Genomic DNA, 101,701 nt, shown 5'->3' on the forward strand with positions numbered 1-101,701 from the left:
TGACTGCATAGTATTCCACGTGTACATTTATCACATTTTCTTTATCCAATCCACTGTTGATGGGCACCTGAGTTGATTCCATGTCTTTGCTATTGTAAATAGTGTTGGGTGAACACCACTGTATTAAGTTATAGATCTATCACGCTTTTATGTTTGGGACATTGCATAAGGTATTCACTTGTGGAACTGATAACTTCCTTTTTACTTACTAATCATCAATAATGATAACAGCCAGCATTTAGATGGCACTTCCTCTCAGGTGCAGCTCTCCCTAGCTCATTCCTCCTCATGACCCTATGAAATGAGGCCTATTATTATCAGCATGTTAAAGATGAGGACACACAGAGATGAGGTAATTTGTCCACTGTCACACAGCAAGAAAGTGGCAAAGGCAGGATGTGAACCGGGGCTGACTGGTTTGAGTCAGGGCCCTTACCCTCTGTGGTCTCTCACAATTAATTTCTTCTTCTTCTTTTTTTTTTTTTTTTTTTTTTTTGAGACAGGGTCTTGCTGTCTCCCAGGCTGGAGTGCAGTGGCATGACTACAGGGAACTACAACCTCGACTTCCTGGACTCAAGCGATCCTCCTGCCTCAGCCTCCCAAGTAGCTGGGACTACAGGTACACGCCACCATGCTGGGCTAATTTTTGTAATTTTTGTTTGGACAGGGTCTCGCTTTGTTGCCCAGGCTGGATAAATTCTTCTTCTTCTTCTTCTTCTTCTTCTTATTTTTGAGACAGAGTTTCCCTCTTGTTGCGCAGGCTGGAGTGCAATGGTGTGATCTCGGCTCACTGCAACCTCTGCTTTCCGGGTTCAAGCGATTCTCCTGCCTCAGCCTCCCAAGTAGCTGGGATTAGAGGCATGCACCACCACACCCAGCTAAGTTTTGTATTATTAGTAGAGACGGGGTTTCACCATGTTGGCCAGGCTGGTCTCGAACTCCTGACCTCAGGTGATCCTCCTCGGCCTCCCAAAGTGTTGGGATTACAGGTGTGAGCCACCGCGCCTGGCCGATAAAATTATTTAAAAAAAAATACGTTGAAGTAAATATTATAGGTAGTACCGCCAAGATACTAGAACACATGTTAAGGCTTAAAAAAACAGAGGCCGGGCACTTTTTGGGAGGCCGAGGTGGGCAGATCACGAGGTCAACAGATCGAGACCATCCTGGCCGACATGGTGAAACCCGGTCTCTACTAAAAATACAAACATTAGCCGGGCGTGGTGGCATACGCCTGTAATCCCAGCTACTCGGGAGGCTGAGGCAAGAGAATAGCTTGAACGCAGGGGAGGGAGGTTGCGGTGAGCCTAGAACGTGCCGCTGCACTCCAGCCTGGGCGAAAGAGCGAAACTCCGTCTCAAAACAAAACAATATATAACACAACAACAACAAAATTACAATCTGTCTCAATTACTCATTTATTCAACCCGCATTCACCTACTGTGTGCACGAGCTTTTCTAGGGCACTGGGGAGGCAGAAGGGACTAAGATAACAAAGTGTAAGTCTCCCTGCGCGGCAAGCCTCCGGAGGGCAGGTCGGGGGGCTCTGTGTCCCCGCTGGGCCCCCAGCACTGCGCAGCGCACACAGTGGGCGCTCACCAAGCGCTCGCTAAGGGCAACGCGTGAATCCGTGTCCCGCCAGCAGGGCGTTTACGGCCTGGTAGGGCGGAAACGGACCCGACACCACCGCGGCGTCCTGGGGCTTCTGGGAATCCCATCAGCGCGGCCAGAGCTGCCGGGGACAGGCTCCCAGGCAGGCCCGACCCGCCTCCCCGGCGCCGCCGTGGCTCGACGGAGACCAGCTAGGGTGAGTGATCGAGCCACGCCCGGGGTCCCGGCCTGTCACCCCGAAGTGCCCGCCGCCTTCCATCCTGTCAGGCTCCGACTCCAGGCTCCGGCGCGGTCCCACCTCTGGGGGGAACTCCCCTCCATCCCCTCCATTTCCTTCATCCTCGACTCCAGTTATCTTTTCGAACCTGCGGCGCTCCCCCTGGACGCGTCCTCCCGCCGGACGACCGTCCTCCGCCTTGGGGGACGCGCCCAGGACGCACGGCGCCCCCTCCCCAGCCGGACCGGGGGTCTGGGAGCGCGGATCCCTTCAGCTGCCCCGCGCCCCAGCACCCGGATCGCGGCCGGAGGCAGTCGACAAACTACACCCGAGCCCGAGCAGGCGCGCCCCTGAACCCCCGGGACTGGGGCTGGGGGCGGGGGCGGTGCCGGCGCGGAGGGCCCAGTCCCCGGACGTCCGCAGCCTCCCATTGGCTCCGGGGCCCGCCGCTCGGCCTGGCGGGGTCGGGGCTGGTCCGCCCGGACGCGGGGCGGGGATTCCTGAGGCCCCTCCTCCGGCGAGGGCGGAGGGAAGAGGAGGAGGAGGAGGAGGAGGAAGAGGAGGGGGGGCGGAACACAAAACCTGAGAGGTTTTTTTTTTTTTTCCGTTTGCATTTAATTAAAAAAAAAATTTTTTTTTTTTCATACCCGAGGGGCGCTCCCCGGAACGGGCGCGGGCCCGGGGCGCGCGGGCCTGGGCGCGGGGCGGCGGCGGGGGCCCGGCAGCGGCTGCCGAGCGGCCGCCATGCGATCAGGCAGTGCGCTGACCGGCCCGGCCGGCCGGCCCCTTCTGGGTCCTCCCTTTGCAGCCCGTGCGGGGCCGTCTCGGAGACCCCGCGCCGACGGCTGCTCAAACATCAGGGTGAGTTTCTCACAATGTAGCAATTTCTCTTTAAATCTCTTAACTCTCTCTACCTGCGAGTCGGGGCTGTGACAGGGCGCAAAAGCGAGGGGGGAGTGGGGGTTGGCGGCGAGGGTGTGTGTGGGGGGAGCCGGAGCCGGGGCCGAACCCACCCCCGCGACACTCACACACTCAGCCCCCCAGCCGGGGCGCAGCGCCCGCTGCCTCTTTTTTTTTTTTTTTTTTTCTGCTCGGCGCCCACCGCCACCGGCACCCCCCAGCCCCGCGTCTCTTCCACCACCGCCGCCGCCCCGATCCTACGGGGACCCCCCCAACCGGCTTCCCTGCCCAGACCCGGCGCCCGGTGCCTCCCCGGCCCTCCCGCCGGCTGCCGGGGATACAATGGAGCGGCGGAGAGAGGAGACCTAACGTTCCACGGGGGGAGGGGCGCGGAGACCCCCTCCCCTGCCCGGCCCCTTCCCCTCGCCCCGCTCCCCGCCTTTCGGGGAAGGCAAGGGCCACCGGGTAGCGGGCGGTGATCTCCCGGCCGGAGGCGGAGAGCCTGCATCTCCCCGCCTCGCTCGGCCCCTGCGCCCCCTCCCCAAATCCCTCCCTTGGGTGTCGCGGACACTGGGGGCCCCTGGAAAGCTGGGGAGGGATGGATGGGGAAGGAGGCCACCGGGGCTCCCCCTCCGCACCGCCCCTAAACAATGAAAGGAGTTGACTTGACCCCCAGCCCCCGGCAGTGGAGAGAGGTGACCCCCTCCCCCACCCCCAGCTGAGGCTCATCCCGGAGGGGGCCGTTACGGGGGTGGGGGGGTGAGCGCCTCCTGTCACTTCCCGAGGTTCGGGGCGGCCCCCCATCTCCTCCCCCTCGGCCTGGGAACCGGAGGCACCAGGCCCGGCCGGGGCACCGCGCTCGGGTGGTGACCTTTAGACAAAGGCAGCCCTTTCCCCGGGATGAGCCCGGACGAGCTGGGCCCGCGGCCTCCCCGGGCCCCTGCGGAGGGCAGCCAGGCCGCGGGCACCCGGAGGGAGGGATGGAGGAGGAGGGAGGAGGGATGGAGCCATCTGGTTTTCCCATCCCCGACTGCGCCTCGGCTGCTTCCCGACTCCTGTCACGGGCGGCCGCGGGGAGACGAGGGACCAGGGGCTGCTTGGGCCTTGGTGCGCGGCCAGCCGGGAGGACCGGGCAAGGAGCCGCGGGAGGGCTCGGCTCGGGCTCGGGCGCCGGCGGTGATTGGGAGGCACTGCGGCTTCTTCCTCTCCGCGCCCCTTTGTTTTGCTTTGTGGTTCTGAGCAGCTGAACTTCCCGGGAGGTGGGGTCAGAGGCCGCGGTGTCAGCTCTCCCGGGGAGGCCCAGGTGACAGGTCCTAGCTCTCTGGTGTCCCCAGCCTTGTGGGCTGCAGTCTGTGCCCAGGCCCATGTCCTGACCATCGTCCCCTTTTCTCACCCCCCCCCTCCACACACACACCTACCTACCCACTCCGTAGTATAGTACAGATCTAGGGGTGCCTTTTTCTTACACCTCTTTACGGAGGGCACTTGAAAGGGAAACTAGAAACATCCAAGGCATCAAGGTCTGAGATTTATGATAAGCTCTCTGTGCTTTTAACCTCTCGCAGCACCTGGGGTGGGTGTGGGGGGCTTTGTCAACTCTGACCTGCCCTGGGTCATGAGAAAACGGGAGGACAACTCAGGAAGCACCCCCTTCCCATGCACTGGTAGGACTTTTGGGACATGTTGACCTCCCTTGCCTTCCCCCATAGCTCCCCCCTCAAGATGGAAATATTAATAACAATATCTAACTAGGGAGCCTTATTCCGCTGCTGCTAAGTACATTACACACTGGCCAGAGTCCAAGGAGGAAATAGAGAAGGGACAGACATTATTCCCATTTTCCAGACAGGTGGAGGCTCAGAGAGGTTAAGAAGCTTGCCCAGGGTCACACAGCCCTGGGTCACACAGAGCCCCAATTTGTAACCTCCTGGAGTTTTTCCAGCTTAGCTCAAAACTGTTAAGCTCTTCTTCTGTCCCACCCTTTGGCACTTTGTCCCCCTGACTTCAGTGGACCTGGTTCGGAAATGTAGATAATACTTAGAAAAAGCAGCCAGATTTTTTTTTTCCCTGGGAGCTGGTTTTGGGAAGGGGTAAGATGCACCTCGAAGTTGGGCTGAGGGCAGGATCATTTCACTTGTGGCTGGAATGGAGAATTGCCTGCAGGAACTGAGAATTGGAGGTGTGTGAGGAGTCGGGGAGGGGGAGCCCCAGGCCTGGCCAGTGATGGGCTCAGGGTACCTGGGAGCTGGCCCCACTGTCATCTTCTCCCTTCTCTACCTGAGCGGAGGACTTGGCCCCATTTGCTGCTACTCAGCCCTGAAGTAGAGAAGAGAGAAGCTGAACTGTTTGGGACTGTTGATGTCTTGTTCCTATGCCCTGTGACCCGCTGTCGCTTTGCCACACCATGGCCCTTTGATGCAGCTAGCGGAGAACTTTCTTGCCTGTTCTCCTTGGCCTGATCCACTCTGTAACCTTAGGCAGGTCATTTAACTGCTGGTCCTGTTTTCTCATCTGCAAGTGGGGGTAATTATAGTTCCTTTAAGTGACCTGGAGGTGGGTAAAAGTATTATCCAAACATGTCATTTATATTTATCATTCAGCAGGCAGGATACGCAGTGTGGGCACAGGGGAGGAATGTCAACTGGCGGCATTTAATTTTTTTTTTTGAGACAGAGTCTCGCTCTTTTGCCCAGGCTGGAGAGCAATGGCTTGATCTCGGCTCACTGCAACCTCTGCCTCCCGGGTTCAAGCGATTGTCCTGCCTCAGCGTCCGGAGTAGCTGGGATTACAGGCACCTACCACCACACCTGGCTAAATTTTGTATATTTAGTAAAGACGGGATTTCACCATGTTGGCCAGGCTGGTCTTGAGGTCCTGACCTCAGGTAATCTGACTGGCATTTAAATTTAAGGCCGGGTGCCATGGCTCACAGCTGTAACCCCAACACTTGGGGAGACCGAGGCTGGAGGATTGCCTGAGGCCTGGATTTCAAGACCAGCCTAGGCAACACGGTGAGACCCTGCGTCTACAAGAAATGAAAAAATTAGTTGGGCATGGTGGCACTCGCCTGTGGTCCTAGCTACTTGGGGGTGCTGAGGTGGGAGGATTGCTTGCGCCTAGGAGTTTGAAGCTGGGGTGAGCTGTGATTGTGCCACTGCTCTCAAGCCTGGGCAAGAGTGAGACCCTGTCTCAAAAAAAAAATAAATAAATAAATAAAATAAAAAGTGTAAAGGTGAGTAGCAGAAGACCTTTGCCCCAGAAGAATTCCCTGTGGTCTGGGAAGGCCAGCTGCAAACAAACAATTCCCCTTCAGTGACACCCACCCTCTGAGCGCTTTGGGGACTAGGCCCCTACCCCTTCAGCACTTTACCCATGCGGAATACATGCTTAGCTGTAGGGGCTGGGGGGCTGAGGGAGAGGGGCTGAGGGGCTGACAGAGAGGGGCTGGGCCCAGCTCACCCGGTGTAGGAGGTAATACAGGTGATCTTGCCATTTTACAGATGGGGAAACTGAGGCCAGGGGGAAGCATGTTCCACGGCCGAGCTGGGACTCCCAAGCCAGACGGCAGAGACTAGTGGTGGGGATTCCATATTTGTCAACAGAACTGGGGAGATGGTGCTTCATGGTGTCTGATCCCAGGAGCTTTAAGGGACCCCTGATCCCCGCAGCCACTGTCCCCTCCTTTAAGTGCAGTTATTTCCGTTGGTGAGATGACAGGCATAAGTAATAAGAATTCTCGGGGGTGGTGGGCAGGAGGAGAGGGGCTGTGGGGGACACCCAGATTTCTCAAGATTGAGTGCTGGCTGAATGTAGGAACTGATCTTTTTGGGGAGCTGGTGGGAGAAGTCCGAGTGAGGCCCTAGAGGGTCTCCGTGCTGACTTCCTTCCCAGAGGCCTCCGGCCCTTCCCTAACCTTCCTTCAGGAGGTGGGGTGTGCCCCAGGCTGTGGAAGGGCCAGGGGATCAGCACCCAGAGGCCTATGAAGGCAGAGTTCCTGGGGGTGTGTAGGGTTCCCTCAGTTCCCGTGGGCCACCTTGTAGCCCAGGTCTAGCCAGCAGCCCAGTTCCCCCGCCAGCTTTCAACCCCCACCCGCAAGGCTGCCTTGACTCCAGGTCTCAAGAATGCAGAGGGCTGCTGGTAGGGGAAGTTAATTGGAAACAGGAAAACATGGCATTCCTTTCCAGGCCGCCTGGGCTTGGAAGGCAGAGGGGCTGCCATTTCCCCTCTCCCGCCCTGCAGGGGAGAGGGGTGGGGAGTATGGTTATCTTGCCCTGGTCATATTTGAGCTTTCTTCCCCCACCAGGCACCCTCACTTAGTAGAAACAAGAGCAGTCACCCGTGCCGTGTCCAAGATGACAATTGCTGCCCGCTCTCCCAGCAGAATGAATTGCCCCCTCCTTACTCACCCCTTCATATCCCTCTGGTTTTTTGTCCCCTGTCTTGTCTGAGCTAGCTCGCTGGTAGGATGCGCCTTATGCCACACCAGAGACGCATGGGGAGCGTTTGGTTGAGGGGTCCCCAGGGAGTGTCTCCTGGTTCTGTCCCTCGCGTTCTCCTCCGCCTGGAGTACCACCAGTAGAGTTTTGTCCCAGTTGACTGAAGCTTTTGTGTCTCAGTGACATGCAAGTTTCCCCAGTGGAGAGGGAGAGTTTTCTAAGGCATTTCTAGTTTGGTGACAATTAGTTTTGTGTATGAGTGTATGTATTCATTGGGGGGAGGGGGGAAGGAGTGTTGGCAAAAGCAGAGAAGGCCTTTGTTTCTTTAATTGTTCCCAATTAAACTTCCTGAGGGCCTACTGTGTGACAGGGCCCTGGGGATCAGTTAAGACATTGGGACACAGTCCAGGAGGAGGAGAGAGAAGGGTTGGATTAGCCGCTGTGGGGTTTCATTCATTCTGTCTGGGTGGTCTGAGACATCATCTTTTTCTCTCTCTGCCTTTTGTTCTTTTTGTTCTAAGTGATACACACACGGGGCAAATTCAGAACACTAAAGATGATGTCTCTCCCTCTAACCTCCCCAGAATCCCTGGTCCCCTAGCTCTCTTCCCTGGAGACAGCACCTCCATTCTGATGTTCTGTGCATGTACTCTTATATATGGATGTATGTGTTTAAAACTATTCAGGCCGGGCATGGTGGCTCACGCCTGTAATCCCAGCACTTTGGGAGGCTGAAGTGGGCAGATCACCTGAGGTCAGGAGTTCAAGACCAGCCTGGCCAACGTGGTGAAACCCCATCTCTCCTAAAAATACAAAAATTAGCTGGGCATGGTGGTGCACGGCTGTAATCCCAGCTACTCGGGAACCTGAGGCAGGGGAATTGCTTGAACGCAGGAGGCGGAGGTTGCGGTGAGCCGAGATTGCGGCACTGCACTCCACTCCAGCCTGGGCGACACAGGGAGACTCTGTCTAAAACAAACAAACAAACAAAAAACTATTCATCTTACACAGATGGTAGTCTGGTCTATCCATTGCATTTTTTCCCACTTCATCTCCCAGGGAGACCCTACCAATGTAGGTCTTCCTCCATCTTTTTCTTGGCTGTGTGGTATTCCTCTGTGTGGGTGAATCCTTGTTTACTATAATGGACGTGGAGGTGTTTCCAGACGTTTCTGTGTGAAGCATGGGAAGGCACATGTCCACACATGTTACAGGGAAATGAGTATGCCTGTGGGATGGACTCCTGGAAGTGGGATTGCTAGATCAAGGGCCAGTGATTTGTCTTTCGGTAGCTCTTAGGGAGCACCTTTGATGTCGCATCTTTTTTATTTTTTTGAGACAGAATCTTGCTGTGTCACCCAGGCTGGAGTGCAGTGGTGCCATCACTTTTCACTGCAGCATTATCCTTCCTGGGCTCAAGTGAGCCTCGCATCTCAGCCTCCCCAGTAGCTGGGACTACAGGTGCACGCCACCGCGCCCAGGGAGTTTTAATATTTTTTGTAAAGATGAGGTCTCACTGTGTTGCCCAGGCTGGTCTCGAACTCCTGTTCAAGCACTCCTCCCGCCTTGGCCTCCCAATGTGCTGGGATTACAGGCATGAGCCACCGTGCCCGGCCCCTCATGCTGCCCCTTGAAGAAAGTTGTTCTCTTTCTCTCTTGTTCAATGTGATCCCACCTGTCGCCCAGGCAGCGTCTCCAGGCTGCAGGTTTCTTTGCCTCGGGTGACCTCCTTGCATCTGATGACCTCCTTGCCTCTTCCTCCTGCTTATGGCCTGTGTCACATGCTTGCCACCTGGTGTGGAGGTTAGGAGCGTGGGCTCTGGGCCCTGCCTGTTGGTTCTAATCCCAGTTCTGCTACTTGCTGGCTGAATGGCTGTGGACAGGGGGCTTGCTTGGGGCCTTGGTTTTCCCCTCTATTAAGTGGTTTCATATCAGTACCTACTTGGTAAGGCTCTTGTGAGGGTCCCCAAACACCCATAAAGTGCCAAGGTAGCCTTGTCAGTCAGTGTCTGTGTCACCTGTCATTCTTAGGCAGTTTATTTCTCCTGGGGACTGTGACCCCCTTAATTGGCAGGCGTCGGATGGAATGCTGGCTTCTCTGCTTAATTGCAGTGTGACCCTGGGCAAGCAATTCCTTTGCATGGTCTCAGTTTCCTTGTCTATAAAATGGGCCCATGATGCCTCCCTTGTAGGGTCTGCTGTGAGGCTGAACGAAGCAATGTTCTGCCAAGCTGGGCAGGCAGTCGCTTTCAGGAACTAGCAAATGATGCTGCTGTTGTTTTCACTATGATTGCTGTTCTCCCACGGGACTCATGCTGACTCCTCCGCTCTGAAAGGTCCCCATTGTCTTCCTGAAAGGCACACGAGGAACAATGTTGGCATTCTAAACTGCATGGCAGCAGAGGGCACGCAGGCTGCTCCGGCATGAGGCACACAGGGCTTCCCTGTACTGTGCCTCAGTTTCCCCAACTGGAAGAGTGGTCATGAGAGGAAAGCCACCTCGGGCATGCTTAGTGTTCAGCACAGTGCCTGGGGTATAGCAAGCACCCAAAAAATGTGAGTGGCTGTGATTGGAATAATTATTATTAAGTAGCAGAGTCTCCCACAGGATTAGATACCCAAGTCGCTATGGCCTTTCCCCCAAACCCTAGGCAATCAATGTTGGCATTTTAAATGGGAGGCACAGGGCTGGCATTGGTGGCTCATGCCTGTAATCCCAGCACTTTGGGAGGCCAAGGCACGCGGATCACCTGAGGTCAGGAGTTCGAGACCAGCCTGGCCAACATGGTGAAGCCCTGTCTCTACTAAAAATACAAAAAAATTAGCCAGGCGTGGTGGCACATGCTTGTAATCCCAGCTCCTCAGGAGGCTGAGGCATGAGAATCGCTTGAAACTGGGAGGCGGAGGTTGCGGTGAGCTGAGATCGCACCATTGCACTCCAGCCAGGGCGACAGAGCAAGACTCCGTCTCAAAAAATAAAAAAAAGGAAGACAATGCCCAAGTACCCACTGGGCCACAATTTCCTCTTCTGTGACAGAGCTTCCCCCACTTTGGGTATTGTGAAGCTTCAATGAGTGAAGACTTGGGAAGCTTTTTAGGATAGGACCTGGCTCTCGGGAATGCTCAGTGAAGCTTCACTTTGATTCTTATTATTTTTTATTTTTATTAATTTTTTTTTTTTTTTTTTTTGAGACAAGAGTCTCTCTCTGTGCCCAGGCTGGAGTGCAGTGGTGTGATCTCGGCTCACTGCAACCTCCGCCTCCCGGGTTCAAGTGATTCTTATGTCTCAGCCTCCCGAGTAGCTATGGCTACAGATGTGGGCCACGACACCCAGCTGATTTTGTATTTTTTGTAGAGCTGGTGTTTGGCCATGTTGGCCAGGCTAGTCTCGAACTCCTGGACTCAAGCAATCCACCCACCTCAGCTTCCCAAAGTGCTGGGATTACAAACATGAGCCACCATACCTGGCCTATTATTTTTAAATATTTTATTTTATTTTATAGAGACAAGGTCTTGCTATATTGCCCAGGCTGGTCTCCAGCTTCTGGGCTCAACAGTCCTCCGACTTTGGCCTCCCATAGTCCTGGGATTATAGGCATGAGCAACTGCACCTGGCCGTCTTTGCTTATTATTATTTTGTTTTCTTTTTTCTTTTTTTTGCCATCTAGACTCGGCTTGGCAGATTTATTTATTGTTATTTTAACTTACATTTTTTATTTTTTTGAGACAGGCTCTCACTGTGTCACCCAGACTGGAGTGTAGTGGCGCCATATCGGCTCACTGCAACCTCCGCCTCCCAGGCTCCAGCGATTCTCGTGCCTCAGTCTCCCAAGGAGCTGGAATTACAGGCGCTTGCCACCACACACGGCTAATTGTTGTATTTTTAGTAGAGAAGGGGTTTCACCATGTTGGCCGGGCTGGTCTCGAACTCCTGAACTCAGGTGATCTGCCCACCTAGGCCCCCCAAAGTGCTGGGATTACAAGCATGAGCCATGCACCCGGCCTTTTTAACTTTTTGTTAAGGAAATTTTAAAGCACTCACCGAGAGTTGAGAAAATAGCACAACCACCCCTGTGTAACCATCACCAGCTTCTGCAAGAATTTTCTGCTGATCTGATCTTTTTTTTGGCCATTACCTACCGTGCACATATATTTTTTTCTTTTTTGCCAAGGTATTTTAAAGCAAATTCCAGATATCATATCATTTCCGTTGTATTATTATTGTTGTTAATGGTGTTGTTATTTCTGGGATCCAGAATTTGTTTCAGCACCTCCAGAGTCTGTCCTGTTCTGTGAAGAAAGTGGCATTAGGCCCATTTCATAGGTTGGGAAACTGAGGCAGCAGGGAGTGGGCTTTGATCAGGTTGTCCTTTTTCTGTGATCCCCTCTTTGGGACTGTGATGAATTCCCTGTCTTGGCCACACCAAGCCTCAAACCCTGTGGGTTGTTTCTGATTACACAGGTTTGGGGGTCACACCTGGGTGCATGCAGTGTGGGGTACAGGTTCTGTTACTCTGTGCAGAAATCATCCTCATAAAGGAAGAGTAGAAGTGGGGCTGGCAGCAGGGGATGGACCCCTAGGATGACCCTGGAGGTGATGGGCAGCTGGGTCAGCTGTGTGGGTTAAAGTCCTGTTTCTGCTCCTTCTAAGCCTGTGACTTGGTGGCAAGCTATTTCCCTCCTGTAGTCCAGTTTAGAGAACCGGAAGTACAGGAGAAATAATAAATACTTATTTGGATGACCTTATTGTTAAATAAGGTCTAGCGTGGAAAAGATGTTTTGCAAGTGCCTGGCTCAGAGTAAACGGTCACTATTGTTAGTGTTGTTATTGCTTCTGTGTATACTCTTGAGGTTGGGGACAAAAATGCTCTTTCTAGGATTGCAGAGGAAGGGTTGATGCCCCTGGACCCCCCAGCCCGGCCCCACTACCTTCATTCCCTCGCCATGCCCACCCTGTCCCTCTGCACTCTCCCTTTGAAGTGCTTGCCTGTTTAGGGGGCTGCCAACTTCAGCGTGGCCCCTCTCAGCCTCTTATGTCCTCTGTGTCCCAGCCTGGTAACCTTGGGAACGGAGTGAGCGGGAATATCTGTCTGAGGCTGTGAGACCCTTGCTAAAGACCCTTGGGGTCCTTGAGGGAGCACCTGGTGGCCTCTGCTGCCTGGAGGCAGAGGATGGCCCAGTGTCCAGGGACGCCTGCAGGTGAAGCTCCCCGGAGCCACCTTTCCAGAGGCTGGATGCCAACTCTTGTCCACTGTGTGAGGCTGGGCGGGCAGATGTCCACAGCGCCTGCCTCACTGGGTGGCTGTGACAGTTCTCTGGACTGTAACCTCCATCACCTGGCATGCATAGTGTCTCATTGACCTCAGACACTTGGCACCCAGCCTGGGTGCGGGAGGTCTCCCTGGGAGAGGTCTGAGCTCACAGCTTAGCAAGCCCTTGCTATACTGGTGGAATTTCTCTCCCTAGAATGTGCGCGGTGATCTCCTACTTTTGTGAGTATACTTACCCTTTCATGCACAGTGTATATATATTTATTTATTTTTTTTTCCCAACCCCTTTTTTTTTTCTTTTTTTTTTTTTGTGTTTGAGATGGGTTCTCGCTGTCTCGCTCTGTTGCCCAGGCTGGAGTGCAGTGGCAGTATCTCGGCTCATTGCAACCTCTGCCTCCCAGGTTCAAGACATTCTCCCTGCCTCAGCCTTCTGAGTAGCGGGGATTATAGGCGCCCGCCATCCCGCCCAGTTAGTTTTTGTATTTTTAGTAGAGACGAGGTTTTGCCGTGTTGGCCAGGCTGGTCTCGAACTCCTGACCTCAGGTGATCTGCCTGCTTCAGCCTCCCGAAGTGCTGGGATTACAGGTATGAGCCACTGCTCCCAGCCTCTCCCAGTCCTTTTTCATTGAAGTTTACAGTAAAATCCGCAGAGGGACCAGGCACGGTGGCTCACACCTGTAATCCCAGTACTTTTTGGGAGGGTGAGGTGGGAGGATCACTTGAGGCCAGGAGTCCGAGACCAGCCTTGGCAACACAATAAGACCCTATCTCTCCAAAACACAAATAAAGACCTTAGCCAGTTGTGGTGGCCCCTGCCTGGAGCTAATCTGGAGGCTGAGATGGGAGAATTGCTTGAGTCCAGGAGGCTGAGGCTGCAGAGAGCCATTCATTAAAATGCACATAGCTTAAGCATGCCTTTCCATGAGTCCTAACCCCTATCAAGATACAGCACATTCTCGTCACTGCCAGAAAGTTGCCCTTTGCCCCTTCCTGGTCAGTACTTGCTCCCAGAAGCAGTCACTGGCCTGCCTTGTCATTGTGGGTCAGGCTTGCCTCTTCTAGAATTTCACAGAGGGGGAGACCTGCCCTGTGGAGTCCGTTGGGTTGAGCATCTTCGGCTCAGCATGATCCTTTTGAGATGCAGGCATGTTGGTGTCTGTGTAGCGGGAGTGCCTTCCTTTAAGAAATTCTTTCCCGTGAGTATTTCTTCAAGCCTGGCTTTCTCATGAGGCTCCAAACTGCAGAAGATGAGAAGGGAGGGCTGTGTTTCCTGTGTTCTCAGCTCCTGGTGTGCAGTAGGTGCTCTGTAGATGCTTGTTGAATGAATGGATGGGTGGATGACAGGCATGTCCCAGGGATGGAGACAGGGGAGCAGAGACCCTGTCTTTGGAGTTCCTGTGTGTTTCTCAAAAAGTGTCCCACTGGCCAGGGCGCAGTGGCTTACACCTCTAATCCCAGCACTTTGGGAGGTCACCTGAGGTCAGGAGTTTGAGACCAGCTTGGGCAACATGGTGAAACCCCGTCTCTACAAAAAAATACAAAAAGTAGCCGGGCATGGTGGTGCATGCCTGTAGTCCCAGGAACTTGGGAGGCTGAGAGGTGGGAGGATCACTTGAGCCCACAAGGTCGAGTCTCCAGTTAGCTGTGATCATACCACTGCACTTTAGCTTGGGCGACAGAGCGAGACTGTCTCAAAAAAACAAAACAAAACAAAAAAACCCACCTGCTTCCAAATGACCAGGGATGCTTGTGAAAAATGACCATCCCTGGGCTCCACGCAGACCAAACTCCTGGGAATCCCGAAGGGTGGAGTCCAGGAAACAGCATTTTCATCAAGCCCCGTCTCTGAGCAGTTCTTTTGCACAGGTAGCCCAGCCCTAAATCCTAGGCCTCTTCCGGCAGCAGCAGAGCTCCCCAGCAGTCCTGTCACCCTGTCAAGGCAGCCATGGGTCTTGGAGCCCCACTCGACCTCTGTCTACGGTCATTGCTTGTCCTGACCCTGGCTACCTCCCTGGTGCCTCCGTGTGAGCCTGGAGTCCTGTACTCACTCCCTAAGTGCTGTTCAAAGAGGGAGTGAATGGGAACCTGGGAGGTAGGTCAGGATTGTCGACCTCCCCACTGCTCAGCGGGGAAACCGAGGCTCCCTGAGTTCTGGTGTTTCTCCTGCAGTTCACCTGGGAGTGAAAGCCAGACAGGGTATTTCCTGGGCTAAGCAGCCATCAGTTGTAAGATGCGGCTTCCTTTTCAGAGACAAAAGTGTGAAAAATGCGCATCTTGGAGTTGATAAAACTCAGGAAAAGTCCTGTCCCACCCTGCAGTTTGCCCGCTGTCTCAAGGCTGTTTTGTGCAGGGTTGCCTTTTTCTGTTAAATTTCTGTCTCTTTAGCCAAAAGAACAAAATCCCCTGATGTCTGCCCAGTGCTTTGTACCTTCTCAAGCATGTCCCCTTCCATGGTCCTGCTTTTGTATTTAAAATTTTTTAGCCTTTTTTTTTTTTTTTTTTTTATTAATTTGAGATGGAATTTTGCTCTTGTTGCCCAGGCTGGAGTGCAATGGTGCTATCTTGGCTCACTGCAACCTCCGCCTCCCGGGTTCAAGCAATTCTCCTGCCTCAGCCGCCTGAGTAGCTGGGATTACAGGCACGTGCCACCACACCTGGCTGATTTTTGTATTTTTAGTAGAGATGGGGTTTCATCATGTCAGGCTGGTCTTGAACTCCTGACCTCAGGTGATCACTGGTGTCCGCCTCCCAAAGTGCTGGGATTACAGGAGTGAGCCACTGCATCCGGCCTGAATTGAGAGACTTATTTAACTCAGTTTCTTTTTATTTTCAAGATAGAGCCTTGCTCTGTCGCCCAGGCTGGAGTGCAGTAGTGCGATCTTGGCTGACTGCAACCTCCATCTCCCAGGTTCAAGCAATTCTCCTGCCTTGGCCTCTCAAGTAGCTGATGTTACAGGTGTGCACCACCACGCCCAGCTAATTTTTGTATTTTTAGTAGAGACGGGGTTTCACTATGTGGCCAGGCTGGTCTCGAACTCCTGACCTCGTGATCTGCCCTCCATGGCCTCCCAAAGTGCTGGAATTACAGGTGTGAGCCACCACTCCCAGCCATACTTTTTTAGTAGAGATGGGGTTTCGCTGCCATGTTGGCCAGGCTAGTCTCGAACTCCTGACCTCAGGTGATCCTCCCGCCTTGGCTTCCCAAAGTGCTGGGATTACAGGCATGAGCCACCACGCCTGACTGTAACTTGGTTTCTAACAAAAGTCTGCTTAAAAATATGTAGGAGTGGGCCGGGCACGGTGGCTCACGCCTGTAATGCCAGCATTTTGGGAGGCCGAGGCAGGCGGATCACGAGGTCAGGAGATCGAGACGATCCTGGCTAACACGGTGAAACCCCGTCTCTATTAAAAATACAAAAAATTAGCCAGCCCTGGTGGCGGGCGCCTGTAGTCCCAGCTACTCCGGAGGCTGAGGCAGGAGAATGGCGTGAACCTGGGAGGCGGAGCTTGCAGTGAGCCGAGATTGTGCCACTGCACTCCAGCCTGGGTGACAGAGTGAGACTCCGTGTCAAAAAAGAAAAAAAAAAAAATTTAGGAGTGAGCTGGGTGCGGTGGCTCACACCTGTAATCCTAGCACTTTGGGAGGCCAAGGTGGGTGGATCACGAGATCAGGAGTTCAAGACCAGCCTGGCCAACATGGTGAAACCCCATCTCTACTAAAAATACAAAAATTAACTGGGCATGGTGGCAGGCACCTATAATCCTAGCTACTCAGGAGGCTGAGGCAGAGAATTGTTTGAGCCCAGGAGGCAGAGGTTGCAATGAGCCCAGATAGTGCCACTGCACTCCAGCCTGAGTGACAGAACGAGAGGCCATCTCAAAAAAAAGTGTGTGTGTGTGTGTGTGTGTGTGTGTACTCTCATGTATTAGACATTACATAATACATAATAGAAATATAAAACTATACATTATAATATATAAAAATATATACTCCTATTTATAAAATTCCCTTTTATTTTCATTCCCCTCCCCGTCAGTGACCTCCTGCGCTGGAGTGAATTGCTTGCTTTGTGCGATGGATTTTTGCTTTACAGAAAGGATACTGCTTCTGTTTCTCCTCCTGCTGCTTTTCCTCCCAGTGCTGTGTTTAGAGGGTCGCCTTGTTGGTTACCTGTCCCTCCCTGCTGCTTCTCCCTGCTGTGCGCTCCATGGGCTGCAGGTAGCACAGTTCACTTCAAATCCTCCCAAGGGTCAGACCGCCAGGTGTTCACCATCTCCCTGTCACAGAGGCAGAGAGGTAAAATGACTTCCCAAGGTCACACAGGGAGCTGCTGCCTGAGCTGGGATTTTCGTCCTCCTGGTTAATTCAGACTCACACTCAGGCTTCCTACTGCTTGGACTGTGGCCCATGTTCTCGCCTCCAGCACAAATAGCCAGTGCTGTGCCTTCAGGGACTGGGGAGGGCGATGAGGCAGGAACACACCCATTCCTCTGCAAAGCCAGATCAGTGTCTGAGGATTGCCAGCTGAGCCTGGGGAGGTCAGGCGGGGAGGCATCAGGGTAGGCTTCCTGGAGGAGGGAACTTCTGGGGCAGGCTTTGGGGCTTGGGGGTGGGGTAAGAAAAACAGGGAATCTAGCATGATCCAAGGTCATTACCCTGAGCAGCTGGGTGGAAGGAAGTGTTCTTTCTCTCTCTCTTTTTTTTTTTTTTTTTTTTTTGAGACCGAGTTTAGCTCTTATTGCCCAGGCTGGAGTGCAGTGGTGCGATCTCGGCTCACCGCAACCTCCGTCTCTGGCGTTCAAGCGATTCTCCTGCCTCAGCTCCCCGAATAGCTGGGATTACAGGCATGTACCACCGTGCCCGGCTAATTTTGTATTTTTAGTAGAGTCGGGGTTTCTCCATGTTGGCCAGGCTGGTCTTGAACTCCCGACCTCAGATGATCCGCCCACCTCTGCCTCCCAAAGTGCTGGGATTACAGGCGTGAGCCAACATGCCGGACCGATTGTGACTCCCTAGTGCCCTCAGGTAAAACCCCTTCAGCTCTGTACAAAGTCTGCCTGATCGGGCCTGGCTTATCTCCTACCCTTTTCATGTTGCCTTTCACTCACCAAGCTTGTTCCCGCCTCCCCACCTCGGCCTGCACTGTATTTTGCCCAGTCATCTTCCCCTGCTACAAGCATGCCCCAGAGACAGGAGGCAACTTAGGTTCTAGACATTGCAGTAAAGTGAGTATCACAATAGAGCGAGCCACACAAGTTTTTTGATTCCCCAGTGGATACAAAAGTTATGTTTATACGATACTGCAATCTGTTAAGTGTGCAATAATATTATGTCTAAAAAAACCAGTGTACATACCCTAATTAAAAATTGCTTTATTGCTAAAATATGCTGATACTGACATGAAGTGAGCACGTGACTGGGAAAATGATGCAGATAGACTCACTGGACAAAGGGTTGCCAGAAACCTTCAGTTTGTAAAAAAATACAGTGTCTTTGAAGTGGAGTAAAGCAAAGCACAATCCAACAAGTTATGCCTGTACCTCCCACCGCCACGCCCTGACTTTTTTTTGTTTTTCTTTGGGAGATAGGGTCTCATTCTGTCGTCCAGGCTGGAATGCAGTGGTGTGACCATACTCACTCCTGTCTTGACCTCCCAGGCTCAAGCGATCCTCCAATCTCAGCTACCCGAGTAGTTGGGACTGCAGGCATGTGCCACCACACCTGGCTGATTTTGTAAGTTTTTGCAGAGATGAGGTCTCACTATGTTGCCCAGGCTGGCCTTGAACTCCCAGGCTCAAGTGATCCTCCTGACCCGGCCTCCCATGGTGCTGGGATTACAGACATGAGCCACTGCACCTGGCTTTTTTTTTTTTTTTTTTGAGACAGTCTCACTCTTGCCCAGGCTGAAGTGCAGTGATGTGATCTCGGCTCACTGCAACCTCCACCTTCTGGGTTCAAGTAGTTCTGCCTCAGCCTCCTGAGTAGTTGGGATGACAGGCGTGAGCCACCACGCCCGGCTAATTTTTGTATTTTTAGTAGAGACAGGGTTTCGACATGTTGGCCAGGCTGGTCTCGAACTCCTGACCTCCAGTGAGCTGCCCTCCTCAGCCTCCCAAAGTGTTGAGATTATAGGTGTGAGCCACCGACCTGGCTTTTTTTTTTTTTTTTTAGAGACAGGGCATCACTGATGCCCAGGCTGGATTGCAGTGGCGCGATCATGGTTCACTGTGGCCTCCAACTCTTTTGGGTCCACATCTCGCAGGTCTCTGCTTAAATGCTCCCTCCTCGGGGAAGCCCTCTTTGACTCTCTCGTCCAATTTCCTTCACTTCACTCAGCTTATTTCCATGTTAGGTGACATCCCCAGGGTCTGAAAAGGACTGAATAAACCCTTAACTGATACTGAATGATTGAGGGGCCAAGTGACCCTTACACAGATCGTGAGGAGATTGGGTTGGGTTTGGATTGGGTTTTTGAGTTTCTGAGCTGAGTTGGAGGCTTAGGAGAGAAAAGGAAAGAAGGTGAGGGAAGGTTCTGGAAGAGCCTGGAGGAGGTGGTACTGGGTTGGGCTCAGGAGTGAAGTTTGCTCACAGTTTGCGAAGAGGAGAGGGTGTGAAGGCAGAGGTTGTGTGTACAATTGGGAAGGCGTTCAGGAGGCCAGCATGGATGGGCTGAGAGACACAGGAGGAAAGGGAGGCTGTGGGGCTGTGTGGGGGCCAGGGGCACGGGGAGCTGGTAGTTAGGGAGAGCTCTGGCAGCTGCCTTGCTGGATGTGGAGAGGTGCCTTTTGTTTCTTGGCCCCTGGGTCTTATGAGCAAATGGTGGTTCCTAATTTGGGGTAAGAGGGAGCTCCAGTCCTTTTAGGAATCTGCTCAGGGCCACAGACTTTTCCCCAGAGAAACACACACTTGACTCTATATCCCAAAGTTTGGCAAAGGGTTTCAGGAGGGTTGGGGAGCCAGTTAAGAGCTGTTCACGGATCGTGATGGCAATAACCATGATAATCACAGCCAGCACTTATCTTGGCTCGCCCCAGCTCAGGCTCTGGTCTAGGCCGCTTACAAGCATCAGCTCCTTCACTCACAGAAGGACTGGAGGAGGTAGGTGCAGGGAGCACCCCCATTTTACACATGAGTAAACTAGGCACAGGGTGATTAAGTGACTTGCCCAGAGCCCCACAGCTGCAAAGTGGCAGAGCCCCCACTCTCTTCCCTGGATGGTCTGTTCCTGGAGCCTGTTTCAGTTTTGTTTTGTTTTGGAGACAGAGTGAGACTCTGTCTCCCAGGCTGGAGTGCAGTAGTGTGATCTTGGCTTGCTGCAGCCCCGACCTCTCGATCTCCCAGGCTCAAGCAATCTTCCTTCCTCAGCCACCCGAGTAGCTGGGACTACAGTCATGTGTCACCATGCCCCGCTAATTTTTTGGTTTTTTTTTTTTAGAGACAGGGTCTTGCCATGTTGCCCAGGCTGGTCTTGAACTCCTGGGCTCAGGTGATCTGCCTGCCTTGGCCTCCCAAAGCAGTGAGATTACAGGCATGAGCTACCACGCCCAGCTGCATCCTGGGTTTTTTTTTTTTTTTTTTTTTCTGAGACAGAGTCTCTCTCGGTCACCCAGGCTGGAGTGCAGTGGCATGATCTTGGCTTACTGCAACCTCTACCTCCCGGGTTCAAGCAACTCTCCTGCCTTAGCCTCTGGAGTAGCTGGGTTTACAGGCGCACACCACCACACCCGGCTAACTTTTGTATTTTTAGTAGAGACAGGGTTTCACCATGTCGGTCAGGCTAGTCTTGAACTCCTGTCCTCAAGAGATCCACCCGTCTTGGCCTCCCAGAGTGCTGGGATTACAGGCGTGAGCCACTGTGCTTGGTCCACCCTGGGTTTTTATTCATCGAGCCTTGCTGCCCCCTTGGTACAGGGGCCAAGACCACAGCTGGGAAGTTCCCTTCCTCTTGCCCCGAGAGCCAACCTGGGTTGCTGCTGAGCCATTGCAGGCTGAGGCACAGCCTCTCTTTCTCCTTTTACCCTCCCTGATGTCTTCTTTAACATAATCATGGCCACCTCAGCTTCTTTCAGAGAGCAATGTGTTCCTGAGCTAGAGAGCATGGGTGACCGGCTGGAGTCAGGATTTGGGGGGTGTGGTGTAGGTCTGGAGCCAACTGTGGCACTGGAACAAGGCCCCTACCTTGTTCAGCCTCAGTTTCCCTAATCAGCTAGAGAGGCCTACTTCCTCCTTGGAGGTTAAATAGATGACATTCATAGGTCAACGGAAATACTGCATTTATGGCAGTAACTGACTTTGTAGGTGTTTCAAAATTCAGGCTGTTTCAGACCAGAGTGCACACAGGATGATGTGGGACACCCCCAGCAAGGCAGGCAGCTCCCCGTCGACACATATGCTAGCACTTCTGCAAATAATATTTCTGCAGCAAATATATCTGCGGCTGTTGATACTAAGAGGGAGATCTAAGGACAGCCATTGCAGTTGTGCTTTGCCCCACAATGAGCCAGGAAAAAAGAAAAGGGTGGCTTTAGAGATTTTTGGAGGTTGGAATTGCAGATTAGGGGCCACAGACCTAAAATGCCTACTGAGTAGGATGAGTGTGGGTTTTTTGTTTGTTTGTTTGTTTTGTTTTGTTTTTTGAGACAGAGTCTTGTTCTGTTGCCCAGGCTGGAGTGCAGTGGCACGATCTCGGCTCACTGCAACCTCCACCTCCCAGGTTCAAGCGATTCTTCTGCCTCAGCCTCCCAAGTAGCTGGGATTACAGGTGCATGCCACTATGTCTGGCTAATTTCTGTATTTTTAGTAGAGACAGGGTTTCATCATGTTGGCCAGGCCGGTCTCGAACTCCTGACCTCGTGATCCATTCATGTCAGCCCCTCGAAGTGGTGGGATTACAGGTGTGAGCCACCGCGCCCGGCCAGGTTATGGGGTTTGAGATGATATGTTGTGGAGTGACTGGCACATAACAAGGACTTTGTCATTGCTGGTTGCTATTACTATTGACTGTTGTTGCTATTATTATTACTAACCCCTCTTCAGTCTGTATGGGCTGGTGCAGACACATTGGGCTGTGATGCAAATCCACAGTTTTCTAGACTTTAACGTGCACACCAGTTCCTGGGGGATCCTGTTACCACGTGAGTTCTGAGTCAGCTGGTGCAGACACTTTGCATTTCTAACTCCCAGGTGAGGCTGTTAAGGTCAGGGGCCTGCCCTCTGAGTAGCAAGGTGTCCAGTGGTTTTCCAGGTGTTTCTGAGTTGCTTTCAAGGATTCTGCAAATGGAGGGGAGGCATTGGATGCCAAGGTTAAAATAAGATTCCTTAGCTCTTAGCTTTGGGGTTTGCCAATTTGCAGCCAGGTCTGTATTAATCATTACATATGGAGAAAAGTCATATAACACGACGAAAGTCTTTGCACCATCTCTTCTTCTTTCCTTTTCCAAAGGTGACCTCTTTGGGGAGTTTGGGGCTCATGGTCTCTGTTGTCCAGACTGGAGTGCAGTGGCATGATCATAGTTCATCGCAGTCTCAACATCCTGGGTTCAGGTGATCCTCCCGCCTCAGCCTCCTGAGTAGCTGGGACTGCAGGCACATGCTACCACACCCAGCTAATTTTCGTATTTTTTTTGTAGACACAGGGTTTTGCCATGTTGCCTAGGCTGGTCTCAAACTCCTGGGCTCAAGTGATCCTCCTGCCTTGGCCTCCCAAAGTGCTGGGATTACAGGTATGAGCCACCGCACCTCGCCTTAATCATTTTTAAATGTGCAGTTCAGTAGTGTTAAATGTACTTTTATTGTGTAACAGAGCTCCAGAGCTTTTTCATCTTGCCCAACTGAAACTTTATTTATTTATGTTTTTGAGACTCAATCTTGCTCTGTCGTCCGGCTGGAGTGCAGTGACGCGATCTCGGCTCACTGCAAGCTCCGCTTCCCAGGTTCAAGCCATTCTCCTGCCTCAGCCTCCCAAGTAGCTGAGACTACAGGTGCCCACCACTACGCCCGGCTAATACTTTTTGTATTTTTAGTAGAGATGGGGTTTCACCGTGTTAGCCAGGATGGTCTCAATCTCCTGACCTCATGATCCGCCCACCTCAGCCTCCCAAAGTGCTGGGATTACAGGTGTGAGCCACCGCACCCAACCGCCCAACTGAAACTTTATACGCATTCAACAACTCCCCCCATCCCCAGTCCCTAGTAGCCTCCATTCAACTTTCTGTCTCTATGAATTTGACTTTAAATGCCAAATTTAAGTGGACTCCTATAGTATTTGTCATACTGTCACTGGCTTATTTCACTTATTGTATTGTCCTGAAGGCTTATTCGTGGTGTAGCATGTGACAGGATTTCTCTCCTCTTTAAGGCTAAATAATATTCTGTTGCATGAATAGACCACATTTTGCCTATCCATTTATTTGTCGATGAACACATGAGTTCCTTACTCCTCTTGGCTATTGGGAATAGTGCTGCTTTGAACATGAGTGTGCAAATATCTATTTGTTTTTTGTGGGTTTTTTTGAGACGGAGTCTCGCTCTGTCACCCAGGCTGGAGTACAGTGGTGTGATCTCGACTCACTGCAACCCCTGCCTCGCAGGTTCAAGTGATTCCCCTGCCTCAGCTTCCCGAGTAGCTGGGATTACAAGCACCCACCACCACACCCAGCTAATTTTTGTATTTTTAATAGAGACAGGGTTTTGCCATGTTGGCCAGCCTGGTCTCTAACTCCTGACCTCAGGTGATCCACCCCCTGTGGCCTTCTGTCAAAGTACTGGGATTACAGGCATGAGCCACTGCGCCCAGCCACCCATTTTAGCTATTTTTAAGTGTATAATTCAGTGGCATTAAGTACTTTAATATTGTGTAACTGTCACCATTATCCATTACCAGAACCTGTTCATCATTCCAAATAGAAACTCCATACCTATTAAAGAGTAACTCTCTATCCTGCCTTACCCCAACACCTCGTAACCTCTGTTCTACTCTCTATATATTGGCCAATTCGTTTTTTTTTTTTTTGAGACGGAGTCTCGCTCTGTCGCCCAGGCTGGAGTGCAGTGGCGCAGTCTCGGCTCACTGCAAGCTCCGCCTCCCGGGTTCACGCTATTCTCCTGCCTCAGCCTCCCGAGTAGCTGGGACTATAGGTGCCCGCCACCGTGCCCGCCACCACACCCGGCTAATTTTTTTTTGTATTTTTTTTTTTTTTTAGTAGAGATGGGGTTTCACTTTGTTAGCCAGGATGGTCTACATCTCCTGACCTCGTGATCCACCCGCTTTGGCCTCCCAAAATGCTGGGATTACAGGTGTGAGCCACTGCGCCCGGCCTATATTGGCCAGTTCTAGGTACCTCATGTAAATAGAATCATCCAGTATTTGTCCTTTTGTGTTGATTTCACTTTACATGTCTTCGTGGTTCGTCCCTGTTGTAGCATGTATCAGAATTCTTTTCTTTTTTTTGTGGCTAAGTAATCTTCCATTGGATGGATAGACCACATTTGGTTTACCTGTTCTGCCATCGATGGACACTTGGGTCATGTCCCCTTTTTGCTATTGTGAACGACACTGCCGTGAACATAGGCTCTAAGTATCTGTTTGACTTTTTGCCTTCAGTTTGTTTGGGTTTATATCTAGGAGTGGAATTGCTGGGTTGTATGGTAATGATCTATTCTAACTTTTGGAGGAGCAGTGGCTACATCATTTTACATTTCCACCTGCAGTGCACGTGGTTCCAGTTTCTCCACATCCTTGCCAACACTTGTTGTAGTCTTTTATTTTTTTCCCACATGAAGTTTTCAAAATCTGGTGTGTATTTTATACTCACAGCACATCTCAGTTGGGACTCGACGTATTTCAAGTGCTCAAATGTCATGTGACGCTGCTCATAGTGGAAAGCACAAGTTTAGATGATTTATGTTTTTGGGGTTTTTTTTGAGACAGAGTCTGACTCTTTTGCCCATTCTGGAGTGCAGTCATCAAGGCTTACTGTAACCTTGAACTCCTGGGTTCAAGCGATTCTTTCACCTCAGCCTCCTGATAGCTGGGACTACAGATGTGCCCCACCCCATCTGGCTAATTTTTTATTTTATTTTATTTTTTCGAGACTGAGTCTCACTCTGTCGCCCAGGCTGGAGTGCAGTGATGCAATCTTGGCTCACTGCAACCTCCGCCTCCTGGGTTCAAGCAATTCTCCTGCCTCAGCCTTCTCAGTAGCTGGGATTACAGGCGCACGCCACCACACCTGGCTAATTTTTGTATTTTTAGTAAAGACAGGGTTTCACCATATTGGTCAGGCTGGTCTCAAACTCCTGACCTCAGGTGATCTGCCCTCCTCAGCCTCCCAAAGTTCTGGGATTATAGACATGAGCCACCACATCCAGCCGAATTTTTAAAATTTTTTGTAGAGGCAGGAACTCACTATGTTGCCCAGGTTGGTCTCAAACTCCTGGCCTCAAGTGATCTTTTTGCCTTGGCCTCCCAAAGTTCCGGGATTACAGATGTGAGCCACCGCACTCGGCCGATTTATGTTTATTATAATTATTGGTATGGCTGGAGGGCAGTGGTGTGATCCTGGCTCATGGCAGCCTCTGCCTCTTGGGTTCAAGCAATTCTCCTGACTCAGCCTCCCATGTAGCTGGGACTACAGGTGCACGCTACCACGCCTGGCTAATTTTTGTATTCTTAGTAGAGACGGGGTTTCGCCATATTGGCCAGGCTGGTCTCAAAGTCGTGACCTCAGGTGATCCACCTGCTTCACCCTCCCAAAGTGCTGGGATTAGAGGCATGAGCTACCGTGCCTGGCCTTTCCCTGCTTCTTTTAAATGGAATATTTTAGTGTTCCATTTTCTCTCCACTTTTAGCCTGGTAGCGCTACCTCTTTATTGCTCTAGAGTTTCCATTCTCTGTCTTTGACTAGGACTTTGGCTTTGAATCTCAGTGAGATGGGAGCCGTGAGAGGGCTTTGAGCTGGGGAGTGACCCGACCTGACATTTTTATATCCATACCTTGGGTTGCTTATGCAAGAGTGTTTCCACCGGCCAGATTCCTGGAAAAGGAATTGCTGAGGCAAAAGGGAGCGAGCATTTAGACTTTGGTAGCCCCGCCAAGTTGCATTCCAGAAAGGCTTCACCATTTTCACTGCTGGCAAACGGCAGTGGGAGCTTTTGAGTGGCTGTTCCATGCCAGGCCTGTGCTGGACTCTGGGGACCTTGGCAGGAGTCAGCCGGGGGCTGGCTGCTTCCTAATTCTCAGTCCTCGAGTCCTACCTCCGACCTCAAGAAAAGGTGAGGATTTCAGAGGGGCCATAAAAAGGAGAAGCAAGAGATGATTGTGGGTGGCTGAAGGTGGCCTGGGACATCCCAGGTGATGGGAGAGCTGGCTGCATCCGATGGTACCACCACAGGGAGCGTGACCAGGAGGTGGAGTGTATTGGACTGGGAACCACACGTGTGGGCTCCCATCACTGTGTGCCATGTTGGGGTGCAGTTGAGGGGTCAAATAATAGTATCTCCCTCATGGGACTTGTTTGGGAGGATTCAGTGAGAGGGCAGAGAGCACACAGTCAGAACTTAACGATCCGGGTTGTCATTTGACCAAATGATCAGCACAGTGGGAGGGGACCACCTTCAGGCACAGGCCCACCCAGCCTAGGAAAGGCGTGACTCAAGTTTTGGACAGTGTTTAAGGCCTGTGTCAGATGAACTTGGGCTCGGATCCCCAGCTGTCTCCTTCTCAGGCAAGTTCTCCTCTGTTAGACGAGGTTAAATGACAGCAGAGTCTGCCTCCCGAAGTGGTGCGAGGGTTCGGCTCAGTGAGATGATAGCAGCAAAGAGTTCAGTATACATCCTGGACCACGGTAAGGGTTGATAAAGCTTAGCTGCTCTTACTAATATTGCTGTCATTTTGTTGCTGTCATTATTTTTATTCGATTTTCTTTTTCTTTTTTTTTTTTTTGAGACAGTCTCAGTCTGTCACCCAGGCCGGAGTGCGGTGGTGCGATCTCAGCTCACTGCAACCTCCACCTCTAAGGTTCAAGCAATTCTCCTGCCTCAGCCTCCAAGTAGCTGGGATTATAGGTGCCCGCCACCACGCCCGACTAATTTTTTTATTTTTAGTAGAGACGGGGTTTCACCATGTTGGTCAGGCTGGTCTTGAACTCCTGACCTCAAGTGATCCACCTGCCTTGGCCTCCCAAAGTGCTGGGATCACAGACCTAAGCCACTGTGCCCCGGCCTGTTTTTCCAAGATGGGATCTCCCTATGTTTTCCAGGCTGGTCTTGAACTCTGGGTTCCAGTATTCCTCCCACCTCAGCCTCCCAAAATACTGTAATTATAGGCATGAGCCACTGTGCCTGGCCATTGTGATTATTTTAAATTTAAGGCCTAATAGGCAACAGCCAGACCCTTAGTCTTCCTCTAGGACTAAAGCCCCAGAGGTGTGGGGCAGTTGCTTAGGGTCAGGAAATAATAGAGTAGAGATTGGAAGCCAGGTTCCTCTGACCCAGGGCTTCCCCATTTCTGGAGAGCTTCCAGGTTTAGGGAGCAAAGTCTCTTCCCCTGTTATAATGGACAGTGAACAAGACACGATATGAAAACACCACCAGTGGCATCAATCATGCTAATGGTACCTCACCTGCAGTGACTCATCGGGTGACAAGCCCTGACCTGAAGCCAGGCTATTTATAACCCGTCTTTATTGAGCTCCATCTGAATATTCATATGTTTAGCTCAGAAATATTAAGATTGGATTGCTGGGTGTCTCAGAGCCCGCGTTCTGTGCGTTCACCCTGTCCGCCTCCAAAGCCTGAAAAACTCCTCATTTCAGAACACATCTCACTCCAGAGGTTTCCACTAAAAGATTGTGGGGCCATGTGAATGTAAATTCCATTTCCCCCTCTTCATACACCCCAGGCTGCATACTGCACACACCATTTGGCATCTCCCAGCCCTGTGTTTTATTGTATTTACCACTCAGCTCTCCCATCCTTGCCAGACGAGTGAGAATGAGCAGTGGCGTCAGGCCTTGACGGGCTCTGCAGGGTGGGTGGGAGGAGTGGGCAGTGCGGCTTCTGGAACCCATTCTCTGAAGGCTCAGAGCCCGGAGCCCGGAGCGAGGCCACGGCTGGGAGGAGGGAGGAAGGGGGAATGGCATCATGGACTAACCCGGGCCGGGTTCTGCCTTGTTGGATCTGCCTTGTTGGACCGGGATCTGCCTTGGACATGGGATCTGCCTTGTTGGACCGGGAGGAGGCCATGTTGGCTGTGCCCACTTTGGTGGGAACCAGGAGGGAGGCCAGGCCTTGAAAGTGGCCAGGTAGCAGAAGGAATTCAGAAAGAGTGCGCTGGAAGGGGTTTCACTCGCTTTCTTTCCCCCTTGATCACTGGCACGCTGTCTGCAGCCTGTACCACTTTGCGAAACTCACTAGGTTGTCGAGAGACACCTCAGACTTAATGTGTTGAACACCATGCTCCTGATATGGTTCTCCTCCCCAGGAAAAAACCCATAAAAACCAAAAAGCCTGCTTCTCTCCATCTCAGTAAACGGCACCATCTCAGTAAACGGCAGCTCCGAGCTCCCAGCCACCTGGGCCAGATACTTCAGTGCCATACTCGACTCTCCTCTCTCTTTTAAAATTAAATTTTTTTTTTTTTTTTTTTTTTTTAGCTGTGTCACCCAGGCTGGAGTGCAGTGGCGCGATCTCGGCTCACTGCAAGCTCCGCTTCCCAGATTCACGCCATTCTCCTCCCTCAGCCTCCTGAGTAGCTGGGACTACAGGCACCCGCCACCACGCCCGGTTAATTTTTTGTATTTTTAGTAGAGACGGGGTTTCACCGTGTTAGCCAGAATGGTCTCGATCTCCTGACCTCGTGATCCACCCATCTCGGCCTCCCAAAGTGCTGGGATTAGAGGCGTGAGCCACCACTCCTGGCCACATATGTAAAGCTTTTAGAATAACGCCTGATACATCAAAACCAACATAAATATTAGCTGCTGTTATAATTTTATTGTGGTACAATATACATAACATAAAATTGAACCTTTTTTAAGTGTACAATTTGGTGGCACTAAGTACCTTCATAATGTTGTACAATCATCACCACTGTCCATTTCTAGGATTTTTTTTTTTTTTTTGAGACCGGGTCTGGCTCTGTCGCTCAGGCTGGAGTGCAGTGTCTGGATCTCGGCTCACTGCAACATCCGCCTCCTGGGATCAAGTGATCCTCCCACCTCACTCTATCAAGTAGCTGGGACTACAGGAGCGTGCCACCACACTTGGCTAATTTTTTTTTTTACTTTTTTGTAGAGACAGGGTCTCACTATGTTGCCCAAGCTGGTCTCGAACTCCTGGGCTCGAGCTATCCACCTGCCTTGGCCTCCCAAAGTGCTGGGATTGCAGTCATGAGCCACCGCACCTGTTTCTATTTCTAGGAATTTTTTCAAACAGAAACTCGATACCCGTTGAACAGTAACTCTCCATTCTCCCTGGCCGCCAGCCCCTGCAAAACTCTTCTGCTTTCTGTCTCATTGAATTCCCTACTCTAGGCACCTCATCTAAGTGGAATCATGTGATATTGTCCCTTTGTGTCTGGTTTATTTTATTTAACATAGTAAAGGCTCATACATGCTATAGCACGTATTAGAATTCATTCCTTTCTAAGGCTGGGTAATACTCCATTGTGTGGATATACCAGTTTGTTTACCCACTTTTCTGCTGAAATGGATAAACTTGGATTGTTTCCACCTTTTAACTACAAGTTGAGCATCCCCTAATCTAAAAATCCAAAATGCCCCAAAATCTGAAACTTTTTGATCACCAGCATGAAGCCTTTGCTTTCTGATGGTTCAGTGTACACAAACTTTTTCATGCACAAAATTATTAAAAATGTTTTATAATATTGCCTTCAGACTGTATATAAAGTGTATATGAAACATAAATGAATTTTATGTTTATACTCAGTTCGCATCCCCAAGACATCTCATTATGTATATGCAAATATTTCAAAACTCCTACAAAATCTGAAACCTGGAACACTTCTGGTCCCAATTATTTCAGGTTAAGGGATGCTCAACCTGTATTATTATTTTGAGACAGAGTGTTGCTCTGTTGCCCAGTCTGGAGTGCAGTGGTATAATCATAGCTCACTGCATCCTTGACCTCCTGGGCTCAAGCGATCCTTCCTCCTCAGCCTCCTGAGGATCTGGGACTACAAGCATGTGCCACCATGCCCAGCTAATCTTTAAAATTTTTTTGTAGATTTTGGATCTTGCTTTGTTGCCCAGGCTGGTCTCCAACTCTTGAGCTCAAGTGATCCTCCTGCCTGGGCCTTCCAAAGTGGTACTGGGATTACAGATGTGAGCTACTGCGCCCAGCCTGTATTATTAATGTTATTGAGACGGAGTCTCTGTCACCCAGGCTGGAGTTCAGTGATGTGATCTCAGCTCAGTGCAACCTCTGCCTCCCAGGTTCCAGTGATTCTCCTGCCTCCGCCACCTGAGTGGCTAGGATTATAGACGTGCACCACCACACCCAGCTAATTTTTCTATTTTTAGTAGAGATGGTGTTTCACCATGTTGGCCAGGCTGGACTTGAATTACTGACCTCAGGTGATCCTCCCATCTTGGCCTCCCAAAGTGCTGGGATTACAGGCATGAGCCACTGCGCCCAGCCTATATTACTGTATTTAATATGCAACCTGGCTTCTGAATTTCTCCCTGTAACCTCACCTCCCACTGAGTCCTCTTCATTCACTCACTTCAGCCACACCAACCTCTTCCTTCAAGGCAGGCATGAGTCTTACCCCAGGGCCTTTGAACTTGCTGTTCCCCTGCTGTGGGGCCCTCCTTTCCCTCCTTAGCCAAGCCTGCTCTTGTCACCCTGTTTAAAATTGCAACTCCCTTGTGCATCTCTCTCACTGCTTATTCTTCATAGCACTTCATTTTTGACATGCCATCTATTTTACATTGATTTTATTTCATTTTTATTTATTATTTATTTATTTATTTATTTATTTATTTATTTATTTATTTTTGGGAGGGAGTCTCGCTCTGTTGCCTAGACTGGAGTGCAGTGGTGCAATCTTGGCTCACTGAAAGCTCCACCTCCCGGGTTCACGCCATTCTCCTGCCTCAGCCTCCCAAGCAGCTGGGACTACAGGTGCCTGCCACCACACCCTGCTAATTTTTTGTATTTTTAGTAGAGACAGGGTTTCACCGTGTTAGCCAGGATGGTCTCAATCTCTTGACCTTGTGATCCGCCCACCTCGGCCTCCCAAAGTGCTGGGATTACAGGCGTGAGCCACTGCGCCCGGCCTATTTTTATTTTTTGAGACAGAGTCTTGCTCTGTCGCTCAGGCTAGAGTGCATTGGTGCAATCTCAGCTCACTACAACCTCTGCCTGCTGGGTTCAAGTGATTCTCCTGCCTCAGCCTCCAGAGTAGCTGGGATTACAGGTGCGTGCCACCATGCCTGGCTAATTTTTGTATTTTTCATAGGGATGGGGTTTCACCGTATTGGTCAGGCTGGCCTTAAACTCCTGACCTCAGGTGATCCACCCACCTTGGCCTCCCAAAGTAATGGGATTACAAGCATCAGCCACTGTGCCTTGCCTTGATTTTATATATAGCCATATTTTGTAATATTTATAAATAGTTTTATTTATTTTTTCATAAATTTTTTTTTGTACAGATGGAGTCTCGAGATGTGGTCCAGGCTGGTCTCAGACTCCTGGGCTTAAGCGATCCTCCTGCTTTGGCCTCCCAAAAGTGTTGTGATTACAGGCATGAGCCACAGTGCCAGCCATAAGTATTTCTAATATTTGTAAAATAACTTTTCCATAGATATCATTTGTATTTTAATATAAATATAAATCATAAATGTATAACTTTTGTATTCAGTGGCTATAAATCATATACATGTACATTAAATATTTAATATGTTATATTATTGTTCTTTCCTGTCTTCACCCTTACCGTCCTCAGGAATGTGAGCCCTAAGCTCAGGAAGATCTTTGTTTTCTTCACCACTGTCCCTTAGCATCTAGAGCAGAGCCCACACGTAGCACGTGCCTCTGTCCTTCATTGCTGAGTATGTGAATATTTATTCAATGAGGAACTTGGGACGATTTGAGTGAACCAAAGGAAAGAGCATTGGGAGTGGAGGAGTGGCAAGAGTTAGGAACATCTCCAAAAAACGCCCAGAGGCTTGAAAGCTGGGGCCAGTCTGGCTTTAGGTGGGTGCGAGGGCTCCGAGGACAGGCTGGCTGAGTAGGCCGGGGAGTGCTTGGGGGCCAGACCATGTCTGCAGTCCAGCTCTGTCACTCACTTCCTGGGTGACCTCGAGTCAGTGACCTGCTCTCTCTGATCCTCACGGCCTCATCTGTAAAAAGGGAAAAAAGTGTCTGTGGGTTCATTGATTCAACAACTATTGATTGCCTACTTTCCATGTGCCAGGCACTGTGGCAGGTGTGGTGGGCATTGTTCCTGCCCCCATTGGGTTTCAGTTCTAGACTCCCACTTCCTGGGACTGACGTGTGAATTAAGCGCTGAAACACCTGGCAGGCCCATAGTGAATGGCAGTTCTCAGCGTCAGGGCAGCTGCCGTAGTCCTCAGTTATCCTCATCTGCAAGATGGGGATAAAGAACCTACTATGCAGGGTTGTCCTGAAAAGATGATTAAAGGGCTCAGCCCAGTTCCTCATTTATGGCCATGGGGGTTTATAAGCCACTCACTACTAGACAATGTTACATTCAAGATTAATTTGTTTCCTAATTTGTGTGTGCTGCTTTCAGAAGAATTTAGCTCCATGAGGGTTTTCTTAAGGCCTGGGGCCTAGTAGGTGCAGCATTAAATATTTGTTGAATGAATGAATCAAAGTTTTTTGTTTTTTCCCTTGTCCACTTGGAAAGCAATTTCCACCAGTCAGCATTTTGGGAAGGTGAATTGTACGGGGGTGTTGTCTTGGAGGGGCTGGGTCAGGGTGGCATGGGAACAAGAGATGCTGGAGCCGGGAAGTCCCTTCCCAGGAATTCTATGGAATCAATAGCTTGGTTGCTTGAAAGCAAAAACATATGTTTGTAGATTATTATTTCATTTTATTTTTGTTTTTGTTGTTTTAAAGATGGGGGTCTCACCATGTTGCCCAGGCTGGTCTTGAATTCCTGACCTTAGGTGATCCGCCTCGGCCTCCCAAAGTGTTGGGATTACAGGCGTGAGCCACCGCGCCTGGTCAGGATTATTATTTCTTTCTTTTTTTTTTTTTTGAGACGGAGTCTCGCTCTGTCACCCAGGCTGGAGTGAAGTGTCACAATCTCGGCTCACTGCAACCTCCGCCTCCTGGGTTCAAGAGATTCTCCTGCCTCAGTTTCTCAAGTAGCTGGGCCTACAAGCGTGCACCACCACGCCCAGCTAATTTTTTATTTTTTCTAGAGACGGGGTTTCACTATGTTGGCCAGGCTGGTCTCGAACTCCTGACCTCAGGTGATCCACCCGCCTTGGCCTCCCAAAGTGCTGGGATTACAGGAGTGAGTCACCGTGCCCAGCCAGGTTTATTATTTCATAAAAGAATTGCTGGGTGGGTGCAGTGGCTTATTCTTGTAATCCCAGCACTTTAGGAGGCCAAGGCGGGAAAATCACCAGGTCAAGAGATTGAGACCGTCCTGGCCAACATGGTGAAACCCTGTCTCTACTAAAAATACCAAAATTAGCTGGGCGTGGTGGTGCGCACCTGTAGTCCCAGCTACTCAGGAGGCTGAGGCAGGAGAATCGCTTGAACCTGGGAGGCAGAGGTTGCAGTGAGCTGAGATCGCGCCACCGCACTCCAGCCTGGCGACAGAGTGAGACTTGGTCTCAAAAAATATATATATTGCTTAGGAACACCTTGGGTTTTTCTCTCCTCCCTGCTTAATATTAGTCCTAAATCTCACTTAATCAGTGTAGCCTCCTAAGGAACCACAAAGCCCAGGGCAGGGCCCCCACCGAGCCTTTCCCTTAACCCCTCCAGTGTGGTTTTCTCTCTCTCTGTGTGTGTGTGTGTGTGTGTGTGTGTATGTTTTTATGGATGTGTAAAGGTTTCTACATCTTGGGTTTTGTTTTTTGAAGTATAAAGGTGTCTGTGCTTCTGAAGTCAGCACTTTACATCACTTAGGAAATTCTGCACACCCAGCATATTGTGGTTTCTGCGTCTTCTTGTTGGGCTCATTCTTGGCTTGGGGTGGGGGTGGGCGGTGTGGTGGGGGGAACATGAAGCCGAGCTGGCCGCCCTCCTCCCCTTGCGCATGCTGAAGGGAGGGAACCGGGGTGAATGGGGGCCCATGTGAATCACGTGGGGGACCCAGGCGGTGCAGCCAAGACTGGAGGCTGGGCCTGGTTCTGCCTGTTGATCAGACTTCTGTGTTTGGGGGTTGGGGGGTGACCCATGGGGCCTGTGCTGAGGGAGGATGCTCTGCGTGAATTTGCTGCCTGGGAAATGCAGGTTGGAGTTAAGAGTCGAGGTAAGGGTGTTGGGGTCGGCCGCCTGGTGACTTTATTTTCTCTTGCTTAACTTTTTAAAACAGTTTTGTTGAGAGACATAATTCACGTATCATAAAATCCAGCCATGTAAAGTGTACAGTGCAGTGGTTTTTAGTATCTCCACAGAGTTGTGCAACGGTCACCTCTGTCTAGTTTGAGAACATTTTTTCTCACCCTAAAAGGAAACCTCATACCCACTACGCAGCCACTCCCCATCCCCTGCTCCTCCCAGCCCCATCAGCCTTTAATTCGCTTCCTGTCTCCATGGATTTGCCTGTTGTGGGTAATTCACATAAACACGATCATACACTAGCCGATCTTTTTGTGTCTGGTGTCTTTCTCTCTGTGTCATGTTTTCCAGGTCCACCCCTGCTGTGGCAGTGCCTCATTCCTTTTTATGGCTGAATAATATTCCACTGGATGGATGGACCAGATTTTGTTGATCCATTCATCCGTGGATGGACATTGGGTCCATTCCCCTTTGGCTATTACAGAAGCTGCTTGGTGGCTGTTTCTTTAGCCAGGTGGAAGCTGGCATTTCCAGCGCCTCTCTGCCCGGGGCTGCTCTTCCGCTGTGCTCTCACAGCGCCCACGGGTCTCTTCCTCCCTCCTCCCTCTTTCCTCTCTTCCTTTCTTTTCCTGCTCTTTCTTTGTATATCTCCCCCTCCCCCAGCCTCAGCCAAGAGAGAGTGAGTCTGGAATTAATTTCCAGGGAGCCTGGGGTAGGCCCTGGGGCAGCTCTGCTCCCCCGGCAGGGAGGCCTCAGCCTGCCCTGAACATTGGCCCCAGGGGAGGGACAGAAGGGACAGCCTGCTACTGCTTCAGCTCCCGGGAAGGCGTAGGGAGAGGGCCAAGCCTGGGAAACAGCTTTTCTCTGGGGCTTTAAAAATTGTGTGCATTTATTTGATTTTTTTTTGGAATAGGGAACACATGCTCAAGTATAAAACTCAGATGGTACCAAGGATTTCTAGTGACAAGTCTCCTCCCTCCCCCAACTCCCAGCCACCTATACCCACGTCTTCTTCCCAGAGGCAACATGGTTAGGATTTTTGGGCCTTCTTTCAAAGAGATGTTCTGTGCATGTGTAAGCATCTCTCTCACTCGCTGTCTCTGTGTTTCTCTCTCTCTCTTTCTCTCTCTCTCTCTCACACACACACACACACACACACACACACTTTTTAAGGCAGGTTTGTTTTGTTTTGTTTTGTTTTTGAGATGGAGTCTCACTCTGTTGCCCAGGCTGGAGTGTGGTGGCGCAGTCCCTTCTCACTGCAACCCCCACTCCCAAGTTCAAGTGATTCTCCTGCCTCAGCCTCCTGAGTAGCTGGGATTACAGGCACCCGCCACCACCATGCCTGGCTAATTTTTTTTTTTTTTTTTGTATTTTTAGTGGAGACCGGGTTTCACTGTGTTAGCCAGGATGGTCTCGGTCTCCTGACCTTGTGAACTGCCTGCCTCGGCCTCCCAAAGTGCTGGGATTACAGACATGAGCCACCGCACCTGGCCAGATTTTTTTTTTTTTTAGTAAACTTTACTTAGGTATAATTTATGTACAGTGTGACACACCCGTTTAAAAAGTATCATTGGATGCAATTTGATAAATGTGTACCATTATTAACCATCATCACGATCAGGATACAGAATGTTTCTGTTACCCCAAAAGGATCAATAATGCCCTTTTGTAATCAATCTTCACTACCCCCTGGCTCAGGCAGTACAAAAATCTCTGCTTTCTATAACTAGAGATTCAACTTGTCTTTTCTAATCAGCAAATTCAGGGAGTGTGTGATGCCTCCAGCTTTTTTCTTTTTTCTTAGAATCTCACCTGTGGTCCTAGCTACTTGGGAGGCTGAGACGGGACAATCGCTTGAGCCCAGCAGTTAGAGCTATGATCATGCCACTGCACTCCAGCCTGGGTGACAGACCGACACCCCATCTCAAAAAATATAAAATAAAATAAAAATTCAGCTATTCAGGGCAGGGTCTTTTGTGGTTTCATAGGAATTTTAGGATTTTTTTTCTATTCCTGTGAACAATGCCATTGGAATTTTGATAGTGATTACATTGACTCTATAGACCAATTAGAGTTATATATATCTACATATATATGTATATATATTTCCTCGCAATATTAAGTATTCCAATCCATGAACATGGGATATCTTTCCATTTATTTGTGTCTTCTATAATTTCTCGCATCCATGTATCATAGTTGTCAGTGTTCAGATCTTTCACTTCCTTGGTTAAATTTTATTCATTCTTTTTGATGCTATTGTAAATGGGATTGTTTCTTAAGTCCTTTTTTGGATAGGTTCATTGTTAGTGTATAGAAACACAACTGATTTTTCCATGTTGATTTTGCAACTTTCTGCAATTTCAATTTGTCTGTTCTAGAGTTTGACATAAATAGAATCACACAGCATGTACTTTTTTTGTATCAGGCTTCTGTTGCTCAGCATAGTGATATTGAAATTCATCTATGTTATGTGTACCAGTCGTTTTTTCCTTCTTTTGCTGGCAGTATGCCATTATGCAGATATATCATAATTTTTTCATCCATTCACCTGCTGATGGACCTTTGGGTTATTTCCAGTGTTTGGCTGCCATAGATGATGCTGCTTGAACATGCCTGTACGAGTCTTTGTGTGGACCTATGCTATCATTTCTCTCGGGCAAATACCTAGAAGTGGATTAGCAGGGTCAGATGATAAGGGTATGTTTAATTTTGTTAGAAACTGCCCAGCCGGGCGCAGTGGCTCATGCCTGTAGTCCCAGCACTTTGGGAGACTGAGGCGAGAGGACTGCTTGTGCCCAAGAGTTTGAGATCAGCCTGGGAACATGGCAAAACCCAGTCTCTACCAAAAATACAAAAAAATTAGCCAAGCGTGGTGGCACACAGCTGTAGTCCCAGCTACTCGGGAAGCTGAGGCAGGAGGACCTCTTGAGCCCTGGAGGTGGAGGTTGCAGTGAGCCAAGATCGTGCTACTGCACTCCAGCCTGGGTGACAAAGTGAGACCCTGTCTCAAAAAGAAAATAAAAAAGAAAGAAAGTGCCAAATATTTTTCAAAGCAGTTGTTTACCACCAGCAATGGATAAGCATTGCAGTTGCCCCACATCCTCCCCACCACTTACCATCGTCAGCCTTTATAATGTCAGACATTCTAATGGGTATGTAGTAATATCTCATTATGGTTGTAGTTTTAATTTCCCTGACGACTAAAGATGTTGAACATTGCATTGATTTATGGGCTGTTTGCGTATCTTCTTTTGCTCATTTTAAATTGGATCGTTTGTTGTCTCTTTTGAGACGGAGTCTCGCTCCAGGCTGGAGTGCAGTGGCGCAATCTTGGCTCACTGCAACCTCTGCCTCCTGGGTTCAAGCGATTCTCCTGCCTCAGCCTTCTGAGTAGCTGAGATTACAGGCGCCCTCCACCATGCCCGGCTAATTTTTGTATTTTTTGTAAAGACAAGGTTTCACCATGTTGGCCGAGCTGGTCTCGAACTCCTGACCTCAAGTGATCCGCCCACCTCAGCCTTCCAAAGTGCTGGGATTACAGGCATGAACCACTGTGCCCGGTCTGGAATTCTTTTTAAAAGCCCTTTTTCTGGATGCTAAAAATTGACCTACAAAAGTAACCCTGTAACCAACCCAAATACATCTGGGGCCCTGGTGTGCTGCCCCTGACTGACAAAGTGAAGGCTTTGAATGTGGCTCTTTCTGCATCCCAGCAGCTCAGTCCAGGCCCTGGAGGGGCATCTGTCACCTGGGACACTGGCCCTGTCGCAGCATCCCTGGCATCCAGCCATGACCATCCCTTCTCATGCCGGGGCTGCTCACGGTGCTGTCCCTGGGGTCCCTGGCATTAGACAGGCTGTGATGAGGTACTGGGGACACCAGCCTCCCACTGGGTGGCTGTGGACAGAAGAGCTCAGCAGAAGTTACACTGTCTGACTTTGAGCAGCCTGTAGGTTAGCTGAGAAAACAAGGCATACATTTTCATGGTTTTGCTTTTCTCGTGCTGGTCCTAACAATTAACATCGGTTGTTTGCCATATCAGGCTCTGGACTAATGAAGTCCTGAAACGGCCCCGGAAGCACGGGCAATGCTGAGAATATTTAAGCGTCCAGAGCCCCCACCAGAACCCAGGTTGGCTGCGAGACTACCACATGCGTGTTCAGCCAGAACACCACCGGCCTGGGGGGGTTAATTCTGTTCTGATGTCCATTTTGTAGACCTAGAAACTGAGGAACAGAGAGGGAAGTAACTTGCTTCAGGTTGCACAGCCAGGAGGCACAGAGCATGATATAGAGCGACCTTTACCTACATTCACCAACCTTTTATTTATTTCTTTATTTTTTGAGACAGAGTCTTGCTGTCTTGCTCAGGCTGGAGTGCAGTGGGGAGATCGTGGCTCACTGCAGCCTCTATCTGCTGGGCTCAAGGGATCCTCCCACCTCAGTCTCCCAAGTGGCTAGGACTACAGGTGTGCCCATGATGCCCAGCTAATTATTTCTTTTTTTTTTTTTTGCAGAGACTTAGGTGCCCAGGTTAGTCTCAAACTCTTAGCCCTTAGCCTCAAGTGATTCTCCTGCCTCAGGCTCTCAAGGCGTTGGGATTACAGGCGCCCGCCACCATGCCCAGATAAGTTTTGTATTTTTAGTAGAGATGGGGTTTTGCTATGTTGGCCGGGCTGGTCTCAAACTCCTGGCCTCAAGTGATCCGCCCACCTTGGCCTCCCAAAGTGCTGGGATTCCAGGCGTGAGCCACCGCGCCTGGATTTCATTGCATCTGCTTTTATTTCTACAGGCCTGTAGAGCAAAAGGTTTTCTGTCTGCAGGTCTTGGTTTACTCTTAAGGCAAATGAACCAGTTTCACGTGAACTCTGCACACACACTTCCTCTCTCTCTGTCCTGTGCTTCTCCTAAACGATTTGAGGGTAGGAATGACACGAACGTGCGTTTCCGAAGAACCGTTCTCTTATGGAACCACAGGACAGTTATCAGACGCACCTCGTTGACCATTGATTGATACAACACCATTAACGCAGCCACTCTCCGTATTCTGGCTCTGTCCAGAATAATGTCCCTCAGAGCCGTATCCTCCCCACCCTGATGTAGGATGAGGTTTGGAATCACACTAGTTGCATTTAGTTGTCTGGTCCCTTTCAGTCCCTTCATTCTGGAGGGTTTCCTCAGCCTTTCTTTGTGTTTCGTGACGTTGACATTTTAGAAGGGTCCAGGCTAGTTATTGTGTAGAACGTCTCTCACTTTCGGTTTGTTGGATGTTTCCTCTCAGTGAGATCCAGGCTACGCATCGCTGGTTGGAATTTCCAGAGCCTGCGTTCTTAACCACCCTGAGGTTCTGCCTCTGAAAGGGACATTCTGATTCCTTTCCAAAGGGCTGGTGATCATCTTGTCCTTGTTCTGGCAGGTGGTGCGTTCAGCTGGACAACCCGCTGCATTCATAATATTGGGGTCATATAATTTCAAGAAAAGGTTGAAGAAAAATGGTCTCTTAACATGAAAAGGTCATAGAGGATCATTAGAAGGAGCAAAAGAGGAAAGGGGAGGGAGCAAAAAAGAAACTGGAATATACAAAGTTCCAAAAACGCAGATAACACAAAAGTAACTTGTAATCCTGTCACTCCTGGGGTAGAGCAAGTATGTTATTTCCTTCTAATCTTCCTTCTGATTGGCTCTTCCTCTTGCCCTCAGGCATTCAGTTTGCACAGTTGACAGGAGAGACATATTTTGAAAGCTCAAGACTGAGATTCCAAGTGCAGTGGCTCACGCCTGTAATCCCAGCACTTTGGGAGGCTGAGGCTGGCAGATTGCTTGAGGCCAGGAGTTCAAGACCAGCCTGGGCAACAGAGTGAAACCCCGCCTCTACAAAAAATAAAAAAAGTTAGCCAGGCGTGGTGGCGCGCGCCTGTAGGCCCAGCTATGCTGGAGGCCAAAGCAGGAGGATCTCTTGAGCCCAGGAAGTTGAGGCTGCAGTGAGCTGTGATTGTGCCACTGCACTCTAGCCTGGTTGACAGAGTGAGACCCTGTCTCCAAAAAAAGAAAAAAGAAGAAAGAAAAGAGAAAACTCAGGGCAGGGGGGCATCAGCCAGGGAGGTGCATTTTGGGAACTGGCAGGGGGTGGAGGAGGGGTACGTCCAGGGTGCGGAATGCTCTGCCCACTGAGGGCTTGTGTCCCCAGACCTGGGATTTCTGCCTCACAGTGTGGACACCAGGGTCCTCAGGGGAGCAGAGATAGGTCCCTGCTGGAAACTTCCCTATGTCTCCAGAGCGCCTGCAAAAATCTCCAGAAATCACCAGCCCCTGGTGAACTTGGAGTAGAGGCTTTTAATCAAGTCCAAGGGATCAGCTCAGCCCGACACACACCCACGCACACAGACACACATGTGCGCGCGTGCACACACACACACACACACACACACACACACGGCTGAAACACCATGCTTAAGAACATTTCTTCCCTGTGTTTTACTTTTTCAGCCTTAGCCCGGGGATTTGAGAATAACAGCTATTCCTGAGAGTACTTCCCGAGCACATCCTGGGAGCTCAGGTCACGCGCTTCACCCGTATTAATTCGTTTAATCCTCCTGACAGTCCCTTGAAGGTGAGACGGTTACTATCAGAAGTGGAAACTGAGACACAGCGAGGTGAAGTAACTCGAGGATTCCTACAGAAAAGTGTAAAATATGCTCGTTTCATCCAGCAATTATAAAGTAACACTCTCACACAGTTATTCCTTTTTTTTAACAGCTTTATTGAGATATAACTCACATATCATACAGTTCACCCATGTAAATCGTTCACCACAGTTTATAGTGTGTTTGCAGAGTTATAACCATCACCATAATCTATTATAGAACATTTTTATCACTTCAGAAAGAAACTCTGCATCCCTTAGCCATCATCCCCACTCCTTCTCCCCCTCCCAGCCTCCAGTAACCACAAATCTACTTTCTGGCTCTGTGAATTTGCCTATTTTGGACATTTCGTGGAAACAGACTCTTACACGACGTGGCCTTTTGTGCCTGGCTTCTTTCACTCAGCATGATGTTGTCAAGGTCCCTCCATGTGTGTGTCAGTGTCTCATCCGTTTTCGTGACTCAGTAATACTCCATTGTATGGATAGGCCACATTTTGTTTAGCCGTTCAGTTGGTGGACATTGGAGGTTTTTTTTTTTCCAGTTTGCGCTGTTCTGAATGATGCCGTGTGAATGTTCGTGTGCAGGCTTTTGTGTGGACACGTGTTTCCATTTCTCCTGGTTTCTACGTGGGAGTGGAATTGCTGGGTCACAGGGTAACTGTGTGTTAACCTACTGAGACCAGCCAGACTCTTCCACGGCAGCGGCACCCTTGTATATCGCCCAGCAATGCATGAGGGCTCTGATTTCTCTATCATTTTGATGATTCATCCATTCTCCTGTTGATAGGATCTGGGTTGTTTCAGTTTAGGGGTGCTGTGAACATTCTAGAATGTGTTTTGTGGTCCGCCTCTGCCCCGCCATGCATAAAGTTGGGATTCCATAGAGAGTAGGTCCTGTTAGGTAACAGGTAGAAATGATCTGTGGGCTCCTCTCTCTCCTTGGCACGTGTGTGTGGCCCATGTTGCATGTTCTTCTAGAATCCTCCTTCCCGGGTAAGGATTGGAAGCCATGATCGCCTGTCTCTGTTGCTGGTTTTAGTCTTTAACCCTTGCCCTGTGGACTTGAGAAACGTGCTTTTCCACGGTGCCTGTGACCAAGATGGCCGCATCGTTAGTGAAGACCCTGCCATGTCCTTGACCACACTGCATGGGGATCCTGTCCACGATGCGGGGTGTCCTGTTGGGCTTGAGTGTCTAGATATGGAGACCGTAGTTCACGGGGGGCGGTGTCACCCCCTGGGAGGCGTTTGGCATATTTGCCCTGGCATTTGGGGTTGTTTATTGGGGGTGGGGGTGCTCCTGGCATTTCCTGGGCGGGAACTACTGGTATAGACCTACTGGATTAACTTGCTCCTGGGTCGGTGTGCGGGATGGGGGGAGGGTGCATCAGTCCTTGTGGAGCGTCTGCCTTCTCTCTGCCTCCCTGTTTTCCTGTTCCCGTCTCCCCATCCCTCTGTCTGTCTCTCTGAACTGCTCGTTCCCTCCTTGCCTTCTGTGCCGATGCCCAGTTTAACTGCTCACCCCCATAGATTGGGCGTCTCTGAGCCCGCAGTGGCTGCCTGAGCTGCAACCCGCCCCTGTGCCCTTTCACCTCCTCTCCTGCCTCCTGCTGACCAATCCCTGTGGTTTCTGGTCGGCCTGTGGATGTGTCCCAGTCAGGCCTAGGTCAGGCGCTGACAGCGTCACCTGTGGCCACTGAGAATCATCCTCCTTCAGGAGTCCCAGTCAGTCAATATTTACACAAAGCCAACAAAAAGAAACCTGGAGCTCACCGCTCCTGGGGGAGCCAGGCAGGAGCTAAGATAAGTCCCATTTATGGCCTGTCAGATAGCAATCAGCGCCTGCAGGAAAGCAAGCAGGAGAGGGACTGGGGGAGGGCTTATGACTACAGATGGCTCTGGTGACACTGGAGAAAAGGAAGGGCATGGCTGGGAGTGGTGACTCACGCCTGTAATCCCAGCACTTTGGGAGGCTGAGGCGGTGAGGTCAGGAGTTTTTTTTGTTTTTTTTGTTTTTTTTTTTTGAGACAGAGTCTTGCTCTGCCGCCCAGGCTGGAGTGTAGTAGGCTGATCTTGGCTCACTGCAGCCTCTGCCTCCTGAGCTCAAGTGAGCCCTGGGCTCTCCTCCCTCAGCCCCCTGAGTAGCTGGGACTACAGGCGTGCACCACCATACTGGGCTAATTTTTTTTTTTTTTTTGAGACGGAGTCTCACTTTGTTGCCCAGGCTGGAGTGCAGTGGCACGATCTCGGCTCACTGCAAGCTCCGCCTCCTGGGTCCACGCCATTCTCCTGCCTCAGCCTCCCAAGTAGCTGGGACTACAGGCACCCGCCACCACACCTGGCTAATTTTTTGTATTTTTAGTACAGATGGGGTTTCACCATGTTAGCTAGGATGGTCTTGATCTCCTGACCTTGTGATCTGCCTGCCTCGGCATCCCAAAGTGCTGGGATTACAGGTGTGAGCCACTGCACCCGGCCTAATTTTTGTATTTTTAGTAGAAATGGGGTTTCTCCATGTTGGCCAGGCTGGTCTCGAGCTCCTGACCCCAAGTGATCCACCTGCCTTGGCCTCCCAAAGTGCTTGGATTACAGGCGTGAGCCACTGTGCCTGGCCTGTACATTATTAATATTATTGTTAATCTTTTCATTTATTTGTGAGCACTGTTATATGCCCTCTGTATCTTTTGTGAGGATTAATTTAGTTAAAAGTTGATCTAATAATATATAAGTCAACATAATCAGAAATTCAAACAGGAATGTATTGACAAGCAAAGGAATGTTACTGTCTCTGCCTCGAAGATCTTGTGTCCTTCCTGGAGACACTTCACTTCCCCACTCACCTGCCACTTTCTGCTCAGTGTCAATGTATTGATTACCTGTCCAACAGAATCTATTTTATCTCTGAGGTTAGGGAATTAGTAGAAATTGATATCCTACTAATGGAATAGAACAGAGAGTCCAGAAGGAGAACCAGGCACATTAAGACATGGTATGAGGTCGATATGGACAATGGTCAGATTTGTGGGGAAACAAGGGACTCATAATAAATAGAGGTAGGGATCAAAAGTAAAAAGGTCATCCACAGGTGGAAGGAGATGAAATCAGATCCCTACCTCACACTGTACAGCACAGCTAACCCCAAGATTATTGAGTACTCAAAGTCAAATATAAACTTGGAACCTGCTTAGACTTTGGGGTAGGGACAGATTCTGAAATGAGATTTAGGTTAGTGTAAAACTAATTAGATTTTTTGCCATTAAGTGCAAAAGTAATTGCAGTTTTTGCCATTACTTTTTTTTTTTTTTTTGAGACAGAGTCTCTGTTGCCCAAGCTGGAGTACAGTGGCACAGTATCAGCTCACTGCCACCTCTACCTCCAGGGCTCAAATGATTATCCTGCCTCAGCTTCCTGAGTAGCTGGGATTACAGGTGCATGCCACCATGCCTGGCTAATTTTTTTTTTTTGAGGTGGAGTCTTGCTCTGTCACCTAGGATGGAGTGCAGGGTGCAATCTCGGATCACTGCAACCCTCCACCACCCAGGTTCAAGTGATTTTCCTGCCTCAGCCTTCCGAGTAGCTGGGATTACAGGCACCCGCCACCACCCTGGCTAAATTTTTGTATTTTTCATAGAGACAGGGTTTCACTATGTTGGCCAGACTAGTCTGAAACTCCTGACCTCGTGATCCTCCCGCTTTGGCCTCCCAAATTACAGGGCTGAGCCACAGCACCCGGCCAATTTTTGTATTCTTAGTAGAAACGGGATTTCACCATGTTGACTAGGCTGGTCTCGAACTCCTGACCTCAAGTGATTCTCCCACCTTGGCTTCCCAAAATGCTGGGATTAGAGGCATGAGCCACCGTGCCTGGCCGGTTTTTGCCATTACTTTTAATGGCAAAAGGTGCAATGATTTTTGCACCAACCCAATATAAAAGGTGTTGCTCTGAGAGGGAGGTATGGAGTTCTTGCCCATGGCTGCCACTTCAGTATTTCTCTCTTTCTCTGAGGCTCTGGGCAGCCCTCCCTGCTGTGCCCTGGGTTGGAGTCGTCTCTTCTCTTAATAAGGTGATCAGTAGCTTTGGGACCAGCAGAATGCATTAGAGGGAAATGGGCTTCACTGAAGAGGGCAGTGGATGAGAGGAAGGAGCATGTGTGAGGGCTTGTGTGCACCACACATCCTGACACCATCCGCCCAGCCCACACAGCCTGACACCATCTGCCCGGTCCACCCATCTTGACACCATCCGCCTGGCCCGCCTGGCCTTCTCAAATGCTGGAGGGCTCTCGGCTCCGCTGTTCCCTTACACCCCTTGGCCAATCCATCTGCAAACCCTCTTGCTCTGCTATTTTTTTTTTTTTTTTTTTTTTTTTTGAGACAGAGTCTCGCTGTTGCCCAGGCTGGAGTGCAGTGGCGCAATCTCGGCTCTCTGCAGGCTCCACCCCCCAGGGTTCACACCGTTCTCCTGCCTCAGCCTCCCAAGTAGCTGGGACTACAGGCACCCGCCACCTCGCCCGGCTAATTTTTTGTATTTTTAGTAGAGACGGGGTTTCACTGTGTTAGCCAGGATGGTCTCAATCTCCTGACCTCGTGATCCGCCTGCCTCAGCCTCCCGAAGTGCTGGGATTACAGGCGTGAGCCACCGTGCCCGGCCTTGTTCTGCTATTATGTCCAGAATTTGACTGCGCCTTGTCCCCTCCGCTGTCACCATATCTCCTGCCTGGACTGTTACCGTCGCGCCCTCACTGTGCTTCCGTCATCACCTTCTGCAGTCCGTTCTCCACTCCGCAGCCAGAAGGAACCTGTGAACACCCAAGTCAGGTCATGTCCCTGCCCTGTCCGGGGCCCTCCCGCAGCCCTGGGCTCACCTGGAATAAAAGCTAAAGTCCTTGCCCTCGTCTGTCTGACCTCGCCTCTCCTGCGTGCCTACTCATGCTCACACCCTCATCACTGCCCGTGGTCCCTGAGGCGTCCACGTGATTCTGCCTCAGGACCATTGCATGTCCTCCTCCTTCTGCCTGGAGCCGGCTCTCCTGGGGTGGCCACATTGCTGCTCCCCTTACCTCCTGCACATCCTGTATGTACCCCAGCCCTCCCCAACCATTCTCAGCATCCTTGCCCTCATCTTCTCCTCGGGACGCTGTCTCTTGGTTCAGGGTCTGACTCCTGCCGGTAGAACGTGAGCTCCGGGAGAGCAGGGATGACTTCCTCACTCCCAGCACCATCAGGAAAGCGTTTGACTTCTCTTTGTGGAGCAGTAGGAATCAGTAGGGAGCCCTAAGAAGGGGAACAGCATGACCTTAAATAAAATAGGTCGCTCTGGCCACCAAGTGGGGAACTGAGTTTAAAAGTGGGAGGTCAGTTAGAAGTCCCTGCCACCCTCCAGGCAACGAGCACGAGAGGGTTGGGCAGACAATGCTGGTTCCAAGACCTAGAGAAGGGTGGGCTGGAGTTATTTAAGAGACAGGAGGAATGGTGGCATCTTAGAGCCAACCAGCGTTGGCTGATTCCCACAGATGGCGCCACTCCTGGCTGTGATGCGGCTGCAAACCCATGGCTCGCCCAGGACCTGCTCTGGGACAGGAACGTTTGATCCGCACCAGGTCAGCATCTGAAGGTGTTTGCTGTAAGACCCAGGCCTGTGACTCTGCCAGCCCAAACCCCTGCCAGGTCCTGGGCAGATGTCAGCCTGCTGTCACTTCTCTGGTCTCTAAGGCTTTTTTGCCTGTGTGGCATGTGAGAAAAATAGGGGAGTGATTAGGAGGGCTCATGCAGAATCCAGGTAAAAAGCTGTTTCTGGTATGGAAGGGTGGAGGGGAGGAAGGTCATCTGGAGTATTTTTTTGAGACAAGGTCACCCAGGCTGGAGTGCAATGGTGTGACCATGGCTCACTGCAGCCTTGACCTCCCAGGCTCAAGCAATCCTCCTACCTCAGCCTCCTGAGTAGTTGCAATCAGAGGCATGTGCCACCACACCCAGCTATTTTTAAAAAAAATTTTTAGAGAACAGGGTCTCACTATGCTGCCCAGGCTGATCTCAAACTCCTGGGCCCAAGTGATCCTGCTTTCTTGGCTCCCAAAGTGCTGGGATTACAGGTGTGAGCCACTGTGCCGGGCCTGTCCAGACTCTGTATAGACATCAGCAGTCAGGCAGTGTGGCATCTTGGAAAGCAGCCAAGGCTTTGGTGTCCATGAAACCCAGGTTCTAATCTCATTGCTTCCTCTTACTACTCGTGGCTTTTTAGCTTGTGTGCATTCGGCTGCAAGTAACAGTTGACTTGACCACTGATGGCTTAAATGCTCTCTTATTTTTTTCAACAAATATTTCTAAATTTAGTTTTTGAGATGGCTAATTCACAAAGCTGAAAAAGCAAAAGTTATTTTGAAAACTATGCAGTGGGACACCTCCTATTCCTGTTCTGATCTGCCAGGTCCCTTCATAGTTAGTCAGTGTGTTTAGTGTCATATACACCCTTCCTGAAGTTCTTTAGGCATTGAAAAGCATTCAGAATATGTATCATTTCTTCTTCACCCTTTTCTTAAGCAGGTGGTAACGTTTTACACACACCATTCTACATTTTACTTTTCCATGTAGCAATAGTCTGGGCGATCTTTCCCTATCAGTACACAAAGAACGTCCTCATTCTTTTTTTTTTTTTTTTTTCTGAGACAGGGTCTCGTGACGTCCCCCATGCTGCAGTGCAGTGGCACGTTCTCAGCTCACTGCAACCTCCACCCTCGCTGGCTCAAGCGATCCTCCGACCTCAGCCTCCAGAGTAGCTGGGATTACAGGTGCTCACCACCATACCTGGCTAATTTTTGTATTTTAGTAGAGATGAGGTTTCATTATGTTGGCCAGGCTGGTCTCGAATTCCTGACCTCAAGTGATCCGCCTGCCTTGGCCTCCCAAAGTGCTGGGATTACAGGTGTGAGCCACTTTGCCTGGCCTCATTCTTTTTTTTTTTTTCAACGACATCTTTATTGACATATTCACATACCATAAAATCCACCCATCTAAAGTGTACCAATTCAGTGGTTTTCAGTATATTCACAGAGTTGTGCAGACATCACCACAATCCATTTTAGAACATTTTCATCATCTCAAAAAGAAACCGTACTCATGAGCAGCCGCTTTGAATTTCTCCCTCCCCACAGTCCTTAGCAACCACACATCTACTTTCGGTTTCTCTGGGTTTGCCTATTCTGGACATTTTGCATAAATGGAATCATGGAATATATGGCCTTTGTGCCTGGCTCCCTTCACTTGGTGTCATGCGTTCCAGGTTCATGCGTGTTGGAGCGTGTGCCCGTGTTTTCTTCCTTCTTATGGTGGAATAATAGTCTGTGATATGGATACTCCACATCTATTCATCCGTTCATCCACGGACGGGCATTTGGGTCATTTCTACCTTTTGCTTCTTGCAAGTAAAGGTGCTGCGGATGTTCACAGGCCAGCCTTTGTTTTGTTTTGTTTTTTGAAACAGAGTTTCGCTCTTGTTGCCCAGGCTGGAGTGCAGTGGCGCAATCTCAGCTCACTGCAACCTGCACCTCCAAGGTTCAAGCGACTCTCCTGCCTCAGCCTCCTGAGTAGCTGGGATTACAAGCGTGAGCCACCGTGCCCAGCCTTGGGCCAGTTTTTGTGTGGACATATGTTTTCGTCTCTCTTGGGTCTATAAGTAGGAGTGGAATTGCTGGGTCACATGGCAACTCTATGTTTAACCTTTGGAGGAACTGCCAGGCGGGTTTCCACAGCAGCTGCAACCTTTTACAGTCCTACCAACAGTGAGTGAGCGTTCGTGTTCCGCCACGCCCTCACGAACACTTGCCCTTGTCCGTCTCTTTGATTTGAGCTATCCTAATGGATGCGAAATGGCATCCTGTGGTTCTGATGTGCACTTCCTTGGTGGCTAATGATGTTGAGTATCTTGTCATGGCCATTTGTATACCTCTTTCTTTTTTGTACAGCTGCATACTATTCCCCTGTTTAGAGAAACTGTAGTTTATTTAACCCATTTACTACTGGAATAGTCCTGCCCAAGAAATTAAAAAAAAAAAAACAACCTGTTTACTACTGATGGCCAGTGGGTTGCTCCCAGTATCTTGCTATTATTATTATTATTATTTTTGAGACGGAGTCTCGTTCTGTCACCCAGACAGCTGTAGTCCCAGCTACTCGGGAGGCTGAGGCAGGAGAATGGCGTGAACCCGGGAGGTGGAGCTTGCAGTGAGCCAAGATCATGCCACTGCACTCCAGCCTGGGCAACAGAGGGAGACTCTGGGTGCGGTGGTGCAATCTCGGCTCACTGCAAGCTCCGCCTCCCGGGTTCACGCCATTCTCCTGCCTCAGCCTCCTGAGTAGCTGAGACTACAGGCACCTGCTACCGTCTTGCTATTATTCATAGAAACATAACTGTAAGGCTAGGGCATGGTGGCTCATGCCTGTAATCCCAGCACTTTGGGAGGCTGAGGTGGGAAGATTACTTGAGCCCAGGAATTCAAGACCAGCCTGGGCAACATAGCAAGACTCCATCTCTATGAAAAAAAAAAAAAAATCACAAAACAACACACCTGTAAAAGCCCCTAACTGTATAATTTTGGTCGTGTCAATGGTACCTGCAGAGTATGTTCCCATAAGTGAAGTAGCCAGGCAGAGGGTGAATGCGTCTTGATCTTGGTGGGTATTGTCATGTGCAGGGGGTCCTCATTATTCCAAGATACCATATTTGCAGATTCATCTAATCGCGAACACTTACTCATAACCCCAAAATCAATAACGCACAATGCTTTTCCCATCATTTATGGACACTCACAGAATAGCAAAAAATTTGAGTCACCTGGTGCACACATCTCCAGCCACGGTCAAGCAACGCCACGCCCTGCTTTCTTATTCTCTTACTATAAACAAGTGTCCTTTTTGTGGTCTAGTTAGTGCCATGTTTTCTATGTTTTTGTGCTTTGTGATTTTGCTGTTTAAAATGTCCCCAGTTTGGCCGAGCGTGGTGGCTCTCGCCTGTAATCCCAGCACTTTGGGATGCCGAAGCGGGTGGATCATCTGAGATCAGGAGTTCGAGACCAGCCTGGCCAACATGGCGAAACCTTGGGTCTACTAAAAATACAAAATTAGCCGGGTGTGGTGGTGCATGCCTGTAGTCCCAGCTACTTGGGAGGTTGAGGCAGGAGATTCGCTTGAACCTGGGAGGTGGAGGTTGCAGTGAGCAAAGATTGCACCACTGTACTCCAGCCTGGGCAACAAGAGCAAAATTCCATCTCAAAAAAAAAAAAAATTAGTAAAATGTCCCCGGTTTAGGACAGATGCAGTGGCTCATGCCTGTAATCCCAGCACTTTGGGAGGCTGAGGCGGGTGAATCACCTGAGGTCAGGAGTTCGAGACCAGCCTGGCCAACACAGTGAAACCCCATCTCTACTAAAAATACAAAAAAAAATGAGCTGGGCGTGGTGGCGGGCACCTGTAATCCCAGCTACTCGGGAGGCTGAGGCAGGAGAATCCCTTGAACCTGGGAGGTGGAGGTTGCAGTGAGCTGAGATCGCCGCACTGCACTCCCGTCTGGGTGACAGAGCAAGACTCCGTCTCAAAAAAAAAAAAAAAAGTCCCCAGGTTAGTGCTGAAGTGCTGTCTAATGTTTCTAAGCCCAAGAAAGCTGTATTGTGAGGCTGGGCGTGGTGGCTCACGCCTGTAACCCCAGCATTTTGGGAGGCCAAGGTGGGAGAATCGCTTGAACCCAGGAGGTCGAGACCAGCCTGGGGAACATGGTGAGATCCTGTCTTGACACACACACACACACACACACACACACACACACACACACACTAAATTTTAGAATTAGCCAAGTGTGATGGCGCACACCTGGGAGGACCACATGAACCTGGAAGGTCAAGGCTGCCGTGAGTTCTTTTCACACCACCGCACCCCAGCCTGGGCAACAGTGAGACCCTGTCTCAAAAAAACAACGAGAAGGCTATGATGTGCCTTTCAGAGAAAATATACATATATATTAGAGAAACTTCATTCAGGCACAAGTTAGGGTGCTGCTGATGTGAGGCTCAATGTTAATGAATCAAAACTATACATTAAATAAGGTGTCTTCAAACAGAAACACACATAAGCCAAGGTTATATATTGGTTGATGAAAGCATTGTGGCCAGAGGCTTTTAGGAACCTAACTTTGTATTTCCCCCAGGAGACATGGCTAATGTCTAAGTATTTGCTAATCCAATGTTCACAGTCACTTTTTAGATTCTATAATATATAGAACACAGCCACCTGGAATAACGATCAGTTGCACAGCGATTTTTTTTTTCTTCATGCTGGTGGTGCTTTACTGGGTTCTGATTTATGTGCCGTAAAATGCACAAACCTTAAGTCCACAGCTTGATGAGTTTTGACAAATACTACCTATATAAGCATCACTCAAATCTAGCTAGAGAACACGTCTATCATCTGAGCAGGCTCCCTTATAGCCTTTCCCAGTCATTCCTGCATCCCTCCCTTGAAGTGGCCACACGTCTGATTTTTTTCCCCCACTATAAATCAGTTCTGGATATTCTAGATTTTTTTTTTTTTTTTTTTTTTTTTTAAGACGGATTCTTACTCTGTCACCCAGGCTGGAGTGTAGTGCGGTGATCTCGGCTCACTGCAACCTCCGTCTCCTGGGTTCAAGAGATTCTCCTGCTTCAGCCTCCCGAGTAGCTGGGACTACAGGTGCCCACCACCATGCCCAGCTAATTTTTTGTATTTTTAGTAGAGACGGGGTTTCACCATGTTAGCCAGGATGGTCTCGATCTCCTGACCTAGTGATCTGCCTGCCTTGGCCTCCCAAAGTGCTGGGATTACAGGTGTGAGCCACTGCGCTGGGCCCATATTCTAGATCTTTACACAAATGGACTCACACAGTGTGTAGACTGTTGTGCCAGGCTTCCTTTGCTCAGCATGATCCATTTAAGACTCATTTGTATTGTTGCGTGTGGAAGTCCTTCATTCCCTTTTACTGCCAAGCTGTATTCTGTTGTGTGGATGTAACAATGTATCCATTTAACTGTTGATGGCTGTCTGTGCCATTTACAGTTAGGGGCTTTTATGAATAAGGCTGCTGTGAAATTTTTTTTTTTTTTTTTTTGAGATGGAGTCTTGCTCTGTCGCCTAGGCTGGAGTGCAGTGGCATTGATCTCGGCTCACTGCAAGCTCCGCCTCCTGGGTTCACGGCATTCTCCTGCCTCAGCCTCCCGAGTAGCTGGGACTACAGGTACCCATCACCACTCCCGGCTAATATTTTGTATTTTTAGTAGAGACGGAGTTTCACTGTGTTAGCCAGGATGGTCTCGATCTCCTGACCTTGTGATCCGCCCGCCTTGGCCTCCCAAAGTGCTGGGATTACAGGCATGAGCCACCATGCCCGGCTGCTGTGAAAATTTTTGTACAGGTGCTTTTGTGGACATACTTTTCACTTCCCTTGAGTAAATACCTTGGCGTGACATTGTTGGGTCATAGAGTTGGTATATGTTTAACTTTACTTAATCCAGGCTTTAATTCTCTTCTGGGACAAGATGTCTTGGAGAAGGCCATTCCAGGGATGTTTGGCAGCTGAGGATTGTCAGGCCAGTAGGTCAGTGTCCCTCTTATACTCTCTCTCTCTCTCGTTTTTTTTCCCTTGAGTCTGCTTTGCTAGGGAACCCCCGATTCTCTTGACCTTCCCCTCAGGAATGCATAATGGCTGCTGCGGCACCGGTCATTGTCATTATATTCACAGCAGTCTTTCAAGCAAAAAGAAGGAGCGGGAGCAAACAGTCTTCCCAAGACAAGATTCTGCCTTTTTAACCAAATGTGAAAACTTTCCCATATCCATTCTGAGCTGCAAGGCAGTCTGAGGAAGAAAGTTTCTGGCCAAGGAGCAGGGGTCTGCACTCACTATGGTCTGTCCTCTGTTGACCAGGATGGTGGGGCTGGAAGTGTTTATCAGACCCTGGGCAACTTCTAAATTAGCCTTCCTGAGCCTCAGAGAAGACTTGGTGGGACCACTTGGTCAGAGGCCTGGACCTTGACCAGGAACTGGTGGCTTGTGTTTGATACAAGAACAAGAACCCCAGAAGGAAAACTAAAGAGACAGAAGCTTCTAGTCCGGGCGTGGTGGCTCATGCCTGTAATCCCAACACTTTGGGAGGCTGAGGCGGGCAGATGACTTGAGGTCAGGAGTTCGCCAGGCGTGGTGACGAGTGCCTGTAATCCCAGTTACTTGTGAGGCTAAGGCGGGAGGATCGCTTGAACCGTGGAGGCAGAGTTTGTAGTGAGCTGAAGTCATGCCACTGTGCTCCAGCCTGGGTGACAGAATGAGACTTCGTCTCAAAAAAAAAAAGAAGCAGCAGCTTCTAGAACAGTGGTTCTCAGAGTGTGGTCTGTGCCAGCAGCATCAGCATCACCTGGGAACTCATTAGAAATGCAGAGTCTCAGGCCGCACCGGGACCTGCTGATTCCCAGATTCCCAAATCTGTATTAGGAACCAGTGATCTACAAACCCATGTGCACGTCTTGGGGAACGTTTGTTTTCTCCTTTGCTTCCCTTAGCTGCATTTTTTTCCCCAAATTCGAAGCCTGCTTCGTTGCCTGATGACGTGTGAAGCCCTGTGTCCGATGAACATAATCATTTCTTTTGTATTCCCGTCACCCACCCCGAATGCCTGTGCTTTACCCTCTCCCAGGGTTTTTCCTGTTTCTCATAAGCCGGCATTGAGAAAAATCCAAACCCTTTTGAGATACCTGGTTTTCTTGGCAAGCCTGCAGCTTTATAGCTGTATTTAGAACAGCGTCAAATGGTGAAAAGGGAAAAGAGAAGACGCACAAAACATTTCTAGTTTGTAACTACCTGTATAAAATAGGCTTTTAGGAGCTGGACATCAGTCGCTTTATGGGCAATCTAAGCTTTATGGGGCCCACTTTATTTGGTTAAACTAATTCAATGATTTTAGAGCTCTAAAGGTCACTAAAAATAAAGATGGTGTAGATTTTAATTGCTCTTCAAATTGCTCTTTCTCTGTCTTTCCCAACGGGGTGGAGGTGGGTGAAGAATCAACATTTTTTTCCCTGTTTTCGTTTTCTAGCTTTAAAATAGACGCATCATGCAAGTGGCTACATATCCAGGGCCCAGCCAGCTCTTACTGGGCTTTTGCATGCAATTGAAAATGGTGCTTTGTCCGAGAGGGCATGACTCTGTGGTGTGTCCTTTGTATGAATTGGGAAAGGGGACTCCTTTCTCCATGTGGATGCCACCCTTCTCTGGGGCTCATAGGTGTGAGCAGAACCTGGACTGGATTTGATGCCCCACTTGCCTCTTTGTCTGGATTCCTTTGTGCAGTGAACAACCTGTGCAGCTGTACATGGTGGTGCATACATACACACACACACACACACACGTACACACACACACACGTTCTCTTCTCTTCTCTCTTTTTTTTTTCTTTTCTTTTCTCTTTCTTTTTTGAGACAGGGTCTCCTTCTGTCACCCAGGCTGTGGTGCAGTGGCATGATCTTGGCTCACCGCAGCCTCAGCCTCCCAGGCTCAAGCAATCCGCACACTTCAGCTGCCCAAGTAGCTGGGACCACAGGTGCACACTAGCACACCTGGCTAATTTGTAAAATTTTTTGTAGAGATGGGGTCTCACTGTGTTGCCCAGGCTTCATATATATGTTCTATACTCTACGTATTATATGCCTCTCTGTCTTAGAAACTTACATTTACATTAGTTTCCCATTGTCGCTGTAACAAATACCACAGATGGGGGATCTTAAAACAGGAAACTATTCTCGTATAGTCCCAGAGGCCCTAAGTCCAAAATCAGGGTGTCAACGGGGCCACCGGGGTGGTCAGAGTTATGCTGCCTCGTGAGGCTCTAGGGAAGAGCCTAGAGCCTTCTTTGCCTGGTCCAGCCCCCGGAGCTCTAGGTGGTCCTTGGCTCATAGCCACGTGACATTAAGCTTTGCCTCCTTCTTCACGTGGCCTTCTGCTCTTCTGTGACTTCTCCTCTGCTGTTAAGAGGACATTTCTCATGGGATTTTGAGCCTACCCAGATAATCCAGGACAGTCTCATCTCAACATTGTTAATCTAATTATGTCTACAAAGACCCTTTTTTCCAAATAAGGATGGCCACATCCACAGGTTCTGGGATGTTTACATATTTTTCGTGGTGGGAGCCACCATTCAACTCACTACAAAGGCCTTGGAAATACATCCTGAGAGCTTAACTTCTAGGCGTCATAGCATGTTAAGTCCACGTGCCAGGTGAATGCATCACCTCATTTGTCTATCTGACCAAAGTTCACGGGAATGACTCATTCGAGGCATTTCAGGACAACGAAAGGGATAGAGGACCTGGCCGGGTGACTGGCAGAGGTGGGGAACCTGTCATAGTACACCCCTGCTGTCGGGGGGTGGAGGGAGAGATGGCCAGGCTGGCACCATCATGTAGTTCCCATGGGCTTAGGAGTTTCAGCTGGGTTCAAATCCTGGCTCTTGGGTGACCTTGGGCAAGTACCCAACCCTTTTTGGCCTCAGTCTCCTCATCTGTGTAATGGGCATGAGGATAATGGCATCTGCCTTATAGTGTTGCTGTGAGAATGAAATGAAGTAAGATGAAGCACTTTGCCGGGCACGGTGGCTCACGCCTCTAATCCCAGCACTTGGGGAGGCCGAGGCGGGCAGATCACGAGGTCAAGAGATTGAGACTATCCTGGCTAACACAGTGAAACCCTGTCTCTACTAAAAATACAAAAACAAAAAATTAGCTGGGCGTGGTTGTGGCGCCTGTAGTCCCAGCTACTCGGGAGGCTGAGGCTGGAGAATGGCGTGAACCCGGGAGGTGAAGCTTGCAGTGAGCTGAAATCACGCCACTGCACTCCAGGCTGGGTGACAGAGCGAGACTCCGTCTCAAAAAAAAAAAAAAAAAAAAATACGAAGCACTTAGTAAGCATTCAGCAACCTTGGCTGGGGTGACGAAGATGATGAAGTCGGAGGTGGCCGTAGCCAAGGGCTCATGGGACAGAACCTGACCCAGTCAAATGCCCAGATTCCCAAACACCAGGGCTCATAGCCATGTGGCCCAGGCAGAGGTTGGACTCGTAGTTGGGGCAGGTCCAGTCGGTGGCCAGTGAGGAAGGGGGTTCGCGGGGAGGAGCAGAGGCCAGAGGGAGCCGGGCCAGGGAGGAGGGCTTTGTATGGTCGTTTACACATGGCATCTCGGTGTCCAGCGCAGGGCAGGCATATAGGAGGAGCCGAGGCTGCTTGGGCAGCATTTATTTACCAATCGGTAGGGCAGCTTTTGAGTATTTTAATGGCAGGAGCAGCCAGATGTGAATAAGCCAAATGTGAACCCAGGCTGGGTGATGAGAGAAATACATTTACTACATTTGGGCCAGAATAGTGGTCATGGACAGGAGGGCACTGACTGGAGAGATTTGGGAGGTGGGAGGGATAAAACTTGGATGAGTCAGGTGTGGGGTCAAACTTGGTTCCTAGTCCCCAGAGAGAGCTGTATCAGTGAGCTGTCGCTGCATAACACACAGCCCTGGCCGGGCACAGTGGCTCTTGTCTGTAATCCCAGCACTTTGGGAGGTCAAGATGGGAGGATTGCTTGAGCCCAGGCATTTGAGACCTGCCTGGGCAACAATAGTGGGACCCCGTCTCTACAAAAAATTAACCAGGTGTGGTGGCGTGCACCTGTAGTCCCAGCTCTTCAGGAAGCTAAGGTGGGAAGATCCCTGGAGGCCAGGAAGTCAAGGCTGCAGTGAGCTGTGATCCCACCACTGCAGTCCATCCTGGGCAACAGAGCGAGACTGTCTCAGAAAATCAAAACAATAATAAACAGAAAAAGGAAAACCATGATCCCAACGGTTAGAATTTGGACTGGGCGTAGCTAGGTGCTTCTGGCCTGGGCTGGGTGTCTGTAGTCAGCTGTTGGGCAGCTGGTGACTCTGCATCTAGGGCTTGGCTGGCTGTTAGCTGGGGTGATGGGGTGATGGGCACGTGGCTCTCATCCTCTTGCAGGCCAGCCTGGGCATCTTCACCTGGCAGCTGGGCAAAGAGTGGAAGTGTGCCAGGCTCAGAATCACACACCATCGGCCAGGCGCCTTGGCTCATGCCTGTAATCCCAGCACTTTGGGAGGCCGAGGCGGTCAGATCACGAGGTCAGGAGTTCAAGACCAGCCTGACCAACATGGTGAAACCCCGTCTCTACTAAAAATACAAAAATTAGCTGGGTGTGGTGGCATGCACCTGTAATCCCAGCTACTCAGGAGGCTGAGGCAGGAGAGAATCGCTTGAACCCAGGAGGTGGAGGTTGCACTGAGCCGAGATTGTGCCACGGCACTCCAGCCTGGGCAACAGAGCAAGACCCCATCTCAAAAAAAGAATCACACACCATCACTTTCACCACATTCTGTTGGCCAAAGCAAGTCAAGAAGCCAGCCCAGGGTCAAGGGCTGAAGTCGTAGACCCCACTTCTTAATAGGAGGAGCTGCAAAGAGTATGGGACGAGGGAGGAGAATTTCTGGCCACTTTGCAATCAACCACAGTGGCCTTTGTTTCAGATCCCCTTTCCACCAGCCCTCTCCCATTTTGTTTGACCTCTCCTCTTAATCAGTGACCCACAAAGAACAGCCCTTGACCCATGTGAGAGGCCTTGCCATGGGTTGCAAAGAAAATCCAGAAATGGAAGCTCTTTTTGCGTCAGGTTGTATTTGTCTGCAAATAATGGGAAACCACATAGTGGCTTAAACCGTAAGGATTAACAAGTTTGGAGGCGGGCAGCCCATGAAGAGTTATTAAGAGTATAGTCAGGCCGGCGCGGTGGCTCATGCCTGAAATCCCAGTACTTTGGGAGGCTGAGGCGGGCGGATCACTAGAGGTCAGGAGTTCAAGACCAGCCTGGCTAACGTGGTGAACCCCGTCTCTACTAAAAATACAAAAATTAGCCGGGCGTGGTGGCATGTGCCTCTAATCCCAGCTACTCAGGAGGTTGAGGCAGGAGTCACTTGAACCTGGGAGGCAGAGGTTGCAGTGAGTCAAGATTGCGCCACTGCACTCCAGCCTGGGCGACAGAGCGAGACTCCGTCTCAAAAGAAAAAAAAGAACACGGTCTTTTTGTCAGCTCCTATCAACCATCCTCTGCTGGTGGGCTTTTCAGCCTCAGGTTTGTTGTCTCATGGTTGCAAAATGTCTGCCACTGCTCTAGTCATCTCAACTGTATTCAAAACTGCAAGCAGGAGCAAAAGACTGTCTTTCTGGAGAAACTCTGTCTTTGTATTCTGGAAGAAAAACTTTCCCTGAAAGTCTCACTGAGCAGAACCTGTCTGTACACTTCGGTTTTTACTATTTGCAGAACTGTGGTTACTCTAACTGCAAGAAAGGCTGGGAAAGTGAGTGTCTGATAAAGGAGATAGGAATGCCTCTGGCTTAGTTCAATTATTTTAGGGCTATTTTGACCACAACTCACAGTCCAAAATATGTTTCTGTGTGTCACAGTACACACATACACACACACACACACACACACACACATTATTGAAACCAATTTGTCAAATACTCACTCTTTACTATGTACGATACACGTTAATGTCTTCCATTCCATTCCATTGCATGCATTTTAATTATTTAAAGCAGTTCCTGGTCACAACCTGCTAATTTGATTTCACAACCTTCAAAGGCGTGACCCATAGTTTGAGAAAGACTGGCCTAGAACAGTCTTTGTTTACATCTTAGCGTTGGCAAGTGTTACCCTGCACAGAGTCAGGCTTCTGTGAGCAGAGAGGAGGAGAGGTGGGGAAATGGTGTTTTGAAAAGCAACAGACTTTGCCACATCATCTGCACTTCCTATCGGCAAATGATATCATTCTGGAGACTTTGTATTACTGGCAGGCAACCTGAGGTTACTCCAATTTATATTGGGAAATTAAAATTTGCCTGTTTGTGGAACTTAGCTGGCCCTTTTAATTCTGTATCCTGCTAGCAGCCTGGCTTCTGCACAACTCCTGATGACAGCGCAAAACTCCGATTGCATTACAAGTGGAGGAGGAATTCACACAATTTTCTGGAAGGACACTGTGTCATTGTTGCGTCATGCTGTTCTTTGGAGCTGGTTGTGGTTTTCAGGCCCGGCCTCTCCTGCTTTTTATAGTGTGGTGGTGAAGAGTGAGGTCTTCAGAATCACAGGGTCTGAGTTCAAATTCTGGTCCCGTGGTGCGATCTGGGGCAAGTGTCCTGACCACCTCTGAGTCTCCTTTTCCTGTAAGATGTGCATGAGCAGTGCTTCCGTGGGGATGGGGAAGGATCGGTGGATATGGAGTAAGCACAGGGGCTGGTACCCGGAAGCACTCAGGCAATGCGGGCTCTTCGGGGTGTGCCAGGCAGCTTTGGCTGCGTGATGCCGCAGTGACGAGTGAGCCCGGGTCGCAGTGGTTCATGCTGGCGGAGGCTAGCTTCTTGCTGATGTGTATCCCTGTGGTGGGTTGGCTGTAGCTCTGTCCACATGTCCGCCCTGTTCTGGAACTCAGGGGAACTATGTGATGGCTCTCGAAGCTTCTGCTCTGAACAGACACAGTGCGCCCACTCCATCTCATGGAAGGAGAATCTTTCCGTAGGAGCAGGCCCACTGGGTGGGGGGCAGCAGACAGATGGTTAAAAAGCCAGTGTGCCACACCACGGCTTGTCTCCAGGGTGCTGGTGACAATTTTGGGTCCGCAACCCTGCATGCTAGTTTCCGCCCCCCACCCCGCAACCTCAGTCACTGTTTCAAAAGTTTCTGAGTGTGGGGGGTAGGGGAGGGGTCTCCAGCGCCCTCCCTGGCTGAGAACCACTGGCTGTGCTCCCCAAGCCAGGGATGGGGTCTGCTTCTGCCCTTTTGCTGTCCTCAGCAACCCCCACCAGACACACAGTAGGTGCCTACTAAATGTACATTTCAGCAAGTTGCCTCTTGAACAAATGAAAGGATTTGTTTAATTTCCTCTGCAAATTCATTCATTCATCCCACAGATATTTACTGAGCTCATACTGTATGCCACATACTGTGCCAGCCCCAGGGATCTTGCAGGGGACAAAACAAGCAAAGGTTCCTGTCCTGGGGGACATTTTGGTAGAAGAGACACACAGTAAACGACCAAACCATCAGATGGATATATGATATTTGATGTTAAAATTTTGGTTTTGTTTTTTTTGAGATGGGGTCTCGCTCTCTTGCCCAGGCTGGAGTGCAGTGGCACGATCACAGCTTACTGCAGCCTCGAACTCCTGGGTTCAAGCAATTCTTCTGCCTCAGTCTCCTGAGTAGCTGGGATTACCTGTGTGCAACACCATGTCTGGCTGTTTTTGTTTTTTTTAATGTTCATTTGTGTCTTGAAAGGCTTCCTCTGCCTGCTGGGTTGAGAGCAGCAAGACACCTAGCTGGCCTGGTGAGGGTGCACACAGTGCAGGTGCTGCAGCGCCCCCAAAACTGCTCTTTTCCACTGCGTTTATCTCATCTGGAAAATGGGGGTAATACCAGGGTGTTTGGAAGGATTCAAAGATCCCTGGTACCTGGCTGAAGCAGGAGATCTGTTAACCCTTCCAGATACACACATAGGCCACGTGCGGCAAACAGCACCAAAGTGGGGCTGGGGACTTCTGTCCAGCCTCACTGGGCTGTGGCCCGAAAGCTCTGGGAGTCGCCCCACTAGATAGCATCAACAGTGGCAATTAAAATGATCACGACTAGCGTACACACTGCTTACAGAGTACTTTAGGACATGGATTAAGGGTGTTCCTATGTAACAGTCCCATGGAGGACGTAGTGTTATCCTCCCCAAACTGAGGCACAGAGGGGATAAGTAACTTGTCTTAGGGTACACGGCTGGGAATGAGAAGTGGCAGCCCAGGGATGGGAGCCTCAGAATCCGTCAAGGTGCACTTGATTCCTGCTCTGAGCATGCGCAGGCGGCAACCCCAGCCCCTCGCCCAATTTCTTTTCTTCTTTTTCTTTTTCTTCTTCTTTTTTTTTTTTTTTTTTGAGCTCTGTCATCCATGCTGGAGTGCAGTGGCGCAATCTCAGCTCACTGCAGCCTCTGCCTCCTGGATTCAAGCAATTCTCCTGCCTCAGCCTGCCGAGTAACTGGGATTACAGGCATGTGCCACCACACCCAGCTGTTTTGTATTTTAGTAGAGACAAGGTTTCACCATGTTGACCAGGCTGGTCTTGAACTCCTGACCTCAGTTGACCCTCCCACCCCGGCCTCCCAGAGTGCTGGCATTACAGGTGTGAGCCACCACGCCCGGCCTTCTTTTCTTTTTGAAATGGAGTCTCACTGTCGCCCAGGCTGGAGTGTGGTGGTGCAATCTTGGTTCACTGCAGCCTCGGCCTCTCTAGCTCAAGCGATTCTCCCACCTCAGCCTCCTGAGTAGATTGGACCACAGGTGCCCATCACTACCCACTGGCTAATTTTAAAATTTTTTGTAGAGATGAGGTCTTGCTGTGTTGCCCAGGTTGGTTCTCCAGCTCCTGAGTTTAAGCCATCCTCCTGCCCAGCCGAGGCAGGGATTACAGGTGTGAGCTACCCACGCCTCCCTCCTTTTTAGTTCTTTGAAATAAAGTTTTCCTGTGTTGAAACACACAAATCCGAGCTGTTAAATTCTGAACACTCACATAACCTCACCTTGGTCACAACACGGACTGTTTCCTTCTCCCCAGGAAGTTCCCGTTCATGTCTTTTTTTTTTTTTTTTTTTTTTTTGAGATGGAATCTCGCTCTGTTGCCCAGGCTGGAGTGCAGTGGCGTGATCTCGGCTCACTGCAAGCTCCACTTCCCAGGTTCACGCCATTCTCCTGCCTCAGCCTCCTGAGTAGCTGGGACTACAGGCGCCTACCACCACGCCTGGCTAATTTTTTGTATTTTTAGTAGAGACGGGGTTTCACCATTCACACGATGATCTTGATCTCCTGACCTTGTGATCCGCCCGCCTTGGCCTCCCAAAGTGCTGGGGTTACAGGTGTGAGCCACAGCGCCCGGCCCCGTTCATGTCTTTAATGTTGTCATTGGAATGAAAGCACATGAATACAAAATCCTCAGAGAGAGCTCTACAGCCTCTACTTCGAAATTCACACTCGGGACTGGTTTGCAGAAGTCTCACGGGAGCTGCACCTCCTCCTGTCTCTAATTCTGCTGGTAGGTAGGTCGTGCTCAGAGCTTGGGCCACACCTACCACAGCCAGGGAGGAAGCATGAACAGACGTGAACCCTTCATCTTGGGAGCTTATGCACACCTCCAGGCCAGGAACAGGGCACCCGCATTCCAGAGGAAAAGAATCCTGTGTTCCAGGGTCTTGCAACATCTGCTTTCTAGATCTTTCTGGGATCAGGACCTGAGAGGAAGAGAAAGCCACTCGCCACTCCTGTTCCTTCCTCCTTCGTCCATGCCAGTCCCTTTATCTCCTTTTCCAATCTGAAGCATCCCAGGCATTCATAAAATGATAACAGAGATGCACACCCCTGTCACCCAGCCCCGCAATAGTGCCTGAACATTCTGCTGTATTTGTTTCAGATCCTACAAGAGAAGTAGCAGGAGAGGGTCGCCTGTCGGGTAGTGGTTAAGGGCGAGGCCTCTGCAGTGAGCCTGCCTGGGCTGAAATCCCAGCCTGGGCGGGGCGCGGTGGCTCACGCCTGTAATCCCCCCTTGGGAGGCCAAGGGGGGGCGGATCACCTGAGGTCAGGAGTTCAGACCAGCCTGGCTGACATAGTGAAACTCTGTCTTTACTAAAAATATACAAAATTAGCTGGGCGTGGTGATGCATGCCTGTAATCCCAGCTACTCCGGAGGCTGAGGTAGGAGAATCGCTTGAACCCGGGAAGCGGAGGTTGCAGTGAGCCGAGATCGCGTCATTGCACTCCAGTCTGGGCAACAAGAGCAAAAAAAAAAAAAAATTCCCAGCCTGACCTCTTACCAGCTACAGGATTTCAGCCAGATGAGTAACCTCTCTGAGCCTATTTCCTCATCTACTGAGTAGGGATCACAGAAGCACCTGCCTTTCGGGATTTAGGGAAGGCAAATGAGTTGTACAGGTGGGATACCTAAACCAGCACCCAGCACATAGTGGGCCTGCAGTCAGCGTGGTTTATCATTGTCATAGTTGGTCCTCGTTCTTTACAGATCCCGTATTTGTGAACTCACCTACTTGCGAACATTGGTAACCCCAAAACGGTGCTGATCATTTGCAGAAGTGGGTAGAGTGGCCAAAAAAATTGAGCTGCCTGACATGCAGGTTCCCAGCTGAGGTGGGGCCTGGCAGCACTCTGATGTCGTGTTTCAGCTCAGATTGCAAAGCAGTGTCCTTTTTGCAATCTATTTAATGCCACATTTTTCACATCTTTGTGAGTCTTTTTTTTTTTTTTTGAGACGGAGTCTAGCTCTGTCACCAAGGCTAGAGTGCAAGTGGTGCGATTTCGGCTCACTGCAAGCTCCGCCTCCTGTGTTCAAGTGATTTTCGTGCCTCAGTCTCCTGAGTAGGCACGACTACAGGCACCCGCCACCAGGCCTGGCTAATTTTTTCTATTTTTAGTAGAGACTAAAGGGTTTTGCCATGTTGGCCAGGCTGGTCTCGAACTCCTGGCCTCAAGTGATTTGCCCGCCTCAGCATCCCAAAGTGCTAGGATACAGGCATGAGCCACCGCGCCCTGCTGTCTTTGTGCTTCTTATTGGTGATTTCTCTGTTTAAAATGGCTCCTAGGCCAGGCACAGTGGCTCACTCCTGTAATCCCAACACTTTGGGAGGCCGAGGCAGGTGGATCACTTGAAGTCAGGAATTTGAGACCAGCCTGGACAATATGGTGAAACTTTGTCTCTACTTAGCCGGGTACAGTGGCAGGCGCCTGTATCCCAGCTACTTGGGAGGCTGAGGCAGAATTGCTTGAACCTGGGAGACGGGGGTTGCAGTGAGCCGAGATCGCATCACTGCACTCCAGCCTGGGTGACAGAGCAAGACTCACAAAATAAAAAAATAAAATAAAATGGCTACAAGCAGGGTGCAGAAATCTAGTGTTCCTAAGGGCAGTGAGGCTGTGATGTGCCTTCTGGAGAAAATACCTGTGTTAGAGAAGCTTCCTTCAGGTGGGAGTTATAGTCCTGTTGGCCATGAGTTCAATGTGAATGAATCAACAATATAGATTAAATAAGATGTCTTCAAACAGAAACGCATATAAGTCAAGGTGATGTATCGATTGATGGGTGAAAATACTGTGGCCAGAACCTGGCAAGAACCTAGCCTTGAATTTTCCCTAGGAGCAGCGGCTCAGTGTTCACGGTGACTTTCTAGAACCTCACTACTGCAAATAGCAAGAATTGGCTGCATTTTGTTAGACTGAAGTGCCAGTAAATGATATAGTATAATGTTACATGCTATAGTGTATGTGCTACATGTATGTAGTATATATGGGGTAATAGTATGTATAGTGTGGTTTTGTTCTATTTAAATTATTTTTATTTTTATTTTTTATTTTTGAGATGGAGTCTCACTCTGTCACCCAGGCTGGAGTGCAGTGGCACGATCTCAGCTCACTGCAAGCCCCGCCTCCCGGGTTCACGCCATTCTCCTGCCTCAGCCTCCTGAGCAGCTGGGACTACAGGCACCCGCCACCACGCCCGGCTAATTTTTTGTATTTTTAGTAGAGACGGGGTTTCACCGTATTAGCCAGGATGGTCTCGATCTCCTGACCTCGTGATCCGCCTGTCTCGGCCTCCCAAAGTGCTGGGATTACAGGGGTGAGCCACCGCGCCCGGCCAAATTTTTTTATTTTTGAGACAGGGTCTCACTGTCGCCCAGGCTGAAGTGAATGCCACTATCCTAGCTCACAGCATCCTTGACCTCCTGGGCTCAAGCGATCCTCCTGCCTCAGCCTCTCAAGTAACTGGAACTACAGGCAAGCGACCATGCCCAGCCAAAAAGCTTTCTTTTTGTAGAGACAAGATCTCCCTGTGTTGCCTAGCCGCACTGGTCTCGAACTGCTGGGCTCCAGTGATCCTCCTGCCTCAGCCTCCCAAAGTGCTGGATTTACAGGCGTGAGCCACCGCACCAGCCATTTTGTGTGATTCTAAATTTTTTAAACTTCCCTTGAATGTTGCCTTTTCAGCCTCCCGTCTCTCTTCCATCCCCCTCCTTTGTCCATCCCTCTCCTACCTACCTCCCATAGTTCTGTCCGTCTCTGACCATGTCTTTTTCCTTTTCGCTGACTTTCTCACTCACTGTCTGTCTCTCATTTTCTCCACAGCTGGCCCCCAAGAGGACCCTTTCCAAGTCCCCAGCTGGGGGCTCTGCGTAGACCTGGAGTGGACACGCCCCTCCTTCCCTTCATGATTCGTTTGTAGCGCAGGTAACCAGCAAAGCATCCCTGTTCATTCCTGGAGGGGCAACCGTCCCTCATTCCACCTCCCCAGCACCCCCTTGGCCCCTGGATGAGGAAGGAGCATTCCTTCCTGGAAGAGCCTGGCTAAGGAGTATCTCCGGCTCTTTCTTCTCCCACCTGGGCCCCCTGGGTCATCTGGGCCATCACCCTGCCTCTGCATTAGCTGCAAGCAAAATCTTTCTCTCTGCCCCTTTCCCCTTTTCTCCAGATTTTTTGCAGACCATGGCTTTGCATGCCTTCTGTGAGCGGATTGGGGAGGGAAGGGGCTCATAGGTCATGTACCTGGTGACACAGGGTGAGGAAGCCTGGTGGGGCTGGGATATGGAGCAGGTGGTGAGAGTATGTCCTCACCACTTCCTAAGGCAGCGAGAGCCCGGGAGGTGCCTCCCTGGGGACAGTCCCCACAGCCAGCCCCTGAGAGGGAGAGTAATTGGCGTGTGGGGCTCTGGAGATGCATGTGTCTCTGTCTGTGCTGCAGGGAGAGGGATCCGTGAACCCTGGAAAAGTATGTGTCACATTTCTTACCCACGTGCATGTTTTGGCGTGAAACATGCATGTGTCATCAGATTTTTCACAACATGATTCAGCAAATACACCCCAGCCCACTGTGGGAGGTCCCTGGCCAGGGGTCTTCATTGTGTCACTGAGCACTGGGGATGGAGGACTTGGGAGTGGCACTGAGGAGACCCCTGTTAGGGGAGTTCAGAGTATGCCATCAGGGTGAGGGGCTGTGAACCAGCCGAGGGTGCATGTAAGATTTTATATGTGGGGTTTTTGGGTGAGAATGGTGACCCATGGCACCGTGGCAGTTGTCACATCATCAATGAGGTTTGAGACCCCCTACCCCAACGAAAAAAGAGGGTAAGGGAACTACACGGTCCTGAGCTGTAAATTCCCACCATTCAGGGATCAGGTCTTCTTTTTCATTGTGTATTGTGTGTGTCATTGGGAGGAGAAGGGGGCAGAGGGTGCAGGAAGTAATGAAGGGATGAGTGGCTGGAAGGATGGGTCTGTGTGGGTATTTGGCAGAAGGGAAGGAGGGGTGTTTGGATGGAAGCTTGGAAGGATAGAGGGATGGGTAGGTAGATAGATGGAAGGATGGAGGTATGGGCAAGTAGATGGATGGAAGGATAGAGGGATGGGTAGGTAGATAGATGGAAGGATGGAGGGATGGGTAGGTAGATGGATAGAAGGATGAAGGGATGGGTGGGTAGATGGGTAGAAGGATGGAGGAATGGGTAGGTAGAAGGATGGAGGGATGGGTAGGTAGATGGATGGAAGGATGGAGGGATAGGTAAGTAGATGGAAGGATGGAGGGATGGGTAGCTAGATGGAAGGATGGAGGGATGAGTAGGTGGATGGATGGAAGGATGGGAGGGATGGGTAGGTAGATGGATGGAAGGATGGAGGATGGGTAGGTAGATGGGTGGAAGGATGGAGGGATGGGTAGGTAGATGGGTAGAAGGATGGAGGGATGGGTGGGTAGATGGATGGAAGGATGGAGGGATGGGTAAGTAGATGGATGGATGAAGGATGGGTAGGTAGATGGATGGAAGGATGGAGGATGGGTAGGTAGATGGATGGAAGGATGGAGGATGGGTAGGTAGATGGATGGAAGGATGGAGGATGGGTAGGTAGATGGATGGAAGGATGGAGGATGGGTAGGTAGATGGGTGGAAGGATGGAGGGATGGGTAGGTAGATGGATGGAAGGATGGAGGGAGGAAGAGACTGATGGCTGGAGGGAGGAAGGAGGAAGCTTTGGAGGGAGGGTTGGCTAGTTAAATGTTTCTGAGGGCTGATTGGATGTTTGGAGGGATGTTTGGGAAGATAAAGAAGTGGATGGATGGATGGACGGATGGAGGCAGGGAAGGGAGGGATGTTTTGGAGGGTTGGAGGAATATTTGGAGGGGTGTTTGAAGGGAGGGAAGGCTAGATGGATGGGAGGGTGGATGGGTAAATAAATACAGAGAACACCTACTTCCCCTGGTGTCAGATGGGACTAACGATCCCTTCCCTATGGGGGTGGAACAAGCTAACATTGCTGAAGTGCTCAGACAGTGCCTGGCACCTAGCGAGCACTCGACAAATGTTAGCCATCCTCATCCTCATCATTCAGACCATAGGGCTCAGCCTTGCCCCGGTGGCTTCTCTGACTCAGAGCGCCCCTCCTCATGAGCCCCTCTCCCTTGCTTCTGCCTCAGTTTCCCCACCACCCTCCCCTTCCTCAGGAACACACTGCAGACATCTTCAAGGGTCACCCAGAGCCTTGAGCCACAAAGCCCTTCTTGTCTACACTGGCTCCCTCACTCCTTCACCCGTTTATATGTAGGACAGATCCCCACCACACGCCCCATGTCTGGGGAGGCAGGACAGCAGGGTGGTGAAGAGCAGGGCTCAGGAGCCAGGCTTCCTAGGTTCCAGGCCTGGCTCTGCTGCCTGCTTGCTGGGAGACGGAGGATGACCCTCCTGGTGCCTCCAGTTCTCCTCTGCAAAGTACGGGCCGTGGGGCCCCTCCTGGGATTCCCTGAGGATTAGCTTAGTGTGTGTGAGGCATAGTCAGGACTCACTTAGTCTCGGTTGATATCATCATCATCATCATCAGGTGCTGGGAGAGTTGGAGTGGGAGGAAAAGGACCCTGTCCCTGGTCAGGGCTTTCTGGCTGGGAGGGCACCTGGGGGTATTCCTTGTCCCCATCTATCCCCATGGACTCAAGGGAACAGAAACTCTGACCCCCTCCAGGGGGCTCCCCTGAAGGGAGGGGGCCAGGCAAGCTGCCAAAATCTAACCTTGTCTCCCTCGCCCTCTTCCTGACCCCACCCCATCCAGTGGCGATGGATGATGAGGATGGGAGATGCTTACTAGACGTGATTTGGTGAGTAACGGGCTCCCCACCCCCTGCCCTCTGTCTCAACCCCCTCCCCTCCCTCCCCTCCCCAGCTCCTTACCTCCTCAGCGTCTCTTCCTCTTCTCTTCCAGTGACCCACAGGCCCTCAATGACTTCTTGCATGGATCCGAGAAGGTAAGCATGGGCACAGGGAGAGGCATTCCCTGCGTGGGGGGCTGTATAATCGGGAGTGAGGGACAGGGAGAGACGTGTCCCCTTGATGAGGTAGCCATCTGCCTTGTGGCTTCTAACGCCAGGCACTGGAGTTACAGCCATAAGCAAAACTCATGGTAAATCCCTGCCCTCCTGCCATGGACACCTCCTTGGTAAACAAAGAAACCAGTCACTAATAAAGGTAATGGTGAAAAGTACCATGTAGAGTATGATAAAAAATAATAATGTCATTTGCACAATGAAAGAGGTTTAAAAGAAAATAAATGAGTCCCAGGGGCTCCGTTAGATAATGTGATCAGAAAGGGTCACACAAGGGAGGTAACATTGAAGCTGAGACCTGGAGGATCACAGGGAGGTGGCCAGGCCTGGTGCTTCTGGCAGGGGGAAGAGCAAGTTCAAAGGTGGGAGAGAGCTTGGCATGGTTGAGGAACAAGAAGGAGGCTGATGGGGCCAAACTGAAGGGGCAACTAGTAGGAGGTGAGACTGTAGGAGGTAAAAGTCACCAGGTTATGTAGGCCTGGAAGCCTGATAGAGGAGTTGTTATTTTTATTCTGAATGTGACAGGCAGCTCTGATGGGCTCTTAAACAGGAGAATGCCATATTTGATTTGCTCCCCAGAGAACGGAACAAAATGGGGAAAAGTAGAAGTCTGTTGAGCTCTGAGTAGCTGTATTAGTATCTATGGCTGTGTAATAGATTATCCCAGCATGCAGTGCCTTCAACAATTGTTAGAGCTCTTGCAGTGTCTGAGGGTCAGGAATCTGGGAGCAGCCTAGCTGAGTGGTTCAGGTTCAGGGACTCTCATGAGGTTGCAGTCAAGCTGTGGGCTGGGGCTGCAGTCATCTGAAGGCTGGCAGATGTGCTTTTACCAGGACTCATTCCTGTGGCTGTTGGCAGGAGGCCTCAGTTCCTCACCACGGGGGCCTCTCCATAGTGCTGCTTGAGTGTCTTCACAGCATGGCAGCTGGCTTCCCCCAGAACAAGTGATCCGAGAGAGAACACAGGAGGAACCCACAGTACCCTTAATGACCCAGTCTCCAAAGTCCCACGCCCTTCCTCCCATCACACTGTATTCACTAGAAGGTAATCAGTCAGTCCAGCCAGCACTCAGAGGGAGGAGAATTGAGCTCCACCTCTTGAAGGGAGAGGTATCAAATAATTTGTAGAGTAGAGGCATGAGGCATGGTGCAGGCAGTGGGGGAGGCATGCGGCACTGGATTTGGGATCTATCTGGGAGGTGGCATCAACTAGACTTGCTGGTGGACTCGATGTTGAGGGGGAGAGAGTGTCCACCATGTCTCCTGGATTTTGGCTTGAGCAACTGAGTGGATTCTGGTGCCATTTTCTGAGGTTGGGAATTTGGGGAAGATTCCAGAAGTCCAGGTGGTGCTGGTGGATGTACAAGTTGGGGTTCTGGAGAGATGTCCAGCTGGAACAAGAAATTAGGGAAGCCCCAGCCATGGACATACATTCACTGGGCACGTGTGTGGATGCCAGGGCCTGTTCTGGGCGCTAAGGATGGTGCTAGGCATTCGAGAAGGCCCTGCCCTCCCAGAGACGGCACCACATGGCTTGTCAGGTGCCCAGATGGTGGGCATGCCAGGCACTCAGGCTGCGTTGGGAAAGGAGTACTTAGTGAGAAGGGACAGGAGCTGTTGGACCACGAGTGACCACTCCTGAAGGCTGTGCTACTGGAGAGACTGGGGGCAGTGGCAGGGCGCAGCTTGGGCAGAGGCGTGAAGGCAGGATTCCGGAATTCAAGGCAGTCACGGCAGGATCGCTTTGCAGGCCAGGCTCGGGGACTCAGCGCTGGGGATGCCTTGGGTTTTAGGCAGGCACCCAAGCCCCTGCCTTTGGGGCCTCTTTTCGGAGGCGAGAGTTTCCCATACCCCCAGCCCTCTCCCATCCCAACCCTTGTCATTTTGTCCTGAGTGACGCTAAATTGGTTTCTGCTCCAGAGCATGGGCCTGCCCTGCTGACCTTTGACCTTGGATGGGGTGGGTCTTGTTGCAGCTTGACAGTGATGACCTCCTGGATAATCCCGGGGAGGCCCAAAGTGCCTTCTATGAAGGTCCTGGGGTAAGTGCTGTGGCTCCCGATCATTGCCTGAGCTGTTGGGGCTGCCAGTGGGAGGAGGGCCTGAAGCCAAGAGGGGAGGCTTGGGCTCATTTCCTGAGGGCTGTTGACAGGAGGAGGGCAGGGGTGGGCCACCCAGGGTGGCTGGACCACCCTGGCAGTGCAGGAAGGAGCAGAGCTGGGGAACCCTGTGGGGGGGCAACATGAACAAGGCTGATTGTGCTTTGCAGACCCCTCGGGGAAGAGGTGAGGGTCCCCAAGGCCTTGGGGCCCTGGAGCGGTTCATGCAGAGTGGTTCCGGGGAGCTGAAGGAGATGTGGGTTGTGGGGTTCACAGGGGCACTCTTTTGGAGAGCAGAGGGCTCGGGGAGGCCTGGGGTCCTGCCCAACTCAGCCATGGCAGGGTGTGACCTAGGGGAGGGGCCTCCTCACCTGCAGACTTCAGTCTTCACCTGGGCAGTGAATATGGGTGCTGAGCAAAGCCCAGAGTGGCCAATGCAGAGGACGTTTATTGAGCACCTACTGTGTGCCTGACTATGCCGGTCCCATGACTAAGTGCCAGTTGTCCACACCACAGTAGCCACCTCCTTCCTCCTTCTCCCTCTTCTGTTGCTGCTTTCCCTCCTTCACCTTTTCCTCCCCACACCTTCCTTCGGCCTCCCCACTCCCTGCCTCGCCTTCCTCCTTCCCCCTCCTCACCCTCCCCGCCTTCCCTCTTCATCATCAGAACACGCATTCACCAAACACTTATTATACGACCGGCCCTTCCTTGTCATCTTCATTTAGTTCTCACAGCTATAATATCATATTCCAAATAGCTTATCTTTCGTAATATAAATGATGAGGAAATGCAGTAATTATATAACGTTGGTCTATTTACAGGCCCAGTAACAGTGGTGATCCTGTTACTATTTTGTGATCACACTTCTTACCACGACCATCATTTTTGTATACCCTAAGATCCCTGGTCCGGTTCTAAACACTCTCCACACGTGACATCAGTGAATTTTCACAGGCATCCCAGGAGGCAGGTTGGTTGTGACCATCTGGCAGTTAAGAGCTCAGGGGGTCACAGTGGCTTGCCTGGTCCTCAGTTGGTTGGAGGCTGAGCCAGAGCCCTGTCTGCCTGCTACTCCCCGCCACTCACCAGTGGTTGACCCAGGCAGTCCCCTCATCTGTGAAATGAGGAAGGGAGCAGCACCCACCTCATGGGACTGTCACCATCAACAGCATGGAGAATCACAATAATAATGACAGTGATGATGATAGATGCTTCTCGAGCACCTGCCAGGGGCCGGGTGCTACCGTGAACCCTCCATGTGGATTTACTGAGAATCTTGGAAGCTGCAGATTTTGATGGGTTATCTGGTCAGTATTGGTGGAGATGGAAATCTGTATCATAAGTATTGTTTGTGAGGCTTTCCACACATATGCCTGCAGGTATTTTTCCATGCGTGTCCTGGGTTGCAGTCCAGGATAGCATGAAAAGCACTTAAAAAGCATTGAGGCTGGGCACGGTGGCTCGTGCCTGTAATCCCAGCACTTTGGGAGGCCGAGGTGGGCGGATCACCTGAGGTCGGGAGTTCGAGACCAGCCTGACCAACATGGAGAAACCCTGTCTCTACCACAAATACAAAATTAGCCAAGCATGGTGGCACATGCCTGTAATCCCGGCTACTTGGGAGGCTAAGGCAGGAGAATTGCTCGAACCCGTGGGCGGAGATTGTGGTGAGCCAAGATCGCGTCATTGCACTCCAGCCTGGGCAACAAGAGTGAAACTCTGTCTCAAAAAAAACCGAAAAAAACAAAAAGCATTGAACTCACAGTGCGGTTGGCACAGAAGCTCACAAATGGGAGCCACTGCTGATGTGAGCTTTACTCCACCAGAACTACGACTGCTTGTCAGAAACCTTTAGGGCCAGGTGTGTTTCAGAATTTCGAATTTCTCAAATTCTGGAAAAGTGGTGCCATATATGTGGTGTGTGTAATGTCACACGCTTGCCTTTCGGCGGCCAAACTTAGGAAGTCACATCATGTGGATAAATGGATCCCACCTAAAGTGCCATGTCGGTTCTGGTCAGGTTTTGCTGCGAACAGGGCTATGAAAACAGTCTCAGTTCTTAGAGCTTTTTGGGTTTTGTAATTACAGGTAAGTGTTGTGGGCCTGTATCACTATTTAAACAATAGTTGCTTGTTTTTATTTATTTTTGTTTTGTTTTGTTTTGAGATGGAGTCTCACTCTGTCACCCAGGCTGGAGTGCAGTGGTAGGATCTCAGCTCATTACAGCCTCTGACCTCCCGGGTTCAAGCCATTCTCCTGCCTCAGCCTCCCAAGTAGCTGGGACTGCAGGCATGTGCCACCACGCCTGGCTAATTTTCGTATTTTTAGTGGAGATGGTGTTTCACCACGTTGGTCAGGCTGGTCTCAAACTCCTAGGCTCAAGTGATCCGCCTGCCTCTCTCTGCCTCCCAAAGTGCTGGGATTACAGGTGTGAGCCACGGTGCCTAGTCTTTATTTTTGTTTTTTGAGTGTCCGCTGGTAGAGATTGGGGGACAGCACCCCCGTGGGCTTGGGCTGGATGGGCATGCGCGTGCGATGCAGGATCATGTTGGGCGCTGGGACCAGTGGTGACAAGCTGAGGCCTGGGGCCACCACCAGCGGCTGTCCCGAGGGTGCCCTGCTGGGTCTTACTCTTGTCACTTAGGCTGGAGTACAGTGACACAATCATAGCTCACCGTAGCCTGGAACTCCTGGGCTTAAGAGATCCTGTCACCTCAGGCTCCCAAAGTGCTAAGATTACAGGCGTGTGTCACTGTGGCCTTGAACAGTAGGGTTTTTTTATTACATTTTACTGATGGGTACAGATGGAGAAACTGAGGTCAGATCAAGCACGCCCTAGGTTACACAGCTAAGCCTTGGCAGAGCTGGGATTTGATCCTGGGTCCAGCCACTTGCAGGTGGAATGTTCTTTTTTCTTTTCTTTTCTTTTTTCTTCCTTTTTTTTTTTTCTTCTCAGACAAAGTCTTGCCCTGTCGCCCAGGCTGGAGTGTAGTGATGTGCTCGTAGCTCCACTATGCAGCCTCAAACTCCTGGGCTCGAGTGATCCTCTCACCTCAGCCTCCCAAGTAGCTAAGACCACAGGCACATGCTACCACCCCTGGCTACCACCCCTGGCTAATTTTTCTGTTTTAAAATTTTTTTCTCACTGCGTTGCCCAGGCTGGTCTCGAACTCTTCGGTTCAAGCCATCCATCCTCCTACCTCAGCCTCCCAAAGTGCTGAGATTACAAGCGTGAGCCACCATGCCAGGCGGGAATGTTCTTTCTTGAACGTGGCTGCCCTGTCACCTCGGCATTCTTTGCCGCAGCTGTGGCCTGAGCCTAGCCCCTTGCTAACCTCAGCTCTTTTCCTTCCCACCTTCCCTGGCCTGCAGCTCCATGTGCAAGAAGCTTCCGGCAACCACCTGAACCCAGAGCCCAACCAGCCGGCCCCCAGTGTGGACTTAGACTTCCTGGAAGATGACATCCTGGGCTCTCCTGCGACAGGGGGTGGCGGCGGGGGCGGTGGGGGCGCTGACCAGCCCTGTGACATCCTCCAGCAGAGCCTCCAAGAGGCCAACATCACGGAGCAGACGCTGGAGGCCGAGGCTGAGCTGGACCTGGGTCCCTTCCAGCTGCCCACCCTGCAGCCTGCGGATGGCGGGGCAGGCCCAACGGGCGCTGGAGGGGCGGCGGCCGTGGCTGCGGGGCCCCAAGCCCTCTTCCCAGGCAGCACCGACCTGCTGGGGCTGCAGGGCCCGCCCACCGTGCTGACCCACCAGGCCCTGGTGCCGCCCCAGGACGTGGTCAACAAGGCCCTGAGTGTCCAGCCCTTCCTGCAGCCTGTGGGCCTGGGCAACGTGACACTGCAGCCCATCCCGGGCCTCCAAGGCCTGCCCAATGGCAGCCCTGGGGGTGCCACGGCGGCCACGTTGGGCCTGGCGCCCATCCAGGTGGTGGGCCAGCCCGTCATGGCGCTCAACACGCCCACCTCCCAGCTCCTGGCCAAGCAGGTGCCCGTCAGCGGCTACCTGGCCTCGGCGGCTGGCCCCTCGGAGCCTGTGACGCTGGCGTCGGCCGGTGTCTCGCCACAGGGGGCTGGCCTGGTCATCCAGAAGAACCTCCCGGCCGCTGTGGCCACCACGCTCAATGGGAACTCTGTGTTCGGAGGCGCGGGGGCCGCCTCGGCTCCCACCGGAGCGCCCTCGGGACAGCCACTGGCGGTGGCCCCAGGCCTCGGCTCATCGCCACTGGTCCCGGCGCCCAACGTGATCCTGCATCGCACACCCACGCCCATCCAGCCCAAGCCCGCGGGGGTGCTGCCTCCCAAGCTCTACCAGCTGACGCCCAAGCCCTTCGCGCCCGCGGGCGCCACGCTCACCATCCAGGGCGAGCCGGGGGCGCTCCCGCAGCAGCCCAAGGCCCCACAGAACCTGACGTTCATGGCGGCGGGGAAGGCGGGCCAGAACGTGGTGCTGTCGGGCTTCCCCGCGCCTGCGCTGCAAGGGAACGTCTTCAAGCAGCCACCGGCCACCACCACCGGAGCGGCCCCGCCGCAGCCCCCCGGGGTCCTGAGCAAACCCATGAGCGTCCACCTCCTGAACCAAGGCAGCAGCATCGTCATCCCCGCCCAGCACATGCTGCCGGGCCAGAACCAGTTCCTACTGCCTGGCGCCCCCGCGGTCCAGCTCCCACAGCAACTCTCAGCCCTGCCGGCCAACGTGGGCGGGCAGATCCTGGCGGCCGCTGCCCCCCACACAGGTGGACAGCTCATCGCGAACCCCATCCTCACCAACCAGAACCTGGCGGGCCCACTGAGCCTGGGCCCCGTGTTGGCCCCCCACTCCGGGGCCCACAGCGCGCACATCCTCTCCGCCGCTCCCATCCAGGTGGGCCAGCCTGCGCTCTTCCAGATGCCCGTGTCGCTGGCGGCGGGCAGCCTGCCCACGCAGAGCCAGCCAGCGCCCGCTGGGCCGGCCGCCACCACCGTCCTCCAGGGGGTCACCCTGCCCCCCAGCGCCGTGGCCATGCTCAACACCCCCGACGGCCTGGTGCAGCCGGCCACCCCTGCCGCCGCCACCGGGGAGGCCGCGCCCGTCCTCACGGTGCAGCCTGCCCCCCAGGCGCCCCCCGCGGTCAGCACACCCCTGCCCCTGGGCCTCCAGCAGCCGCAGGCGCAGCAGCCCCCGCAGGCCCCCACCCCACAGGCCGCCGCCCCGCCTCAGGCCACCACCCCCCAGCCCAGCCCTGGCCTGGCGTCTAGCCCGGAGAAGATCGTCCTGGGGCAGCCGCCCTCTGCCACCCCCACGGCCATCCTCACTCAGGACTCCCTGCAGATGTTCCTGCCCCAGGTAAGCAGGGCGGGGCAAGGGAGCAGGTACCTGGAGGAGGCGGGTTTGGGAGGAAGAGGGGCCCTGGGGCGAGGCACCAAGATCCAAAAGTGGATGCCACTGTGGCAGCTGGGGGGGAAGGTCTCAGTCACGGCACAAGTGGCTCCTAAGTGGAGGCCCGAAGGGTAAGGGCCCTGGCTGAACTGGCAGGAAGATGGATTGGCAGGCTGGCTGACTTGACAGACGAGAGGCAGGACAACTGTTAGGCAGTGAGAGGGACTGGCGGACAGACAGACAAAGAGAGGGACCAGCGAACAGACAGAGAAGGGTAGGCACTGGCTGGGCTGCTGACAGACAGGGAGAGAAGAGGGACCGGCAGGGAGAGGGACTAGCAGAGGGACAGAGAAGGGCAGGCACTGGCTGGCCTGCTGACAGACAAGGAGAGGAATCTCAGAGAGAAAGTGGACGAGACAGGGACAGAGGGACAGGCAGGTGGGGCAGGAGAGAGGCAGGGCAACGTGGAGCTGGCAGAGGGGCCGATGGGAGCTCAGAATGGAGCGGGCTGCCTGGGTTTCGGCCTCTGTGCCTGGCACCCCGCCTGCCGGGCTGCGCACTAGCCCGTTCTTTGGAGCCCTGGGAGCGTCAATAGGGGCAGGGGTCTCAGGTGGGGAGGTTCAGGGCCTGTGGGGGCGGCCTTCTGACCCTGTGCGGGCTGCCCGTTGCAGGAGAGGAGCCAGCAGCCCCTCTCCACAGAGGGCCCCCACCTTTCCGTGCCTGCCTCGGTCATAGTCAGCGCCCCGCCTCCCGCCCAAGACCCAGCCCCGGCCACCCCCGTCGCCAAAGGAGCTGGCCTCGGCCCTCAGGCCCCCGACAGCCGGACTTCCCCGGCTCCGGCCCCCCAGGTAGAGGGACCCCAGCAGCCTGTGTCCGCAGCACAGACCCAGCCTCGCCCCTCCTGCCCGCTCTCCCGCTCCTCGCTCTCCGCCCTGCCTGCGTCTCTGTCCTGCTGACTTGGAACACAGAGCTCTCCTTCACCCGCCAAGTGTTTCCCAAGTGTCTGCTAGTGATCGTGGATGCCTGAGACCAGGGCCGGCCCTGGGAGCCCAGGCGCTGCAGGAATGCAAGACACACACGGAAGGAAATCTGTTCTTTCCTAAAATTATAATTTTCGAATCCGAATAAGTAATACATTCAGATAATTCACCTTTCAAAAGGCACAAAAAGATGCATAGTGGAAAGCCCTCTCTCCTGAACCGTGGCCTCCTGTTGTCCTCCCAGGGTGGTTTCTTGCATTTGTTATCTGGATAGGGAAACAGAATCAAATATGGATTCTTTTCCTTCAATGTTTACAAAAAGGGTAGCATCCTCTCCCTGCAGTATTGCATCTTTTATTATTTAAAAATTGATCTTGGAGACCATTCTTCATTCTCTCTCTCTTTTTTTTTTTTTTTTTGAAATGGAGTCTCACTCTATCGCCCAGGCTGGAGTGCAGTGGCGCAATCTTGGCTCACTGCAACCTCCGCCTCCCATGTTTAAGTGATTCTCCTGCCTCTGCCTCCCGAGTAGCTGGGGTTACAGGTGCCCGCCACCATGCTGGGCTAATTTTTGTATTTTTAATAGAGACGGGGTTTCACCATGTTGCCCAGGCTGGTCTTGAACTCCAGACCTCAAGTGATCCGCCCGCCTCGGCCTCCCAAAGTGCTGGGATTACATGTGTAGGCCACTGTGCTGGCCCCATTCTTCATTCTCTTGTATGACTGCGTAGTATTCCACTATGTGCATGTACGGATATTTATTTAGCCAGTCTAAATTGTTGGTAGGTTTTTAGGTCACTTCTGATCTTTAGCTATTATGAACAAGGCTGCAAAGAATGCCTTTGTATGTATGTCATTTTGTAGTATAAGTTCTTCAAAAGGAATTTGCTGGCTCTAAAGGCATATGCATTTTTATCTCTGACAGACATTGCCAAATTGCCGCCTGTGGAGTGTAAATTAGTTTTACCTTTATCAGCAATATGTGGTTGTGCCTTTTCCCCCCCGCAACCTCACCGGTATGTTGAACTTGGCCAATCTAGATAGGTGAAAAATAGTATCTTGTTTTGTTTTCATTTGCATTTCTTTTATAGTGAATGAGGTCAGGCAGATTTTCATAAGAGTAAGAGCCATTTGTACTTTCTGTTCTATGAAACTGCTCATACCCTTTGCCATTGTAAAATCTGGGTTACTGTCATTTTGCTGTAGATTTGTAGAAACTCTTTACATATTAGGAAAATTCGCCTTTTGTCTTAAAGTAATAACCATTATGCTTATGAGTCATAAGCACATAACAGGTTAGGGAGGGCTACCGTCTTATTCTAGAGCAGTAAATGTGGTACTCATTCAAAAAGGACCAGTGGATAAGTAGGAAGAGGAGAGTGTGACAGTGACAAGGGCAGGATGGCAGAAGTCAGCACGGGCTTTGACCCTGAGCAGCCGTGGTTTCACTTGCACGCTCTCCCACTTACCATTTAACCTTCAGCAACCAGTTTTTCATTCCATCAGCAGGTGCTTAGGCAGGCTAAGGAAGCACTTAGGTGGAGTAAACGAGTTACTATATGCTTAGCACAAAGTAAGCACTTGATAAATGTTTGCTTTTATTATTATTATTATTATTATTATTATTATTATTATTATTATCTTGGGGGGGACAGAGTCTGACTCTGTCGCCTAGGCTGGAGTGCAGTGGCAAGATCTCAGCTCGCTGCAGCCTCCACCTCCCGGGTTCAAGTGATTGTCCTGCCTCAGCTTCTGAGTAACTGGGATTACAGGTGCGCACCACCACGTTTGGCTAATTTTCATATTTTTAGTAGAGATAGGGTATCACCATGTTGGCCAAGCTGGTCTCAAACTCCTGACCTCAGGTGAACCACCTGCCTCGGCCTCCCAAATTGCTGGGATTACAGGCACCCGCCACCATGCCTGGCTAATTTCTGTATTTTTAGTAGAGAGATGGGGTTTTGCCATGTTGGCTGGGCTGGTCTCAAACTACTGACCTCAGGTGATCCATCCGCCTCAGCCTCCCGAAGTGCTGGGATGACAGGTGTGAGCCACCGCGCCCGGCCTGGCACTCTCTCGTTGAAACCTCACAACCTCCAGGTAGGTGGTAGCATCTCATTTTGCAGGTGAGGAAACAGAGGCACAGGGAGAATAATTAGCTTGCCCAAGGTTGCACGCTGGCAAATGCTAGGGCCTAGATTAAAAACCCTGGGGGCTTATTGCTGGAAACACCTGAAGTCTTGAGAAAGCTAGACCTGGGTGTGAATCCAGCTCTGCTTAGTGGAGCTCTCTGAGGCATGGATTTTGCATCTAAAATGAGAATAAGGCCAGTGACCTGACATGATGGCACTGCACAGAGCCAGCACTCGTGAACAGACACTGTTAGCTGTTGCAGTAATGATGCTGTAGCTGAACTTATTTTTTTGGAAACAGGGTCTGGCTTGGTCGCCCAGGCTGGAGTACACTGGTGCAATATTGACTCCTACAACCTCCGCCTCCCATGCTTAAGTGATCCTCCCACCTCAGCCTCCGAAGTAGCTGGGACTACAGGCACATGCCACCACGCACAGCTAATTTTTTTTTGTGTGTGTGGGGGAGATATGGGGTCTCACTATGCTGCCCAGGCTGGTCTCGAACTCCTAGGCTCAGTAACCCTCCCACCTTGGCTTCTCACAGGGCTGGGATTACAGCGGTGAGCCACTGTGCCTGGCCGTGTGGATGACCTTTGAGAAGGAAGCTTAGTGCACACAGGCAGGTATGCGCACAGGCAGGTGCGCACACGAGCTGATTCTTAGTCACACACAGAGGCGGGGAGGCACAAGGTAGGGCCCTCCGCAGTAGCTGTATCTGCAACAGTGCCCAGCACGACAGAAGGTGGTCAGTGAATGTTTGTTGGGTGAGCAAATGGATGGACAGATAGATGGCTGGATAGATGGCTGAATAGATGGACGGATGGATGGCATGGGTGGGTGTGTGACTGGGTGATTGGCCAAGTGTCCCCTGGTGGGGACAGAATCATCCAGATTGAGAACCGCTATCCTGTGGATATGCAGGAATGCATGGAATAGCAGTTCCCAATCTGGGTGATTCTTACTGTTAGTAAGAATAGTGGTTCCCTTACTGTCCGAACTCCAACCCCTGCACTCAGAAGGAACTCTGTGCTCTCTGTACCCAGATGGATTTGGCAGCCTCTGTGTGTGTGTGTGTGTGTGTGCGCGCACGCATGTGTGAGCATGTGTACATTTTCCCTTTGTGTTAACACAAACAGAAACACAAAGACTGTGTTTTGCATCTGGCTTTGCTTATTTAGCAACGCATCTTGGAGCACTGGCTTTCAGACCTTTTTTTTTTTCCTTGACCCACCACCTGGGATAAGAATTGGTTTTTTTTTTTTTTTTTTTTTGCTCTGTCACCCAGGCTGGAGTGCAGTGGCACGATCTCGGCTCACTGCAACCTTCACCTCCCGGGTTCAAGCGATTCTCCTTCCTCAGCCTCCCGAGTAGCTGGGACTACAGACGCACGCCACCGCATCTGGCTAATATTTGTATTTTTAGTAGAGACAGGGTTTCTCCATGTTGGCCAGGCTGGTCTCGAACTCCTTACCTCAGGTGATCTGTCCGCCTCGGCCTCCCAAAGTTCTGGGATTACAGGTGTGAGCCACCATGCCCGGCACAAGAATTTCATTTTATGTCACCACCCAGGACACGCATACACATATGTATTTGTATATATACACATATCACTGAAACAAAAGTTTCATGAAATATTAGCTGTATTACAATGTGTGATACACATCAATATTTTCTATTTTGTTTCCATTGTTTTTTCTGGGGTTGGGGGGAGGCATGGAGTCTCCCTCTGCTGTCCAGGCTGGAGTGCAGTGGCACTATCTCGGCTCACTGCAACCTCCACCTCCCAGGTTCAAGCGATTCTCCTGCCTCAGCTTCCCAAGTAGGTGGGATTACAGGAGTGCCCCAGCATGCCAAGCTGATTTTTGTATTTTTAGTTGAGACAAGGTGTCACCATGTTGCCCAGGGTGGTCTCGAACTCCTGACCTCAGGTGATCTGCCCACCTTGGCCTCCCAAAGTGCTGAGATTACAGGCGTGAGCCACCGCGCCCAGCCTCCACTGTTCTTTTTAAGTGCTGGTTCCAACCCCCTAAGATGACTTGAGCCATTACCAATGGTTACTATGTGTAGGGGTGTGTTTTTATTTTGGGAGGTTTTTTTGCAAACCTCCATCTGGGAAGATTGCTGTGATGTGGGAGTTAGGAAATAGGACTTGGCCACTTACAGGCCCTGTGACCTTCAGCAAGCTGCTTGCCTCTCTGTTGTACCACGGTGTCCTTGCCTGCAAAATCAGAATGATAGGAACAGCGGCTACTTTGTAGAGCTGTGAGGGTTAAATAAACTAATATCTGTAAATTAATAGATGTATATTAACATTAAAATGTTTTAGAACAGAGTTGGGCATGTTGAAAGAGCTATGAAGGGAAAGAAGCCAGGCAAGCTTTCTTTTTGCTCATTTGATTTTTATTCATTTATTTGTTTATTTTTCTGGGCAACTTCCTATAAAGAAGCAATAGTAAACATCTCAGGCTTTTGCGGGCCATGTGGTCTCTGTTATTATAGTGCAATAGCAGCCACAGACCGTATGTAAATGAATGAGCACGGGAGTGTTCCAATAAAACTTTATTTAAGGACACTGAAATTAGAATTTCATGTAATTTTTGCAAGTCACAAAATGATATTCTTATGATTTTTTTTCCTCAACTGTTTAAAAATGTAAAAACTGTTCTTAGCTTGTGGGCTATAGTTTGCCTCTTTCTTTTGATGTCTTTATTGTGTTTTGTGATATGGACATACCATGATTTCTTTATTCAGTCCCCTCTTCAGGAATACTTCAGGTGGTTTATTTGTCATTGTTAACAAATAAAACTCCTATAAGATATTCTTGGCTGAGCGTGGTGGCTCCCACCTGTAATCTCAGCACTTTGGGAGGCCAAGGCAGGAGATCACCTGAGGTCGGGAGTGTGAGACCAGCCTGGCCAACATGGTGAAGCACCATCTCTACTAAAAATACAAAAATGAGCCAGGTGTGATGGTGGGCACCTGTAATCCCAGCTACTTGGGAGGCTGAGGCAGGGGAATCCCTTGAACCTGGGAGGCAGAGGTTGTAGTGATCCTAGGGAGGGTTGTAGTGAGCTGAGATTGTGCCACTATACTCTAGCCTGGGCAGCAGACTGAGACTCTGCCTCAAAAAAAAAAAAAAAATCCTTGCACCCATCCTTTGCACACAGGTATGAAGGTACTTGTAGGGTAAATTTCTAGAAATAGAATTGCCAGATGCAGAGGATAAGCTTTCCAACCATTTTATGGAAAGTGCTAAACCTTTTTGAAAAGGTTCATGCCAGTGATAGCTTCACTTGGTCCTGCAGCTTTACCGATACACGAGATTAGCAGCTGGCCTGTTCTTTGCCAGGCTGGAAAGTGACACACCCCCTGTGCTTTTCTCTAATCATGTGTGAAGTTGAGCATCTTGCCGCCTCCACATGGGGCTCTTGAAATCTCTTGGAAGCTGGGCGTGGTGGCTCATGCCTGTAGTCCCAGCTACTCAGGAGGGAGGCTGAGGCAGGAGGATCACTTGATCCCAGGAGTTTGAGGTCAGCCTGAGCAACATAGCGAGATCTCATTTCTGAAGAAAGAAAGAAAGGGAAGGAAGAGAAGGAGGGAATCTCTTGATGGACAATCCACTCATATGTTAGTTTTTTTGCTTTGGGAAGCTAAGATGGGGGGAATCACTTGAGGCTAGCAGTTGAAGACCAAATAATAATAATAATTTTGTGCTCATTTAGAGAATGTAGAAAATACAGAAAAGAACAAAGAAGAAAAATAAGTCACATGTAATACCACTGTGTGCAAACAGTTGGTTAAAAAAAAAAAATTTCTGGCCAGGCACAGTGGCTCACGCCTGTAATCCCAGCACTTTGGGAAGCCGAGTTGGGTGGATCACGAGGTCAAGATATCAAGACCATCCTGGCCAACATGGTGAAACCCCGTCTCTACTAAAAATACAAAAATTAGCTGGGCATGGTGGTATGCGCCTGTAATCCCAGCTACTCAGGAGGCTGAGGCAGGAGAATTGCTTGAACCTGGGAGGCGGAGGTTGCAGCGAGCCGAGATTGCGCCACTGCATTCCAGCCTGGGTGACAGAGCGAGACTCCGTCTCAAAAAAAAAAAAATAAATTTTTTTTTCTTTGTTTTGTTTTATTTTTTGTTTTTGAGACAGAGTCTCTCTCTCTCTCTCTCACCCAGGCTGGAGTGCAGTGGTGTGATCTTGGCTCATGGCAACCTCTGTCTCTGGGTTTGGAGCGATTCTCCTGCCTCAGCCTCCCAAGTAACTTGGATTACAGGCACATGCCACCATGCCCGGCTAATTTTTGTATTTTTAGAGAGACAAGGTTTCACCATATTGGCCAGGCTGGTCTTGAACTCCTGACCTCAAGTGATCCACCCGCCTTGGCCTCCCAAAGTGCTGGGATTACAGGCGTGAGCCACTATGCCAGGCCTAGCTTTGTTTTTTCTAAGATAAATATTGTAGAAGAAGTAATATTTTGGTATGGAGTTTCTGTTTAACCCCCCGACCCCAATTTTATTTAAAACATTTTTTAAATAAGGCATTTTATTCACATGGTATGATCATCAAAAAGTTTTTTCTTTTTCTTTTTCTTTCTTTTTTTTTTTTTTTTTTACAGACAGGGTCTTGCTCTGTTGCCCAGGCTGGTCTTGAACTCCTGGGCTCAAGCAGTCCTCCTGCCTTAGCCTCCCAGAGTGCTGGGATTACAGGTATGAGCCACTGAGCCTGGCCTAATTTATTTTTATTTATTTTTTTGAGACGGAGTCTCGCTCTGTTGCCCAGGCTGGAGTGCAGTGGCAAGATCTCAGCTCACTGCAATCCCCGCCTGCTGGGTTCAAGCAGTTCTCCCTGCCTCAGCCTCCGGAGTAGCTGGGATTACAGGTGCACACCACCCCGCCCGGCTAATTTCTGTATTTTTAGTAGAGACAGGGTTTCGCCATGTTGGTCAGGCTGGTCTTGAACTCCTGACCTCAGGTGATCCGCCTGCCCGGCCTCCCAAAGTACTGGCATTATAGGCGTGAGCCACCACGCCTGGCCACCTGGCCTAATTTTTGTATCCCTTTCCAGTTCTTCGTGTATATACAACCTAGTGCAAATATGGTTTACGTTTCTCTCCCATTTGTACCCAAAAAGGAGCTCATTATGTACTTACTGTGGCAGCAACAGAGAGTTTGCTTGTTTTCTGTTAGAGTCTTGAAGTATTCCTTTGTACAGAAGAGCCACAGTTCGTTTCCCCAGGAAGTACCATATTGATGCACTTTAGACCACATCCAGATTTTGGCGTTCTACACGAAGCTGCAGAAAACAACTTGTTCACCTGTTTTGTTTTTGTTTTCGTTTTTGAGACAGAGTTTCGCTCTTTTTGCCCAGGCTAGAGTGCAATGGCATGATACTGGCTCACTGCAACCTCTGCCTCCCAGGTTCAAGCAATTCTCGGAGGCCGGGCGCAGTGGCTCACGCCTTTAATCCCTGCGCTTTGGGAGGCCGAGGCGGGCGGATCACGAGGTCAGGAGATCGAGACCATCCTGGCTAACACGGTGAAACTCCGTCTCTACTAAAAATACAAAATTAGCCGGGTGTGGTGGTGGGCACCTGTAGTCCCAGCTACTCGGGAGGCTGAGGCAGGAGAATGGCGCGAACCTGGGAGGCGGAGCTTGCAGTGAGCCGAGCTCGCGCCACTGCACTCCAGCCTGGGAGACAGAGCAAGACTCCGTCTCAAAAAAAAAAAAAAAAAGCAATTCTCCTGCTTCAGCCTCCCTAGTAGCTGGGATTACAGGCGCACGCCACCATGCCCAGCTAATTTTTGTATTTTTAATAGAGACGGGGTTTCACCATGTTGGCCAGGCTGGTCTCAAACTCCTGACCTCAGGTGATCTGCCCGCCTCAGCCTCCCAAAGTGCTGGGATTACAGGTGTGAGCCATCGCGCCCGGCCTACTTGTTCACCTGTTATTTCCCATGTGTGCAGGTCTGTTTACTTCCTGGAAGCCTGTTTGCTGGTAAAGCAAATGTGCATTTATAACTTGGATAGCTACTGCTGAATTGTGTTCCTCTGGAGTTGTAGCAAATTGTGCCAGTTGAGACCCCCAAGGGCAGTATATGCAAGCATCTTTACTAGACATAGGCTTTATTCCTAATGCGATGGGTGGTAAGTGGTACCCTAGGGTGAAAAATAGTGCCCTGGGGTGCGTTTTGCTGTGCATTTCTCTTATTACAAGTGAGGTTGAGTAGCTCTGAAAATACTTAAGCCTTTTGTCTTTCCTTTTCCGTGCACTGTCTGATCATATCCTGTGCCCGCTTTTCACCAGTTGTAATTCTTAGTGATTTCTAGGGGCTCTCTATATATGAGAGAGACGAACTTTGTACTAGGAGTTGCAGATATTTTCCCCAGTAAGTCATTTGGCATGTGATTTAATTTGTGGTTCGTGTGTGTGTGTGTGTGTGCGCACTTTTGATGAGAATGAAATTAAATTTTTTAAATTTTTTGGTATCTTTAAGCTTTTTATGTTTAAATGACTTCAAACACAAAAAGTTTCAGAACTAGTACAGAGAGCTCATAGGAGTTCTTTACTCCTCAACTAGATGTATTAGTTATCTATTGCTATGCAGTAAATTACCCTCAAAACTTAGCAGCTTCAAACAGCAAGTATTCATGTGTCTCACACAGTTTCTAAGCATCAGGAATCTGAAAGCAGCTTAGCTAGGAGGTTCTAGCTCTGGATCTCCCATGAGGTTGTAGTCATCTGAAGGTCCCACTGATCTGGAGAACCTGCTCCCACGCTCACTTGTGTGGCTATTAGCAGGAGGCCTCAATTGCTTCCTCAGTGGGCCTCTCCAAAGGGCAGCACATGACACACAGCAGTTGGCTTCTCACAAAGTGAGTGACCCAATAGAAACAGAAAGAATGCTCAGGATGGGAGCCGCTGGCTTTTTATAACTAATCTTGGAAGTGTCATATAATCACTTCTGCCAAATTCTATTGGCCACAAAGACCAGCATGTGGGAGGGGACTGAACACAAGGAGGTGGATTGTTGGTGGCTGCCTCCCACATCTACCCATTGTCAGCCTTTTGCTGCATCTGCCTTGACCTTAGCGTTTTCATTCTGTGTACACTTTTTTCTGAATCAGTTGAGAGTAAGTTGCAACCATTATACCCCTTTGCCCCTTAATATTTTATTTTATTTATTTATGTATTTATTTATTTTTGAGTCTGAGTCTCACTCTATCGCCCAGTCTGGAGTGCAGTGGTACAATCTTGGCTCGCTGTAGCCCCTGCCTCCCAGGTTCAAGTGATTCTCTTGCCTCAGCCTCCTGAGTAGCTGGGATTACAGGCACACACCACCACGCCCTGCTAATTTTTGTGTTTTTAGTACAGATGGGATTTCACCATGTTGACCAGGCTGGTCTTGAACTCCTGGGCTCAAGTGATCCACCTGCCTTGGCCTCCCAAAGTGCTGGGATTGCAGGCGTGAGCCACTGCGGCCAGCCTACCCCTTAATATTTTAGTATAACATTTCAGCCCTGGAGAACAAGGACATTCTCTTACTTAACCATCATACTGCAAAGAAATAAAGCAGACAGCATTGACATGATACTGTTGTCAAATCCACTGTCCATAATCCAACTTTCCCAGGTGCCCAGGGATCCTGTAATGTTGTATTATTCTCCTATTCCCTGTGGCATCGGAGTGCCGCTGTGTGTGGGCCACCTCCCTGAGCCCTTGGAACCTGTTGAGTGGGCCAGTTCTCCTTTCCCCGACTCAGCGACGCACCTGCCATCAGCCATTTGAGTCATTTCTCCTTTTCCTCTATTGTAAATACTCCCAAAGTGGGCATCCCCATAGCAAGTACTTGAATATTCTTTTTTTTTTTTTGAGACGGGGTTTCACTCTTGTTGCCCAGGCTGGAGTGCAGTGGCGCAATGCAATCTCAGTTCACTACAACCTCCGCCTCCCGGGTTCAAGCAATTCTCCAGCCTCAGTCTCCTGAGTAGCTGGGATTACAGGTGCATGCCACCATGCCCGGCTAATTATTTTTGTATTTTTAGTAGAGATGGAGTTTCATCATATTGATTAGGCTGGTCTCGAACTCCTGACCTCTGGTTATCTGCCCACCTCAGCCTCCCAAAGTGCTGGGATTACAGGCGTGAGCCACCACGCCCGGCTAAATATTCTTCATCACAGATTCCTGGAGGGGAATTTCCAGGTCAAAGTCATGACCCTTTCAAAGTCCCCAGACCAAGCTGCCTTCCAGGAGGCAGTCCCACCAGCCGTACACAGCGCCAAGGACTGTGCCTCTCATCTCTTCTTAGAGGTGGCAAACCTTTTGAATGTCTGGATTGATGACTGATTGATTGATTGATTGGTTTGGTTCTTTAACTGTCAGAAGTTACTCAGGGCCCAGCTTGGAAGGGATGCTGGAAGGGCCCTGGGACTTAGAGGCCAAAGCTGGTGGTGAATCTGATGTCATGCCGAGAGGCCCGGCTCTGGAGTGTGGTGGTGCTGGCTGTCCTCGGGCAGATCTCCTGAGCCCTCTGAGCCTGAACTCAGTCAGCTTTGAGAAACGGCTGAGAAGTCACTGAGCAGTGTAAAGGCCTCAGTTCCGCCTTCCCTAGCCTGGAGAGTCTGGACCAGTTTTGGCGCCTTGGCCTCAGTTTCTTATCTGTGAAATGGGTCCAGTGTTACCACTGCCCTCAGGGCTAGGGAGAGATCACACAAATGGATGCGGGAGGCCGGCCATTCGTGTTAGATCAGCATGAGCTGTTGCTAGGATGCAGATTCTGTGACAGCAAGTGTCACGGTGCCAGCCCAGTGTTGGGTACATAGCTGGTGTCCACTGGTTACACAGTGGCTGCTCTGGTTATGATTCTTTGGGAGGAGGGTCCAGAAGGGCAAGGCGCTCCATCTGAGACATGCTTTAGGCGAGGTGGCTGTGTGCGTGTGACAGAACTAGCACCAGATCGCTTGTGCTTGCAGACACAGGCTTCATCAGAGTCTGGTACGTCGTGCACACGCACGCACGCTTGTACCTGCAAGCTCACATGGTGCCCAGGTAGGCCTGCAGCCATGGCCACACAGGCACACAGAGGCAGGTGCCCAGGACACTTAGAAGGGGGTCCAGGTCTTCCCATGCCCGCATCCAGAGGTCCACACGTGACTGTGAACCCAGGCCTGTCCCTGTGTGGCCATCCGTATCCTCAGCAGCTCCCGTGCCGTGGCCATCAGCCTCTAGCCATGGTACACAGCATCATGCTGGTGTCTCTTTGCCTTGACTTGGCTGGATGGGCTGGTGGGGGCTGGCGGCTGGGACGCTGCCCTGCCCGCCCTCCTTCCCCGCTGCTGTGCTCGCCGCCCGGCCCTCCTGCCTCCTGCTGGGCAGCAGGTGTGGTGCCCCTGCTGCCACTGCCACCACTGCCTCTGCTTCCTCCGCTGCTGCCACCCTAACCCTGCAGGGCTCGCCTTTGTCCGGGGAACTGCGAGGGGTAGGGGGAATGGGGCAGAAGCGGGGTTGAGATCAGAGGCCAGAGAAATGTGGAGGAGCTGGGGTGGGGGACAGAGGTCGAGGGCAGGTGGAGGGGGCGCCATGGGGAATGAGAGATGAGGGAAGGGCAGCCGTGGTGGGCTCCCCTCTCAGGATGGGGGTGGGCTAGGAAGGGGGCTTCTGGTGGGGATGGCTGGGCACCCCAGTGTCTTGGGGCAACAGGAGCTACGGTTGGTTCTGACCCCTGCCCCTCCCCTCTCCCTCCCTCCCCTGCCCAGATCCCGGCAGCGGCTCCGCTGAAGGGCCCAGGCCCCTCTTCGTCCCCGTCACTACCTCACCAGGCCCCTCTGGGGGACAGCCCCCACCTGCCCTCCCCACACCCCACCCGGCCCCCTTCCCGCCCACCCTCCCGGCCCCAGAGCGTGTCCCGCCCTCCCTCAGAGCCCGCCTTGCACCCTTGCCCCCCACCCCAGGCCCCCCCAACTCTGCCTGGCATCTTTGTCATCCAAAACCAGCTGGGCGTTCCCCCGCCTGCCAGCAACCCGGCCCCTACTGCCCCAGGCCCGCCCCAGCCGCCTCTCCGCCCCCCATCCCAGCCGCCTGAGGGACCGCTGCCCCCAGCCCCCCACCTCCCTCCATCCTCCACCTCCTCCGCTGTGGCCTCCTCCTCTGAGACGTCCTCCAGGTTGCCAGCCCCTACGCCATCCGACTTCCAGCTCCAGTTCCCACCCAGCCAGGGGCCCCACAAGTCTCCCACCCCCCCTCCAACCCTCCACCTGGTCCCCGAGCCGGCAGCACCCCCCCCACCGCCTCCTCGGACCTTCCAGATGGTGACCACCCCCTTCCCAGCGCTGCCCCAGCCGAAGGCTCTTCTCGAGAGATTTCACCAGGTAACGGGAGGCAGGGACTGCCCGTCCCATCAGCCCCATCCCATCCCACCCCCTCAGTCTGATGGGAGCCCCTCCGCCTTACTGCTCTGTGTTCCTCCCCAGCCCTGCTGCGTCTGGACACCCCTACTCCTAGCCTGTGTTCCCCACCCCTCATCCACCTGTCCCCTCCTCAGGTGCCGTCCGGAATCATCCTCCAGAACAAGGCTGGGGGGGCCCCTGCCGCCCCGCAGACCTCCACCAGCCTGGGGCCCCTTACCAGCCCCACTGCTTCTGTGCTGGTCAGTGGGCAGGCCCCATCCGGGACCCCCACCGCCCCCAGCCACGCCCCCGCCCCGGCGCCCATGGCCACCACAGGTAGGGGAGAGGTCGCCTACGTGCCCAGGGAGATGGGGCCTGAAGATGGGTGGGCGGGGCTGAGAGTAGGGAGAATGGGCTGGGGCAGGGCTGTGGGACTCAGCACAGGGCATCAGCCAGAACTCAAGGGACCCGGGAAGGCCGGAGGTGGCAGGGCTGGCCCCAGATTTGAAGGGCCGGAGGGCCAGGAGGAGAGCGGTGGGGTACAGGGTGGGGCTCCCGTCTGAGGAGGGACCTTCATGCAGTGACCGCAGGCCCTGTCTCCCCCACCCCTCCCACCCCCAGGCCTCCCTCCTCTGCTTCCGGCCGAGAACAAGGCTTTTGCCAGCAACCTCCCGACCCTGAATGTGGCCAAGGCCGCTTCCTCCGGGCCAGGGAAGCCCTCCGGGCTGCAGGTAAGGGGCCCTCAGAGCAGGGGTCAGGACAGGACCAGGAGTCTTCGGGAACTGGGAACTGGGGCCGACAGGGGCAGGGAGACACAGGAAGACAGGGACAGGATGAAGCTGAGACCGTCAGGCAGCTGAGACACAACGAACAGCCGTGCAGGGACAGGAGGGGCAGAATGACACCCAGATGGGCAGCCAGGGATGAGGGAGAAACACGGAGACGGTGGGACGGAGATGGCACCAAGACGACTGGCAACAGCGTGAGGGACTGTGACTGGCGAAAGAGCAGGTGATATGGACACAGGACAGGAAGGACAGGGCTGAGACGACAAGATGGGAGCTCAGGACAGGAAAGGCGGGTTTAGATGAGACAAACCGGAGATGGAGCAGATCAGGGACCGAGAATGAAAGGCTGAGAGGGTGGGGACAGCTGAGTTCGAGGCCACCTGTAGATGTAAGATGTGGGGGAGACAGAACACAAGGAGAGGAGCAGGTGGGAGGACCAGGACCCAAGAGGCCGGGAGAGGCTCAGAGATGGAGATGCCGGAACGAAGGCCAGACGCTGAGGACAAGAGGGGAAGCCAGGAAGCGGGGAGGCGGGGGAGTGAAACGACAGGAGCCACACTGGGAGAGAGACTGTGCGAGGCAGGGGCACTGGGTGCTGGGCCGTGACGTGGGAAGCAGGCATCTGGCAGAGGAGGGAGGTCACACAGAGGCAGCCCTGGGCAAGGGGACGGAGGGGACCCGGGTGGAGGACGCCCAGGGCTCCAGCCTGCCTGTCACCCTCTCCGTCCACTCCCCAGCCCAGCCCAGGTCTTCCTCTGGGGTTCATTGTGATGGGCAGGGGATCCTGCAGCTGGGGCCAGGCCCCGACCCGGGTGAGACACCGGTCCCCTGTCCCGTCTTTATCCCAGGCTGGAGGGGAAGCGGGTCGGGGAGGGAAGGCTTCTGGAGGCAAAGGCCTCTCACTCGCCTTTCTTCTCCCAGTATGAGAGCAAGCTGAGTGGCCTGAAGAAGCCCCCCACGCTCCAGCCCAGCAAGGAAGCCTGGTGAGTCCACACCCCATCCTTGCACGCCTGCCTTGTACCTTCCAGAGACCTGGGGGAGCACGGGGCCACCCTCCAGAAGCAGAGTTGGGCAGGCCCAAGTGCCAAGCCCAGCTCCACCTCTTGGTAGCAATGTAGTTCCCTCATAGACCCTCAGTTTCCCCCTCTGGAAAATGGGGTGGTAATGGGGGTGACCAGAGAGTGGTGGAGGGAGGGTGGGCTGTGGCTCCGCCAGGCTGGGGCTCAGGAGGGTGGCAGTTCAGTCCGTCCTGGTTGTTGCTGAGCCCGCGACGTCTCCCACACGGCTGGGCAGCGTCGGTGCTGAGCCCCACTGGGTGGGTGAAGTGATGGGTGGGGGAAGTGAGTGGGTGGACATGGCTGTTGGGAGGATGATGGGAGGTGTTTGGGGATGGATGGATGGGAGTCTGGGTGGATGGATGGGTAAATGCTGGATGCCTGCCTGCCCTCTCTCCTGCCCTCCTTCCGCCAGCAGAGTTTTTTGTTTTGTTTTAGGGGGTTTCTTTGAGCCAGAGTCTCACTCTGTCACCTAGGCTAGAGTGCAATGGCACAATATTGGCTCGCTGCAACCTCCGCCTCCCCGGTTCATGTGATTCTTCTGCCCCAGCCTCCCAAGTAGCTGTGACCACAGGTGTCTGCCACCATGCCCGGCTAATTTTTGTATTTTTAGTAGAAACGGGGTTTCACCATGTTGGCCTCAAGTGATCCACCTGCCTCGGCCTCCCAAGGTGCTGGGATTACAGGTGTGAACCACCACACCCAGCCCACCATGAGTGTTTTTTAAAAACATATAAGTCCGGGGGGCGGAGGTTGCAGTGAGCCGAGATTGCGCCACTGCACTCCAGCCTGGGCGACAGAGCAAAACTCCGTCCCCCCACCAAAAAAAAAAAAATTTTTTTTTACGTATATTGTGGAGACAAGGTCTTACTATGTTGCCCAGGCTGGTTGGTTTTGTTTTTGTTTTGTGTTGTTTTTGGAGACGAAGTCTCATTCTGTCACCCAGGCTGGAGTGCAGTGGTACAATCTCGGCTTACTGCAATCTCCGTCTCCTGGGTTCAAGTGATTCTCCTACCTCAGTCTCTCGAGTAGCTGGGATTACAGGTGCGTGCCACCACAGTTGCTTAATTTTTGTATTTTTAGTAGAGACGGGGTTTCATTATGTTGGTCAGTCTGGTCTTGAACTTCTGACCTCAGGTGATCTGCCCATCTTGGCCTCCCAAAGTGCTGGGAGTACAAGTTTGAGCCACCATGCCCGGCCTAGGTTGGTCTGAAACTCCTAGTCTCAAGTGATCCTCCCACCTCAGTCTCCTGAGTAGCTGGGACTACAGGCACGTGCCAACACACTCGGCTAATTTTTTTATAATTTTTGTAGAGACAGGGTCTTGCTGTGTTGCCCGGGCTGGTCTTGAACTCCTGGGCTCAGACAATCCTGCGTTGGCCCCGCAAAGCGCTGGGATTGCAGGTGTGAGCCTCTGCGCCTGGCCTAGGAGTGTGAATTAAGTCCCCACTCAGTGCCCAGGCCTGAGCCCCATGTTGGGAACACAGGAGTGACACAAATTCCCTGCCCCCACAGTGCAGAGAGGCTGCTGGTTTTTAGCCAAGGGTGGAGTTGGGCCTGCCTGGTGGGGGAGACAGTCACACGGCCAACAGACAAAACCCACTGTAACATGGGCTACAAAAGCGCCCCGTGAGAAGACAGGATCCAGCCTCCCTCCCTTCTTCCCGAAGGCTGCACTTAGGAGGACGCAGGGTGGAGCCACACTGGCCCCAGGTGGCAGGAGGCAGAATAGCAGCTTCCAGGCTCTGGCCTCACTCCCGCTCTGCTCTTCCTCCCTTATGTGCTTTGGGGAGGAGTGACTTCACTTCACTTTCTCGACCTCACCTTCCCTTTCTGTAAAATGGGGATAGCGATAGCACTGCTTTGGTCGGCCCCAGGGACTCAGTGAGACGGAACAAGCACGTTCAGTACATGCGAACACCACTGCCCAAGTATTCCCCTTCCCTCTGTTGTGTTCAGTTGCGGCCTGGGGCTGAGGGTTCAGGGACTTCCCCTGGCCCTCACCCGTCCCCCCACCCTCCGCCGTGTGTGGTCTCTCCCCTTTCCACCCGCAGTTTCCTGGAGCATTTGCACAAACACCAGGGCTCTGTCCTGCACCCCGACTACAAGACGGCCTTCCCCTCCTTTGAGGACGCCCTGCATCGCCTCCTGCCCTACCATGTCTACCAGGGCGCCCTCCCCTCCCCCAATGACTACCACAAAGGTGAGGCCTCCCCAGGACACGGCTCTATATGTCCCAGGGGACCCCAGCCAGTGGGGCGGGGCGCCGCCAGCGTGGAGTCGCAGGTGCACAGTGCGCTATGCTGACCCTGCCCCGCCCTCCTTCCTGCGCATCCGCGGCCGCCCCCAACATCTCCGCCCTTGGCTTCTCTTCCCTTCCTCGCAGTGGACGAGGAGTTTGAGACGGTCTCCACGCAGCTGCTGAAACGCACCCAGGCCATGCTCAATAAATACCGGCTCCTGCTCCTGGAGGAGTCCCGGGTAGGGTCAGAGTCGCCTTCCTTGCCTCTGGGCTCCTCCCCGCTGGGACACTGCCCCTTTCCCTCACCCGCTCTGGGCAAGGTGGAGCCTCCCGCCCCTCCTAGCCCCAGGAGGGAGGTTGGGAGGAAGGCGGGAGCTCCCATCACAAGGAGGACAGTTTGGACCCTGCACGCATCGTCCCCATCATTCGCGTCCCTTCCGCCTTCTTGCTGGTTCACTCGCACGTCTTCTTTTCCCCCCACCCCAGAGGGTGAGCCCCTCAGCGGAGATGGTGATGATCGACCGAATGTTCATTCAGGAGGAGAAGACCACCCTTGCCTTGGATAAACAGCTGGCCAAGGAGAAGCCCGGTGAGAGTGGGGAGTGAGAGGGGAGGGGAGGGAGAGGTGCCCCCACCCCACCTGGGCAGAAGAGTTAGATTCAGGGTGGGGAGTGGGTGTGTGGCCCTACCTCACTCCACCACTAGGCGGTGCCCCAGCCCCACCTTCCTGCTGGCAGCTGTGCCTCCCCCTGACCTCCCGCCTCCCAGACCAGATAGCCCGCATCCATCTTCCTCCATCCCTGTGTGTCCCTTTCACCCCCACCACTCTGGGATGGGGGGAATATTCTGCCACCCCCGTGGGACAGAAAACAGGAGAGTAGGCACCTAGGTTGCAAAATATATAAGGTAACGCCCACTCTTGGGTGCCAGTCCTTTGCTTGGGGACCCTGAGAGTGAGCACCTCCTTAAGTGTTGCACCTTAGGCGGCTGGCTGGCCTCACTCTAGTCTTCTGTCTGCAGAAAACAGTACAGGCAGAGCCCAGCTGCCAGAGTTTCCAGAATATTCCCTTAGCCTTTGCCCGCATTCCAACTCCAGGGCTTCCCTGGATGAAAACATGGTCCCTGCTTTGTGCTGCCAGGCCCAGGCTTTTCACCTTGAGCTCTGGACCTTAATTTTGAAAAAGTAGTCATTGGTACTTAAATGGGTGCAAAGGGGTGGCCATAGTGAAGGAGGGGCCAGGAGCAAGTCTGAAGTCTCTAGGATAGGAGAGGAAGGGTAGTTCCTTGGTTAGGGGCTCGATGCTGGAGTCTTGGTTTAAATCCTGGCTCTGCCACTTACTGACTGTGTGACCTTGGGCAAGTTACTTACCTTCTCTGTGTCTCTGTATTCTCATTTTGTAAAGTGGGGGTTATGATGATCAGTTTACAGTCCCTTATCTGACACCCTTGGGGCCTGATATGTTCTGGAATCTTTTTGCTTTTAGAAAGGCGATGAGCTACCTCAATGCTGTCTTCTGATTTGCCCCTAGTGGGTTTGGGGAAGCACTCTGTGATCAAACACACTAGTATTTCTGGAGTGAAATCGATGGGTATCCAGAGTAGTTGGGATAAATCAAGACCATAAATAACCTCATGTAGCCAGGTGCAGTGGCTCACACCTGTAATCCCAGCACTTTGGGAGGCTGAGGCGGGCGGATCACCTGAGGTCAGGAGTGCGAGACCAGCCTGGGCAACGTGGCGAAACCCTGCCTCTACTAAAAATACAAAAATTAGCCAGGCGTGGTGTCTGGCACCTATAATCCCAGCTACTTGGGAGGCTGAGGCAGGAGAATCGCTTGAACCCAGGAGGCGGAGGTTGCAGTGAGGTGAGATGGCGCCACTGCACTCCAGCCGGGGCAACAGATTGAGACTGTCTCAAAAAAACAAACAACAAACAAACAAAAACATCATGTCATTTCAGACCAGATTTTGAAATTAGATACCTCTTTACCCCCATTTTTAAAAAGTTATGTATATAATTAGAGCAGTGCTGTCCAATAGAATGTCATATTTTATTTATTTATTTGTTTGTTTGTTTGTAGAGACAGGGGTCTCACTACTGTGCCCAGGCAGGTCTCAAACTCCTGGGCTCAAGCGATCCCCCTGCCTTGGCCTCCCAAAGTGCTGGGATTACAGGCGTGCGCCTTGTTTTATATTCTCTTAATTTACTTATGTCTGAATGAGCCCCACGTGGCTCGTGGCCGCTGTACCAGACACAGTGGTTTAGAGTTGGGGGAATTTGGGCCTTGCTGAAGAGGGTCTCACCCAGCCTGTCCTGAGGATTGGAGGGTCCAGGGTGCAGTCTGGTGCCTGGCAGGTAGTAGGTGCTCACTGCACACAGCTCCTCCCAGCTCGGTCGGGGGAGCCTCATCCTAACCGCGTGGGTTTTCTTTGCCCGGATTCTGCAGACGAGTACGTGTCTTCCTCCCGCTCGCTCGGCCTCCCCATCGCAGCCTCTTCCGAGGGTCATCGGCTCCCCGGCCACGGCCCCCCGTCGTCTTCAGCTCCCGGGGCCTCCGCCCAGCCCCCTCCACACCTGCCCACCAAGCTTGTGATCCGGCACGGCGGGGCAGGCGGCTCCCCTTCGGTCACCTGGGCCCGGGCGTCCTCCTCCCTGTCCTCCTCCTCCTCCTCCTCTGCCGCCTCCTCTTTGGACGCCGACGAGGACGGCCCCATGCCCTCCCGCAACCGCCCGCCCATCAAGACCTACGAGGCCCGGAGCCGCATCGGGCTCAAGCTCAAGATCAAGCAGGAAGCCGGGCTCAGCAAGGTGGTGCACAACACGGCCCTGGACCCCGTGCACCAGCCCCCGCCACCCCCCGCCGCCCTCAAGGTGGCCGAGCCCCCGCCACGGCCGCCGCCGCCACCGCCGCCCACGGGCCAGATGAACGGCACGGTGGACCACCCGCCGCCTGCCGCCCCCGAGCGCAAGCCCCTGGGCACCGCCCCGCACTGCCCGCGCCTGCCGCTGCGCAAGACCTACCGCGAGAACGTGGGGGGCCCTGGCGCGCCGGAGGGGACGCCCGCGAGCCGGGCACGGGGAGGCAGCCCGGCGTCGCTGCCCGCCAAAGTGGACGAGGCCACCAGCGGGCTCATCCGCGAGCTGGCGGCCGTGGAGGACGAGCTGTACCAGCGTATGCTTAAGGGCGCCCCGACAGAGCCCGCAGCCACCGCTGCCCAAGGCACCGGGGACCCCGACTGGGAGGCGCCCGGGCTGCCCCCTGCCAAGCGGCGCAAGTCCGAGTCGCCCGACGTGGACCAGGCCAGCTTCTCCAGCGACAGCCCGCAGGATGACACGCTCACCGAGCACCTGCAGAGCGCCATCGACAGCATCCTGAACCTGCAGCAGGCCCCCGGCCGGACGCCCGCGCCTTCGTACCCCCACGCTGCCCCGGCCGGCACCCCCGCCTCCCCGCCGCCCCTGCACAGGCCCGAGGCCTACCCGCCCTCCAGTCACAACGGCGGCCTCGGCGCCAGGACGTTGACCAGATAACACCGGGCCGCCTCCCCTTCCCCGTCCCCTCCTCCTGAAGACGCCGGGACAGCCGGGTGTCCGCCCTCAGCCTCCTGGGGACTCGAGCCGGGGATCCCCTGACGGTTTTTCTTGCCTAAGTTATTTGAGTCACAAAGGCCTCCTTCCCTGCCGCCTGCTTCAGCTGGGTTGCTGGGGGGTGGGCGTGGATTTAGGGGAGGGGGCTGTAATGTAAAACGTCTCCCCTGCCAAAGGAGGGGCAAAGTGCCGTGTCAGTTCCTGTGTCTTGTCATTTCCTGGCACACTCTGCCCCTCTGTCCGGGGGACACGCGCGCGTGTTTGCCAGGGATGGGGCCACCAGGTTGATGCCAACGCTCCGGGTGCCTGTCTTGTCCGTGTGGTTTCTCAGATGGTGGAGGGTGCTGGGAGCTGGCAGGGTCCTTCCAGACAGTCTCAGCCTCTCCCCACCGCCCCCAACAGGCTGTCAAACAAAACCGGAGAGGGGGTGGGGGAGCCAGCCTCCCAGCGTGCTGTGCCCGCAGGCACCCATGTGACATCCGCACGTCCAGCTCCGTGACCTGTGTCTGTGTGTGTGCATAAGTGAGTGAGAGATTTCGAACGCCCACCCCTCGACTTTGAAATCTGAGCAAAACAAGAAACTGGGGTCTTCCTCTCCCCCGAACCCCTCCCCAGCTAGTCTTCCCTCTGTTCTTCCTGCCTCCAGCCGCCCGCGCCAGATTTTGAAATCTCGGAGACAAAACTAGTACTGTAAGATAAATTTTTTTGTACTGTATTTATTGTGTATAACGATTTTTTTAAAGGAGAATTCTGTACATTTAGAACTCTTGTAAATTAAAAACCGATCCTTTTTTTAAAACTGTACTCATGCCCCCTTGGCCCATTGCTCTTGGGTTTTTGAGGGTGGGGGAGTGTTTTGATCTGGGGTTGTGAGGCCTTCTTCCACATGCATTTGTTGAGCACCTGCTGAGTACCAGGCCCCGTTCTAGGCTCAAGGGGTTCAATATGAACAAGGCAGACAGGAGTCCCTGCTAAGCCGGTACGCTGACTTGTTAGTGGGGAAGGCGGGTGGTAAACAGCTAAGCCATATCAAGCCAGTTCTTCTTATTTCCGGTAGGGTTCTATAATCTCTGCATACACTCTGAGAATTAGTGAATACTGAGCCATTGCCCCCAGGGAGACAGGGTTAGGTTTCTAAGGGCCTCTGGTCACCACAGTTCGGTCATTACATCACCTTAGTTTACGTGTGTTGCTGTTTAAAAACACTTCTTTATGTATTTTTGAGACGGGCTCACTCTGTCACCCAGGCTGGAGTGCAGTGGCACGATTGTGGCTCACTGCAGCCTTGATCTCCCGGGCTCAAGTGATCCTCCCACTTCAGCCTCCCGAGTAGCTGGGGTTATAGGCGCACCACCACGCTTAGCTATTTTTTTAAAAATTTTTTTGTAGCAATGGGATCTCACTATGTTGCCCAAGCTAGTCTGGAACTCCACGGTTCGAGTGATCCTCTGGCTTTGGCCTCTCAAAGTGCTGGGAATACAGACGTGAGCCACCACGCCCAGCCCTAAAGATACCTTATTTAATTTATATTGTTGATTCATTCACATCGAAGTCATGCCAACAGCACTATAACTGGAACCTGGAGCAAGCTTATTTCACACATATGTTTTATCTTTTCTCCAAAGGCACATCACAGCTTCTTGGCGCTTTAAGGTCACTAGACTGCACTTCAGCTGTACGCTTGGGCCCATTTTAAACAATGAATCACCAACAAAAAGCACAAAAATGTGAAAAGCGTGGGACTAGATAAACCAAGAAAAGGACGCGTGTTTATGGTGTGAGAGCCAAAACGAGGGCAGAATGTCACCTTATTCAACCTCAGCTGGGAACGTGTGTGTTGGGCAACTTGATATTTTGCTGCCCTGTGTGTGTCGAGAGTCTTGACTTGGGGGTCACAAAGAACTTTTGATGAGCAGATAAAATGTACAAATATGGCATTTGCAAATAGTGAGGGTCCACTGTAAATGTGTACAGTGTCAGATACCCATATAAAGAAGAATCAGGCCGGGCACGGTGGCTCACACTTGTAATCCCAGCACTTTGGGAGGCCAAGTCGAGCGGGTCACCTGAGGTCAGGAGTTTGAGACCTGCCTGGCCAACATAGTGAAACCCCGTCTCTGCTTAATAAAAAATAGGTATATATACAAAAATTAGCTGGCATGGTGTGGCACGCGCCTGTAGTCCCAGCTACTTGGGAGGCTGAGGCAGGAGAATCGCCTGAACCCAGGAGATGGAGGTTGCAGTGAGACAAGACTGTGACACTCCAGCCTGGGCAACAGAGTGAGACTCTATCCCCCCACCAAAAAAAAAAGAAGAAAAAAAAAATCATGCTAGGTGTATTAGTCCCCTCAAGCTGCTATAACAAAATGCCCCAAACAGGGCAGCTTAAAACAACAGATATTTATTCTCCCACAGCCCTAGAGGCTTGAAGTCTGAAAACAAGGTGGCATCAGGGCCATGCCCTCTCCAGAGGTGCTAGGGAAGGATCCTTCCTTGCCTCTGCCAGTTTCTGGTGGCCCCAGGTTCTCCTTGGCTTGTGGTTGAATCAGTCCAATCTCTGGCTGACTTCCCACTGTATCTCTTCTCTTCTAAGGGCTTCAGCCATATTGGATTTTTGCCCATCCTACCAGTATGCCCTTGTCATAACTTAATAATATCTGCAAAGATCCTGATTCCTTTTTCTTTTTCTTCTAGCTTTCTTTTCTTTTTCTTTTTCTTTTTTTGAGACGGAAGTCTTGCTCTGTCGCCCAGGCTGGAGTGCAGTGGCGGGATCTCGGCTCACTGCAATCTCCGCCTCCAGGGTTTAAGTGATTCTCCTGCCTCAGCCTCCTGAGTAGCTGGGACTACAAGCATGTGCCACCACGCCCAGCTAACTTTTTGTATTTTTAGTAGAGACAGGGTTTCACTGTGTTAGCCAGGATGGTCTCGATCTCCTGATCGCATGATCCACCTGCCTCAGCCTCCCAAAGTGCTGGTATTACAGGTGTGAGCCACCATGCCCCGCCCTTCTAGCTTTCTTCAGATCAGAGACCCTGATTCCAAATAAAATTACATTCACAGGCACTAGGGTTAGGACATCAGCATGTATTTTGAGAGGACAGAACAACTCAATCCATAATGCAGCGTTAGGAGGTGTGTCACAGGTGAGTGACAATTATCTGGGCTGGTGGTGTAGGGGTAAGAGAATTTACCAAGACAGTGGTAGGTTAAAAAAAAAAAAAAAAAGCAGATTTATGGGCTCATGCCTATATTCCCAACTCTTTGGGAGGTGGGCAGATCACTTGAGGTCAGGAGTTCAAGACCAGCCTGACTAACATAGTGAAACCCCATCTCTACTAAAAATACAAAAATTGGCCAGGCGTGGCGGCAGGCACCTGTAATCCCAGCTACTCAGGAGGCTGAGGCAGGAGAATCACTTGAACCCAGGAGGCAGAGGTTGTAGTGAGTTGAGATCGTGTCATTGCACTCCAGCCTGGGTAACAAGAGTGAAACTCCATCGAAAAAATAATAATAAATAAAAATACAAAAATTAGCTGGGCATGGTGATGCACACCTGTAGTCTCAGCTATTTGGGAGCTGGGAGGATCACTTGAGCCCAGGAGGCAGAGGTTGCAGTGAGCCAAGACTGCACCACTGCACTCCAGCCTGGGCAACAGAGTGAGACTCCATCAAAAAACAAACAAACAAAAAAGGCAGATTTATGAAATAAAGTAGGAAAATGCACTGCAAGGTTGCAATGGGCGACACAGCCAGGGAGAAGCTGACTGCAAAGAAACATAGCCTTGCTGGGGGTTGTATAGGATGGAGTTAGTTTTTTCGTTTGTTTTTTAGATAGAATCTCGGTCTGTCACCCAGGCTGGAGTGCAGTGGCATGATCTCAGCTCACTGCAACCTCCGCGTCTCGGGTTCAAGCAATTCTCCTGCCTCAGCCTCCTGAGTAGCTGGGATTACAGGCACCCATCACCATGCCCAGCTAATTTTTGTGTTTTTAGTAGAGACGGGGTTTCATCATGTTGGCCAGGCTGGTCTCGAACTCCTGACCTCAAGTAATCCGTCTGCCTCTGCCTCCCAAAGTGCTGGGATTACAGGCGTGAGCCACTGCACCCGGCATATAGGAGAGAGTTCATGCTGTGTGCTGAAGAGGGCTTTGTGCAGTACTGATAATGCCAGGGTTACAGTGAGCTCACTTGCAGGTGTCTGGTGATACTTCGGCTCAGGAAGATTGAGTTATTTGTACAGGAGGGCTACGTCCTGGACAGTAAAGAAAGGCAGACCTGTAACTTAGCTGCTTTATCTTTTTGCTTTCCTGCGTTCTCAGCAGCCTGACTCTTCCTAATTAGGACTCCGCAAGTGGGCAAGGCAGCTGTCAGGCCCTAGTATGCCTTTGTGTGAACTAGAAAAGGGCACCCCTCTCTCCTGGGCCCAGAATTTGAAGAGCAGAGCGTGAGCTGGGCTCCAGCCCCCTCTCACCCATTCAATGAGTGCCTTGTGCAGTGAACAACCTGCCCAACTGCACATCAGGGCCCTCGGGATCAGGTGGGAAGGGAAGGATTCTTTGAGGAGGTGATATTTGAGCAGAGATATGCAGGAAAAGAGGGAGGAAGCCACAGGAGAGCTCTCAGGGAAGAGCATCCAAGGAAGAGGGAACTGCCAGTGCAAAGGCCCTGTGGCAGGAGCCTGCCTGGAGTGTCGAGGAACAGCGAAAAAGCCAATGCGGCTGCAGCCCATAAGTGATGGGGAGAGGTCTGGAGGTGAGGTCCGAGAGGGAACAAAGGACACCTCATCGTGCGGGACCGTGTCCTCCATGGGGATGATTTCACTGTTAACACTGAGTGAGACGGGAGCTTCAGGAGGGCCCTGAGCGAACTTAGGTTCACCAGCACCCTCTGGTGGCTGTTTGGGGGAATAGACGAGCGGCAAGGGCGGAAACCAAGTGCAGCGAGGAGGTGATTTGC

General features: G+C 51.7%; 1 protein-coding gene across 12 annotated transcripts; it reads left to right on the top strand.

Moving 5' to 3' along the window:
• The first annotated feature begins 1,633 nt into the window (after window positions 1-1,633).
• On the top strand, window positions 1,634-97,550 carry BICRA (BRD4 interacting chromatin remodeling complex associated protein). Of its 12 annotated transcripts, none has more exons than XM_054464254.2 (16): window positions 2,478-2,689; window positions 40,434-40,557; window positions 64,877-64,978; window positions 67,841-67,886; window positions 67,991-68,033; window positions 70,086-70,151; window positions 73,581-75,536; window positions 76,241-76,417; window positions 88,442-89,053; window positions 89,227-89,407; window positions 89,693-89,802; window positions 90,781-90,842; window positions 92,970-93,118; window positions 93,302-93,396; window positions 93,644-93,746; window positions 95,605-97,550. In XM_054464254.2, the coding sequence occupies exons 4-16, from the start codon at window positions 67,846-67,848 to the stop codon at window positions 96,687-96,689; spliced, it is 4,680 nt and encodes a 1,559-aa protein (XP_054320229.2). In that variant the 5' UTR covers window positions 2,478-2,689; window positions 40,434-40,557; window positions 64,877-64,978; window positions 67,841-67,845; the 3' UTR covers window positions 96,690-97,550. The 12 variants fall into 12 exon arrangements, with proteins under 12 accessions (XP_054320228.2, XP_054320229.2, XP_054320227.2 ...); XM_063657243.1 differs by lacking the exon at window positions 2,478-2,689 and adding an exon at window positions 22,065-22,157; XM_054464253.2 differs by lacking the exons at window positions 2,478-2,689; window positions 40,434-40,557 and adding an exon at window positions 1,634-1,807.
• The last annotated feature ends 4,151 nt before the right edge of the window (window positions 97,551-101,701 follow it).

Source organism: Pongo pygmaeus, chromosome 20 (genome assembly GCF_028885625.2).
Source record: "Pongo pygmaeus isolate AG05252 chromosome 20, NHGRI_mPonPyg2-v2.0_pri, whole genome shotgun sequence".
NCBI classification, from domain to species: Eukaryota; Metazoa; Chordata; class Mammalia; order Primates; family Hominidae; genus Pongo; species Pongo pygmaeus.

Coding starts and splice junctions, on each gene's coding strand:
- BICRA (XM_054464253.2), top strand. CDS start 67,846: ATGGATGATGAGGATGGGAGATGCTTACTAGACGTGATTTG. Junction 90,843..92,969: donor CAGCCCAGCAAGGAAGCCTG/GTGAGTCCACAC, acceptor TTCCACCCGCAG/TTTCCTGGAGCATTTGCACA. Junction 93,397..93,643: donor TGCTCCTGGAGGAGTCCCGG/GTAGGGTCAGAG, acceptor CCCCCACCCCAG/AGGGTGAGCCCCTCAGCGGA.